Source organism: Misgurnus anguillicaudatus, chromosome 5 (genome assembly GCF_027580225.2).
Source record: "Misgurnus anguillicaudatus chromosome 5, ASM2758022v2, whole genome shotgun sequence".
Taxonomy (NCBI): Eukaryota; Metazoa; Chordata; class Actinopteri; order Cypriniformes; family Cobitidae; genus Misgurnus; species Misgurnus anguillicaudatus.
In genome coordinates, this window is record NC_073341.2 from 12,378,581 (window position 1) to 12,500,476 (window position 121,896).

General features: G+C 36.8%; 6 protein-coding genes across 11 annotated transcripts; 3 read left to right on the top strand and 3 right to left on the bottom strand.

Moving 5' to 3' along the window:
* Positions 1-24,099: 24,099 nt before the first annotated feature.
* Positions 24,100-45,130, bottom strand: slc25a37 (solute carrier family 25 member 37). The gene is made up of 4 exons (XM_055167553.2): positions 44,803-45,130; positions 34,396-34,624; positions 31,838-31,894; positions 24,100-30,253 (listed from the first exon to the last, which is right to left on the bottom strand). Exons 1-4 carry the CDS (start codon positions 44,992-44,994, stop codon positions 29,703-29,705), a joined length of 1,029 nt encoding a protein of 342 aa, XP_055023528.1. The 5' UTR covers positions 44,995-45,130; the 3' UTR covers positions 24,100-29,702.
* Positions 45,131-52,752: 7,622 nt separating this feature from the next.
* On the top strand, positions 52,753-71,248 carry LOC129413776 (NACHT, LRR and PYD domains-containing protein 3). Its single transcript, XM_073867372.1, has 13 exons — positions 52,753-52,807; positions 53,029-53,145; positions 53,356-53,475; positions 53,955-55,748; positions 56,779-56,907; positions 57,570-57,743; positions 59,865-60,038; positions 60,894-61,067; positions 65,219-65,392; positions 66,701-66,877; positions 68,326-68,499; positions 68,814-68,909; positions 69,279-71,248. Exons 1-12 carry the CDS (start codon positions 52,758-52,760, stop codon positions 68,905-68,907), a joined length of 3,351 nt encoding a protein of 1,116 aa, XP_073723473.1. The 5' UTR covers positions 52,753-52,757; the 3' UTR covers positions 68,908-68,909; positions 69,279-71,248.
* A 3,894-nt stretch (positions 71,249-75,142) lies between these two features.
* Positions 75,143-88,236, bottom strand: entpd4 (ectonucleoside triphosphate diphosphohydrolase 4). 3 transcript variants are annotated; one of them, XM_073867562.1, is made up of 13 exons: positions 87,997-88,236; positions 87,444-87,592; positions 85,332-85,529; positions 85,041-85,246; positions 84,396-84,546; positions 84,206-84,309; positions 83,969-84,031; positions 83,737-83,891; positions 79,812-79,978; positions 79,203-79,527; positions 78,909-78,997; positions 78,648-78,806; positions 75,143-76,597 (listed from the first exon to the last, which is right to left on the bottom strand). In XM_073867562.1, exons 2-13 carry the CDS (start codon positions 87,449-87,451, stop codon positions 76,360-76,362), a joined length of 1,863 nt encoding a protein of 620 aa, XP_073723663.1. In that variant the 5' UTR covers positions 87,452-87,592; positions 87,997-88,236; the 3' UTR covers positions 75,143-76,359. The 3 variants fall into 3 exon arrangements, with proteins under 3 accessions (XP_073723663.1, XP_073723664.1, XP_073723662.1); XM_073867563.1 differs by having other exon boundaries at positions 83,761-83,891; positions 87,444-87,596; XM_073867561.1 differs by having other exon boundaries at positions 87,444-87,596.
* A 288-nt stretch (positions 88,237-88,524) lies between these two features.
* Positions 88,525-102,109, bottom strand: chmp7 (charged multivesicular body protein 7). The gene is made up of 11 exons (XM_055167667.2): positions 101,919-102,109; positions 101,286-101,561; positions 98,885-99,056; positions 97,151-97,336; positions 96,810-96,943; positions 96,614-96,662; positions 96,412-96,531; positions 96,118-96,216; positions 95,966-96,023; positions 89,234-89,461; positions 88,525-88,809 (listed from the first exon to the last, which is right to left on the bottom strand). The coding sequence occupies exons 2-11, from the start codon at positions 101,555-101,557 to the stop codon at positions 88,772-88,774; spliced, it is 1,356 nt and encodes a 451-aa protein (XP_055023642.2). The 5' UTR covers positions 101,558-101,561; positions 101,919-102,109; the 3' UTR covers positions 88,525-88,771.
* Positions 90,201-92,793, top strand: LOC141364000 (uncharacterized). Its single transcript, XM_073868200.1, has one exon. The coding sequence runs from the start codon at positions 91,909-91,911 to the stop codon at positions 92,791-92,793; it is 885 nt and encodes a 294-aa protein (XP_073724301.1). The 5' UTR covers positions 90,201-91,908.
* Positions 102,110-109,686: 7,577 nt separating the features above from the next.
* LOC129414760 (uncharacterized) lies at positions 109,687-120,480 on the top strand. 4 transcript variants are annotated; one of them, XR_012369586.1, is made up of 11 exons: positions 109,687-110,495; positions 110,576-110,677; positions 110,802-111,024; positions 111,239-112,225; positions 113,763-113,927; positions 114,770-114,913; positions 115,619-115,771; positions 116,566-116,712; positions 117,177-117,233; positions 117,644-118,480; positions 118,575-118,710. XR_012369586.1 is itself a non-coding variant. In XM_073867564.1 (10 exons), the coding sequence occupies exons 4-10, from the start codon at positions 112,096-112,098 to the stop codon at positions 117,772-117,774; spliced, it is 927 nt and encodes a 308-aa protein (XP_073723665.1). In that variant the 5' UTR covers positions 109,687-110,495; positions 110,576-110,677; positions 110,802-111,024; positions 111,239-112,095; the 3' UTR covers positions 117,775-118,710. The 4 variants fall into 4 exon arrangements, 3 of the variants coding, with proteins under 3 accessions (XP_073723665.1, XP_055024846.2, XP_055024847.2); XM_073867564.1 differs by having other exon boundaries at positions 117,644-118,710; XM_055168871.2 differs by lacking the exons at positions 109,687-110,495; positions 110,576-110,677; positions 110,802-111,024; positions 117,644-118,480 and adding an exon at positions 119,188-120,480 and having other exon boundaries at positions 111,846-112,225; positions 118,575-118,709.
* The last annotated feature ends 1,416 nt before the right edge of the window (positions 120,481-121,896 follow it).

Below are 121,896 nucleotides of genomic sequence, written 5' to 3' on the forward strand. Positions count from 1 at the left end.
CAGTAATTTTTATAGTTGATCCAACTTTTCACCGTGTAAATGTTTCTTTAGGGAACAACAAATGAGCAATTTCATACAAATGTCAACTTAACAAAAATTTTACCAAAGGTTTTTAACCATATGGTTCTCATCTCAGATATGGTGGCTTAAATACTAATGTGAGGTCTGTTTTCAAATATTTTTTCTAACTATTTTCTATACAGTATAAGTGCAGCTTTCAGAATGATCATATCCATAAAAGAGAAATGTCACATCCATTGTTTTTTCCTTATAAATGTGCACATTATAAAATAAAATTCATATGGTTTGCTCATTGTTGAGCCATCTCTTCACCACTCTTTGGTGCTTCTTGTTTGTGCATTTTAATTCACAGAATTCCTACAAGGTATGTTGTCTCCCAAAACATCAATAACACACCTACTTGCCTTATCTTTAACAGAAAACACGTGCATAGAGTGATGTTTTCAATATACTGGTTATAAATGCAGTATCTGAGAAATTATATTTCAAGTTTTTACTGCAAAGGCCACATACTGGAATTGCTCAAATTGTTCTTCTATGCTTTCACTGTGAATAACGTTTTGTAGTATAGGGGAGAGTGGGGGCAAAAGTACCAATTTTTAAAAAAAATTAATTTTAAAAGATAATTTTATAGACAGAGATATATTTGTGCTGTGGTCAATAACTCACAAGTGTGGTCTACCAATACATGGTGAAATTTTGTAAAAATGTAAAACAACTTTAGTATAATTTAACTAAACATAAGTAGTGAATTGTTACTTTCGACCCTGCCTGCAGGGATGAAAGTAACACACAGGTGAGTCAAGAGTAACACAACAAAACAAGATTGATTTTTGTGTTACACATGTTTTTATTAAATATACATGACTATGACCTTGTTAATACGTAACTGGAAACAAATTTTGTAATTTATCTTTGTAAAAAAAGTTACATTTTCATTTTAAATTTGAGTTTTATTAAATGTTTCAAAAGCAAAAAACAGTACAAACTTAAATTGTTGAGAATAAAACATTTTTCAACAGTTTGAACACTATGAAAATGAAATTAAATCAAATTAGAATATATCAATTTTTAATTTATACAAAAGTATTTAGCAGCGGGACAAAAGTAACAAGTGTTACTTTCGTCTCGACAGGATCTCCTCACATTTAAACAAGATTTACTTTTATTTTGAAAAACTCAGAGAGGTCAAACTTCAGTATGTGTTAGAGAACTAAATAACCTGTAGATTGATCAGTATTTTAACACATGAAACCAAAAACACAACACGTTATAAGAAAAAAATGACCACTTTAGGAATTTACTTATCATGGTTGAAAACACCTTTCTGGATCTACACGCAGAAAACTGTGAGTAAATAACGCGATATTTGTTAGCTCTTTCAGGGGTTTGTGTGCTAAAGATGCTGTCATAGTCTGGGATGTAAATGTTATGAGGGCTCGGAGAAAACCGCTTTGTTACTTTCGTCCCACGTTACTTTTGCCCCAGTTCTCCCCTTCCTCTCTTTATTAGAGTTTATACAGACGGTGTCATCGAACGCATGTTGTCACGGTTACCCGTCTGGCCCGAAGTTAACTTCCGGTCTGTGTTTGTGTGTTGCCGTGCCTTGTGAGAAAAGTGACCTCTGGAACAAATACCTTGTCGAAAAAAATAAATGCTCATTTTCCAGCTCCCCTAGAGTTAAACATTTGATATTTACCGTTTTGGAATCCATTCAGCTGATCTCCGAGTCTGGCGCAACCACTTTTAGGATAGCTTAGCATAATTCATTGAATCTGATTAGACCATTAGCATCGCGCTAAAAAATAATCAAAGAGTTTTTATTTCTTCCTATTTAAAACTTGACTCTTCTGTAGTTACATTATGTACTTAAACAGACAGAAAATTTAAAGTTGTGATTTTCTAGGCAGATATGTCTAGGAACTATACTCTTATTCTGGTGTAATAATCAAGGACTTTGCTGATGTAACATGGCTGCACAGGCGTAGTGATATTACGCACTGCCCGAAATAGTCCCCTGCCATTGAAAGTAACTAAGGTGGACTATTTTTAGGCAGTGCGTTATATCACTACGCCTGCTGCAGCCATGTTACATCAGCAAATTCACTGATTATTACGCCAGTTTGAGAGTATAGTTCCTAGCCATATCTGCCTAGAAAATTGCAGCTTTTAATTTTCTGTCGATAAAAAAATTAGTTATGTAACTACAAAAGAGTCTAGTTTTAAATAGGAAAAATATCGAAACTCTTTGGTTATTTTTTTAGCGTGATGCTAATGGTCTATTCAGATGCAATGGATTATGCTAAGCTATGCTAAAAGTGCTAGCGTTAGACCCGGGGATCAGCTGAATGAAAAGATATATACACTAGATGTCGCCTTGGGGCTCTGAGCATGCGTCAAAACCGCCGCCATCTTAGAACAGGGGTCTTGTCATAGGAAGTAGCTAGGTAAAGCTGCTATCTCCGCCTGTACTTCGAATTCATGAACGCTGCTTATGGATGTAAGGGCTACTAGCACTATGCATTACAGTTAGAAAAAGTACATTTTCATAAAATCAAAACTTTTATTTTTTCCTGTACTAAATGCTAAATACATGTCTGACCGATGAAACGAACCAAAAGAAAACCAAGAAAATTTATGGTGATTTTATCCATTGCCTACAATGACGCTGATGCGGGATTCCCCTGTTTCAAGATGGCGGCTCTAGTTGACGCATTCAGTCCAATGAACTGCCGTAGCCAAGGCGACATCTAGTGTACATATCTATGAGCTGAATGGATTTCAAAACCGTAAAAATCTAATGTTTAACTGAGCAAATGAGCATATTTAAAAAAAAAAAAGTGGAATGTCCCTTTAAGTTTGGGCCACAAAAGCCAATTTTTAAGTTTTTGCAACTGAATTCTAAATGTGTGTGTAGTTTAAATATGTGGACACATTCATGTATATTTCTTATTTTATTAGTTCTTTAAGACATTTATTTATGTACAACATGAAGTGAGGTAGGCCTACAGGTTTTTTAACTTTAAATCTTATATATCTCATCTATATTGTGATATTTGTCTTGTGTGTATGACGTGTTTGTGTATCTGTGAAATCGGCTTTCCAAATCTAAAATATGTTTGTTTTATATGTATTTCTATATGTTAGACTTATGTATGGGAAAAATTTCTGAACACACATACACAAAATTGTTTACACTCCAAATTATGTCTGCTTTTGTGGATAATATGTTTGGTATTTAAGTTTATTGTTTCCCGTACGTTTTCTCGAGGAAGCAACTGCCATATAGGCCATTAATCACCTTTCTTTAAAGAGCTCTCAGGCATAACCGGACCTCTTTAGCTAAATCTACAAAGTGTAAGTATATGGCTTACATGAATAGAAGAAATGTTTGTTACGGAGCTGTTAAAGTGAGGTATGCATGAATATTTAAACTCACCTTTAGTGTTATCGCTAGCGTTTTGAGTTTGATGTTATTTATGTGCAAGCGTAAGCGTGTAGATATTTGTCTTACTATATCAAACATTTGTCTTTTCAAATCAAAATTGTATCAAATGTGTTATGAGCAATTTCACATCGAAAAAAGCACATCTTACGTTGTTTGCTTGATATCACTTTCAATTTTAGCATGTTACACGTGTCATTCTTCTTCTGTATTTGATTGATTCAAAGCATTGTGATACTTTATGGATCAGTCAGATGAAAAGAAATTCACCACTTCCCATTTCAAATGAATTAAACCGGTTTCGGTTATCATCTTAAGCTCGAACCTGTCTGGTAAAGAGTGTGGTTTTGACATCAAACTTGTTCTTGGTTCGAGCTCTTTCTTTCAGTTGAAGTGAGCTTACAGATCCACCCTTTTAAGGTATATCCACCCCGCATATTTCTATCTCCACAACAATGTCATGCCACTTAATAATAGTAATCTGTTTGACGACATTGTTTTGGTTTGAGAGATAAGAGCGGGCCGTGATATAGGGGCTCTTCGTAAAGAGCATGGGTTCATCTGGAATGCCACCCACTTGGCCTGGCTCCAGAGTTACTGTGGAATTTTGCGTGTTTATCCATTTCTTGCTATTTTTACCAATAGTTTCACTTACAGTTCATTATTTTCATTAAGCAAAAATATTTGGGATACACCCCATTTGATATAAAACTTTACTTTATATGCGTATGCACAGGGGAATTCATTGTGATGTTGTGTGAAAACGTATGGGATTGGCTGCAAAGCCAGTCCCTTAAATATGTCAAAGGTGATTATTGACTGAGAGAGAGAGAATGAAATGCAGTCTTCATTAATGTCTAAAGAGACAAAGTTAAATCTATTAAATCTTACAACATGCATTAATACAATGTAAAATTCTTACACGCCAAAGATTATATCACTATCTACAGTATTCACCCTCATGTCAGACCAAGCTCACATGCTACTACACCCTAAAAATATCTGTAGAAATAAATGTATTACTGGCAGTAGCCTAACTTACTGTCTTTACAAAATTATACTAAAATTTCATGCAAAGCATTTTGGGAACCTATGGAGCCCCTAAAGGGACATGGAGCAAAAATTTTAAAAAGTTTAGTTTCGCGTGCGCATGTGAAACTATCGCGTGCGCACCTGTAACCACCGCGTTTAGTTTTGCGTGCGCACGCGAAATTTTCGCTTTCACGTGCGCGCGATAGTTTCTCGTGTGCACGCAAAAGTTTCCCATGAGCACGCAAAACTAAACAAAAAAAAAATCTGCACATGAAGGTTTCGCGTGAGCACATGAAAGCCTCACGTGAGCACACGAAACTAAATTTTAAATTTTTTTACTCAAATGTCACACTGTAAAAAAATTCAGTAGAAATTACAGTGTTATTGCAGCTGGGTTGCCAGTAACTTACCATAGATTTAAATTTATGTTATTTGCTGGCAACATTTTGTTCAAAGTTAAATGAACATTGGACATTTGCAGGTCTTTGTCTTTACAGAGTAAAACTAAAAAACAGCATCAAGCAAAATCTGAAGCAAAAAACAGAAAAAGGTTGATGATGATTTCTGGTTCCCAGAATGCTTTGCATGAGGCTGTTATTGTATAGTTTTGTTCTGTAAAGATAAAGACTTGTTGATGTTTAAAATTTATTTAACTTTGAACAAACTCTTGCCAGTAGATGACGTGAATTTGGATCTGCGGTAGATTGCCGGCAACCCAGCTGTAATACTATTGTAATTTCTATGAAATTTTTTACAGTGCACCTTAGGGGCTCCGTAGGAATCAAAATCTAAAGGCAAAAAAACTGAAAAGGTTGATAAGGAATTCTGGTTCCCAGAATGCTTTGAACAAGGCTGTTATTTTATAGTTTTATTCTGTAAAGACAAAGATTAATGTTCATTCAAACTGTTGCCAGAAAATAACATAAATTTAAATCTACAGTAAGTTATTGTAAACAGCTGCATAACTACAGCAGATTTTTACGGTGTATGTTAATGGTATTTGTGATTTTATAGTCCTGTTGGGCTTGACAGATTTATTTACTCTGAACTTTCACTGCATGGAAAAAACGTTTATTAAAATATTTTGCTCATTGAAAAATATCATTCTGGTTTATAGCACGATTTTCATGGATAAACTCTTCATCTAATACATAAGACAATAAAAGGGACCTGCACGGGCTTGTGGCACTCGTGTCAGAGATAGCTGTTTTTCTCCAATGAACCTGTTGTCAAGCCACACCTACATTATTTGTTTTGTCTGCCTGTCAAAGTGTATTATGTAAAATGATCTTATCCAGTAATTACCAAAGCACTTGCCTCTTTAATTTATTATCCTTTATCCTGTGCATGTTGAGTACCTGGTAATACTTGATTATTTGAGGCTTTAGCACACAAAAGCAATGGTAATTTAACTGCAAACAAGCATATAAAAGTATCTATAAAGGAAATACGAGTAAATATTTATTTTATTAGTAGCCTGCATGTCTGAAATGAAATTCAATGGTGAACTGGTATACACGTGAATTGGATGAGAGGATCGCTTGCTCTGTTAAGAGCTTTATCTGACACTTGACAGGTGGAGGTCACAGTAGGTGGAGCAGGTGACCCCCATAGGTGTGTGACGGAGAACGAACAAAGCTCTTGATAGTGACTCAGTCATGTTAACTTACAACTGCCAATCAAACTAGACTGCACTCTCACGCAAATACGGGTGGAGTTAACTGGTTAGATAAAACAAATTCAAGCAGATAATCAACCCACATGTTGGGCATTAAACTTTCTGGTTGAACAGCCTTGTGGCCTCGGTACGGGGCACGGCAAATCTGCATAAACCTGTATCAAATTTGAAAGTAAAAAAGATCTATTTAATATTTAAAGCATTTATTTAGGATATTCATGAAATCTGTGTAATGCTTATTAAAGGCCAATATTATGCCCACTTTTACAATAAATATAAGTCTTAGATGTGCCTAGAATGTGTCTGTGAAGTTTCAGCTCAAAATACTCCACAGATCATTTGTAATGTCATGTCCAAAAAAGTGGTGTATTCATGTGTGTACCTTTAAATGCAAATGAGCTACAGCTTTCAGTTAAAAAAATATATCTGATTTCTGTAAACACAGTCTGAGAAAATAGTAGCCTATGTTTAGCTGCATTAGTGCTACAACATGCTAACAGACACAACTGGGCGTTTTCAGACCTGTAGATCGATTGCTTTGTTCCGAAGCCAGGCAATATTTCCAAATGAACCAGACTTTATTATTACAAGTCACATGCGAGTAAACTGTGTTAAACTTTAACCTCCTAAGACCCGAGCTTTGGTTTGGCTTGCATTTCAGATTTCTTCCAGCTATTTTGGGGTTAGGAAGAACCAACAAATATAATAACCAAATATTTTCTTTGAACATGAAGCTGTGTAATTGTCCACGTTTGTGTACAACAGGTTACACAGAATTAAGTATTATGGTGCAAACAACAAACAAAATGTGATGTCCACATATGTGGACACACCAGGTCTTAGGGGGTTAATTGGTTAGAGTGCATCTGTTTATTTTCTGTGATTCCACTCAAAGTTGTCTGTCAGGATTGACACACAGCAGCTTTGCGGGATTACTGTGTGGCATTTTTGGTAACTGCAGTTATTACTTTGTTATTGTGAGCAGGAATCAAAACGTTCAACATTCTTACCATGTACCTATTACGGAGAAGAGCAATTAGCAGAATTGTATAAGGAACACGTGCCCTTTGGTTTTGAATGGCGCTGACGTGCTCACCAGAACTGGTGTTCAGTTGGTTACAAAAGCAATAAGATAGCCTTTTTGTTGGTCCGTTGGGTTGGATTGCTTTACCAAACTGTTCCGGAGTTGTTTGCAGTTGGGTCGACACCACCTCGTTCAGGCGGTCTCAAGATGCAAGATCTCACCTCGTGGGGTCTCAATGATCCTAAGAAAGGTGAAAAATCAGTCCAGAACTACACGGGAGGAGCTGGCCAATGACCTGAAAAGAGCTGGGACCACAGTTTCCAAGGGTACTGTTGGTAATACACTGAGACGTCATGGTTTGAAATCATGCATTGCACGGAAGGTTCCCCTGCTTAAACCAGCACATGTCTAGGTCCGTCTTAAGTTTGCCAATGACCATTTGGATGATCCAGAGGAGTCATGGGAGAAAGTCATGTGGCTAGACGAGACCAAAATAGAACGTTTTGGTCATAATTCCACTAAATGTGTTTGGAGGAAGAAGAATGATGAGTACCATCCCAAGAACACCATTCCCACTGTGAAGCATGGGGGTGGTAGCATCATGCTTTGGGGGTGTTTTTCTGCACATGGGACAGGGCGACTGCACTGTATTAAGTAGAGGATGACCAGGGCCATGTATTGCGAGATTTTGGGGAACAACCTCCGTGATAACCAAGGAGTGGCTCTGTAAGAAGCATATCAAGGTTCTGACGTGGCTTAGCCAGTCTCCAGACCTAAACCCAATAGAGAGTCTTTGGAGGGAGCTCAAACTCCGTGTTTCTCATCAGGCCAGAAACCTGACTGATCTGAAGAAGATCTGTGTGGAGGAGTGGGCCAAAATCTCTCCTGCAGTGTGTGCAAACCTGGTGAAAAACTACCGGAAACGTTTGACCTCTGTAATTGCAAACAAAGGCTACTGTACCAAATATTAACATTGACTTTCTCGGTTGTTCAAATACTTATTTGCAGCTGTATCATACAAATAAATAGTTAAAAATCATACATTGTGATTTCTGGATTTTTTTATATTATGTCTCTAACAGTGCACCTACAATGAGAATTTCAGGCCCCTCCATGATTTCTAAGTGGTAGAACTTGCAAAATAGCAGGGTGTACTTATTTTCCTCACTGTATATATAATAGATGTAATACCTGCTAGGCATTGCTGCTGGTCAGACCTCCTACAGTGCCCACGGGTCAGCTGCAGGGTCATCGGCTAGGAACCACCATTCACCAAAGTAGATTGAGCAGATGAGAAAGCTGATCCTTGCCTGCGGGATCTTCCACAGGTCTGCCCGGGTGGTGTTACAGTTGACAACTTCCTCCTAAGTTGACAAGCTTGTCCAACGCTTTTCCTTCATTCTTGACACCTCCGCCACCAGCATCTCCTTCCTCTCCTTGTGGTCGGCCTTGACCCAGAACCTTGGTGCTTCTCTTCATCCTAGCTCTGCTCTTATTTATTTAAATATATAATTTCACAGCTTATTTAGAAAGGTAAACAAATAAAAATCAAATTTTTGCCATATACACCACAGCACATATCCAAACACATATTCAGTCTCTATCAAATAAAATATGAATGTATTTTTAAAAAGTTTCTCTTTGGCAGTAATAGGATTAAAAACAGACATTTGCTTCAAGCTAGACGGTCTGATTTTTTTCTATAGCTGCTTGTTACGTGCTCTGTTGTTTGTTTATTGCTCACTATACTTGCTGTCTTCATCCCTGACTGCCACATACACACCAAATAAAACTTAAATCATCACTTCATATTGTTACATACCACTTAAATATCTACTGTTTGTCATTCCAAAAGTATACCCTTACACCTAAAGGGTCATATCAGTACCTCATAGGTACATATTGATACCAAATGTATACATATCTGTACCAAATGGAACATAAGGACCTTTTTAAAGGGTACCAGTGACAGTTTGGAGTGATTCACCGATTCTTTGCTAGCATTAATATGTATTATTAATAGGCATTATGCCTATTGAATTAAACATTTTAAGCTTTAAAAATAATTTTCCATAGGATTCTAGTTGAACAGATCATTCACAGTAACATTGAAAAGAACATGTATTAATACACAAGGTGTAGTGAGGACACCAATTTATAACTAGCCAACATCCAAAACTCTGAGTGTAAATGTTGCTACCTAACATTTCACATTTATTCAACCAAAGCATTGATCTCTTTCCCCTCATCCCAATGTGGTGATTCTCAAAGCAACGCCCTTTGGGCCGGAAGATGCTGTAGTCTGCGTTTAAGGATAAACAGGATTAAAACCTTTGCTTCTAACTGATCCGGTGTCTCAGTCACTTTGGCTCCATCATTAAAGGATTAAAAGAGTTAGAAATCCTGATAAAGCAGATTCATCTCTCTCTCTCTCTCTCTCTCTCTCTCTCTCTCTCTCTCTCTCTCTCTCTCTCTCTCTCTCTCTCTCTCTCTCTCTCTCTCTCTCTCTCTCTCTCTCTCTCTCTCTCTCTCTGTTTAAAGACAGTTATTATCAGAAGAGTGACATTGATTCTAGAGGGGAGTGTGGCCTGTTGTGAGTGGGGATTAAGTCATGTTGTTGCTTCCGTTATTCACATCCGTGCAGGTTCACACTCTGAGTAATGTCTATTTGCTATACAATTGCAGACAAAGATAAAATCTCTGTACGGCAAAATGGTGGCAACTTGCAGTGTCAGCTTTGGAGAGGGCTAGAGCATTTGAAAATGAGGATGAAAAATATATAGCTGTAAAACATTGCACTGTAAAAAACTTTGCTGCCTTAAATTTTTTTGTCTATTATAACTTATAAAATATAGTTGAAATAAGTCAACTTGTCAACATAAATAAAATGACTTGTAAATCTGAGTTGATTAAACTTACAAATTTAAGGCAGCAAATAATTTTTACAGTGTGGGTTAAAACAACCCAGCACAGGTCAAATTACAACCTAAGGGGTTGGGTTCGCCTCTTTTTGACCCAATGCTGGGTTGAAATTAACCAGCCTGATCTCATATTTTATGAGTTGGCTACTTTGTATGAATTCATACAAAGTTAATCGTGCAAAAACGTACAATTCTCATAGAAAAGGAAACTGAACCCCTAACCCTGCACCTAACCCCAACGTCACAGGGGTGAAGGCAAGTCGTACAAAAACTTACGAATGTGGTCACATTTATTAGCCAAACTGTAAAATATGTACAAATTCTCGTGACATAGTGTTGAATTAACCCAGAATTTTTAAAGTGTATATTTCATATATTTACATTTAAATATAACATGCATGTTTAAATGCACTGTAAATATTTATTCTTTTTTATGTTACTTTAACTAAACAAATGATGGTAAACAAGTTATGTCAACTTATCAAAAGTGAAAACTTAAAATAGTATGTTGAATTAACTTGAAAAACCAAGTTGTTTTAACTTTTTTTAACTTTTTTTACAGTGAAAGTTTTGTAACATTTCACTGTAAAAAAAATCTTTGCTGCCTTAAGTTTTTGTTGAATCAACTCAGATTTACAAGTTATGTCAACTTACTATTATTTATCTTGACCAGAAATGAGTTGATACAACTTATAAAATATAGTTGAAAAAAGTCAACTTAATTTTATAAGTTACTACAACTCATCTCTAGTCAAGATAAATAATAGTAAGTTGAAATGACTTGTAAATCTGAAAAAAATAAGGCACAAAATAATTTTTGACAGTGTTTAGAGCATTGATATGCTGCTTTCACACCAAACACATCAAATTCGCGTCTACTGCGTCTAGTTTGCCGCTTGAACATTTTGAATGTATTCGCGCGTAAATGTTGACCTCCGGAGGTATTCCCAGTTTGGCGAGTTTCATCATTTCTTGTCTCTATAGAAATATCAACTCGTGTCATATAACTCTGGGTGACTGCAATATCAATCGTTCCTCCATGTTGAATGAGCAGCAAGCAGGGTCCTGATTGGTTAACGCGATGTGAATTGACGGCAAAGTTCAAATTTTTTAACTATGGCGTCAGACGCGAATTCGCGTCATTTGTGCATCAATTTGTGTTATTCGCGCAAACTAGATGTGCAAATGAGGCAAATTCGCATCTACCGCGCGCCGCGAGACCTTCAGACACGCATGAACGCTTCTTTACATTGACTTAACATTGAAATAATTTGCGCCAGACGCTCTATTCGCGTTTGGTGTGAACGCAGCATTAGGGTTTGAGATTTGAAATTTCTAATCTATCAACACAATCACATGCCATTTCCTATGTATTTTAAGAGATGATACATTTTTTATGGTTTCGCCCCTGTGACGTTGGGTTTTGGGGTGGTGTATCATTATTGTTCTTCTTCTTATGAATTCATAGAGTATTAAGCTTTCTGTTCAACTGCAGTGCATCAAATCATGAAGCATTGTTTAGGAGAACATTACGTCCTTAATATTCGTGGTAATTGTTTTAGAAAAGCAATAAGACTCCGGGCCATGAAGGGATTGCAGACGTCATGCATAACAACGCCTTTCAGCTGTGACATTTATCACATAACACAACCTCTCATAACTTATTGTTTTAATAAATGCAGTGCGTTTGAATGGGAATCATTTAGTTTCATGGTGTACAGTACATCAGTGTTGCATGCCATTATCATCTGATACTTTCATTGGTTTTGCCAGTGTATTTAAATATTCAAGGTAAAATATTTAGAACGGTTCAGTTGTATGGGTCTGAACATTGGATCACTGAAACATCATTGGTAGGAATGATGTATGAGATTTTTGTGTAGGCTGACAAAAGAGACAGCCAGCATGTCGGGTCTGAAAGATTAAGATATAAACCTGTAAACAAACTGATAAGACAGGTGGGTCAGCGGCGTACGGTATTTGGTCAAGTTCAGGTAAGGTTTTGAAAAATACAAGCGTCATGTTATTTTTTTACTTATTTCACATAGTTATTCTTATTGCGATGAGAAATTTCTCACCAATCTCAGCAATCTCATAATCTTAACAACATTGTTGTTTGTTATCTAGTATTTTTCACACACCTCCAAAACAATTCACGAAGCACGTCATGTGACTACCGCTGTTTTGACCCGCCTCATTATTGTTGCATGCTACTTTTAGCACACACACCCATTATAAAAACACTCCACCAGATTGACAAGTAGCAGGGAATCCGCACTTCTAATGGAGATCTATTCAATGATTGGGTGAGGCATCATTCTTTCCATATTGATTATAAGATATCATTCTAAGTAACCACACCTGACTTGACTATCAACATTGCGCACTTGTCCATTATCACCTGTACAGATGGAAGCCATGCTCAGAATCGTTTTACTAAATGCATTCGACTGACAAAGACATATTTGCTAAAATGAGACACTTGTCACAACTGTCTAATAATATCTTGAGTACCATCTCAGCTGCAATTAGTTTCACATGTTTTCTGAAGATTTGTCTCAACGATACAATAGGGGTTAAGCTATTCTAAATGGCTGTCTGTGCATGCTAAAGGTTAATGTTTATGCATTAGGGTCTAATCACACCAAAAGCACTTTAAACGCTTGGAAACGCAAGGCGCGACGCAGGGCAACGCGGCTTTTCATATTGCTAAGCAACCACCGAGTCAGCTGTCTTGTCAATCAAATATTAAAGCGTGAGCGCTCTTTTGCTGTTAACTGTCATATTAGCAGAAACTTTAAAAAGAGGACGCTTGCTCTGACCTTGTGTGAGGGTGAGAGGTGCAGAAACACGAAGGAGAGAGTGAGCGAGTGGAGTCCGGTTCTTTAAAGCAACTGTAAACTTCCCTCACCAGAACATAAGGCCCGGCTCTCCCCTCATTCGATTGGACAATGGAAAGACGCGAATGACGTCGGGCGCTTCTCCGCTCTCAGCTCCCTCAAAAGCGCGTGCTGCAGCTCACGGCAAAAATCGCAAGGCGCTCGGCGCGCGTAAACAGTGTGCAAACGCTCCCTGCCCATAGAATATCATTCAAAAAAGGCGCCTGCAACTGCAATAAACGCTTTTGGTGTGATCGACCCCTTAGGCAGGCAATTTTCCCCGAAGCCAATGCATTTTTTAAATTGATATCCCGACTGTCACTGGGGCTGTACCCTTTCAAAAAGTACAGCTTTGCACCTAAAGAGTTTATATTAGTACCACAGGGGTATGTATTGGGACCAAAGAGAGTTTATTACAATCTCAACATATCTGTACCCACTGGTACAACCTTTGCGCTACTAATGCAATGCTCTACCAACTGATATAGGAACAGGTTTCTAGCATGTTCTGGATGGTTGCTAGGTGGATTGCAATTTTAAAAAGCCTTTCCTACAACCTCAGTCATGCTTGTGACGCAAAAATATTTAGGGGTATACTGCCTTACTGTTTGGCTTAGCAAACACAGAATTTCCAGCCTTTCAATTTATACGTATTTTACGATTTGGCTAATTTTTGTATGAAAGTGGATTGTACAAAAACGTCTGATAATCATAAAAAACAGTAACGAAACCCCAACGTCACAGGGGCAAAAGCAAATTATATAAAAATGTACAAATGTGGTCATACGACGAATATGAATTAGCCACCTCGTAAACTATATACGAATTGCAATGAGATTGCGTTGGAATTTCAGTTGTTTTTCCACTGAGCAAGTGGCTGGTGCTCGATGATTTTAGATAGGTGATGTTTATCTCAGTTAAAGCCGACATGAAAGATAGCAAAAATGTAATACTTCATGACCCACAAACTATGACTCTCTTTACTTGTATTCACATTGTTTACTAGGTAATCTTGCATACAATGGATGGATAAGAGCACATTCACGCAAAAGGAAGAGAGCACATATTCGTACCCTTATTCCTCAGACAGACCAAATAGAATGGAATGGAAGATAGTTTACAGCCTGCTAGTATTAAACCAAACAGACAAACGAGTATGACGTTACGTTTATATGGCTACGCGGTTGCGGTTACATGTGGCCCAACTGACCGTCTCAGTGAAGAGCATTCACAGGATCACAGTAACCCTGACCTATGACCCCGTCAAGAGTGACCAATCGTGCTCAGGCAGGGTCAGATAGCAGGGGGAAAGCAGACATGGGTCTCTGACTGTCAGTTTTATCATGACTAATTCTCGTACTTTATCCAGCAGTCCTGTTACAGGCCATTTAGCAGCGCAGAAAAGACATGCGAATTAATCAGGCTCATGACCGATACGCACAGCATGGAATTTGGGTAGAAAAGATACAAAACAGATCAAACATTTAAGATCAGAATTACTAAAATGGCCGCCGTAAAATGACTACATTCATGTTAGGTGATGTCACACTAATGGGACGGTAAACATTGAGTAATTAAGTTATTGTGGATTCATCGTGGTACATAATTTAGTTTCAACAATAGTTTCAAACAAGGTAAAATTGTGTGTCCCAAAGCAACCCACTGCAAACAATGCTAATATCTAAGCATATAAACATAAGCACTCTTGGAATGCCGCTTTGCAATAAGACGAGAGGACCGGAACTGACTATTATATAACTTGTAATACACTGAAAAAAATGATTCATTGAATTTAATCAATTTTTTTAAGGTTAGTGGTTGCAATCAATTTATTTAAGCTACATTTAAACAAAAAGATTAGTAAAGTAAAATAAAATATAAAACTTTTGTTTAAATGTAGCTTAAGTGGGTTGGTTGCAGCCACTTGCCTTGAAAAATGGATTAAATTCAATGAATCATTTTTTTCAGTGTATGTAATACCATATAAAATAATAATTTTAAATATAAAAGTAAATTTTGACTTCCAAATACATTTTTCAAGTATCTGTACTTTATCAGCGTATTCTTTTACATTGTAAAACATTATAGCAAACTTTTAATTTCATATTAAATCTCTTTTAATACTTAATTACTGTAAATTAAAAAATCTAGTATCTACAGTAATTATCATACTTTTACTCAAGTAATTTAAAAAAGTTTTACTTAAGTATCAGCAAGAAAATAATTTTAAATGTACAAAAAACGACTTATATTTTATGAAATGTTGTGTAGTGAAAAGCACAATAGCACATGCATTAGACTGTAATGAAGTAAAAGTTTGCCAAAGATAAGTAAAGTACAGATAAATTTAGACTAACGCAATTATTATATACACGTATGAGTCATTTTCTGTTTTACATTATGATTTCATCTCATGAGTAAGACTTTAAAAATAGTTAGCAAGTATTAACTATTACAAAACTTGTATTTAGTATGTAATTGTTTCCTAGTGTGAATTACAGAGTTATTGTTGGTAAAACTGTACTTATATGTGACTCAATCTAAAGTCTTTTTTTATTTAAAGTTTTTTAGATAAAAAATATAACCTTGATATCTTTAACATTGAGCAGGGTCACACATTAACATGCAATATGTGCAACATGAATATATATATATATACACTAAATATCAAGTTGCTAAATTTTCGTTCAAATGGTGTAAGAAATTTTTTTTTTTTTAGATAAATTGGTCGATAAAAACTTTGTGTCAGAGGTGTGTAAAGCATCACTCCATATGCTGTCATTTTTGACTGACTGACTGACTGACTGACTGTCTATTTCTACAAACAACAAAGCATCTTGCTACAAATACACAATCAAAATAAGATATATGCAAATGTGTCCCGGATACTGGATTGCATGTGTAGGGTATTCATCAGATATCATTTCTGTATTAACTTTCCTGACATCCATTGTTCAAGTATGTGATATGATGTTGTGCTTTAAAAAATAAACAAGTACTCCGCCAACACCCTTAAAGTCTCTCACTCCACCCTTTTCTTGTTATATAAATGTCGTAACTCTAAATACTTTATTGATGAGCGCACTTAGATGCCGTTCTCTCGGCAAACCAACAAAGACAAAGTAATAAAAGAGAAGCCTGATTAACTCTTATTGTCTTTTAAAACGACTGTATAGGAGCGTCATTCTCAAAGACGTCGTCAAACTGGATCGTCAAATTATGGAATGTCACATCGGAATGATTTATTAAAGTGCATTTAGAGGACTCAAACATGCAATGCTTATTTCTATAGCACTTTTCGTAATTTTGCATTGTTGCAAAGAAACGCTAATGCATAGCCTGTATTACAGCCAGATGACACAAACAGTAAAGAAATAAAAAAAGAAAGAAAACAGGACATTTTTAAAATAATAGTGAAATAAAATGAAACAGTCTGATCCAAAATACCAACGTGCATACAAAATGTGAACAAGGTCAGAAAAAAATGGTCCAAAAATGGTCCAATGGGGGAGTTGGTTTTAAAATAACATTGTAACAGCAGTACATATATTTTTTATGTTAAGACCCCCCCCAAATTTCTTGTTTTGACATCCTTCAGGAAAGATCAAGCCGTCTTTAATGGGGTCAGGCCCCCCTGCCCCCCCCCCCCTCATAATACGCACCCTGGGCAGTCCTAATATGTACCATTTAGGTACAGATATGTATATGTTTAGTACCAATATGTAACTCGGAGGAACTAATATAAACTCTTTAGAAATGTGTACTTTTTGAAAGGGTACAGCGCCAGTGACAGCTAGGGATCATTGTCTGACCAATTTTTCTGAGTATAAGGAAGACCAGAATGTTATGTTTATTTTACAAGACAATTTTTTTTCTTGAGGCAATTTTTTTGGCAATAAAGTAACATTTTTATTCCATGGAAATGATGCCGTTCAATGAAATACTTTGACATTTTGTAACAACTTATTATGGGGCAAGTTCTCACAATGGAATAGCGTACCATAGCTTATTATAAGCTTTTAGGTAATAAATAGGAGTAATTTACAGCAAAACACTACATTTTATGAAACAATAACAATGTAATATTTTAATAAAACATATTTTTTTCCAATGTTTCAGACATTTATTTAAAAAATAGCTGTGCGTCAGTATGGTTTTACTGTATTCACTTATTTACCCAGGAATACTGGCAAATACTGTAATTTAAGGATAGATGTCACCATGGCCGCGGGAAGTGGGGGTGCTGCGGGTGCTGCAGCACCCCCTATTGGCGAGAGGGAGATTTTTTTAAGTAAAAATATTTTGCAATATATTTATATATTACTTATGCATATCTTAGGAAATTAGGTTATTACGTGTATTTTGGATTTTAATTTTATTACTGTCTGTGCCTACCCATCTCCGTGGCCTCATCCGAACGCATTTTCTCTGCCTTGCGTCTTTTTGGGTACGACCCAGAAAAGACTCACAAACCTTTCGCTGATGCATGCCCACACAGAAATTCTGAACTCCCTGGACATTCGTCCCCTATAGCTCATGAGAGACTTTGGACTCTATTATACAACCGACGCAATGCGCGACGCAATCGAGTGTCTTTTGCTAGAGTAAAGAGCGCGTTAGGAATATGCACATACAGTATTAACGGGATGACAATGCGGGTTTGCTTATCACATGCATGGATGCGAAACAGTACAAAAACACTTTTAAATATGAAAAATTAAAGGATTCAAAAAGATTATTATTGAGTCTCTTGGACATAAATGATGACCGATTATGAGATGTAAAGAGCAGCTTCATCTGTAGCTACCCTTATATATTCTAAAAATGTAATTATACACCATCTATTTCTTTATAAAAGTATACAAAATCAGAACAAAACCCATTTTATTATTTTTGTTCAATTTATAAATTATTTATACGTTTAAAAACAGACAGTAATAGTACTATTTATTAAAAAAAATCTATATAAAAATATACTAGGTATGTTACTGTAAGAATATTTTACCATTGTTAATCGACGTGTGATCCTAACTTAAAAACGAAAGTAAAATATGTTCGTCCGCATTGACATTAAAAATTGTGAAGTTTAATTAATATTATATTGTATATATTATATTATATTATTATTTTGTGTTGGTAATACATTTTTATTTATGAATATACAAATACAAAATGCATTTAATATGTGTGTCAATGTATACAAATGTATAAATATTCCTTAAATATATAAATCTAATAATTTTGATTTGCTTTTATAAAAATGTATTGCCTAGTTATCACACAGTAATGACACTGAATGGTTTTATATGGTCAGTTAAATAATCCATTCATCCATTCATACAATATTTTTCAGAATAATTAATACTGGCTGAATTATTAGTATAAAATAAGTCTGAGTTTTACACGGTCAGAAATAATGGTACAAATGCTACCACTTAAAGGAACAGTATGTAGGATTGTGGCCAAAACTGGTATTGCAATCACAAAACTTGTGGCTAAAACTGGTACTGCAATCACACAACTGGCGGCCAATACACAAAATGACAACATAAACATCAGTTAAGGGCTGCAACTCCACTTTTTAAATGACAATATACTGGCCGGACCACTGTTGTCAGTGATATAAGTATTTGAAATGAAAATGATTTCTTAATGTCTAGTGACATATCAGGGCCATTTTATGATTAATTGATATACATTTCTTACATACTGTTCCTTTAAAGGTCCTAATATGCATCATTTAGGTTCAGATATGTATCTTTGAAGTATACCAATATGCACCCTTTAGGTACAAAGGTGTACTTTCTGAAATGATATTGCCCCAGTGACAGCGTTTGTACCTTTTTTTTAAGACAGTGTACCAAATAACTGAAATGAACTCTGTTCCTAGTTAATTTAGCTAGCAAATTAGTAGGCCTGTTAGTCTTATATATACTGTATAATTGTAATGTTCGCTCAAAAATCTGAACTCACCACTACATGCATTTTTTTTGTTGAAATGAAATATAGCATGACTCAAGATAGTTTGTCTCTGCGGGAACCCTGATCAAAATTGTATCTGATTGGCTCTTAAGATTGAGCACACAGTGTGGTCGCAGGACCATTATGGCCTCCATTGAGGCTTGGCAAAACAAACAGACTCTCCTCCGCTGTAGCGGCGGGCACGTCCGTCTACTCCACAAAGAGCGGCATTGTCGGCCCTCCAATATGCCGTGACTAGGTAACAAATTTGCCCATACTGATAAGGCGATGCTCAACGGCCCATCCTCGCAACGATTTGTAAAGTTAGTCTGTACTGATAGAGAGAAACCAGGTCCACACTGTATAAAGGAACTGAAAACTATACAGACAAAACTTTGAAATTGGATGTATGTGAATCTTGGCATCCTAAAGATCTGAGATGAAAAAAAGAAAAAGATGACATTTCCGCTTTATGTATATGTGCATATAAGTACGTGGCTCTTGAGCAGCCTTATCTGTAATACAGTCAGGGACATAAAGTAGGGACAATTGTGTACAGATGTAGCGATTGGCGAGGTAAATACGTGGACATTTCAGCACAGGATAATGGAAGATAGTTTTTTTTACCGCCCAGATAAACACCCATCTCATCAAAAAACAACAAACAAAAGATACAGCCATGTGTGGGGAGTGTGTACGTGTTTTTGGACATGTTGTGTCACTGTTTCGGAGAACAGTTAGGATGTGAGGTTTTCATTGGGCGACTAAATATTATTGTATAAGGTATTATTCAATTCTGTATAGTCTGAGGAATCTAGGGAAACCAGATTTATTACAATTATTCAACTTAGTTTCGGTCCGCTGACTTGATTGGCAATGCGTACGTATTTTATTCGTTTGACCATACTTGTATTTTTTGTACGATTTGCTTTAGCCCCATGTGGGGTTGGGGTTAGGGAAGGGGTTCGGAGTGGGGTTTCATTATTGTTTTTTAAAGTATTTGCAAGGAGGATAGAAACTTATGAACTAAACTGTATATACTCCAGTCTTTTAAAGGGATAGTTCATCCAAAAATAAAAATTATTATTTACTCTACAGTCTCACAAAGTTTTGTGATATAGTCACGTATTTTTTTATTCTTTTTTCGTGCTATTATACCGAAATTTTGTGTTTTTCGTGATCGTATAACAAATTCCTGTTTTCGTGTGATTATCACTTATTGGTTACTCGACTGTTTTGTCCTATTTTTAAACCATTGTCGCTTCGGTAGGTTAGATTTGGTGCTTGCATTAGAATGTCACTTTATATATTGATCTATACTATTTTTTCTGATTTATTTTTGTATATGTCGCCTGGCGTTAGGGTTAGAGTTGGGTTTGGGTAAGGATGTCATTTTATGAAATCTAACCCTAAACCGAAGCGACAATGGTAAGAAAATAGGACAAAACAGTCGAGTAACCAATACGTGATAATCACACGAAAACAGGAATTCGTTATACGCTCATGAAAAAACACGATATTACGTGATAATAGCACGAAAAAAGAATAAAAAAATACGTGACTATATAACAAAATTTCGTGAGACTGGGCTGCATTTACTCATGGTCATGTTGTTACAAACATGTATACATTTCTTTGTTTTGATGAACACAAAGGAAGATATTTTGAGGAACGTTTGTAACCAAACCGTTCATGAGCCCCATTCACTTTTTTATACTATGGAAGTGAATGGGGCTCATGATCGGTTTGGTTACAATTACAAACATTCCTCAAAATATCTTCCTTTGTGTTCATCAAATTTATACAAGAAGAAATTTAAACATGTTTGTAACAACGTGAGAATGAGAAATAATGACAGAATTTTTATTTTTTGGGTGAACTATCCCTTTATTATTTATACATACACCTTTAAATCAAAATGTGTAAGGTCAACATATGTAATGTAAACATTTCACTGACCCTAAACTTTGAACATAAGCATGTCTTACTTTAAGAGATATTTGAAATATGTGTTAAAATCAGCATTATTGGTTTTTAGTCTTATAAACTTGCATGTGACAACTAGCCCCAGTCCTCTTTAAAATGACTAAACCATTGAAGCTTACTAAAGTGCCTACTGAGAAATATTTTAATACGCCAAGCCTTGTCATTTACCTTTTTACATTTACATTAATGCATTTTGCAGAGGCATTTCGCAGAGAGATTTTATCCAAAGTGACTTACAGTGCGTTACAAGGTATACATTTTATTAGTATATGTGTTCCCTGGGATCAAATCTATTACCTTAAGTGCAGCTAATGCAATGCTAGCAGTTGAGCTACATGAACGTTTTATTGGTCATGTGGTTTTGGTGCCATTAACTGATAAAAAATAGATTGATGTAATGTAGGCTACACCTATAAGTTTATTGTCTACCAAATGCATAGATACAAAAGTAAACACAACAAATATATTAATAGTAATATGATGTAATGCTTAAACTAAATATGATTTGATGAAATGTATTTATTGGATAGAGTTTTACATTTAACATGATTGGTAGTGACTTTAATTTAAAAAAAAAAAACAAGTGAAACATCCAGCTTGTCATATCAAAATCTGTAAAAATGTTGATAAATTGCAGCATTTTTGTCAAATCAACACATATTTTATATATTACTTTAACTTTAGCTAAAAAAAAAGTTAACAATTTCAACTTGAATTTATACTTTATGTTAATTTTTTTTTAAGGCAAAACTAAATGAAATAGCAGGTTTGAAATGGCTGTCTTAACTTTGTGCTGCATTTTTTCCAGCGCAGTAATACATTTTTTTAATGACAAATATAAATGAAATGCTCAAATGATTGATGTTTTATTAAAGCATTAATAGATACCTGACATTTTTTTCATTGTATACAATGCTTTATAATTGCTACAGTATATAACTCCCATGCATTCTTACAATTGTCAAAAAACCAATCCCTTCCATTGTAGTTCATTATGTAAGGGACACAATAGGAGGACAGACCGTCAAGACTGAACATTTTGTAACTACAGCGCCCTCTTCTGACACAATACCCTCAATGACATTTCTCAGTAGGCACTTTAGTAAGCTTCAATGGTTTAGTCATGTTAAAGAGGACTGGGGCTAGTTGACACATGGGCTATAGATACAAGTATTAGACTAAGATCTAATAATGCTGGTTTTAAACACATATTTTAAAACTCTCTTAATGTAAGACACACTAATGTTTAAATGTTTAGGGTCAGTGAAATGTTTACTTATGTTGACCTTTAACATGTATGTGTGCATAAATGTCTTTGTAGACAAAAATAAAATTGTGCAAAATTATAAAGAGAAGCTGCCATTAAGTGCCCAAAATAGATACAGTCGACCTTATAAGATTATATCCCTATTGCAAAAAATTAAGGGAATTACACAAATTATTTAGTGTTTCCTTTGTTGGTTCTCATGTGATATATGTTTAACCTGCCAGTCTTTAAAGTTCCCCAAGTGAAAAATATTTCTATTAAATTATACTTTAAAAAAAGTGTACTAAGTATATTTTCTACATTTTGTACTATTTTCGTCAAATCTAAGTATAGTTAAGTGTATTTAATTATGTATTAACTTCAACTTAACATCTATTTAACTACACTTGGAACAACTTTTTTTAAACTTCAACTGCACTAAAATACACCATTTGAAACTGCAATTTGAAACTGCATTAAAACTGTTACGTGTTGGTGTCTATTAAAGTCCATTAAAATGAGAAAAATCCTGGAATGTTTTTCTCAAAAAACATAATTTCTTCCTGACTGAACAAAGAAAGACATCAACATTTTGGATGACATGGTGGTGAGTTTTTCTGGATTTGTTTTTTAAGAAAATTGACTAATCCTTTAAGTATCACTGCACCACTGTTGCTACATACTGATTTATGAAAATAAACACCACAGTCTTTAATCATGTTTTTCATTTTTCTACAGTTGCACAATTAATGGCAATATCCAGATAAATGTCAATAAATATTGTTGAGTCATCGCGTCAATTAAGAGGAAACGATTCTATATTCATATTTCCGCTATTATCCACTAGGTGGCGATCTTACCCAACTTAAACACTGACGCATTCACTCAACACTAAAAACACCGCTTGTCTTTGCGCCATGCCTAGCAACTCCCCTTAGCTGTTATAAAACGGACTGGTAACCCACTGCTTCTTGGGGCTTATTGATTTATTTTATTTTTAGTCACAACATAACTTATTTATATTATTTTATACCTTTGAACTATAGTGTATTGGTGAATTATATTCTCCAAACTAAAATTACAGTTGAAAAGATTGACTTGTCTTATAAGCTAGAGTTTAATTTTATACAGTTTACGAAATTCAATTTCTGTAAGTCAAAATGATGATTTTCATAGCTGTTTTTTTTTAACTGATCTAAAATGCAATTAAAACAATGTAAATTCAATTTGTTTATGTTGTACCAACCTGATCTCACGAGAACTCAAACATATTTTACGAATTTTTATGAATTGTAGGAAGGTAATCGTGCAAAAACATAAAAAATAACGAATCATAAAAAACCAATAATAAATCCCCAACCTTAACCCCGCCCCGAACCCAAACGTCACGGGGCAAAGGCAAATCATAAAAAACTTATGAATGTAATCATACCAATTAATACGAATTTTAGCCACCTCCTAAAATCCGAACGAATGGCCATGCACTTGTTACACACGTGATACAACCTCCAGTGAAATGCATTTCATTTTAAAAAGGAAAAATTGCCTGTTTATTTTTTTGTGTGCTAATGAATGTATTCTTTATTAAATATTTATTCATATAAAAAGTTAAAACCTTAACCTACTAAGACCCGAGCTTTGGTTTGGCTTGCATTTTAGATTTCTTCCAACTATTTTGGGGTTAGGAAGAAGCAATTATAATAACCAAATATTTTTCTTTGAACATGAAGCTGTGTAATTGTCCACGTTTGTGTACATCAGGTTCCAGTTACACAGAAATAAGTATTACGGTGCAAACAAAACAAAAAAATGTGATTAGCCTTAAGAGGTTAAAATAATGCTCAAATCAGCTAATTTAAGGTAACACATCACAAATTTCATTTAATTAGAGATCATTAAGAAACAATTATTTCATCATTGTTCATTTTATTTCAGCTCCAGTGTTACAAACTGTAGCAGCATTTACACAAATCAAAGGTTATGTCTACAATTTTTACTTTCACCACTGTAAAAAAATGAAATCATATAAAAGTCCTCTAGATGGCACTCTCACTTCTACAATGTGCGCAGAAAGCGGCTTAACATTATGTTGTTCATGGTTCATGTGAAGAGGAGTGACACCGCTGCATCTCTTGTGTCTGATACATCTCCTGTTTCTCCAAGTATTGAGAGATCACTTTAAGGCAAAATCTACATTTGTTAACAATATTCAATGTAAAACTGATTTAAATTCAATATATATATTTAAAAACAGCTGGTTTTGCAGAGCAATTACAGGTAGTGAGCATTTAAAAATGCTGGACCAAGTAGTAGTAAACCCATGGGGTTTCCACCATAGTACAACATGAAGTCAAAAATAAATGGAAATTTGTCAGTGGTCTTTCAAATAAAAGGTTAAACAAGCAACCTGCTTTGAATGGTCCTTGATAAAACTAAACCTAAAACACAGCACTATACGCCCTAGTAAAAATCTCAACACTTCCAAGCCAACAGCATTTTACCCATCAGCTGATAACTGGCAGGCCGGAAAAGTTGGTAGCAAAAAGCTGTACATTATTACTTTTCTTTTTTGTTCCTATGGACAGTTGGTAAAACAGGTTAAGAACCCTTATTGATGAGAATTTTAGGGAATGTCAAAAGCTTCAGAGCTGGAAAAATCATCAAGGGACGAGGAACTGAGAGAGGACAGGAAAGACATTGCCTGCTGATCCAGTCAGCACACGTTAAAACCAGAAACTATCTTTCTCCCTCTAACAGGCAAAAAAACACAGTGCTGGGAATATCCCTCTCTGATGGGAATATGCATAGATTACGAAGACGCAATGAATTCATCCAATCACACTAAAACACTGAAAATCAAGACTATGATAAAGCAATACTAGAATTAACTTAATATTTGCTAGCATATGGTAAAATAAAACTTGTTTTCTATTAAAATACTTTCTCATGTCCCAGATTAATATGCAGACGAAAGGTAGAAACTATATATACATGTTAATTTTGTTGAATATGTAAACACTGCAGTGCTACTAAAAAGATAGTTCACCCTAAAATGAAAAATGTGTCATTATTTACTCAACCTCATGTTGATCTAAACCTGTATGAGTTTCTTTATTCTGTTGAATACGAAAGAAGATATTTTGAGAAATGATGAGTTGACGATATCCATTGATTCCACAGTAGGATAAACAACTGTGAAAGTCTATAGGTACCGTCAACTTTGTGCTTAAAATCAAAATATTTCTTTTTTGTGTTTAACATGATAAACTCATACAGGTTTACAACATGCATGAGGTTGAGTAAATGATGGTGAGGTTTTATGTTTCTAGGTGAACTTTCCCTGTTTGTGTGAGCATCCCAACAGTGTGAGTTTGGAACAGGATTATCTAAAATCAAGTGTTGGAAAAAACAGTTTGAAAGGTTAATTTTTGCAATTGCATTTGGGTGATTCTCACGAAACCATTGAAACACCACGGCACTAATGATTTTAGCTTTAAAATGTGTAATATAGTAACATTAAAAAGCATCAGAATTAACACAATACTGTGTTCTACCTTGCACAATGTGTGATTTCAACATAAGAATTTATAATTGTAAATTTTATCTCATTTTCTGCTGAAATTCTCATTACCGCAATGTGTCCGGCTGTGTTTGAACATGCGTTATGTTGTAATTTAATCAAATTAACACAAAAATATTAAGAAAAAAATAAATGGATGTTTTGCTAGACTACTTTAGATGACAGAAAAAATATTTACTGAATATTCATGTATAATAATAATGAAGAAAAATTAGGAAAATGATGTGTCCATGCCTGATGTTCTCATCCTCCGCAACACTTTTTGAGAACAGTTTAAGCACACATACAGAATTTTAATAAAGTTTGATTTTGAGTGACCAAGCACATGGACCAGTTACTTCAAGATGGCTACCAGGTAAGATCTTTTTTTTACAGTTAATTTGAAATATTGGCTTGTCAGAATGCTTACACGACATTTTGATTATCATTACCGCAACAGATGCTTATTAAATGTTAATTTAATTAATAGAAGCATAATACTTTGATTTTAAATGCATGTGCAGAATCTCCAAATTATGTTCTTTCAGGTTTGTCATGTCATTTTGAAAATATGTCAGTGTTGATGTTTTCTGACTGTTGCGGTAATTTTTTAGGACTAATTTTTTAAATTATGTTACAAAAAGTGTTAAATGATAAGTAAAAGTTTTTAAATTAATGTTCCCATTTACTCCAGACTTTGTTTTTCAATGTCTGGTGGGAAAAAAGCAATTTTTACATTTTCATGCTTGACATTTTTAAAACCAAGTTTTCGTGAGAATCACCCATTTGGTGATGTAATGACACACTGTAGATATGACACTTCAGCTAGAAAACATAACAGCTACTGTATTGTGTTAGCTAATGCTTTATAATGTTTCACCTGTGTGTGCGTTTTTAATCTATTGGTCCAATAACAGGACCTCCTGCATAAGACGGTACCTCTTATCCAAGAGCTATAAATCTTAAATCAAATACAAATAAAAGACCACAAAACTGAGTACTTTTGTGAATAAAATACATTATTTACAATTTCATTCTGGCACTGTCTAAATTTCTTGTGCGTAATTCCAGTGCAAATTCATCACAGGCCTTATGCTGCGTTTACACCAGCCACGGTAGAGGCGTAAAGCGTGAGTGATTTCAATGTTAAGTCAATGTAAAGACACATGTCTGGAGGTCTCGCGGCGTGATTGAGGCATTTGGCCTGGCGCGGTAGACGCGATTCTGCCTCATTCGCGCATCTAATTGAGCGTCTGGCGCACCGTTTATTTTCCCCCTATAGTAAGGTGACCAAATACAAACTAGTAACTCTCTCGATGAATGCACGATCAACAATAGCCATCTTTCAAAAAGACAACCGCATAGCACTTGCCCCTCCCACAAGAAGCGGATTTCGCCTCGGACGCACGTCAAATGCTTGCTTTTTCCACGCGTCTAGAGCGAAGTATGCTTTCAAAATGTTCAAGCGGCAAACTAGACGCGGTAGACGCCATTTTGACGCCTCACACGTGGCTGGTGTAAACGCAGCATTAGAGTCCACTGTAAAAAATGTTGCTGTAGTTATGCAGCTGTTTGCCAGTTACTTACTGTAGATTTAAATGCATGTTATTTATTAACTTAAGTCTTTATCTTTACAGAATAAAACTACAAAATAACAGCCTCATGCAATGCATTCTGGAAGCCAAAAATCCTGATTAACCTTTTTCTGTTTTTTCTTCATATTTTGGTTTCCAGAATGCTTTGCATGATGCTGCTACTTTACAGCTTTATTCTTTAAAGATGAAAAATTGTTAATGTTTAATGTTCATTTAACTTTGAACAAACTGTTTGCCAGTAAATAACATACATTTAAATCTACAGTAAGTTACTGGCAAACAGCTGAGAGTAATACTGTCATGTCTACAGATTTTTTAACGTTTAAAGGGATAGTTTACCCAAAAATGAAAATTCTGTTATCATTTACTCATCCTGACCATATTTTTATAAACCTGTATGAGTTTTTCTTCTGTTAAACACAAAAGTACCAGACAATTGAAGGCACCCATATTATTTTTTTCCTACTATGGCAGCCCACTGTGTGGTTACAATCAAAATACACAATAAACTCATACAAGTTCACAACATAAGGGTGAGCAATTTATGAATTTTCATTTATGGGTGATCTTTTTAATCTACACATACATTTTGTCTACTTATTTAATTTTTTTTTAAAGAGTTTATAAATCAAATTCACATAAATTTGTTCTGCTTATAAGGCACAATAGATCATACTGCTTTGCATTTGTTTTCACAGTCTTGTGTTAAAAATCAAAATCTAAGATTCGGTTAAAGATTAAAGTTATGATTTACGCGAAGGTGAAAATATTCAGCTGCGTATTTGTAAACAGCTCAGAAGAGGAATGAATGGACTGTTACTGTAAAGCCTCTTATGTACTCTGTGAATAAAGATGTTATTGTAGGTTAAAGAGACAGTTCACCGAAAAATGAAAACTCTGTCATCATTCACCCATCCTCATGTTGTTCCAAACGTGTATGAATTTCTTTTTTCTGATGAACACAAAAGATGATATTTTGAGGAATGATGGCAAACACACAGCTGATTGTTACTATAGACTTCCATAGTAGGAATAAAAAAATATGATGGAATTTAATGGGTACCATCAACTGTGTGTATACAATCATTTATCAAAATATCATCTTCATCATTTATCACAATACTTCCAAAATATATTTTTTCCTACTATGGAAGTCAATGTTCACTTACTGCTGTGTGTTTACCATCATTAATCAAAATATCTTCGTGTTCATCAGAAAAAAATAAATTCATACAGGTCCACAACAACATGGTCAGGATGAGTAAATGATGACAGAACCCTCACCTTAGGGTGAACTATCCTGTTAAGGATTTCAACTGGAACCACCAACTTTAGTGCACATTTAAGTGTAGGGTGCTTACGAGACTGCATAGATCACATCTTATTATATCTATTTACATACAAGGATTGGTTGGATATGTATTATGTAACATCTATTCTAAAACCAATCAAAGCTATCGCACACAAAACTACCACTCACCGCTAAAGTGAACGACTTTTCGAATACACCAGCCGATGAATGATAAGTGCTTTAGTGTGCCTACTAATTCTGTACCACTGTCACAGTGAAATCAGGCAATTCAAAGTCAGTCTTTGGATATTAAAGTCTGCCGTAAAAACTGAAAGCGTAAAATAATTTTGGGGGGAATGAATGTATGAACATCTAAAGTCACACATAAAAATCTGCACATTTGCTGATGGGAATCCACAGACCCCAGTCAGGCCAGACGCAAAATTTATACGTCAAAGAAAGATAGGTGATGTCACTCACAACCCATACCCGCATCCTTCACCGCCTCAGTTTCCTTCTTGGTTATAAAATTTGGCAACTATGCTGAATTAATTTTTAATGCGGAAAAATTAAACAGGATTTAAAAAGTATAAGACACTTCAGGGGTTAAAACATCAGTGCATTCGTTTTAAAACGGGACCAAATTGCAGGGTTTAAAATCCAGTCAGCCTTTATATGAGGTAAGGCATTAAAAAACATTTGGCCTGTTTATTGCGAACTCAGGAATGTCTTTAACAGCATACATGCATACACATATATCTATATGAATATGTATGCATGCACCACCGTGGATTAAAACAGGACGGGAGTGTAATCCGTTTACCGTCTGTGGTCCAGAGAGTAGCATTTTCCTCTCTTCCCATCAAGTTTTCCCCAGAAATGTCCTGTAGTGTGTCCATGTAATCCAATAAACTTTTTCAATAAATTAGTATGTTACAAAACATTATAAGAGGCTATAGCTGCTGGAGTGTCGAAATGATTCCCGTCTCTTCCACATCCGAATATTAATTTACCCACATCTTTGGATCGGTTGGACCTTTGAAGTGATTTTCCTACGACGGACCTCATGTAGTGCCGGTCTTCATAGAGTTCCTATGCAGCTCCTGGATGTTCGTTTGTTCGTGTTGAGTCAGAAAATACTTAAAGAACTCGTACACGGACCAGGCGATGGCCGTGGAAGGCATTTGATAAATCACTCGCGCTCGGGCGCCTTTGAAGAACGCCGGAAAGCCTCCCAGACGATAAACTGTCCTGAAGGTGTTGACCATGCCCGAGAGTTGTCCGCTGACGTGTGCCGAACTGAGCGCTACGTTCTCCTGCGTGTTTAGCAGAGTCTTGCAGACGTCTAACGGAGTGGTCACGGCAGCGGACACGGCCCCCGCCGCCGCACCAGACAAGATGTGCGTTTCGGGGCGGTACTGACGCTGGGGGTTTAAATGTTCCTGCATGAACTCATAGGTCATGAAGTGCACGGCCTGGAAAGGGATGTTCATGATCAGCTGAGTGCTGTAGCTGCGGTAAAAGGCCGCCAGTCCTTCTGTACGACTTATGGTCACGACACAGTCATATAGGCTGCGGTATGGAGAGTTATACATCTGCATCCTCTGCTTTACCACTGAGAGAGAGAGAGAGAGAGAGAGAGAGAGAAAATATACTTTTTTCTGCATTTGGAAATATAGTGAAATAGTTTAACTGTATAATATAATTTAGGTAAATTATTTTTACTACATTAAAAACTGTTGCTTTGACAAACTCATTTTACCTGCGTACATTTTTTTATCCCTTTTCTTATGCATGGTGAGGTTACAAATTCCTATTATTAATCCTGAAACATCTTAACCCCATCTACTATACCAAAACAAATTTAATCGTTAATACTTTACAATAAGGTTATATTCATTAGTAAATACATTAGCTAACATGAACTAACAATGAGCAATTTAGTTCATCAGCATTTATTAGTCTTTGTTAAAGAGATAGTTGACCCAAAATTGTGTCATTATTTACTCATCCTCATGTTGTTACAAACTTGTATACATTTCTTTGTTCTGCTGAACACAAAGGAAGATATTTGTAATGAGGCAGAAAACAGAAGCACCACTGACTTCCACAGCAGAAAACTACTATAAAAGTCAATGGTGCTTCAAAATCGTTTGGTTACAAACATTGCTCAAAACATCACATGAGGGTGAGTAAATGATGACAATTCTTTTTTTTTTTGGGATTAAAAATCCCTTTAAATTTTTGTTATGTTCATTGTGCATTAACTAATGTTAAAAACTTTAATTAAAAACGTATTAGTGAATGCTAAAATGAACATGAACTAAGATTAATAAATGCTGTACAACTATTGTTCATTGTTAGTTCAAGTTAGCTAATCCATTCCCTCATGTTAAACAAATACAACCTTATTGGAAACTGTTACAATTAAATCCATAAATGTGGTTGCTTAAAGGGACACTCCACTTTTTTTGAAAATATTCTTATTTTCCAGCTCCACTGGAGTTAAACACTTGATTTTTACTGTTTTGGAATCCATTTTAGCCAATCTCTGGGGTGTGGCGCTACCACTTTTAACATAGCTTAGCATAATCCATTGAATCTGATTAGACCATTAGCATCGCGCTAAAAAATAACCAAAGAGTTTTGATATTTTTCTGTAGTTACATCTTGTACTAAGACCGATGTAACTACAGGAGGCGCAACGATACTACGCAGTGCCCGAAAATAGTCCCCTTAGTATCTTTCAATAGCTGATCTACTATTTTCGGGTACTGCATAATATTATTGCGCCTCCTGCAGTCATGTTACGGCAGCAAAGTCCTTGATTATTATGCCAGAATGAGAGTATAGTTCCTAGCCATATCTGCCTAAAAAATCACAACTTTTAATTTTCTGTCGGTCTTAGTACACGATGTAACTGTAGAAAAGTCAAGTTTTAAATAGGAAAAATATCAAAATAACTTTGGTTATTTTTAGTGCGATGCTAATGGTCTAATCAGATTCAATGGATTATGCTAAGCTATGCTAAAAGTGCTAGCGCCAGACCCGGAGATCAGCTGAATGGATTCCAAAACATTAAGAATCAAATGTTTAACTCTAAAGGAGCTGTAAAATGAGCCTATTTTTTATAAAAAGTGGAGTGTCCCTTTAAAGATTACCAAAAATGTATGCTACAGTATCCACATGTGAGACGTACCTTCTGCTGGATTCATGACCGCATCATGGAGGACGGTGGCAACACTTCCTGCCACTCCTAAAAAGTAGAAGACAACAAAAATTTAATTCACGAGATTTGGAATAGGCACTTGTACCCTTTTCCACTACCCCAGTGGTTCCCAACCTGAGGTACGGGCCCCCCAGAGTTCACAGGTGGGGGATGCGATATGCTTTGAGCTCACATAAAGATGCACAACATTTTATCTAAAAATATTTTGTATAGTTTTGTAAAAATCTTATGCTTATGTAAAGTAATTATTTACATTTTGCTTGCTACATCTCAAAGTGCTTGTCAGCGTTTTGGCAAAATCAAACGATAAAAGTAGATGGTTGGGGGGCTCAGTATATGGGTGATTCTCACGAAACCATTGAAACACCACGGCACTAATGATTTTAGCTTTAAAATGTGTAATATAGTAACATTAAAAAGCATCAGAATTAACACAATACTGTGTTCTACCTTGCACAATGTGTGATTTCAACATAAGAATTTATAATTGTAAATTTTATCTCATTTTCTGCTGAAATTCTCATTACCGCAATGTGTCCGGCTGTGTTTGAACATGCGTTATGTTGTCATTTAATCAAATTAACACAAAAATATTAAGAAAAAAAATAAATGGATGTTTTGCTAGACTACTTTAGATGACAGAAAAAATATTTACTGAATATTCATGTTTAATAATAATGAAGAAAAATTAGGAAAATTATGTGTCCATGCCTGATGTTCTCATCCTCCGCAACACTTTTTGAGAACAGTTTAAGCACACATACAGAATTTTAATAAAGTTTGATTTTGAGTGACCAAGCACACGGACCAGTTACTTCAAGATGGCTACCAGGTAAGATCATTTTTTTACAGTTCATTTGAAATATTGTCTTGTCAGAATGCTTACACGACATTTTGATTATCATTACCGCAACAGATGCTTATTAAATGTTAATTTAATTAATAGAAGCATAATACTTTGATTTTAAATGCATGCGCAGAATCTCCGAATTATGTTCTTTCAGGTTTGTCATGTCATTTTGAAAATATGTCAGTGTTGATGACTGTTGCGGTAATGAGATTTTTTAGGACTAATTTTTTTAATTATGTTACAAAAAGTGTTAAATGATAAGTAAAAGTTTTTAAATTAATGTTCCCATTTACTCCAGACTTTGTTTTTCAATGTCTGGTGGGAAAAAAAGTAAATTTAAGCAATTTTTACATTTTCATGCTTGACATTTTTAAAACCAAGTTTTCGTGAGAATCACCCATATGTACTTAGAGGAAAAAGGTTGGGAACCACTGCACTAGCCGAGGTTAAAAGTCATTTTCTATAAACAGCACAAATGCAAACAGACGTTTGCAACTTTGATGTAAAAAAACTATTGCAACATTTAATATACTTACTGTTTTGTCCACACATTAGTTTAATGTGTTGAATAAATGCAATAATAAGCATTAAAAGGTTTCAGCTTAAAAGCCTAAAGTCCCACTGTGGGGGAAATCAAGTTTTTACTGTTGCTTATATGTCTATGTGGTGTTTTTAATATGTTTTAAGGCAAGCCATGTGCAAATTCATCATTTAACATCATTGCCGAGTATTTTCTCCATAAAACTGGGGACAGCCTCATTCCTACTTGTTTAAAATCGCCTTGGTTTCCATCGTCACAAACATGTAACCAATTATATCAACACAGTTGAATGCATGGATAAGCAGTTCGAGTTATAAATATTATGTATGGATGCCTCATAAACCCTTCTGTGATGCTGTAACCTGTTAACATCAGCGCTTAAAGATTAGTGCTTTAGTGGTTACTTTGCTGATAGACTGCATTGAAAATATTTTCAACACTGCCCTTGTTAAATAAAAATACTGAATGAATACCACTATCACTTTTGCCATATTTTAAAACGGCAACAAGTCATGCTGTACTTTGTGTCATGCCTGTAAACTACGAAAACATTATTGCAGCTTAGTGTTTGCACCGCCTAGCACAAATAATTCAATGATTTTTCTTTCATAGGAATTGACTATTAAACTGCCTGGTGTCTGTATGATCTCACAGCTCATTTCAAGTTTCTACAAGCCGTATTTATCCTCTGTTTAGTTACAGGAGTATTAAGTTAATGTGTCAGATGAGAACTGGCACTCCCAGCTGAATCTGGTTTCTCCCAAGGTTATTTCTCTACTTAAAAACCATGGGAGTTTTGGTTCCTTTTCACTGTCGTATTTGTATTTTACAATGAAACATTCGGCAGATATTTAAAGCGACTTACAGCATGTCTGTTCCTTGGGTTCAACCCATGACCTTTTGCGCTGCTAATGCATTGCTTTAACACTGAGCTATACAGGATTACTTTGGCTAGCTCACTGTGAGCTGACGTTACTGTACGTTTTATACCTTGCTTGCTAATATCACTTTTTATATACAGTAATGGTGCGACTATAGACATTAGTCATATACATTTTACTATTTTTCTGAGTTAGTAGTAATAATAACGTACATTTTAGATACATTTTATGGCCAACATCACACAATTGTATTTACCATTAGCGATGTGACTGTTGCCTCCGTTTTGTATGACATCACTAAGGGAGAGTTTGATTTGCTCATAACATGCAAAATAGAGAGCGTGGGCAGGGCCGGCCCCCAGAACAGTAATATTGAGTCCCCTTAATGGCCGGAGGAGGCCCTCTGTCTGCACAATCCTCTTCAGTGCACCGTACACGCTCCTGTATTGAGCCTTTGGGTCTGGCTGCAAACTCTGCATTCGGGTCTGTGGATAAAATGAGAGCAGAAAAGTGAGACAGGAATAAAATGCCATAAATGTTAAAACTGATCCAATCATAAATGTTATTAATTAGGTATGCACCACAATTTGGTTGACCCCAATTTAAAACTGGACAGACTTTTGTGCACTATTGGGATTTAATCAAGGGCTTCAGAAATAAAAGTGTGTGTGTTGAAACTCAGCAGGACTGTGGCCCTCCATGAGCACAGTTTAAAACCCCTGATGTAACAGGATCCAAACATTATCCATCCACACAAAGTCACAGCCCTCAATGCCCCTTTGTGGGACGAATTACTTGGCATATCGGTTGTCATTTGGTGGAAGAGACAAAAAAGCAGCTTGCAACTATGCAGGTCTAAGACATAGTCATTTAGGGCTGCATAACTAGTTTAGACATGTAATGGCTTAACATTGCAAACTATTGTGTTGTATATCGATGATCATATTAATAAAAAGTTTGTAGCTCAGTAATGAGTGTAGGGCTGCAAAACAACTAATCGCAACGAATCGTTTGAAGAATAAAAGTTTTTGTTTACATCGTGTTTGTGTGTGTGTGTGTGTGTGTGTGTGTGTGTGTGTGTGTGTGTGTGTGTGTGTGTGTGTGTGTGTGTGTGTGTGTGTGTGTGTGTGAGAATGTATATATTTAAGAAATTTTACATGTGTATATGCATTTGCATATTTATTTATACATTCATATAAAATTATAAAAGCATGCGTGTATATTTATATATACATAATTATTATACACACATAAACAAAAACTTTTCTTCAAATGATTAGTTTCAATTACTTGTTATGCAGCCCTATAGTCATTAGTAAGCTACAACCTTTTATTAAAGGATTAGTCAATTTTCTTAAAAAAAAAATCCAGATAATTTACTCACCACCATGTCATCCAAAATGTTGATGTCTTTCTTTGTTCAGTCTTTGTTTATGTTTTTTGAGGAAAACATTCCAGGATTTTTCTCATTTCAATGGACACCAACACGTAACAGTTTTAATGCAGTTTAAAATTGTAGTTTCAAAGGACTTCAAATGATCTCAAATGAGGCATAAGGGTCTTATCTAGCAAAACGATTGTCAATTTTGACAAGAAAAATAAAAATAAGCACTTTTAAACCACAACTTCTCGTCTATCTCCGGTCATGTGACACGCCAGCGCGACCTAACGTAATTGCGTAATGACATGGAGAGGTCACGTGTTACATATATAAAACGCACATTTGCAGACCATTTTAAACAATAAACTGACACAAAGACATTAATTAGTATCATTCCACATACAACAACGTCAGAACGGTCCTCTTTCTCTACACTTGTAAACACTGGGGCATATTTTCGCATACGTCATCCGTGACCTCTTGACGTGATGACGTATTACATGAGGTTGCGCTGACGCGTCACCTGACCGAGATAGACGAGAAGTTGTGGTTTAAAAGTGCATATTTTTTATTTCTCTTGTAAAAATAACAATCGTTTCGTTTGGGATCGTTTAGAGTCCTTTGAAACTCAGTTGAAACTGCAATTTTAAACTACATTAAAACTGTTACGTGTTGGGGTCCATTAAAGTCCATTAAAATGAGGTCCTGGAATGTTTTCCTCAAAAAACATAAGTTCTTAAGAGAGACATCAATATTTTGGACGACATGGTGGTAAGTAAATTATCTGGACTTTTATTTTTTAAGAAAATTGACTAATCCTTTACTACGATCATCAATATACAACACAATCGGGTTGTCTACTCTAAACTATAATCCTTTTCATAACATTTCCTACAAAATTCTTCATTTAACATTTATAAGTAGGGGTGTGACGAGACACAAGATTGAGTTCAGGAGAACAAGACGAGTATTTTAAATTTTTTAAGAAATCCTCAATGACAAAATAAATGAATGGGAAACTGAAATTACATTATTTTGAAATGCTTTAACGAATCTAGAACTGTCCCTAACAATTATTTTGCTAATTAATAATAAAGTAATTAGATATTTTTGGTGATAAAAAAAGACCCAAGTGAGCAATAACCTTTAAAATGACGTAAAAATGACGATGCAATAATAATTGGTTAAAATATAGTATATATAGTATTATACAACAGTTCTATCTGGTTCTCGAATCTGATTGGCTAAGAGCTATGTGATATTGTACTGATAACGGCACAGTAACCGCTTCACTTTTCGTATCATTCCGCCACCTAGTGAATGGAGGTCCTAAACAGGCTCATCTTTGAATGGAAAAACACAGACGCGCTGTTTTTAAACACTCTCCGTGTGTCTCATTAGTTCACTAGCTCATAAATCAGTCTGTGAAACCCCAATCGGAAGTTATTATTCCGTCAAAGATCAGCGCTCTTGGATGTTACATTAAAGTTAATGGGAGTAATGTCTTGTCACATCGTGTGGACGATTAACACTTGGAAAGAGGAATGTAAACACAGAGCTATATCTCTTATCAGAACGCGAAAACAGCGTGGAACTGCAGGTAAGCACCGCAGCTTTTAAATGTGGACACTGATCATTTATTTAATAACGACGTGACTATTAAAACATGTTATGAGAATATCGCCCCTGATATATTTATAAGCAGCATGCAAAAACATCTCTCTGACACTTATAAAAAACCGTTTTATATAGTACTGACAAGAACAAAGTTTAATAATAATCGAGTGCTCGTATGGCGTTAAGATGAAATGGGAAACCAATAGTAACATTATAGAAGTATAGTTTTATTAACTTTTACCTCGCGCCAAAACAATAACAACACAAAAGACACTAAATATGAATAAGAAAACAATTAATAGTTTTATCATGACACCAAATACTGCTGATTTGATCTCATTTTTGACCATCAAACACAGACAGGGCCAACATGAGAGCCAGGGAATCCCTGTCAGAGATGTAGCCCAGAGAGGGCGGTGGTCAGCGGGGCGAGTGAACACTGACGTCCGCTCATGCTTTGGTTCTCATACGTACCGAATCTCACTAAGCAAACGTTCAAACAGGCGCTAATCGACTGTAGATTTTAAATATAATAAATATATATTCTCGACTGAACTAATCTTAAAACTACACTTTGTGACCAAGAAACGTTAATATAAAGAAACGCCTATCCGTCCATTGAGTTATTATGAGATTCAAAGCAGCCGAAAGTGTTACCTGTCATTCTGGCAGCCCTCAAATCCGTGGCGGAAGAAGTAGTTCTCAAACAAAAAAGCTTTTAAAATAACCCCGTTGTTGTTTTCTAGTTTTCGTTTCCCAAACGTGTGCCGTCGAATTGTTGTATAAAAGCAATATCGCTCTCGGAGTCGTGTGATATAGCTCTATATCATCACGCCTGTGATTAGGCCAGAGGCACGAGGCTCCTACTCGAGCGATATTGCTTAAATATAGTAATAATAGCATCAAAACAAGTAAACACATTACAGTAATATAGCCTTTGTAATAAAAACAGCGTTATGTATTATAACAAATGCCTGCAGGGGGCGCTAGCAGACCTGCTTCTGTTACTTTTACTTTAGACTGAGAAAACGCTTACTTTTAGCCAAACAACTTTTAAATACATTTAAATCTTTGATATTTGTCCAATTCTTTACAATAGAAATGATACAGCCACTGTTATTCTTGAGCAAGAACATGAAGAGATAAAATCATGTAAACTCCGAGTGAGGGTTTAAGACACTTCACATCTGACACTGAGAGAAACAAAACGCGTATTAGACGAACATTATTGGAAACCCAAACAAAAAACACACAGAGCAAAAGACAAAATATAATGCATGCACATTGCACTGGAAAAGGTTTAGCCAGAAACGTAACTTTATGTTGAAATTAGGACAGTGGCCGTTTCTCAAACAAAAAGCTGCATCCTCCGGAGGTCGCATAATGCAGACTGCATACGTCATCAAGCCTGGTTTATTTCAGTTAACTGAGCAAGTCATGAGCATATTACAACAATTTACGATTAACTAAATATAATAGTAAACTTTTTAATTGTTAATATTCTGTAATAAGACGTCTTTATGATGTATGCAGTCTACAAATGCAACCTCCTAAGGATGCAGTCTTTCGTTTGAAAAACGGCCAGCATTTCACCTCCACGAGAAATCTCGTGACTTAATTTTGTGATACATGCACGCGATCTCATCACACCCCTATTTATAAGGGCAATTTTTCAATGCACACACATGCTGTCTTATAAATAAATAATTGGCATTTAATCAATTAGTTCAACAACCAATCATAATATTGACATAGTAGGGTGTTGCTTTGGGAAGCATTATTGTTCGTCTTTAAGCTCCTATTCATTTCTGACCTTGGTAGACTGGCACATGCAAGCACAGCATCACTCTTCACACCCAGCCACATACTTCTGCTCTGTTAAACCTGACTGTGCTGCGCTTTCATGTCTACAAATAACATGTCAGAAACAAAAGAGAGAAAAGAAGTTTTGTAATCTTAGTCATGCTACAGCCCTTGTAAAGCAAGTTTAAGCCTTGGAATCACATAAACCACTTCACTTGATCAATTTTAATCATTACTGTTTCTCCTCTAATCCTTTAACACTCGACACACTTTTACTATGTGGATATGTCAGCAATAAGGGTTTACTATGGAAAGACTAGAAAAAGAGAGCAAAAATCACAAGGGTTTGAAAAGCTCTACTGTAACAAGAGAATTACACAAACAAGAAGACTTGTTATAATTGGCCCATAACTATCATTATAAAATCCCTGGCAACAAAGAGCTGCAATTACTTTAAGTTTCTCAGGATATCTGAGATCACCTAAAGACATAAATCAGAAAGAACAAATATTTTTACAAATATATGCTTGTCAAGAATACATTCATGTGTGTACTGAAGGGTTTAGCCAGTAAAAGAATGAAGTACTCCAAACCTCAATCAGTTACACTTCCAGTGTGATAAAACACAGTTCCCTCTATAGAAAACATACAGTAGGAGCACCGCAGCATAACACATAGGTGTCAAATGTATTTATTCAACAAAAGTTTATTAACTAAAAATACATCTAAATAATAAAACTTTTTGCCACACCTGCCAATGTTGACAACACCCTTTAGTGCTGTGCCAAGAATTTATAAAAATGTCACCGGCCAACTGGTGATTCACACACTGTAAAAAAAATTCATATCAACTTAAGTTTTTGTTTTACTTTAACATAACAAATTAAGTTAAATAATTTCAACTTGTTTATAATTTATGTCAACCATCAATGTAACAAATGTGCTGTAATTCTGCAGCTGGTTGCCAGTAACTCACTGTAGAAGATAAAGACTGAAATGTTTCATGTTCATTTAACTTTAAACAAACTGTTGGCAGTAAATAACACAAATGTAAAATCTACAGTAAGTTACTGGCAGCTAGTTGCCAGTAATACCCAGTAATACTGTAATTTCTACAATGTAAAAAGTAATACCTAAATCTAACTTATAAAAATTGAGGCAAGTGGCTGCATTTGATGTTTTAAGTTGAGTCAACTTGTAGCCTTTTTTAAATATAATAAACAACACTGTAATATTACTTAATACAAACGCAACAAAATTAAGTTGAGTTAACTAATAGTTCTAGTATTACTCAGTTTAATTTACTTTTCTTGGTACAGGTAACTTTTTTATGGTTTGTTGTTGTTTCCATAAACATTGATTTAGACTTCATCTTTCTGTGAGATGAGGGCACGAATTGTTTATTCAAACAACGCGGCCACCCAGTTCAGTTTTGGGCAGCTGTAAAGTGCGACATACTTTGGTATGCAGTCTATGCACAAGCACCAGTCTTCTGAACAATGGTAACTACCATTGAGTTAAGCACAAATTACCTACCAACACAAAACTTTGAGTAAACATGATGAATTAGATACTAATAAGAGCATGCAAAGAGACTCACGAGATGCGCATGACAATCACATGCGATTTATCGTGCAGCCCTAATACTAATAAATTTTCTGTAAGTCAAAGCGATGCTTTTATTTCACCATCAAGACAGAATGCAAAGTTTACAGCTTTTCACTATCATGGGTAAAACTGAATGCAACGTTATGTAATAAACACTTGAAAAGGAACTGAAATGGTTAATGTCTGCAGTAACAGGACGCAACAGGAATGTCCGTGTACAGTGTGTCTGTCTGTGTACATAATGGCCAGCTAATCAGCTTCAAAGTCACACCCCGAGAGACTCTCACACCCTTCTGGATGTGTGTGATTAAGACATCTTCCTAGCCCACCCAACAACCCCAACCCGTCCATTCTACCAACTGATTATTGTTGATTTCATCCAAGCTTCGGTCAAAGCATTTGGATATAGCTGTTAATCTCTAAAGCAGAATAATCATATTTTATATCATCGTAATGTCAATATTAACCTCAAATAATACACTGAAAAAATTATTTATTCAATTTGCAAAATTTTTTAAGGTAAGTGGTCGCAATCAATTTATTTAAGCTACATTTCAACAAAAAAATTAGAAAAACAAAACAAAACAAAAAACTTTTGTTTAAAAGTTGCTTAAATAAATTGATTGTGACCACTTACCTTAAAAAAATTTAGTTAATTGAATGAATCATTTTTTTTCAGTGTAATTATATGATATATAGTAACACACACACACATATATATACTATAAGAAATAAATCTGTAACAGAAAAAGTACTGGCAGCTCATACCACAACAGCTTTTTACAGAACAAAGTAATCTGTATAGAATGACCAAAGAAGTGGTTTAAAGGTGCAGTGTGTAAATTTTAGTGGCATCTAGAGGTGAGGTTGTGAACTGCAACGAACGGCTAAGTCCACTGCTCACCTATCGCTTTTGAAACACATAGAAAAGCTACGGTAGCCACCACCGGACAAACATGTCATCGTTGGAGACAACTTAGTAAAAAAAAAAAAAAGTGTTCATTAAGGGCTTCTGTACAAACATGGCGGCACAAAATGGCGGCTTCCATGTAAGGGGACCCTCGGTGTATGTAGATAAAAACGTCTCATTCTAAGGTAAAAAACACATAACGGTTCATTATGTAAGGGGTTTATACACCCCTGATAATATAGTTTTATATATTATTTTGCATTTCTGTCAAGAGATCCTTCTAAAAATTACACACTGCACCTTTAATTTAAATGCCATTATAACATCATTTTGGTTTGTACTGCATTTCTAAATTGTCAATGTGATTTGTTGAGAAAAAGTTGTTGCTTTATTTTGATTCTTCTGTTATTGCTGCATCACTCTGAATCACCGCTTACTCTTACTAATGCATCAAAACATGAAATACACCCCTACAGAAAATGTTAAGGTATATGAAAGGTACATGAAGTATATAACTAAAAAGGTTAACAATGTCAATTTTATGTACATAAAAACTAAAAGCAAAAGTCGTGCAATGGTGGATTATAAATAAAAGGCCAATTAGAAAATGGAGTCATTTCAAACCGGTTTGGTTAGTTGCACTCTACCCTTTATCTATGAGTATGTGAATGAGAATGATCCCAGAAGGAGGTAAGGAGTGAGTATAAAGGTCACTTATAGTAAAGCATATTGAGTGCATTGGCTAGGTGTCCTGAAATGGACAGGGATTTCTAGGAAGTGACACAAATCAGTTGGCAAGCTGCCCACAATTTACCATACACTAGAAATTCCCAATTATTGCAGTCTAAGCTATTACTAAGTTCATTTCGACACGTGTGTGGGTAAGATTTCAACATTAAAACACATTTCCAGCCACAACACAAGTTAAAAACCAACATTATTTTGAATGGACAACGCAGTCTACCTTACAGTACATAAAACTTTAGCTTTAATCTGCATGTACTGTTTAGTTTAGTTTGTTCTTAAAGACAAATTTATTTGACAGACTTGAATGAGAAAGTTTGAAGAAAAGGATGAAAACCGTAACTCTAAACATTGACTAATACCAAACGCTTCACTGTAGCCCATGAAAAAACAACTTGAATGATTATTGTAAAACATTTAAATTTTATAATGCGAGTGAACTGTAGGGTGGGACTTAAAAAATTCACAGTGATGTGATGACTAGAATTTCATTGGTTAATATTTTACCCATTCAACGAAACGACCCTGACAGTTCTTCACTGACTTTTATCCCATTAAAGCTTCCTCTATGTCTCTGAACCAGCTGTGTCTTTCACTGTCAAACATAAACAAACACATAACCCTGTTTCCTTTCAATGTAAATTTAGGCATCAGTATCTCAGCAGCTATGTGCTCTCCTGACACGTAGTACCCGTCTCTCAATCGCGTAACACTACGGTGACGGGTGAACGAGCAAAATCTGGCAGCCTCTGAGGAAACGGTGACAATAGCCTACGCAAGTCCCACAAAACAGATGCAGAGAGACCAATCTGGCACGGTTTCAAATAACTTTCATTACACAAATTTGCCATATTGGCAACGCTACAATACAATCTTTACAGAGTCCTGATGCAAAACTTGACTTTTGTCTCACCAGAACAAACTATGAGTACCAGATGTGAGAAAAGATAAAGCTGGACTTCTAACAATAAGTCTTTGGACCCAAAGGACCGGCAAGCTTGTGTGTGAGCGAGTGAGTGAATGAATGAAGTGTTGTTTTAAATCCTGGAGAGAGGTTCGCCCTAAGATTAGTGATGCTGGAACACAAAATCACCCTGGCATGTCCAGTCAACATCACGGGACCACCGTTTCACTTCAGATAAATAACACACTAGTGGAGAAAACAGAAATAACCCGCTTTGTTCCTCTAGAGAAGATTAAAGCCACATAACTTTTATCATGGATTGCATTTCTGGTTGTCAATGCTGTTTTTTCTTGGGCTAATACAATGTTGCTTAAACCCCAGTAAAATGTTATCCACAAACTATCACTATTACAGCCTTGACCTCTTTAACCCCAGTTAACTCAAGGTTGGACTATCCCTGTAATAAGTATACAGCAAGTCTGAACACTCCCTTCTTTTCAATTTTTTTTTCATATGGGTGGAAAAAAACATCAATTAGGGTTGCAAAAAAGGTTGGAAACTTTTCATGGGATTTAACTGGAATATATGGGAATAAACTGAGAATTAAAAACAAATGCCTATAACAGGCAACTTAAATGTAGTTCCTGCAGCATAGTTTTGTTTAAAACAACAAGATTTAATGCAATTTCATTTGAATTTCTATCCTGCACATTCTTCAGTCACATGCACACAGCACACTGCTTAATGTAGTGCCATTGAGGCCACACCCCCTGCATGCATGTACTTGCATTCTTCCATAACATGCACAGATCATTTATTGAATAGCAAGCCAATGAATCAGATATTTAAATGTAAGCTAGCATTATGATAATAACTGTAATAATGTGTCTTATCCTTTTGTGTTACTCAATGAAAGAATCAATTAAAGTTCTACAATTAAATCAGACAAGACGTCCTATTTAAAATTTGTATTAGCTTGCATGCATGTTTGCTTAGTTATGACCAAACAAAAAGTTTATTTATGTTTGTATGTAGTATATGTACGTTTTCAAATAATTCCCATAAATTCCTGTTAAGTTTCCAATTTGCCCAGATTAAGTTCCCTGAAACTTTCCACCCGTTTGCAACTCTAATGTCAACAACAACAAAAAGAAATGACTATGGACACCAAATGTAGCTGCATTTATATAATCAGCATGTACAATAACAATATACAATGCTTCGTTAGATATTTACATATAATGGTACAACCAAGAATGCTGCGTGTAAGAAACGTGCTATGAAAACGAGATATGGGTTTGTTGTTAAGTTTTAATTCTGAACAATTCTAATACGAGTAAGGACAATCTTGTCATTTAATTAACTTATAGATACTGTGCTATTTGTATTTCATGACAAACCCTGTCTAGGACAGGACAGGTCAGACCAGCAGGTCCTATGGGTCAGCTGTCAATGACAGCCGGACAGCAGTCTGTCTGATGTGATGTGTTACCACACTCGGTCATGTGTTATTGCATCTGAAGCATGCTGTAAGAAAACTACAAAACTTATTATGAATGACCGATTGTGTACTTGAGTGTTGTGAAAAACTTAATTTGCAAGTTTATCTAACTTTTAATACGCAAGAAGGCAACGTCGCAGTAAGCAAACAACACATCTGACACTTTACTGAAGATGTTTGGTTGTCTTGACTTACCTTGACTGAATCTACGGGGTACATGACGGTGTGCTCCAGCACCCCGGCCACTGCGCCCGCTGTCATGTGCGTGTACAAGGACGCGTGCGCGGGTAAACTCTCGTAATCATCGTCGCCCTCCACCGATCCGCCGTCGCTTTTCACCTCTGACATCTCCAGACTCGCTATGACCGGGTCCGCGCGATACTCCATGCGTGACAGGCGGTGCTGGGCGCGAGGGGTTTAAACGCACGGCTGATTCGCGGCGTTATGAAACGACAGCACGAGCGAACACATAACTACCGCCGTCGTTAGCGTCATTTCAGCGACGACGTGACGTCACCATGACGCGGCGGTCCTGCGCCAGGCGATGCGTGAGGGCGGGGTTTAAAACTGACGTGACCAATTAGAAACAAGTATGGTGATGCTGAGATGAAAAAAGTTTTTGGTGTCTGCAATTTTACCAACTACTAATACTAAAATGTCAAAAACTTTATGTTTTACCTTGCATTGATTAGTCAGTTTTATTTATTTATTCAAATACCCGAAACTTTATTAATATGCTGTCCTTCTTGAAATTTCCTGTTTGATTTAAAACTAAAATGTAACATTCAATTCACCTCAGCCGAAAACACAAACATTAAAAAATACATACAAACATGTACAACAAGGTACAAATCCTTTAGGCTTGTTTTTTTTTTTTTTGCTTGTTCGACTTCATGCAGCTCCACCAGAACTGAAGGGAGGATGACGTCAAATTACCGCGAGAGCGATTCGAAATGACACTTCTTCGTATGATTTCTCGAATCGTTCTCGCGGCATCTTGACGTCATCTGCCGTATGAAGTCGAATAAGCCTTTTGTAAAGCTCTGTATACAACGAAATTAGGAGTGCTGCTTCTGGGGTGTACATGGGGATGTCCCATAACCAGTTACCAGCTTTCTGGAATACCCTCCTGACTGGGTTTTAAAAACAAACAAATAACAATAGGCAAAATAATACTATAAAATTAGCATAAATTAAGCATAAATATAAATGCATATGTAAGTACAAATCAGAAGTAATAGATTAAAATGAAATATACCCATATGGCAAAAATATATATTTTCAAAATATTTTAAATATATTTCAAAATATTAGATAAGATTATAATATTGTATATAAAATGTATATATTTTTGGCCATTTTTGATATTTAAAAAATAAATATATTTTAAAGCATTTAAATTCATGTTGCATTGAAAGCCTGTACACATAACAAAAATATAACAAATAAAAAACATAACAAAGCATAAACATAACAAAGAACAACTACAATAATATATTTATAATATTATATTTTATATATAATTATACATTTTATACTTAAACTTTATACATTTTATACAAACTTTTATTTTTTTGGCCAGGGAAAATATATTTTTATTTTTATGTATTCGTTGCCCCTGAAATATATGTTAATATATCAATGTTAAAACTAAATATATTTTCAAATTCAGCAAATTTAGCAAATATTTAAAACATATTATTGGCCAAAGAAATGTTTGTTGTTTTGCCATATGTGTAGCTCAATAAAGTGAGCAAATGATAATATTTCTTAAGAGCAAAGTAAACAGCTGTAGTCACTTTATTTCAATCTATACCCCTAAGTAAAGTGATAATGATAATACACATTGATATTGCACATTTGAAATAGTATAGATATAGAACAATAAATGCAAACTTATATGTATTCTGAATTATAAGCTGTCAAAGGTGTTTAGTTATTGTGATCCTTCGCATACTGTAGATGTTTTAGGCCTTATACATCTGCAGGAGCATGATAATGTAGGTGTGGCGTTTCTTAGAATAGATCTTAAGATCAATTCACAAGTCTTTACTTTATCATGCAACGTATGACAGAAAATCTTGTTTTCACCAGATGACTCCCTAACCACACCCTGCATGCATTCAAACACACAAAACATTTTAAAACTGCAGATCCTTTTGTGCTTTGTACTTCAGAATGAGTTTATTTGTAAAAAAAAAAAAAAGCATACAGAAAAGATAGTTCAGCATCCATGCTCATATTCTCCCACTCTCCCTTTTCAGTAACTTTATAGTCTTAGTCAAAAGATGCAAATAAATGCATCAAAAGCATTTGTTATATCACTGCTGACATCAGAGCAGCCTTAAGGCAGCAGCTATTCACATTATTACCATATTTGACCTCTGTTAATCCACATTATAAAACGGCCAGTTCTGGTTCTTCATTCTGATTGGTTGAAACGCGTTCTCAGCTGTGATAAAACTCACCGGTAAACCCACGGCTCAAACCGTATTACATAGCTTGTATCACTGCGCCACTGTTGTTGTGTACTGTAGAAAATAACTGTCAAAATGTCGGATTTTGTTGTCAATTTTGATTTATGGGGTGGGCTTATTATATTATATTGTATTAATTATAATCCTCAACAATTGAACAATTAATGGCGATATCCAGATAAGTGTCAATAAATATTGTTGAGTTTTCTTGTTGATTAATGCTTCCGTGAGGAGTAGTTGTACCGTATATTATCCACTGGGTGGCGATCTTACACAACATAAACATAAACTGATGCTTTCACTCAACACTTTAAAACTCAAGTGTATTTTTGATCAGCGATCTGAACCGGATCTCTAACAAAAGTCATTCACAGAAATGGAATTATCCCAACATTTTGCTCAAAATTTGAGAGGATAAAAGAACAATTGAAGGTAGGGTGAAACGTTTTTATTTTGTTGTTTGAAAGCAGAGGGTCTGTTCTTTCATTTGATATATTGTATGTTTATATATCTAAAGAAGAACATTTTTCTGGAAGGCATTAATGTTTAACTAAAGCTGGGTGGCAACTCTTTTAAAAAACGCTGGCAGGGAAAGTGTTAAGCATGCTTCCAAGCATATTTGATCCACACGTCAACAGTTGCACGGTATAAATGTTAATGTATAAATTAGATGAATGTTAATTTATGAAAATAAACACCACAGTCTTAATGAATCATATTTTCATTGTGTCTTTGCTCCGTCTGTTTTGCTTGGGAACCGCTCTGTTGCAGACACACTTGAGTCTGAGGAACTACTTTGTTTGGCGGAAGACTAATATCTGTACTAATATAATTACAACTTATTTGAAGCAACCGTTTTATAAACGCAATAAGCCCCGCGAAGCAGCGGGCCACCAGTGCACTCCACAACGGCCAAGGGGGTCCCAGGCACTCCGCTTCGCGTCGTGCCTAACAACGCCCCTTAGCCGTTATAAAATGCACCGGCAACCCACTGCTTCTTGGGGCTTATTGCTTTATCACACCCCATGTGAGCAAATCAAATGATTTAGCCAGACAAGCAGTGCATTTAAACACTGAGACATAGCGTAAAAAGCAGTTTCATAGAAAACCCTCTAACAGAGAACAACATTATGTATACAGTATGTGTCTTGTGCATGCCTTACACAACATTAAAGTATAGTATACTGCTGTTTTAAAATATGCTAATTTAATCAGGTGATGTTGCATTTATTGTATTTTCTATCTGCTTTAAATTTTACTTAGAGATGCAGGTGCTAAAATGAATTCTGATGCTAAGCAAAATTACTCTTTATGATGTTCTCTCGAATGAAGACTGAGATGTCGTCACAAAGGAACACATTCGTGTTAGTGAATATAAGTAAACTAATTGCTAAATTGCTTTTATCGTCCGATTTGGCTAATATATTGGTGCATCTCTTAGGCAAACATATAAAGATTTGTTGTTTCAACTTCAACTTCAAATAAGTAAGTGTTCATGTTGCCTTAAAATTTTAATTCAACATATGATTTGACATTTTTTTAAATTAACTAGGCTAATATTTTTATTTTAAGCTGATTTAACTTAAAATTTGAAGGCAGCACAAAGACCTTTTACCTTTATAGGTTAAAACAACAAATCTTTTTTAGTGTATGGTTCAGATGTGTTTTCCAATAGTGTAATACGTGCTTTACTACAATTTCTCTAGCACTTTAAGTAAACTTGAGTGGTTTGATACCGAGTAGTGACCTAGTATTTTTGTAAAAAAAGCATATGATATTCTTGCAAGAAAATAACATTAAAAAATCAGACGATAGTCATGGCTATATATCCTCTCAATCAAAATAAAAAGAGAACAGGAAAATGCAATGAATTTGTGCTTTGTGTATAGACAATGTAAAGAAACATCAGTAGTTTAATGTTCAATATTTTCATTTGCCATAAATACTATGAAAACTGATATTTTGCAAAAAGATCAGATTAAAAACAGCCTTTCTTTTTGTGTAACAAACTGTGGGTTGCAAAAGGGTTGTGTTACAATATTGTAAAATTCAATTCCAGTTTATTTAAGTTACATTGATAGTGTTATAATGTGTGTCCTATTTTATGTAAATTAGTGACAGCAACTGTGAAAATTTTAATCTGTGGCACACTTGTACAAGACACTTGTATTCATAGTATGATTAAGCATGATCATTTTGATAAAACGTGTCTGGTAACTTTTCTGGTATCTTTATCACATAGGAATGCTGACTCATAGTTGCTTTAGGAAGAAAAAGAAAGGTGCGTCAACAATTGTCTTTATATATGGAAAAAATAAAGAAAATGTGGTTGGTTTTCAAAAAGGTATCTTTCAGCTGCTTTTATTGGAATTTGAGAAATTAAAGAGCGTACATCATGAAAGTATTTGGTGATGGTGACTCATCTTTTGTGAATGATCATATGACTTATGTAAAAGAGTATCGCAGTGTATTTACATGTTACTGGGAACCTTGATGTGGTCTTTGGCGGAGCCCGCACTGCTGCAGGCTTTGCGCACTTTACCAACTCAGAAGTTTTATATGAAAGAGCAATCAGATGATGAATGGGAGGAGTCTCATGGGCAACTTCTCTTCCTATTTCTGGCGTAACTCTCGAGTCTGTCCCAAAATATGACTTATGTACGCCCTCGTGGACTTGCGTCAAGGGTCCCTAAGGTCACACTGCACTACATGTCATCAAAGTGTGGACTCAAGTCCACAAGTCTGAAGTGTGCCATTTGGGACAGGGCCTAACAGGGCTTCACCAAAGACAGCATCAAGGGTGCAAAAGAGGCACAGATGAGCACACTTTGGAGCGTAAAAATTTCAGATGGACACCCTATGGACTCATAGACTAAACGAGCATGCGCAATTTAAGGCCACAAGACCGAAAGTCCACATGAAGTGCGTCATTTGGGACAGGGCCTTAGTTTTGAATACCGCTCTGAAGCAGTATTCAGGATAGGCCCTTTCCCAAATGGCACACTCCTGAATTGTGGACTTCCTCAGAGTCCACAATTTGATGACGTCATGTAATGCAGACTTTAGGGACCCTTGACGCAAGTCAAGGAGGGTGCAGTGGAGTTGTATTTTGGGACAGACTCGAGCGCCATGCCGGAAATAGGTAGAGAAGTTGCCCATCAGTGTGAAAGTGCTGCACATTTCATTGGTACAAATGTTATGTATTTTAAAACATCTGCAACTGCTTTTATCACATAATTAGAAATAACATTAATTGTGCCATTTATTCAGGGACTATAACAATAAACTTTTATAAAGCGGCATGCACAAAATGAAGAGCTTACTAAAAGATGCAAAGAATTCTGCTTCTAAAAGTTTCAGTTAAGTGTAGATAATAATCTTTAAGTTCAGCAAATGTTCATTTCAGAGTTATGTGTTCATTTAATTTAGAGAAAACTAATTATATTTGAAGTAATGTTTTGGTGCAAACTGCTGCCACTATACTTGAATTGACATTTTTAAACTTCCTTATAGCTATTTCCCATTGGGTGAACGCTAGAACAGTGGTTTTCAAACTGGGGCCGCGAGATGGTGCCAGGGTGGCCCCAGTTTTATGAGATTTTATAAAATACATTAATTTATCAGGAATTCTGTGTAATTAAACCCAAAAAATAAGGCTACTAAACAAAATCACTACTTTTTTTGTATAATTTAATATGTTTTTTAAATAAAATGTTGAGTTTTAGAACTGTTTTTTGTCACAAATTTTCTTTGGGGGGCCGCAAAGGAATGTACCTAGGGGGGCCGCACGCTGAAAAGGTTTGAGAACCACTGCACTAGAACACTTGGACCAAATACAGGCGTAAAATGTAATTTAATAGTGCAATTATGCATTTAACAGCTGCCAACAAATCTTTCACGTGTATTTATTTTGCCGTTGTTACTGATGCTGTAGAAATGCATAATTCCCAGTCCGATTGCGTGAACAGCTTCGAGATACGTCGTGAACGCAGATAGAAGGCTGGATCACGTGATTTCTCTCAGAGCTCTTTGTAAACAATTGTGCGCAATTGTGTCTCATACCGTGGCCGAATAAAATACACTTTGCGAATGGAAACGTAATTTTCTCTTTATGTAAGTCGACTCTTCCCCACTTCCCCAAAAACACCTTTTTGAATTCACCCAAGGTGTCTTCAATTTCATGCAGGGCTGTACTGTACTGACCGAAAGGCGATTGACAAAAAGTATCGCGAGAGCATCTGTTTTCTATGTGTTTGAGTCGCTCTCGCGTTATTTCAATGTCATAAGCCGATCGTTCTGCGCACCTCTGAATGAACTCGAACACACCTATTCCTCTCAGCCACAAACAACACCTGCTTCTTTACCTGTCGACATCTTAAACGCGCTTCAAACCAGAAATCAATAAAGCATTTTAGTGTCTCATTATAACGTTTAAAGTCGCACATTTACCTGATGTTAACAACATTGGGATCTGAGGTAAGTGTTTTGCGTCACAAATGTTGTTAAATTACTCGATGTAACGTATATTTTTATTTATATTATATTTCATATATGTCGTATTAAATGAACTGTTCATTATAGTTAACCTTACGTTTATATACAACAACGGTTGAGACTTAAGTAAAATGCTAAATGCCTCCCTAAGATGAACCGTAAATTACCGTTGTTTTCCTCGCTGTTATAACGTTAAGTGGTTTGGGATTAAATCGTCTGCTAAATACCTAAATGTAAATGCAATGATTCCAGCAGAGACTCACAGGTTTTATGCTGCAGATATTTTTTATTTATTATAACCATAATAATTATAAATCACAAACATTCAGAGATATTTTTCAGAATTCAACTAGGTAAAAGTCTGTATTTTGATAAAAGCGTCTGCTAAATGACTAAACGTCAATGTTCTGATATAACTAGGGCCTAGTCCTGGCTCTAACCCTATCTGTAAGCTGCCCATAAGTAATTTACATATGATTATTCATTCTTTTTTCTCTGATTAATATGATATGACCCCCCCCCCCACACACACACAGATCAGTCCATCAGAAGAGATTTTAAGTGAAAGTAACGTTATTTTCTACTGTGTCGAAATGTGACCTCTTCATGTAACCCATCCCAGTGAGTACTAGTGAACACACCCACACCAGGAGCAGTGTACAGCCATCACTGCAGCACCCGGGGAACAATTGGGGGAAACGTGCCTTGCTCAAAAGAATCTCAGTCGCAACCTGCCTGGCATGCGAGACCTGCTGACCTTTGGGTTACAAGCCTGACTTTTAACCGTTAGGCCAAGACAGCCCTCCATCAGACTCACCTGAGTTCAGCTGTGTGTTTATGATTAGTGATGCCTCAATGGATAAACCAATAGAATATAAGGATGAAGACACATTGCCTGGTCAAAGGTACAACCGTTTGGTCACAATATAAATATATTTTTTACATTTCTTTATCATTTCTATGTAAAGCAGTTTGAATTACCATTGTGTATGAAATGTGGTATACAAAAGATTGCCTTCCTTAATGCAAACAAAACTATTAATCCCAGAGGCACATGACTGTTCGGGAAAACATCAATTAGCAAACATCTACTGTATAATGTCTTGTTACAGATCAGACCATCAGAAGAGATCAGACTCACCTGAGATCAGCTGTGTCTCCATAAGGAGTGACTCGTCAATGGATAGACGAATAATATTTAAGGATGAAGAGACATCGCCTGGTCAAAGGTACAACTGTTTGGTCACAATATAAAATATATTTTTTAAACGTGTCTTTAAATTTCTTTATAATTTCCATGTAAAGTAGTTTGAATTACCATTGTGTATGAAATGTGTTATAAAAAAATATTGCCTTGCTTAATGCAAACAAAACGTTTAATCCCAGAGGCACATGACTGGTCAGGAAAACATCAATAAGCAAACATCTACTGTATAATGTCTTGTTACAGATCAGTCCAGCAGAAAAGATCAGACTCACCTGAGTTCAGCTGTGTGTCCATGATTAGTGATGCGTCAATGGATAAACCAATAAAATTTAAGGATGAAGAGACATCGCCTGGTCAAAGGTACAACTGTTTTCTCACAATATAAAATATATTTTTAAATGTGTCTTTAAATTTCTTTATCATGTTAAGTAGTTTGAATTACCATTGTGTATGAAATGTGTTATAAAAAATATTGCCTTGCTTAATGCAAACAAAACGTTTAATCCCAGAGGCACATGACTGGTCAGGAAAACATTAATAAGCAAACATCTACTGTATGTCTTGTTACAGATCAGTCCAGCAGAAGAGATCAGACTCATCTGAGATCAGCTGTGCGTCCATGATTAGTGATGCGTCAATGGATAAACCAATAGAATTTAAGGATGACGAAGACACATCGCCTGGTCACAGGTACAACTGTTATTTCACAAATAGGCTAATATAATAAAATATGTGCTTATAAACGGGTACATAGTTCATTAAAGGGATACTCCAGCTTATAATGAAAAAATTACTCCATGATTTATTCACCCTCAAGCCATACGAAATGCATATGACCATCTTCTTTTAAAGGTAGGGTATCTAATTTAAAAAATGCTAAAGATGCTTTAGTGCAATTTGAGCTTGAGAAATAGAAGTTAAGGAACAGTTGATGCCAGGTTTAATTGTTGGTAGGAAATATGTTGTTTAATTGTGATTTTAGCCCAGTATTTAAGAGACATCTTTCTTTTCCTATTCAAATAGATAGGACTTTGATCTTGCATGACTGAAATAACTCCCCTGAGTCGTGGCAACCATGGCATGATTTCATTAAACATGACTTTATTAACACATGAATTTATTTATCTCATTTGAAATCTTCTTGTATTCATGTAATAATCTCTTTACAGTTATTATTGTCAGCTTGCTGAAGTTCAGTACACATTCAAATCAAATCTGAGAAAGAAGTTTAATTGTTTGTATGAGGGAACATCAAATGAGAGAAACCCAACACTATTGAAAAAGGTCTACACAGAGCTCTACATCACCGAGAGTGAAAGTGGAGAGATCAGTAATGAACATGAGGTGAGACAGATTGAGACACAATCCAAGACATCAACAGAGGAGACACCAATCAAATGTGGTGACATCTTTAAACCGTTACCTGAACAAGACAAACACATCAAAAGTGTGCTGACAAAGGGAGTCGCTGGCGTTGGAAAAACAGTCTCTGTACAGAAGTTCATTATGGACTGGGCTGAAGAGAAAGAGAATCAGGACGTCCACCTCATATTTCCACTTCCTTTCAGAGAGATCAATTTGGTGAAGAACAAAACACTCAGCTTTTTAGATCTTCTTCATATTTTCTTCCCAGAAACAAAAATGGAAATCTTCAGTGATAAATATAAAGTGTTGTTCATCTTTGATGGTTTGGATGAGTGTCGTCTGTCTCTGGATTTTCACAGCAGTGTGAGGTTGTGTGATGTAAGTGAATCAACCTCAGTGGACGTGATGCTGACAAACCTCATCAAGGGGAATCTGTTTCCCTCTGCTCTCATCTGGATCACCTCCAGACCAGCAGCAGCTGATATCATCCCCTCTGAATGTGTTGATCGAGTCACAGAGGTACGAGGCTTCAGTGATCCACAGAAGGAGGAATACTTCAGGAAGAGAATCAGTGATGAGAGTCTGTCTGATCAAATCATCTCACACCTGAAGTCATCCAGGAGTCTCTACATCATGTGTCACATCCCAGTCTTCTGCTGGATTTCAGTCACTGTTCTAGAGAGAATATTGAGTGAAGCAGAGAGAAGAGAGATCCCCAAAACTCTCACTCAGATGTACACACACTTCCTGATCATTCAGACAAACATCAAACATCAGAAGCACTATGACATTAAAGTGAAAGATGAAGAGATGATCTTCAAACTGGGTAAACTGGCTTTTGAGCATCTTGTGAAAGGCAATCTGGTCTTCTATGATGAAGACTTGAGAGAGTGTGGCATTGATGTAGCAGAAGCATCAGTTTACTCAGGATTGTGTACTCAGATCTTCAGAGAGGAGTTTGGCTTGCATCAGGGGAAAGTTTATTGCTTTGTTCATTTGAGCATTCAGGAACATCTAGCAGCTCTTTATGCTTACCTCTCCTTCACAAACAACAACATAAATGTGTTTGATAAAAGTCCTGAACCTGGTCTGTTTTCTAAAATTCAGAAATCAAAACAAGTTTTATTATCTGAGTTGCATCATAGAGCTATAAATGAAGCATTACGGAGTAAGAATGGACATCTTGATCTTTTCCTGCGTTTTCTTCTGGGTCTTTCACTGGAGTCCAATCAGATTCTCTTACAGAAACTCCTGAGACGGATGCGAAGATGCTCCTACAAGAAAGAGAAAACTGTTGAGTACATTAAACAAAAGATCAATGAGAATCTGTCTACAGAGAAATCCATCAATCTGATTCACTGTCTGAATGAACTGGGTGATGATTCACTTCTGCAGGAGATTCAATATTATGTGAAATCTGCATCAGTAGGAAAGTCCAAACTCTCATCTTCACAGTGGACAGCTTTAGTTTTTGTTTTGCTGACATCTGAGCAGCATCTGGACGAACTTAATCTAAATACATTTATTGGAAATAAAAATAAAGCCGATGGAGTTCTTGTGAAACTGCTGCCTGTGATTAAAGAATACAAAAAAGTCCGGTAAGTAAAACTAACCACAGTAAATTGGCTGTAAAAATATTGATAAATTTACTTTTTATGATTTAAAGGGGACATTTCAATTTTTTTTTCTTTTGAGATGTCAAATAAATCTTTTGTGTCCCCAGAGTGTGTATGTGAAGTTTTAGCTCAAAAAAACATATAGATAATTTATTATAACATGTTAAAATGTGCAGTTTTGGGGTGTGTCCTTATAAATGCAAATGAGCTGATAAAATGCAAACACTGATCACCATGATGGTGGATTGTTGAAATTGAAATTCAATCTCTCTCTCTCTCTCTCTCTCTCTCTCTCTCTCTCTCTCTCTCTCTCTCTCTCTCTCTCTCTCTCTCTCTCTCTCTCTCTCTCTCTCTCTTTTTCTCTCATATACCCTCTTACAGCGCCCCTAAGACACAGGCAGAAAATCCTTGTTCTGCTCAGTCCTGGTCTTCCATGGTGAAGACGACGTGCAGTTAAAATATAAACAATTATATTTGTATCGGCCTTTCTCGTGTTTTTGTCGATATGCTGATGGTTTCAAATTCATCAAAAATCGGCCAATACATATCGGCAATTGATACGTTGGTCCATCACTACTAGGATGTGTGGAGATGTAAAGCTAGGTATCATTGTATAGCAGTGAAAACATATGTTATGTTTCCTGATAATGTCTCATTGAGGTAACATATTTAACGAGAACAGATACATACGAGGGCCAAGAACTGATCCCTGTGGTATGCCATATTTAACCGGAGAGTGACATGACTTTTCTTAGTTACATAAACAAAGTGATATTGGTTGGTTAGATACGATCTAAACCAGACTAGTAGCGCCTGACCACTGCTGCCAACATAGTTTTCTAGTCCATTGAGTAAGATTGTGTAATTTATTGTGTCAAAGGCTGCACTAAGATGTAGTAACATAAGAATTGAGATTTCACCACAATCGGATGTTAAAAGGAGGTCATCTGTAACTCTAAGCAGTGCTGTCTCTGTGCTATTGTTGGGCCTGAATTCTGATTGGATTCTGATCTTCAGCTCTAAGATCAAACCCATCAAACTTGAGAACTCTGAATCTGTTTGATAATAATCTAAGAGATTCAGGAGTGATGCTGATCTCTGATGGACTGAAGAATCCTCAATGTAAACTGATGTCTCTCAGGTCAGATTGTATAAATCTCTCCCACTTTGATCATCCTCAGACTAGACTATGAGCAGTGAATCATAAAAGTAAAAAGATAATTAAATATCATATAAATAAAGATTGTATTAACAGTATTATTAATAGTATTATTTTTGTTGATTATTATTATTATTACTTAATATTATTAATATTAACTTATTAATTGTCATGAATGTCTGTTGTTGTTATAAGAGTAATGTGACGTCTTTGCATAGAAAGGTTTGACTTAAACATGAAATGAACCAAAAATGTTAAAATTAATTCTTTGTTTCCCAGGAAAAGTGTGGATATTCTTGAAGGTCAGGTACTAGACAATGGTTTTGGTTCATGTGGGGGTGTTGGGGGGGGTGGTTAATTATTTTCCGCTTGAAAAGATCTGAACTCTCAGGTGGTTCTCAATCCTTTTGACTGTTGCTTCACCATTTCCTCGCTCCTATGTCCTCCAGACAGCACATTTAAAATAGCAAAATCAAAAAAATACTAATATTAAGTGGGTGACACTGATTAAGCTCCTTGATGGCAGTTCAGTTGTGGTTATAATTGAAGTTTGTTTAAAGTTGATTAAAGTTATTATGTTTTTTTTTTGAGCTGATCTCTGTCTGAAGATAATAGTTTGAAATGTCTGTTATTGTTTTCTACAGGCTGAGTGATTGTGAGATCACAGATGCAGGTTGTGCTGCCCTGACTACAGCTCTGAAATCAAACCCATCACACCTGAGTGAATTAGACCTGTCCAGTAATTTTATAGGAGATTCAGGAGTGAAGCTGATCTCTGATGGACTTAAGAATCCTCAATGTAAACTGATGTCTCTCAGGTCAGATTTCATAAATCTCTCAATGCCCACTTTGATCTGTTAACCCAGAAATTGTCTTTACTTAAAGGCGCTCTAAGGGAATTGAAGCGTTTTAGACCATAAAACATTTTTTGTTACATACCGGAAACATCTCCTCACTATCTGCTTGCTGCCTGTCCGCTGATCAAACTGTAAAAAAACGCGATCTCTGTAGACAGCCCAGGCTTCACAAACGGCAATATCAACAAGTGGCCAAACCTAGCATCACAAAACAAAACAAAGTATTCCAGGCAATAAACGACAAAAAGGATTTGGGGGTGGGGGTTGGGCGCGTTCATGAAAGCATGGAAGGGAGGGGGAGGAGTTAGCTACGCTCCGTCTGTTTGAAAACAGTTTCAAACGTCAACAATAACTAACGTCTCGCAGATTCGCTTAGAGAGCCTTTAAACAATCAAGTAAAGATCACTAAATATTTTCTGTTTGAAGCAAAGCTTAAAAAGTTTAGTTGATATAACTTTTAAGCTTACAAATCCATTAAACTAAAACATTCAAGTAAAATGAACTTAAAAGTATTAGTTCATGTTGTGAGGAATACCCATAATCCTTTGCGCCTGAATATTTTGATTATTTTCTGCTTTTTCACAGAATAAAAACTAATAAGAACTTTCTCTAGTCAAATATTTGTTAATAAAATGTCATATAGGTTCAAGCTCTTATATTATTGATGTTGTTTTGTTGTAAACTATAATTTTGTGAAGTCACTGTTCAGGTGATCAGTGTTTCCGTACATGAACCCTGTTCAGAACATTTTATTGTATTTCTCTCCACAGTACTGACAATGTATGTCAAAAACACAGTTTTGTGTGTGTATTTCTGTGGAGAATCGCGTTTATTGAATGATTGACTTAAAGTCAGTCATTAATTTTGTGTTATAAAACCATTTATAACATCAAAAGTAATATAAAGTGATAAAGTTATATGCAACAGGTTACCTCACAAATTTCTAGTAATGTCAACTAATACGGGTTAAGAGTGCAGGAATATTGGAAGAAATTAAAACATTAAGTACATTAAAGGGGCCATGGCATGAAAATTAGACTTTTTCCATGTTTACGTGCTATAATTGGGTCCCCAGTGCTTCTATCAATCTAGAAAATGTGAAAAAGATCAACCCAGTAACTTAGTTTTGGTAAACCATTCTCTCCAAGCACATACAAAAATAGGTCGTTGAAATTTGGCACTCTTTATGATGTCATAAGGAGCTCTCATTAGAATAATACTGCCCCCTTAATCTGCACTATCCAACCACAGCACTGCCATTTAGTGTAGAGAAAAAGAGAGAAATTGCAACAAACCACCGTCATTGTGATCAGTGTTTGCACTTCATCAGCTCATTTGCATTTTAAATGACACACCCAAAACGGCACATTCTTGAACACACCAACAAAGTGTCAATTTTAACATGTTATAATAAATTATCTATATGGTATTTTGAGCTAAAACTTCACATATGTGCTCTGGGGACACCAAAGTTTTATTTGACGTCTTAAAAAAGTCTTGTGCCATGGCCCCTTTAAAGGCGGAGTCCATGATGTTTGAAAGCCAATGTTGATATTTGAAATCACCTAAACAAACACGCCCCTACCCCAATAGAATCTGGACCTTCTGTTGATAGACCCGCCCCACACATACGCAACCCAGCATTTGATTTGATTGGCTATAAGTGTGTTTTGGTAGTCGGCCCGTCTCCTTTTCCAAAGCGTTTTTCAAACATAGTGGACTCCGCCTTTAAACTTAAAATTAATTTTTATTTCAACCAGGCAAAATTACCTTTTTAGAGCAACGAGTTTCCATAATTTTTTTAAGTTCAATCAACCTGTATGGGCTTACAGTCCTCAGACTATGAGCAGTGAATCATAAAAGTAAAAAGATAATTAAATATCAGATAAATAAAGATAATATTAACTTTATTATTTATAGTATTCTTTATGTTCATTATTATTATTATTACTTAATTTTATTACTTAATTAATTGTCATCATGAATGTCTGTTATTAAAGTTGATTAAAGTTATTATGTTTTTATTGAGCTGATCTCTGTCTTAAGATAATAGTTTGAAATGTCTGTTATTGTTTTCTACAGGCTGAGTGATTGTGAGATCGCAGATGAAGGTTGTGCTGCCCTGTCTACCGCTCTACAATCAAACCCATCACACCTGAGTGAATTGGACCTGTCCAGTAATTTTATAGGAGATTCAGGAGTGAAGCTGATCTCTGATGTACTGGAAAATCCGCAGTTTAAACTGAAGAAACTTGTGTAAGATTGTCATCTGGTGATCTAAAAGGAATATAGATTATAGTGAGACTATACAGTATATAGATCTTACACAGCACTCTGGACTTCTTGATTATAATTCTTAAAGGATTAGTCTATTTTCTTAAAAAAAAGTCCAGATGGTTTATTCACCGCCATGTCATCCGGAGTGTTGGTGTCTTTCTTTGTTCAGTCAAGAAGAAATTATGTTTTTTGAGGAAAGCATTCCAGGATTTTTCTCATTTTGATGGACTTTAATGGACACCAACAGGTAATTCGTGTATTTCGTATATGTAACACGTGACCTTTCCACGAAATTACGGAATTAGGTGAGGTCGCGCTGGTGCATCACAGGGCCGGAGATTGATGAGAAGTTGTGGTTTAAAAGTGCATATTTTTTATTTTTCTTGTCAAAAATGACAATCGTTTCGCCAGATAAGAGCCTTATGCCACGTTTGGGATCATTTAGAGTCCTTTGAAACCCCGTTGAAACTGCAATTTTAAACTGCATTAAAACTGTTAAGTGTTGGGGTCCATTAAAGTCCATTAAAAAGAGAAAAAATCCTCAAATGTTTTCCTCAAAAAACACAATTTCTTCTCGACTGAACAAAGAAAGACATCAACATTTTGGATCTGGATTCTTTTTAAGAAAATTGACTAATCCTTTAAAGTCTTTGTGAAACATCATTTTTTTCTTGAGGAAAGCTTGCATTTTTTTTTTTACAAATTATATACTTACCTACTTATGTGTTTTGGTAAAACAAACACAAATTAAAATAAAATGTACATAAACACAAATTCAACTCAACTCAGATTTGATATGTGTGTTAACAAATTGTGTTTCTCTGTACTCTACAGGTTAAATTATTGTGAAATCACAGCTGTAGGTTGTGTTGCTCTGTCTTCAGCTCTGAGGTCAAACCCATCACACCTGAGGGATCTGAATCTGTCTAACAATAATCTAAGAGATTCAGGAGTGAAGGTGCTCTCTGATGTACTGAAGAATCCTTACTGTAAACTGGAGATACTGGGGTAAGATTCAATAAATAACACCACTAAGAAGTAGTATAATTTTCAGTAAACAGAACATTGTTTTAATTAATTGTGACTGGAAGTCAGACAGACACAGCTGATGTAATGTCAGAAGCAGTGGCGGCTGGTGACTTTTTTTTTTGAAGCGCACGATGCGAAGTTCGTCACAACATGTATGTAGCTTGTCATGTGTGTGGTTCGTCATTTCAAAATATGTGTTCTGCGCTTTGAGAGATCGTGTGTGCATCACGTGTCATGCAAAAATAAGTGCCTGCTGCCTTGAACTTGAAAGGAGACGCTCGCGTGTGCCAGATACTCGCACAATCTCATGCGTAATCAGAGTTTACTGTTAAGGGAGTGTCTTGCGTGTATTTAGGGAACGCGAGCGTCTCTTTTGTCATAAACGGTTTTGACGCGTGCAGCAAGCACTTATTTTGACAAAACACGTGATGCACACAGGATCTCTCCACACGCATGACACATATGTTGGAAAAGGGAACCACACACGTGACAATCCGAAAACTTATTTTGAATTAGCGCATCCTCGGAAGAGCAGTCACGAGCCGCCACTGGTCAGAAGTTATATTAGATTATGCAATTTAAGCTTAAGAAACAAATGTTCTGGAGCATGTTGCACGAAGGTTTCAGTTGCTACCCATGAACAGTAGCACAATTTATATTAACTACACAAAATATGTTGGAATTACGTGAAATTTACTGTAAAACCTTAAGTTAACTGCAATGAGACTGTGACTTACTCCATTGAGTGCTAGACCTTACGCTTTAATGAAAACAATAACATCACATACAGCAACTACTGTTGTGTGAACATTCATTACACAACAGCGCCCTCTTGTGCCCTGGAGATCTTATCATAATCATTACATCTCTCCTTTTCTAAAGTGATTTAACAGGAATATGGGGCAACAGTACTGCATGAAGTTAAAGGAACAGTATGTAAGAAATTTATATCAATTAATCATAAAATGGCCCTGATATGTCACTAGACATTAAGAAATAATTTTCATTTCAAATACTTATATCACTGACAACAGTTGTCTGGCCAGGATATTGTCATTTAAAAAGTGGAGTTGCAGCCCTCAACTGATGTTTATGTTGTCATGTTGTGTATTGGCCGCCAGTTGTGTGATTGCAGTACCAGTTTTAGCCACAAGTTTTGTTATTGCAATACCAGTTTTGGCCACAATCCTACATACTGTTCCTTTAAACTTACAATAGCAGAATTTAAAACTCAGGATGCTCTCTGTAACTTCCTTCTGTAAAGGAATAACGTTTATAAATATAACATTCAAGAAGGCATTATTTAAGTAAGAACGTTTACAGATAACCTGCAAGGGAATAACAACGTTAGGAGTTAAAACTGTTCTCGGGTATCTGTAATTCCGTTAAGTTTATTCTCTCTCTTATAAGTTCAGTCTTTCTTTGGGTTTTCTAAATGTGTATCATCTGTCTTTTATCTCAGTAGCTACGTTTACATGGACACATTTTGCCTCCATCGGATTAAAATCCTTCCGATTAATAAATCCTATTATAGCGTTTACATGAACACTTAATAATGTGATCGGATTGATGTGCGTGTTTATATGACACAAGATTTACATCAGATTTGATCATTTGACATGCGCACATTGCACAAATATAGTTTCACGCTGTTTCAAGATTTGCTTTGTGCCTCACTGATTATAAAGCAGCAGCAAAAACACCCAATCACGTGTGCCCAAAAAGCGTATTTTACTTCACGCGCTGCTGCAGACACCGTTCGCGAGAGCGAGTCCAAACACACGCGTTTGTGAATCAGAGAATAAATCATGGACTGACCGGACAACGCTGTCTGTCTTGTATCACTTTATGGGGAATTGGACGGATAATAGGAACAAGATTAACAAGACAATCACTTCTTGTGACTCTCTTCAACAAAAGAAACTCGAGTTATTTGCGTCTCATGTCATTATACGGCAAGTCTACGTCATTGCACGTGTGCATATGCTCCACACTCCCGTCCTGTAGGTGGCGGAAATGCACCTTTCAGTGGGTTTACCAACCGCCATTAAAAAAAGAAAAGATGGCACATGCGCAGAGCATCCCAGTTTCAGTTATCCATCCGATCAAGTGTATACATGTCATTTTGAGCGGATTACAAACGGTATAAACCACCCCTAACAAGCGGATTAGATTTTTAATCAGATTGGCACTTTTTAGTCCGATTGAGGTGTTTACATGGAGCATTTTTATTCAGATTGATCATTTAAACGGATTACAAATGTCCATGTAAACGCAGCTAGTGTTCTCTCATTTCCCCTCTGTACATGCAGGGGTGTCTTTCTCTGTTTTGATGAGCTCCCTTCTATTTCACCCGTACTGTTGTCCGTCTGCTTCCACTAGGTATGACCGTGGCTCGGGTGTTGGTTCTACTACTTCAGATAATCCCAGAGAGCATGGTGATGGTCTTGTTTGTCAGCTTTGGCTTTCTTGAGAATGTTTTTTTGCCATCTGTACTCCCTTTTCAGCTTTCCCGTTAGATTGGGGGTATGTGGGAGATGATGTGGCATGTTTGAATCCGTACTCCTCACTGAACGCCCTAAATTCGGCGGAGGAGTACTGTGTGCCGTTGTCAGAGCAGACTTCATAAGGTATACCATGTCGGGAGAACTGCTGTTTGAGATGTTGATGACTGCCTGGCTTGTTATGGTGGTTAGTTTGCTTACTTCGATGAAGTTCGAATAGTAGTCAAACAGGATGAGGTAGTGTTCTCCATCGAGTTTGAAAATATACTGCTGTGAGGATTGGATCCTTCCCTGTTTCTGTGAGTATTTCCTGGAGTCTGGCGGGTGCTATGACTCCATCACTGACTGCACACACTTGTACATCATCCTTATTTTCATTTTCGTCTGTGTCCTTTAAAAGTTCCTGCTCAGGGCATCAGCCACGCAAAGTTCTTTTCTTTTTTTTGTATTTTACAGTCTTGTTGTATTACTGGAGCCTGACGAGCATTTTCTGAAGTCTTAGTGGAGTCTCGGACAAGGTTTTTTACATTATGGTTTCCAAAGGTTTGGTGTCTGTTTCAACTTTGAACGCACGTCCGAACAGGTACCTGTAGAACTTGTCACATCCAAACATGATGGCGGCCAACTCCTTGGGGTCCATGCATATCTGGATCTTCTGTTTTTCTGGTTTCCATACCGTGACCATGCTGTCTACCTACTGCCTGGTCTAGGTTTTCCAATCTTCTCAGTTCTGCCTTTACTTTGTCTCTCAAAGCCACAGGGATCTTCCTTGGTGCATGGATGATTGGTTGTGTGTCTACTCTGATTTTGATGTGCTGTTCTCTTTCAAAACAGCCCAGTACATCAAACACGTCTGCATACTTCTCCTGTATAACTTGACTTGGCCATGTCTTTACCTCACTGATGCGTTTTATGAGGCCAAGGCGTACACAGGTTGTTAGTCCTAGTAGTGGTGTTGCACTCTGATTTAAAACTTGGAATTCGACGTGATGGAATCTTCTTTTGTAATCTGTCACCAACAGGCATTTTCCTATTGGCTTTAAACATTGCCCTCCATAAGTCACTAACTTTGCTTTAGACTTCCCAAGTTGTGCACAAGTCTTTCTGTGGATTGATTCTGGTTTGATATTGCATTGAGCTCCTGTGTCTATTTTAAATCTTATTTTCCTGTCATGTATTATATGATCTACTTCCCTGTCTTCACCATTACTTGATTTTACCATGTCTATAAACATTTCTTTTGAATTTGAGTCAGACTGTTGTTCTACCATGTGTACTGGCTTTTTTGTTGCATATGACAATGCTTTGGACATGCACATGCAAGTTTTTCTGCATTTTTTGCATTTGTCTTCATAGGCGGGACATTTCCCTCTCTGGTGGTCTCTGCCACAGTATTTACTGTATCATGTTTTGCCTGCATGACGTGACAAATTACTTTTGTAATTTATATAGATTTTTCCATGCGCTCCCTTTTGACTTAATTTACAATGCACTCATCTTATGCAGTTTGCAATTTGTCCATTTGCAAATGTCTGCTTCCGAACTCTAACACTAAACTGTGTGTGTGTGTGTGTGTGTGTGTGTGTGTGTGTGTGTGTGTGTGTGTGTGTGTATTCCTCTCCACAGGTTATGGAGATGTAAAATCACAGCTGAAGGTTGTAATGCTCTGACTTCAGCTCTGAGATCAAACCCATCACACCTGACACATCTGAATCTTTCCATTAATGTTATAAGTGATCAAGGAGTAAAGCTGCTCTCTGATGTACTGGAAAATCCTCAATGTAAACTGAAGAAACTTGTGTAAGATTTGATGGTCAGAAAGAAATCACATATACATTATAGTGAGAGTATATAGAGATCTTAAAGGGGGGGTTTAATGGTATTTCAAGCATTCTGACTTATTAACACAGTTATAGAGTTGTTTCCTCATGCTAAACGTAGGCAAAGTGTCAAAAATGCAGTTGGGCGTGTTTCAGAGTATTTCTGTGCTGAATGCACTTCGCCAGGGTTCGTACAAGTTTCGGCTAATTTTTTTCGATTACGGTTCTAACTGACGTTTCAGGGGTTTTCGATACGTATCACTTCTTTATATGGGCTTCCGCCGGAAAACTTCCCCCGGAAAACCCCGCCCAGCCGTCAGTCAGCGGGAGACGCTAGAGCTTGCTAACAGCTTATCACGCCACTCAGCTTTGTTTAATTTCAAAAGTCAACAATGGCACAACAAGAAGTGTGTTTTTGGATGTAAGGAGAAGACATCCAGCCTTATGGAAACAATGGATATAGTTTATTATCCGGATTAGCAGCGGAGTTTTGCGTGTTTGATGTTTGATGCGGTGGATTTTCAGAACCGGGTCATGACGAGTTACACGTGGTAAGTAAGACTTCTGTCTTATGTTGGAAATAGGCGCGTGTATATTATATAAATGACACGAACATGTAGTGAATCATTAGTTAAAACTGTGTTGTATAGTGTTGCATGATTCGTACTCGCTCCTCCCGTGTTATAACTCCTCCTTCTTCATTTTTTCGTACGTTATCGGAAAGATTCGGTAAAGCTAATCTTTCTTTTATAAATCTGATTAAACTAAAGACTCTTCAGAGATATAAAGGATGTCATACTACTCTATAGGTACTCCAGATTAATTTCAGAAATGCAGAAACAGCGTGTGTTACGTGAGCTTTAACATCTGTAATGGATTTAAATGGATTTTATTTCAATAAATATGACAACAGAAGTTAATTTTATTCAACATTCATCACAGTACTTGTAAGATACACTTTAACTGTTACTGAAAGTCACTAACATAAAACATTATTATGGAATTGTGAGAAAAAGGAAAAAATCATTTAGAAAGACAGACGTAAGGAACAATGTCATGATGTCTGGTGAGAGGTGAAAGAAAATCAGTGTGTAAGAAAACTCTTAGTATAAATATAAATTCATGAATTCATTTTACTTCTATGGCTTACTAAAGTGTTTCAGTAAAACGCAAGCGCATATAAATGAAAATACAACGTAAATGTACATAAACACCAAATGAAAACAAATTTAACTAATTGTTGATTTAATCTGTGTGTGAACAATCTGTGTGTCTCTGTTCTCTACAGGCTGAAAAATTGTAATATCACAGATGAAGGTTGTGTTGCTCTGTCTTCAGCTCTGAAGTCAAACCCATCACACCTGACACATCTAAATCTGTCATTTAATAATAATCTCAGGGATTCAGGAGTGAAGCTACTCTCTGTTGTCTTGGAGAATCCTCAATGTGAACTGGAGATGCTGGAGTAAGATTAAGACATTCTCTTTCTTTTTTTATAATCCTGAATCTTCAAAGACAAAAATAAATGATGTTAAAAAAGTTTACATTGTATCCACCTTATTGCACTCTTAAAACGTTTGTGTTAAAACATCACATTTTGTGTCTAGTTAAGGACAACATTTTTAATGTGTTGTCCCTAACTTGACACATCTGTGTTATTATTGGAACAACATTTTGTGTTGTTTTAACACATCTTGTATTGTCCCTTTTATTTATATGAACACAAAGTCAACATAAAGATTTACTAAACAGGACAAATTAGCACGAGAGCCAAATGTGGCAACATAACACGAAAGCTAAATTCGCGGTGCGTAATCCCAGTTAACACACTGAAAAGAACTGAAGGACAACAAATTAAGGTTTACAAGAAGTTTTGAATATCTGGTATTATGTGACTTCTAGTGACTCCTCTTTTATTTACTTAAGCAAATAAAAAATATGGCTAGGCAAACAATTTTTTTGAAAAATATGTTCCTCTGGCATTATAAATAAACTGTTACATGTTAAAATAATCCTTTGTTTTGTACCACGCGCACTCTGCTCTCTGTGATGCCTCTTTTTTTAGCAATAATTGCAGCTATTTCAAGCGCGAAGTAATTAAAGAGATGATTTTTTTAGAATTACATAATGGCGTCACGTTGTCTGAATCATTTAAATACTCTCCTCCCATAAATGTTGCATCTGAAAGGGAAACTCCTAGAAATGCATATGCAATAAAGTCAGTGGCAAAAATAACTAGACCACACCTTCTCAGCGCTAATAACCCACCGTGCAACTTTAAAACCCAATAGTTGTTATTTAACAACAAAATGATGGTTTGCTGTTAGTAAATCTGGCCCATAATGTGTTAAAATTAACACATCTATTTTTTTGCTGGGTACACACCAAACGCAAAGCATCCTGTTCCTCACCATATATTACTTACAGGATTTCACTACGGGTTATGCAAAATCTTCACTTGATGTGAATATTTTGAACTTGGCCAAAGACTCGTTTGAGGCAAATAGTGCATGTTTGCGTGTATTCGTGTGTTTGCATTGACTTTTATGTAATCTACTTGTGCAAATCGTTAAATTCACGTTTGATGTGTACACCCCATTAGAATGTGCCTTTTATTTATTGAAGTCAAACAGACAGTTGATGTAATGTTAGACATTACATTAAATAATCATAAAATATTACAAACACATTTTCTATGGTGATTTTCAAATTGAAAAGCGGTAGTGGTGCCTTTACATTGATCAGAGGTGATGAAGAGGATTCAGATGAGAACGTTCAGCTCATGAGATAGAGAAAGAGACTGCAGGGTCAGGAATCACTCATTCATCACATCTCTGTGTCTAAACTTAAAGATTGTGTGTGTGTGTGTGTGTGTGTGTGTGTGTGTGTGTGTGTGTGTGTTATTCTCTACAGGTTGTGTAAGTGTAATATCACAGATGAAGGTTGTGTTGCTCTGACTTCAGCTCTGAGATCAAACCCATCACACCTGAGAGATCTGAATTTGTCTAACAATAATCTAAGAGATTCAGAAATGAAGCTGTTTGCTGATGTACTAGAAAATCCTGACTGTAAACTAGAGATACTGAAGTAAGATTGTCTTTGTGTAAATGTTTCAGTACATTAGTCTCAGTACAGTATAAAGAGCTTTTTAGCTGTTTTGTAGCCATTTTTGTTTCATGTCACTTCTATCAGTCCATACTCACTTTTGTTTATAATACATATTTTTAGTTTCTGTAGCTCAACTGGTAGATCATTGTGATAGGAACGCAAAGGTTATGGATTTGATTCCCAGGGAACAAACATACTGATAGAATTATATAGCCCCAAATGCATTAAATGTCAGTTTGAACAAGTCTACGTGATAGATGACAGAGAAAACTGTGTGTTATTGTTCTTTACAGATTGATGTCTTGTAATATCACGGATGAAGGTCGCGCCGTTCTGGATTTAGCTCGAAAATCAAACCCATCACATCTGACAGATCTAAAGCTCTAAAGGTATAATCCAAAATATTATAAAGCTACAGACTGATCCTGATTAGAACATTTCTGCATTAAGACTTCAGAGCTCAGCGATATCATAAAGTATCATTTCATCCAAGTCAAATAATGTAATTGTACATTTTGTTTATGTATAGTTTACTTTATGTATGTTTGTATTATACTTGGAAATGTTACATTGTGATTAATGAGTTGTGATATTTTTTTCTGATAGTTAACGCTTGCAAAGCTCATCTTATTCACTGTTGTCTGTTTATTGGTTTTGACTTTTGCATATTTTCAAAAGAACAAATGTGGATTTCAACTGCACTGAGTGTGCGAGCTTGTTAGTACTTAAACTGATGCTTCTTTGTTTCCTCCCTCCAGACCATGATCCAGAAACACTGAAAAGAATGATTCATTCAATTTACTCAACTATTCTAAGGTAAGTGGTCACAATCAATTTATTTAAACCAAAATTAAAATAGAAAAACAAAACAAAAAAACTTTTGTTTAAATGTAGCTTAAATAAATTAATTGTGACCACTTACCTTAAAAAAAATTTGAATAAGTAAATTGAATAAGTCATTTTTTTAGTGAACTGATCGAGCTCAGCCATCTTGTACACTTTAAAACATCAAATTCAGTGTTATTTTTTAGGGAGAACACACTAAATGAGTTGTCCCAAAATAGACAAATCTCTTTGTTATCAATGGATTAACACATTTTTTGTTACTTTGTTACACAATTGATTTATTTTTACACAAAATGACACATAGAGGCCGTTTAGTCCTAGACTAAAATAAATGTAAGAGCTGTCCAAACACAAAACAACTTGCACTGACATAACGTAAAATACATCAGTGCCCTTTGTTTCGCCTTAAAATGCAGACGAGTGATGTTTTACTAAGGCATGTTTGTTAAAACTAGTTATATTTCCTAATTAAACTAAACAGCTAATCCCTGTATGGGAAACCGTCCCATAATGTGTTGAAATGACACACAATGTGTTAAATAGCATAACACAAAAATGTGTAAAAATGAACACATGCTTTTTAGGGTGTAGTACAAGGTGTAGTACCTCAGGCCCTGTCCCAAATGGCATCCTAAACAAACTTTGCGAACCTTGAACAAGTGCAGCCTCAGACAAATTGCTCATCACGTGTGCATAAAGGGGGTTCACGTGAGATTGGGACTTCCTCTAACATAGGCAGAAATTAAAATTTGATCTTAATAGTCATAAACACAATTTTACACGTTCCCAAAACCTGACAGACACTTACAAGCACACTGTAGGCTACTGTTACAGTACAATATAGTTATTACTAGCTAGGATGAATTACTAAAGGTGATGTTATAAATGCATACTGATTTTGCTTTTAAATATAATAATAGTAACTATAGAGCTATATAGAGTTACAGGTACAGTGTTGTGATTTTCAGTATCGATCGCCAGGTGATGCAGTACTTTTAGTTTTATGACCTGTAGGTTACAGCTTCAGTCTTTGGGCCCTATTTTAACGATCTAACACATTGTCTAAAGCGCACAGCGCAACGTCTAAATGGGCGTGTCCGAATCCACTTTTGCTAATTTAATAACGGGAAATATGGTTTGTGCGCCGAGCGCATGGTCGAAAAGGGTTGGCACAATTTTTTTAATGAGAAATGGGAGTATTTCGGGCGTAACGTGCAATAAACCAATGAGAGTCTCAGCTCTCATCCCCTTTAAAAGCCTGTTGCGCTGGCGCTATGTCTAATCCCTATTTAGATAACGGACTTTGTAAACTGAAAAACTAAGAGGAGAAAGAAGATCCCCAGTTTAAGATTAATGTTAAATAGGGGAGACCGGGGCTGGTTGTCTCACGGGTTGGTTGTCACACTGCTTATTCCAGACATACTACATGGTGCTGTGGTACAATTATGATATCAATTTGTTAGCCTTTAATAGCTTACTCATTTGCACTTGAAATTTTGCTGAGCAGACACAAAACATTGAGGCTAGGAGACAATTTTTTTTTTTTATGGGTCAGAGTAAATTTTCATGTTGGTGTTGTTTTTGTGTTGAGATCTTGTAGGATATTAGTCATTCAAAAACAAAACACTCATTAAAAAGCCAAAAGTAGTAGCTTTATTTTGAGTCATCTTTTAGCAATCAAGTTAAAGCCGTGTGTTAGCTAGCTTATCATGTTCATCAAGAAGTCAGTTGGGGATGGTTGTCACATAGCTTGCGGGGTTGGTTGTCACATAAGAATATTGGACATGTAGACCTTTTAAGACTGTTTGTCTGTTTGTTTGTTTTTGTTTGCTGTTAAAATAAAATAAATAAAGCATTAAATAAAGAGGCTTTAACACTAAAAATGATTTAATTTTATTTCTCAACACAGTAGACAATAGGCTTTATGCCCAGCTGCACTACTTCCCGAACCCCAGCCAGCCTCCCGCCCCCCGTCCGCCACCACTGGACAAACCGACCAATCCAGGTGTGCCCGACCTCAGTAGTCACAACAACAATAATCAGACACACCTGGACCAATCAGTCCGTCCAACAATGGCAGACAGGAAACAAGCTGCTGTCTGAAGTTCATAGTGCAGCTGGGCATAAAGCCTATTTAAGTAACTGATCACCCACTTTAATCCCATTGTTTAAACATAAGGGGCATTAATAACAACTATCATAGCGGTGGATTCATATTAAAACGTATTTGCAGTTTCTATCTTAAAAAAATAAAAAGTTACACATTATCTTTTCAGATCCCAATTTATCATTGAAATCCTATAGAATCACTATAGGGACAACCAACCCCATACCCTGTGACAACCAACCCCGTGATGGTTAATTACTTCCTGTTACAATACAATCGAAAAGTATAAAGTATACACATTTAAAGCCAAGACTCCAAAGTTTCATTTCATGTAGGAATTACTGCTGAAAGATTTTTTGAAGATGAGCAATTCATGCATGAGTAAAAATTGTGACAACCAACCCCGGTCTCCCCTAATTGTGTTGTTTTCACTTGTATTGAAATTGTTATTTTTTGAATTAAAACCTTTAAAACCTGTTTCTTTTAGTCATGGAAGTAAAAAAGCAGGCTTTTAATTGCTATCCAATATGGCTATCCAATATCATCAAAAATTATTTACAAGTAGGTAAGAAAAGGTTTGTACTGTAAAAATACTTTATTTGTAACACACAGGATATAAAGAATTTACAAACGGCTCTCCTTTCAGCACTTGGACAGTGTCACGAGATTTTTTTTAGCATTACTTAAAAATGTTTCTCATCTCACCATATCCACAGGTACAGAGTCATCATATACAATAAATCCGTGAGGTAGCATTTAAAAAAAACATTTAAAAACAGATGCATTTGTTTAAAGCAAAGCATTTACTTACCAGGCTGCAGGTGAAGCAGCTCTTTGTGCCTTCTAACGTCTCATAATTAGTCCTCATTTATGTCCAAGAGACTCAATAATAATCTTTTACATTCAATCCTTAAATCTTTCATATTTAAAAGTGTTTTTGTGCTGCTGCGCATTCATGTATGTGTTAAGCAAACCCGAGTTGTCGTCCCATTTAGGCGCATATTACTAATGCGCTCTTTAAATAACAAAAAATATATATCGTGCCATTGACTTTAGACTTTAGAGCAGGTTTTTGTTGGTCAATGGCGTAGTCTATTTTAGTTGCCTTAAAATAGCAGCGCGCCAACAATGCGCCTAAACACATCTCATTTTCAGACCAGAACGCCCATGGGCACAAAAGGGGGCGCAAATGCATTTGCTATTTAAACAACGCGGCGCCAAACGTGAAAATTATAATTGCGCAGGGTGGAAACTAGCAACAAAAAAATCCTGGATGTCCATATAAGATAATGTTGAATGATCGCATTATCCTCTCCATGATAAAGAAAAACCCCTTTACAGTGTCCAGAGAAGTGATAAATTAATCTGAATTCTTCTGTCTTCTGTTACATCACCAAAAAACATCAGCGACCCCAGTGCCTTAGGAAACCATGCATGAAAATGCATTCACACTGCCTGAACATTACACTGTTTTACCGAAGATGTTGTCTGCTCATATCATGAGATGTTCTTCGCCTTCTCCATCATTTTTATTCTCATTAGTCTTAGGTTCATATTGGTTTAATTTCTCCAAACAAGGCTTTTGTAGAGTTTGTCTGACTTTTTTAGGAGTCTAATCTACCCTTCCTAGTCTTGAAGCTATTCTCCAGGATTGTTTTTGTTCCTGAGCTCACCAGTGCATTTTTTTTCTCAGAATGTACCAAATTGTCCATAGCATCTACTAATGTAATATGCACTCTAAAAAACAAACGGCGCTATACAGCACCAAAACAGCTGCCCTGGATCGCAACGACAGAAGAACCATTCCCAGTGGCATACAGCACCGGTGAAGAACCAGTGAAGCACCAGTGAAGCACCAGCGAAGCACCAGTGAAGCACCAGTGTAGAACCATATAGGGGCCATATAGCACCACATATGGTTCTACATAGCACTATATGGTTCTACACAGGTGCTTCACTGGTGCTTCACCGGTGCTACATGGCACCAAAAATGGTTCTTCTATCGTTACAATCCAAAGCAACTGTTTTGGTGCTATATAGCACCATTTGTTTTTTAGAGTGTAGTCTGTATAACTACCATGGAGATCTCTCTGAACCGCAGCTTCCAAATTCAAATGTCACACTTAAAATCAACTTCAGACCTTTAACATCCTTTATTGATGGGAAAATTATTTAACAAATAGACAATACCTGTACATAAAACAGCAGGGGAGCCACATATTAAAACGCCTATAACTCCTAAGCCAAATTAGAGCAGAGTGTCTGCACTTTAAGCCATATAATAAAACCGTATTTTGAATATTGGTTTGGTAAACAGCTAAAATAACAAAACTTGTGTTAGTGTCTAAATACATATGGACGTAACTGTATTACATAAGTAATCTTGAAATGTTGAGAGATCGTAAAGGCGACATTGTAAAAAGGTACTGTAATGGTAATAAAATGATGTCCCTGGGGCATTACAGTTTTGTTGCCCATTAGTAAGCCATGAAATGACCAAAAACGACTAATAAAGTGTTGTGACTTATGTTTGATTTTATGATTACCGTCATTGATTTGCCAGCAATCAAAAAGCTCCAAGTAAACAAGTCTGCAGGCTGTATTTTTGTTACTTATAGGCCATTTTGCTCCTGAGGGTCTTTTAAATGGTTTTGTTTAATAACTTGTTTAAGGTAAAATAAAGTTGCTGTGATTCTGTGCCATGTTTATTATTGCTTAATAAAAGTATATGTTTAATAAAAAAAGTTTAACAGATTCAAGTAACTTTCGAAATAATTAAAGTTTGAATTAAGTAATATTCCATATATCAATTTGCACTGCTATTACTGTAAAAATAATAATAAAGACATCAAATTTTTTGGTTTCAAAAGTTTTATTTATATAAAAATGATAAATGATGAGGGTCCTTTATTTCATTTCTCTGTGCTTATGCAGTGAACAACTGTTTTCAGAGTTCATGCTAAATGATTCTTTCCTGAGCATACTGTATATAATCTGGCAAGACATTAAATTCGTTTTTTATGAAAAATATGCTTACCATATTCGTTCATACTTACTTTGTCATGTTATTGTGTTTTTTTTTATATAAAGTGATGTGGAATAAATGGAACATACCCAGACCATCAGCAGAGACATCTGAAAGACTGAATCCATAGACTCTTATCAGGGAATTCTGTACTATGTGTATTTTATCCCCAAAATTTTGTTTCATTGTTATACCTTCCTTTTCAAAAAAGAACGTCTAATAATTACAGGCTTTTCTAGCAAATGTCAATTGTGCCTTTGCACCACCTAGTGGTAAAATCGTAAATACAGTATAGTATTTTGATTGATGATCATATCCATACTGAGTCTCAGTAACTACCACAACAACCCCCACTACAGAAAGCCGTCTTTGCCTAATGTTCAAATGAGCATAAGATCTTCAACATACTGTTCACAAGACTCCAGTCAATACACTGCAGTGTAATTTTAGGTCATTTTCTGCTGTCCATTGAACACTAGAATAGTAATAATAGTAGTAGGAATTTAATAGTGAACGACTTGACCTAGTAAGCATTACTAATTAAAAAAGCATGCAGAAACTGTACTCACGTAAATTACTAAACTGATCCCACTGATATCAAGTCCATATTTTAACAAAAAAAGTGAAGGAAAATAAAACACAGATTTAATTTATAATTTGTCTTTATCTTTAACGACAGCAACAGTGATGGAATTGATGTTTTCTGCGTGCAGCTTTTGTGAATACGGTACCTGCGCTTTCATACAATAAATACCACAGCAGTGAATGATCTTTACATCAGAGGATTCATAAGACGACATAGGGGGAAATTGCACTGAAATATGTTAAGTGTACTCTTTTCAAAGCAACACATTCCTTTAAGATGGAATCCATCTTAAAAAAAACAAACAAATAATTATGTTACACTAATGGTACCTTAAAGTGTTGACAATTCCTTTCTTAAAACTGCCTTTTAACCCCACACAAGAAAACAAAAATATTGCACCGATTCATATCACATGGGAATATAAAAATGCACATACACATGCTCATAATGAGACAATAACCGTATCATCCATGAAAAAGTCTGATACCATAAGATCTGCCATTAAACATTTAGGGTGAATATTCTCCCATCACATTATCATGAACATTATTATTCCAGTCCATTTGTGTTGACATCGCTTTAAAATCTCAAAACAAGACAGATGCATTACGACTCATGGAAAAGTTTCAGGTGCAATTTCTGTGATATCGAAAAGAAAAAACTCCTTTCACTGTGCAATATCTGTTGATAAAAACATTTAATATTCACTATTTAAAATACCAACCTTGCTCCACTTCTCTTTTGCATCACCAATATATAATGTTCCATTTTGTTTGGAGTTTGAGGGCAGCTGCCATGTGGAGCATTAAAAAAATTCACGTACCAACCATATGCTATGCAACCAACCACTTTCACATTGATAATGACATTGAAAATCAAAGGCAGTCTCAGCTTTCCTCTAATAAATAAAAACTGGCCAAAAAAGAATAAATGACATCCACGAGCCACCACACATGGCAACACTTATAATCATTCAAAATATGGCAATGAGTGGAGCTGCAGTCTTTACGCATGAATATCTAAATATACACCTACAGTAAAATTCACTGAATGTCATTTCAACACATATCCATTGTGATTTATTTTGTGAATCCGCTAAAACAGAACTGACAGGTGAGTGGTGGCCAACATGGAGATTGTAGTAGATGGAGTCGTCGGAGTGCAAAATTAGTGGAAAAAACCAAAGCGCCATCATTGGAGAGGTACATCGAAGAGTTTCACATTTCATGAGAGTTCTCCTCTAGCCATTGGTCAGTTGTTATGATTGACAGGGTCTTATAGGGTAACGGGGAGGTCTGGTGACCCCAGGCCCTCCTCCAGCCACTGGATGGAAGCGGAGGCACTGCGGTGCAGCGTTGAGCGGTGGTGTATGCGCCTCAGACGGAGCAGGTAAAGGAGGATGGACAAAACCACCACCAGAAAACAGGCCAGAAAGAGATAATGGTTGTTCATGAAGGAGAAGCTGTGTTGCCAGTGAGAATGACTGCCTTTCAGACTCTCCTGCTGGATATCCCTGAGATAACAACAACAAATACACAATAAATTACACACACGTCTATTCAAAATAGACATATGGGGAAGTTAAGCGGAGATGCTTAATCCTTTAAGATTAAAATAAAAGACCCTGTCTGTGAAATCCAGTTCAAGTCTCAATCTAATGATAAGGAAAAATGAAGGGAAGGAGAGCAGCCGCATTAAAGGGACACTTCACTTTTTTTGAAAATATGCTAATTTTCCAGCTCCCCTAGAGTTAAACATCCGATCTCCACCGCTCTGGAATCCACCCAGCCGATATCCGGTTCTGGCTGTACCACTTCTAGCATAGCCCAGCATAATCCATTGAATCTGACCAGACCATTAGCATTGCGCATTAGCAGGCACAATGATATTACGCAGTGCCTGAAAATAGTCCCCTGCTATTGAAAGTTACCAAGGGGACTATTTTCGAGCAGTGCGTAATATCACTACACCTGTTGCAGTCATGTTACGGCAGCAAAGTCCTTGATTATTACACCAGAATGAAAGTATAGTCCTAGACATATCTGCCTAATGTAAAAACATTTTGCTTGATTCATAACACATTTGATCAATTTGTGAAGAGTAGGCGTTTTTTGTGGCCCCTCGAACACATTTGATCACATGTGCGTTTTCACCACAAAAGCAAACCTATCGAAAGTGTTTTCGACTACCTCTCAATGTGATAGAAAGCGGACAGCTCAAAACGTTTTACACCCTGTTTACACCCGTCTTTAGCGTCGTCCACTTGTGATCCGTTCGATCAAAATGCATTTTAATACCAGGTGTAAACAGGGCCTATAAGTGGCAGTACAACTGAAGTCAACAGTAGCTGGATGATTCTCACGAAACCATTGAAACACCACGGCACTAATGATTTTAGCTTTAAAATGTGTAATATAGTAACATTAAAAAGCATCAGAATTAACACAATACTGTGTTCTACCTTGCACAATGTGTGATTTCAACATAAGAATTTATAATTGGAAATTTTATCTGATTTTCTGCTGAAATTCTCATTACCGCAATGTGTCCAGCTGTGTTTGAACATGCGTTATGTTGTAATTTAATCAAATTAACACAAAAATATTAAGAAAAAAAATAAATGGATGTTTTGCTAGACTACTTTAGATGACAGAAAAAATATTAACTGAATATTCATGTATAATAATAATGAAGAAAAATTAGGAAAATGATGTGTCCATGCCTGATGTTCTCATCCTCCGCAACACTTTTTGAGAACAGTTTAAGCACACATACAGAATTTTAATGAAGTTTGATTTTGAGTGACCAAGCACATGGACCAGTTACTTCAAGATGGCTTCCAGGTAAGATCATTTTTTACAGTTAATTTGAAATATTGTCTTGTCAGAATGCTTACACGACATTTTGATGATCATTACCGCAACAGATGCTTATTAAATGTTAATTTAATTAATAGAAGCATAATACTTTGATTTTAAATGCATGTGCAGATTCTCCAAATTATGTTCTTTCAGGTTTGTCATGTCATTTTGAAAATATGTCAGTGTTGATGTTTTCTGACTGTTGCGGTAATGAGATTTTTTAGGACTAATTTTTATAATTATGTTACAAAAAGTGTTAAATGATAAGTAAAAGTTTTTAAATTAATGTTCCCATTTACTCCATACTTTGTTTTTCAATGTCTGGTGGGAAAAAAAGTAAATTTAAGCAATTTTTACATTTTCATGCTTGACATTTTTAAAACCAAGTTTTCGTGAGAATCACCCAGCTGTGTTTCCACCAGATTTTATGCGAGATTCAGAGCGGAAAAAAATGGCAGCTGTGTGGTGCTTCCTTTGGAAACAAACGCTGGCCACCGGTGTAAACACCTTGATGTACATGCCTCTTAAGCGTGCCTTTTTGAATTTACTGTTGGTTACTACGTTACCAAAACCACCGTCGTGTGCTCCAAACACTTTTTGGAAACTGACCTAATTTCGCATTAGTTTGTTTTTCTTTCTTGCAACTTTAGAAAAGATTTGCTTCACGTTTGGATGGAAACACAGCTTGTGAGGATGTTTTACCTTAGAGGTAGAAAACGTGTGCGATACAAAATGGCTCCAAGCGTCCACTGGACTTCTTTATCATAGACTAGCAGGGCCGTCCTGAGATTATCGTACGCTGTTGGGAACGCAAACCCTGAGTGGAGCACCTCATACATCCAGGCAGACTTAAAGCATTGATATCTGCAACAACAAAAAAGCAGCAGTCCGGTAATTCGTTTATTAATGTTAATAAATTGTGCAGCATTGTTATTCATTTCGTATTCAACTTGATATTGCACTTATTTGAGTCTGTGTAGGTCTGCGTGTGAGGCGTACAGACCTCGATCAAAGCGCTCTTTCAATGTTTTCCACTGGGTGGCACAGTAACTCTGTGAAATGACATTAATCTGGTTAACACCAGCAACCACGACATCAAAGGTCAATTTTCCAAGCAGATCAATATCACAAAATAAACCTCATGGGGGTGAAATAAGACACTTCATCACTGCTGTGTTTATTTACAATAACAAATACACCAAACGTATCTCCAAATATAGCACTTTACATGCACCAGGATGCTAACTGAATGTGTACCTTAGCAGCGTTAGTATATTTGGTGGAGTTGTAGTGTCCTCCCATACGCAGCACGTCTTCAGTACAGTAGTAAAACTCAGAGAAGCCATAAAACTGGCTGTTGGAAAAGTCAATGGGCGGCTGGTAGACTCCGTTAAGCGATGAATTGGTGTCGTTGGTGCGATTGAGGAACGGCTGGAGCAACACGCGACAACGGTCAAAGTCTCCAGTGCCGCGCAGGTGAACCTTCTGCTCCTGAGGACCGACCTCATCCTGGATGTCCGAAGGGAGGCAGGGGTCGAGGATGGGCGAGTCCACGCTCTCCCCCTGATGCTGACCCAGGAGCCTAAAGACATACGGATGAGAATGTGATAAATCTAAACATTTCAATATTTTTCAGAATTATCAGATTTTCAAACAGTTGTATCTCAACCGAATATTGTCTTATCCTAACAAACCATAAATCAATGGAAAGCTTATTTATTCAGCCTTCGGATGATGTATACGTATCAATTTTAAAGTTTTGTGGTCCGCATATATTAAGTATTCACAAATTTAATTCATACATAAATGCAGACGTATAGTGTATATAAAAAGAAAAAAAAATCTGTATTTTTTGCAAAATCTTACTTGTTTTGCATACGCGTGTTGCCGATGAGCTTCTCCTCGTATCTCTGCCGAGCCGCATTCCCACCGAAACCCAAAAACGTTGAGACGTACACGCGGTACACGTGTTCGGTTCGGTGAGCATCACAGCCCAGGTTAAACTCTGCCAGTAAATTCTTCGCTATCTCTTCCTGGTGCCACATAACACAAAACATAATATTAGACAACTGGGACTTAAATAAAAGTTCCTTAACATTACATCCTATAAACACACATTTGTAGTTACTGTGAAAAATTTATGAATTGCACAATTAAAAAAAAAAAAAACACAGCAAAGCAAGTAAAATGAGAAGCAGCTTCATATTCATCCAATGATGTTAAAGGAAATCTCTCCAAGTTGTTAAAAGGTACCCCGACATTGAAGAATTGTATGCTTTAATACTTTATATTTGCCCCAACTTCTAAAATTCATTTATAGAATCACATTAAATATTTTCATTATTATAACAACCCCAACATGTAATACTTATTTTAACCTATGGAGGCCACCATTATGTTTCGCATTCTGAAACTGATAATGTGTAATAGTTGTGAAATATTACTACAGTAAATATAGTATGGTACCTTTTATAGTTTTTCATGTGAGACCTCTCAAATCGTCTTTATTTTTATTTAATTTTTTATTTGTATGTTTTCTGTATTATTCTTCATTTATGTTACTCTCTGTGAAAGGATTGAACAGAAGACCTAATGCTGTATTTTTTATGAAATGCGGACCAAATACCGCTACCTGCTGTCTGTGTGCATTTATAACTCATCTTTTGTTTCATATAATTTTATAATCTACTGATTGAAGATTTGTTTACCATTTTTACCTCACTGTAGCATTAATAGAAGCAAAATGGCAGCCTCCGAGCTTATTAAAACGGTGACGTTTGTGCCGTTTTTATTTTCACATTCATATTGGCAATCCCAGTGTTAATCCATTAAACCGGGATACCTTTTAACAGAAAGTAAAGATCTTTTTATAGCACCCGTGACATGTTGCCAATAATACATACGCATTCATTTTTATGTATATATTCGTTTAATAAAAGTGGTGTTTACTGTACTGCACTTTAAATGAATGTCTACAAGGGATTTAAAAGGGCTAATATGTTATATAAACACAGCTGTGAAACTCAACGTTTTTATTAACTGTGTATACTTGTATGAAGTTTTGAACTTAACGTTAACTGAAGTGAGAAAATTATATATATAATGTCTTATACAAAAACATAAATAAATTCCATTATAAAATCATTCCGAATTATTGGTATCTCAGAGTTCATCAGGATTTGTGTGGAAATGTTTTCTTGAAAACAATTAAAGAGTTGTAATTAAAACTAAATATGCTTCACCATCCACCGCAGCACACACATGCAATATAGTAGCCTTGACCTCTTCTTCGTTTACGAATGTGACAAAAATGACGCTAAGATGTTGTTTTTGCTACAGAAACAGATCCAGCCGATCAAATGACAAAAAAATAAGTCTCATTCATTAAGCATGTGTACTATGCACATATTTGTGCGTTAGATGTACGTACGGATGTTTTCATGAACAAATCGTGATTCAACAAAAACTTTCGTATCAAAATGTCTTCTAAATGTACGCAAAAATTCAAGAAAACCTAAAAACACTCGTACGTAATAATCACGTACGCTGTAATCAAATACTAGGCTATAATTATAATGTTTATAATAATGTTGATATATCAAATTTATATGATTATATTTTATATTATAATATTTTCTGTATTATATTATATTATTATACATGATCTATATTATTATTATTATTATTAATACATTACATTACACATTATTATAGCCTACTTATTTTTTCTACACATATAAAGAAGATCTTTACGCTTTCCTTCCTCACTTTTTAAATCTCTATATGAAGCGTCTGCTTAATGCCTAATGTAAATGTCATGTCAATGCAATGAGAAGTCCAAACATCAATCACTTGATCTCCTGTCTGTTTTATTTTAGATTGTGTGTCTCTAAAACATAAATTAAATGTCATATTTGTTAACGCATACAATACTCAATGTTACTCCGGTCAGTGGACAGCACTGGCTTCCTCAAGCGACAGCAAAACCTCCCAAATAAAAAAGTTTTCATGAGAAGTTCAAGTGTGCGTATAAAAAAAAACGTATGCAATTAATAGTGAATGAGACTTATTATTTTTGCTATCCATTTAGAATCGGGCAAAGGTGAGAAGATAGTTTTAAATAGGGCTGAAACTATAAATCACGTGATTGTTATTAATTATTATGCGATTTCCTACTAATAAAAAAAACGGCTTTACTGACGAGATGCGCATGACTGTCGCATGCAATTTATCATGCAGCTCTAGTTTTAAACACTATTCATTTAAGTACTTGATTTTTATTCATACCCCCCCTGAAAAAGTTACGTATTGCAGCTTTAATCAACAGCGCTCTTAGTACTATTTTTGCAATCATAACAGGCAATGTTATTTGTTGTGACACTTTTTTTAGGTAAAAAGCAGATCTCAGAAACAAACACAGACTAAATGATATACAGTGTAGACCCGAGTATAGTCTGTTTTTTATGTGTAAGCAAACGCACAGCCTTGCAAAGTATAGTTTATTCGACTCGTACGTGTACAAAGACATTTGACGCATGTGCATTGCAACAAAATGCAATGCATCTCCTGGGCTAAATTCTCTCATACGTGCATGCGCAACCTCTGCATACAATGTACGCGGGGTTTCAAAAATCTGACTCACACACTTTTCTCATGACGAAAATTGTGTCACGAGCAATGTACACGGACCCTCGCGTACACATAAAAATGGACTATGCCCCCTTTAAAGGATTACTCCATTTTCATAAAAAAATTAATCATGATAATTTATTCACACCCATGTCATCCAAAATGTAGTTGTATTTCTTTGTTCAGTCAAGTTTTTTTTAAGAAAAACATTCCAGGATTTTCCTCAATTTAATAGACTTTATTGGACTTCAACAGCCCACAGCTTCAATGCAGTTTAAAAAAGCCATTTCAATGCAGCTTCAAAAGGCTCCAAATGATCCCAAACAAGGCATTAGGGTCCTATCCAGTAAAACGACTGTCATTTATTGTATCATTATATATTATATGTATCATAACTCATCTTGCACTATCCGTGTGACGTGCCAGCACGACCTTACGCATTTGTGTAAGCACATTGAAAGGTCACGTATGATGTATGCGAAACTACCACCACAGTGTTTACAAATGTGGAGAAAGGGGAGTGTTCAGATGTTTTTGTATGCTGAATGATACTAATGAATGTCTTTGTGTCAGTTTATTTGGTTCAAATGGCCTTTGCACATGTGTAACGCATGACCTTTTGATGTGCCTACGCAATTGGTCGCGCAGGCACATCACACGGCCAGTGCAGATGAGAAATTGTGGTTCAAAAGTGCTTATTTTGTATTTTTCTTCAATCGTTTCGCTAGACAAGATCCCCATGCCTCGTTTGGGATCCTTTAAAGCTACATTGAAACTGTAAACTGCCGGGGCCCAACAAAATCTATTACAGAATATATGAGGAAAATCCTGAAATGTTTTCCTCAAAAAACTCAATTCTTTCTCGACATAAAAAACTTGTGGTGAGTAAATTATCGGGAATTAATTTTTTCTGAAAATGAAGTAACGTTTCTGTGCTAAGAAGCGGTTAGTATTGTTTTCAAAGCGTAAGCACCATGCTGCTATAGGAGCATGCAGCAGGCTTATCTCAGTCCAAGACATCAGTTCAATAAATTCACCGTGGCCTTAAACTGCACTGGGCCAGGGACAATGGAGTACCAGGAGAACAAAGAATGAAACAATGAGAATGACAAACCCAAAACTTCAGGTTTCAAAAATACTGTAAATGATCATAGATAATAACCTGTTGTGGAGAAGCAAAGCTTACAGTTTTGGGCACTTCGTATGCGATCTGAGTAGAGACGCCACCCATGTCCAACACGCCAGCCGTGCGCCTGCGCATCACCGTCTCCTGCTGGTCACTGCCAGGGACCTGGACTTCAACAACAGCCTCATGTTCTGAGATACAACATGAAGAACCCGTGTAATCTTTGTATGGGCTTTTAAATATTTTAGAAAATACTAGAAACGCTTACCATCATCCTCAACATGATTAAATCGCCCCAGAACAAAGTTAATCCCTATCCATGCATATACTCCTGTAAAAATAAAAAATGGTGTTTGTAATACCAAAGATTAAGGATTTGAAAAAGAAGTATGAGGATAGTAACAATGATTTAAAACTACAACGAAGTGTTCTTCTTCTTCATCACTTTCTAATTCAAATCTCATGGTTTTCAACAGACACAGCGAATGACAGAGGTTGATCTTACCTTCCTGTTTGCCTGAGATGACCTCCACGTGGGAGTCAGAGAACAGGAAGTTGAAATTCACCGGAATGTCAGTCCTCAAATCCTCCAAGATGGCCTCCTGCTGGCTAAAAACAAGCACAATCTTAGCAAATGTGGCTGGGTGCATCCAAGGCTTGTGTTTGTGTTAAGTAGGGAGTGACGGATCAGACACCTTTCAGGAAGGACTCTCATTCCTGCAGTACAGAGAATGTACAGGGGTGTTTCCTGATGCTTGTTCTTAGGGATGTGCTGAGCGGCAAAACTGAGCAGAGGGCTGATATAGTCGCTGGCCTTGTCGGGTGTAGATGCATATTCAGAGATACCTGCATACAAATTAACTAGATTAAGAATGAAAAAAAGCATTGATACAAACAGGAGTAATGGTTGAAGAGGTGATCCAAAATTTCTTTAAAACTATATATGAAGAGTTTGGTTGGAAATCGCGATAAACGCCTTTTTTAAATGAGTAATAGCCAAAATCAGGATTGTATCTGGTCAGTACTAAAAAGTAAATTAAAATAAAATATCTGCCGTGTTATTCTGTCATCTTTTTTCCCAAAACACTCTGCAGAATGGAATAAATCCACTTAAACAATCACGGTGCACCATTCCACGCATTTAAAACAACAATGGCAGTACGTTGAATACACACAAAATAGATATTAGGACATACAATTGTATCTAAAGTGTTTTAAAGTACACACAGCAGTGTCCATTTGAAGTTGAGTACTTGAGTAGATTCACAAAAGTAAGTATATTCAATGATCCATTTAGCTAAAAAAAATCCCTATCATTGTTCAATCACTCCCATACTGACCTGGCTTGATCTTCATCACCACAGGCTTTCGGTGCTCGTCTCTCATCTGCTTAATGTCCAGCAGTTCGTGCAGGTTGCCGTTGTGCCGTGGCCACGTGTACACAAAGACGCGGGAGCCGCTGCTTCCACAGTCCACCACGAGCCCATAGTTAATATTGGGGTTATTGGTGTCTGTGGCTTCCAAATCTGGTACCCGACCCAAATGTCTAAAGGAGACAAAACATCTGATCACGATAACAGAACTGTGTGACAAGTGAATCAATGTGACCCAGAAAAGATTGGTGTGTTTACGTGTGGTAGTGCTTGTCCTCTCTTAACCAGCTGTACTGGCCCTTCCCTGTAACCAGAAGCAGGTACAGAAGCCCCATCACGCTAACCAACAGACCCAGCAGCAGCAACTGTCTGAAGGAAGGCAACAGGAAGCGCGGCAGCACCACTGGTGATAAACTGAAGTGCCAGGATGCTGGAAACAGGCAGGAAATGCTAATCCTGTATACAAAAAGCAGACAGACAAATTTCTATGATTTTGATTTCTATATAATGATGTAATCTCTGTGAAGCATTAAAGTGTCTAATCTACTACAGGGTTCCACACCTTAGTTAACTTCAAATTCAAGGACCTTACAAGGACTTTCCAGGTCCAATACCCTCAAATTCAAGGACTAAACGTGGGGACACATTTCAAGTGAGAGCAAGGTTACATTGTGTTACCTTTTAAGATACATTGTTACAGTTTCCTTTCGAGGGAACTCGCGCTGCGTCACTGCAGTGACACTTTGGGGACGCCTCCAGGAGTAAGTGTGTCTGAATGTTTATATCAAATTCAACCAATGGTGAGGCTTAACGACAAAGACAGGGTGACACAGGAGCCAGGAAGTATATTTCTATCTGAAATATTGCCAAAGACGGCGTTACAGGGATGCAGAAAGTATGGCAAGGGAGACGCAGCGTCTCGTTCCCTTCTCAGGGAACAACAGTTACATACGTAACCCGAGACGTTTTCATGTGTCAAACACAACTATGCAAAAAAGCGTTTTGGTATGAATCAACATTCGCATACAGAAGATATAAGCATTTAAAGCGAACAGTTTAACACGTGTGCTTAAAAAGTCTAGAATTTTTATGATATTATCCTACACTACACAAGGATTAATATGGATTTTTTTTCCAGAAAACTTCTTGCATAAAATAGATTCAAGCACTTTCAATGACCTGTATCTATGTATGTATATTTTCAAAAACTTCCCTGGGCCTTACATTCCCCCCCCCCCCAAATTCACAATCTTTCAAGGATTTCAAGGGCCCGTGGGAACCCTGATATTAGTAAAAATCTGTCTGTACGAGTGTGTGGCTTTTGCACTTTTAAAAGTACACTTCTACACGCGAATACCCTAATTTATTACCTATTTAACTATAACAAGTTAAAAAAATCTAAATGAGTAATATTTATGGTTTTGAACAATTAATCGATTTTTTTTATTGTCCGATTAAAGGCGGAGTCCATGATGTTTGAAAGCCAATGTTGATATTTGAAATCACCTAAACAAACACGCCCCTACCCCAATAGAATCTGGACCTTCTGTTGATAGACCCGCCCCACACATACGCAACCCGGCATTTGATTTGATTTGATTGGCTATAAGTGTGTTTTGGTAGTCGGCCCGTCTCCTTTTCCAACGCGTTTTTCAAACATCGTGGACTCCGCCTTTAATCGATTATGAAATATGATAATCATTAGTTGCAGACCTAAAACCTACAGTATTTGTGCCTCCATTGCAGTGTACTACAGATAACAAAGCAAGCTATCTAGACCAGTGTTTCCCAACCCTGGTCCTCGGGCACCCCCTCCCAGAAAGTTTTAGATGTCTCCTTATTTAAAACACCTGATTCGACTCATCAGCCTCCTTCTAAAATGGTAAACATGTCTCCCTAACAAGCTGATGATTTAAATCAGGTGTGTTAAATAAGGAGACATCTAAAACTTTCTGGGAGGGGGTGCCCGAGGACCAGGGTTGGGAAACACTGATCTAGACGACAGCTAAAACCAAAGTCAAGGTTGCGCAAGAAATGGCATTTTAAAGAAGACCAACTAGAAAAGTACGCACAATAATACCGGGAATGTGTCACTTTAATAGTGTATACTTGACCTTACAAATAGTTTCAGCAATTGTGTGGCTGCCTGGTAAACAATGTTTACCAGAAAGTAAATACCACAAAGTAAATAAAAAGCTTACACATTTTAATTTTCATATTTACATTTATGTATCTGCATTAATGTATATTTACATTTATGTATCTGCCTAACTCTTCTATCCAAAGCACCTTTGATACATTTTATCAGTATGTATGTTCCCTGGGGTTCAAACCCACAACCACTGCGTTAGGAACATGGTTAGTACTTACCTTCCCATTGCTGGAGTGGATGAACAGGTGAAGTGGATGAACTCAAGTCTTCTTCTCTGTACAGGTGTATTCCTCCATGACGTCAAATATCAAGTCATCATCAGGGGCTTTCACACGTGCGCAGGTGTACTGAGCAGACGTGGCATGTCCTGACTTTAGGAAGCGAGAGGACCATGAGTACAGCGTGCAAAGCTCATTTAATAACACACAAGGTGCTTGATAGAAAGATCACACAGTTAATGGCGTTGCCTACATAGACAGTATGTAAGTGCGTCATTTCTACAGTTTAGTGCCCACGATATAGTATCTTGACAGACAACTAACTAGGTTTTAAAACGCAGACAACAGTTTATATCTAATCATCAGCTGTGTTTTTCCCAGGCCGAGAACGTAAACGGAAGCCGATTCGTTAGAAATGAACTAGAAGTCTCTGTTGATACTTAACAGCAGACCTGTAATGCTCGAAACAGAGTGGGTTGATAAAAAGCTGTCAAAAAAGTTAACCACACTTGTAATCAGTAACACATTAGTTAACGCAAACATATGTTCTCACCGTTTGGCTAAATCTGAGACGGATGCGCCGGTAATACAGCCATTTTCTGCGATTTCTGAATCCAACGGTCCAATAATTAAACTCCTATCAGAGAACACATTAATATGGCAGTTTAATCCTACAAAAAGTACAGATAGTACATATTTGGCTGAGGAAAGCAACTGATTCTCGGCAGGTACCGAGCAACAGTTCGATTCTGTAGTAAAGACGGACACTGCGCATGCGCGCTTGTGCCGGAAGTCGGCGACTGCGTGTACATGGCTGCTCTGACGTCATTTGCCACTGTAATCGCATTTATTTGTAAATGGATTATAATCCTGTCAGCCTTTTAAAAAGACAGATAATATATATTTGAAAGATATTGAATATGATTTAGTTTAAATAATAAATCAATTTCTAATATTTTTTTATAAATTATCTTCATTATTTTCTTATACATTTTTATCAATTTCTTCATACTCTGACAAAGTGCATAATTGATTGTTTTACATTTAAATTGTTTTACATACTTCTTAAAACAAAACCACATTTAAAGTATTTATATATTTATTTGGCATCATAAGTTTTTATTAGATAATGCATTGTACAGACTTTACAAACTCAAAGGCCAATTTTAAAATATTCTTTAAAAATAAAACTAAACATGCTAGTACAAACATGAATAAGAGCTTTTTATAATGCAAGGACACACATGTATTGTACTGTCAGGTAATTGATGGCTTTTTAATGGATAAAGATTAACCCATTTTAGAGGTTACTTTGTGCTGATACTTTATTACTGTGCCGGCTCGAGTCTCCTGTTAGATGACACATCTGTGGAGCAGAGACACAAATGCATTAAGAAATACACTAAAACCAAAAGAATTGTGTAAACCTCAGTTGCTGATTCAAGTTTGTTGCATAGCTGTATGTTTTATAATATCTTTATATTAAATATCACAAAAGTAGCAAATAGATAAGATCTTTTTAATACAGTTTTACAAAATAAATATTCAACATCTACCATGATACATTCTTAATATGTTCACTGACTGCCTGGTGAAAATATTTTCAATTGCATTTGTCAGCAAATAAACTAAATAACAGAATTAGAATAAGGCACAGTCTACAAAACACTATAAATATCAAATTCCTAACCACATCTGAGCTATAGAAATACTTATACTTACCCTGGCAAGCAGCACACAATAAACTAGTGATATATTTAAAACGACAATGCTTAAAAATGATAATTAACCTGTGTCAGAGACTGCAAGCCGACTCAGTTCTCTGTCCAACTCCTCATCTGTGATACCCAGGCCAGCGTTAGGCACAGTGGGCAGAGATCGGATGAAATCATCACCTCCTGTCTTTCTAGCAGGAAAAACAGGGTGTGTAGGGACCTCTGGCAGTACATCATTGCTTTCTGAGATGGTTGTCTCCAATAATGACTTCAGCTCCTCCTCCAACTCATCTGAATCACCACCTATGAAAGTGTGAGATATTACTTAAGAGATAAACAATCTTATGGATATGCTCTGCTGTGAAGGTGTGGTATCCGCTTTTTAGGTCTGACGTCAAACACTACCGTTTCCAGGTCCAGACCAAGCGTGTCGCAGAAGCCCTGAAAAGTGACGTCATGATTGACAGCTGTGATATGTACATTCCGCAAAAGCAAGGGCGGGGCCTTGATTTTGCGGCTTTACTTCCTGCTCAGTACTGCGCAGGACTGGTCCCGAATCGCTACTGCGCAGACTCAAGACCCAAGATGTCAGCGCCATATCGAGACACTAGCAGCTTCACTTTTCACCAATGGAAGAGAGCGAATGGGCGTCATCCATCTTTTTTACAGTCTATGGTCCAGACAGCTAAGATGCCTAAAGCAAACATTAAACAATACTAATGTATATTCACAGTGTGCTCTCCATACTGAAATCCCCGATGATTAGACAGTGATTGATCTTTTATGAAATGTTAAAATATTGGTGTCCTGGAGGCCATGACCGTAGCATGTATTGTACACTGTCAACTTATAAAAGCTTTGATTTAATGCCCGATTTAAATGTATAGGGCTCCTAACGGCTGTTATGATTGCAGTCAAACTTGAAATGAGTAGAGGCTTGTACCCCGGAAATAGTATTCTTTAGGAAAGTTATAGGAAGAGGAGTGAGAGTAAGAGGAAAAGGAGGGAGAGTAAAACTGACTAAGAGGAGTGATAGTTGGAGAAAGAGGAGTGAAAGTAAAAGTGGAGGAGGGAAAGTTACAGGGAGAGGAGTGAGAATAAAAAAAGTGAAAGTTAGAAAAATGAGAATTAGTAGAAGAGGAGGGAGAGTAAAAGTAAGAGGAAGAGGAGGGAGAGTAAAAGTGAAAGTTGCAAGAAGAATGAAAGTAAAAGTGAAAGTTACACGAAGTGGAGTGAAAGTAAAAGTGAGAGCTTGGAGTGAGAGTTAGGGGGAAATGAGTGAGAGTAAAGTTGAGAGTTAGAGGAAGAGGAGGGAAAGTAAAAGTAATATTGTGAGGAAGAGGAGGGAGAGTCAGAGGAGTCAGAGGAGTGAAAGTATGAGTTAGAGGAGTGAAAGTAAGAAAAAAAGGGAGAGTAAAAGTGAAAGTTACAGGAAGAGGAGTAAAAGTAAATTGAGAGCTAGGGGTGAGAGGTAAGAGGAAATGAGTGAGAATAAAGTTGAGAGTTAGAGGAAGAGGAGAGAAAGTAAAAGTAATATTGAGAGTAAGATGAGGGAGAGTAATGTTACGTTCCGTATTATTCTGGGAGAGGTGTCTTTTCTCTTTGCTCTCTCTTTTCTCACTCTCACCTTACAGGTCCTGTGATTGGCCGAACGAACTGTCCATCATCATTACTACGCGTCTTCGCGACAGCCAATCAGACGGTGGAGAACTTCTATAAAGACCCGGAAGTGTTTCTAGTCGGGAAGGCTTTTTGCTTTCACTTTGTGTTCTTACTTACGTTGCTTTGATTTCTTCCGTTGTTTGACTTGTGTTGCTGTATTTATGTATTATGAATTATATGCCAGTTTGACTGCGTTTGACCATGTGACTCGCTGTTCGATTTATGCATTTCATAGTCTTATCTCGGCAGCAATATGATGGGATTAGTGCAGAACGTCACGTGACATACATCGTACAACACACAGGTAAACTGGTATGTTTAAATACATTCGTTTAGTAGCGGGTGCTTCATTCTGTATTTTTGTCTGGTTTGTTAGTCAGTGTAGTCAGTGGCGTTTTACGCCGAAGATGTTTTTTGTTTTTTTTGTTTTTTAGATTAGCTTCTTAAAGGCGGAGTCCACGATGTTTGAAAAACGCGTTGGAAAAGGAGACGGGCCGACTACCAAAACACACTTATAGCCAATCAAATCAAATCAAATGCCGGGTTGCGTATGTGTGGGGCGGGTCTATCAACAGAAGGTCCAGATTCTATTGGGGTAGGGGCGTGTCTGTTTAGGTGATTTCAAATATCAACACTGGCTTTCAAACATCATGGACTCCGCCTTTAAGTACTAGTTAGAGTGGTTTTTGTTTTCTTATTTTCTTTACTTTAAGCCCCGCTGTTTTGTCCCGTCATTATTGTTGTCTTTTCTGTTGTATTACTTTGCGTATATACTTTGTAAATATGATTATGGGTGTTTTGTGATGAGATTTCTCCTTTTGTAATACTTTGAATTCCTACTAAAAAGCAAAAGCATATTGCAAACTGATGTCTCTGCCTGTTTCTTCGCTCACTGCATAGTCAGAGAGATGTGTTAAAAGCCTGATTTCTATATAATAATCTATTAATTCTTTTAAGGTTGCGCCTCTGTTATCCTAGACAACATAGCCTTAGTAAGAGGACGTAACATTAATTGGGGGCTCGTCCTAAAGGGCGATTTGCCATCTCTTTGGCTGTGAAGTGATGTGTGTGGGCTGAGGAGTGAAAGTATGAGTCAGAGGAGTGAAAGTAAGAGTCAGAGGAGTGAAAGTAAGAGTCAGAGGAGTGAAAGTAAGAGTCGGAGGAGTGAAAGTAAGAGTCATAGGAGTGAAAGTAAGAGTCAGAGGAGTGAAAGTAAGAGTCAGAGGAGTGAAAGTAAGAGTCGGAGGAGTGAAAGTAAGAGTCGGAGAAGGGAAAGTAAGAGTCGGAGAAGGGAAAGTAAGAGTCAGAGGAGTGAAAGTAAGAGCCAGAGGAGTGAAAGTAAGAGTCAGAGAAGTGAAAGTAAGAGTCAGAGGAGTGAAAGTAAGAGTCAGAGGAGTGAAAGTAAGAGTCGGAGGAGTGAAAGTAAGAGTCAGAGGAGTGAAAGTAAGAGTCAGAGAAGGGAAAGTAAGAGTCGGAGGAGTGAAAGTATGAGTCAGAGGAGGGAAAGTAAGAGTCAGAGGAGTGAAAGTAAGAGTCAGAGGAGTGAAAGTAAGAGTCAGAGGAGTGAAAGTAAGCGTCAGAGGAGTGAAAGTAAGAGTCAGAGGAGTGAAAGTAAGAGTCAGAAGAGTGAAAGTAAGAGTCAGAGGAGTGAAAGTAAGAGTCAGAGGAGTGAAAGTAAGAGTCAGAAGAGTGAAAGTAAGAGTCAGAGGAGTGAAAGTAAGAGTCAGAGGAGTGAAAGTAAGAGTCAGAGGAGTGAAAGTAATAGAAAGAGGAGTGAAAGTAAGAGTCAGAGAAGTGAAAGTAAGAGTCAGAGAAGTGAAAATAAGAGTCAGAGGAGTGAAAGTAAGAGTCAGAGGAGTGAAAGTAAGAGTCAGAGGAGTGAAAGTAAGAGTCAGAGGAGTGAAAGTAAGAAGAAAAGGGAGAGTAAAAGTGAAAGTTACAGGCAGATAGGGGTGCAAACTCATCAGTGGTGAAAAAGGTAACAAAGACACAATTTAAAGCAGTGAAAGTAAGAGTCAGAGGAGTGAAAGTAAGAGTCAGAGGAGTGAAAGTAAGAGTCAGAGTAGTGAAAGTAAGAGTCAGAGAAGTGAAAGTAAGAGTCAGAGGAGTGAAATTAAGAGTCAGAGTAGTGAAAGTAAGAGTCAGAGGAGTGAAAGTAAGAGTCATAGGAGTGAAAGTAAGTGTCAGAGGAGTGAAAGTAAGAGTCAGAGGAGTGAAAGTAAGAGTCAGGGGAGTGAAAGTAAGAGTCAGAGGAGTGAAAGTAAGAGTCGGAGAAGGGAAAGTAAGAGTCTGAGGAGAGAAAGTAAGAGTCAGAGTAGTGAAAGTAAGAGCCAGAGGAGTGAAAGTAAGAGTCAGAGAAGTGAAAATAAGAGTCAGAGGAGTGAAAGTAAGAGTCAGAGTAGTGAAATTAAGAGTCAGGGGAGTGAAAGTAAGAGTCAGAGGAGTGAAAGTAAGAGTCAGAGGAGTGAAAGTAAGAGTCAGAGAAGGGAAAGTAAAAGTCGGAGGAGTGAAAGTATGAGTCGGAGGAGTGAAAGTATGAGTCGGAGGAGGGAAAGTAAGAGTCAGAGGAGTGAAAGTAAGAGTCAGAGGAGTGAAAGTAAGAGTCGGAGGAGTGAAAGTAAGAGTCAGAGGAGTGAAAGTAAGAGCCAGAGGAGTGAAAGTAAGAGTCAGAGGAGTGAAAGTAAGAGTCAGAGGAGTGAAAGTAAGAGTCAGAGGAGTGAAAGTAAGAGTCAGAGGAGTGAAAGTAAGAGTCAGAGGAGTGAAAGTAAGAGTCAGAGGAGTGAAAGTAAGAGTCAGAGGAGTGAAAGTAAGAGTCAGAGGAGTGAAAGTAAGAGTCAGAGGAGTGAAAGTAAGAGTCAGAGGAGTGAAAGTAAGAGTCAGAGGAGTGAAAGTAAGAGTCAGAGAAGTGAAAGTAAGAGTCAGAGAAGTGAAAGTAAGAGTCAGAGAAGTGAAAGTAAGAGTCAGAGGAGTGAAAGTAAGAGTCAGAGGAGTGAAAGTAAGAGTCAGAGGAGTGAAAGTAAGAAGAAAAGGGAGAGTAAAAGTGAAAGTTACAGGCAGATAGGGGTGCAAACTCATCAGGGGTGAAAAGGTGACAAAGACACAATTTAAAGCAGTGAATGTTACAGGAAGAGGAGTGAAAGTAAGAGTCAGAAGAGTAAAAGTAAGAGTCAGAGGAGTGAAAGTAAGAGTCAGAGGAGTGAAAGTAAGAGTCAGAGGAGTGAAAGTAAGAGTCAGAGGAGTGAAAGTAAGAGTCATAGGAGTGAAAGTAAGAGTCATAGGAGTGAAAGTAAGAGTCATAGGAGTGAAAGTAAGAGTCAGAAGAGTGAAAGTAAGAGTCAGAGGAGTGAAAGTAAGAGTCAGAGGAGTGAAAGTAAGAGTCGGAGAAGGGAAAGTAAGAGTCGGAGAAGGGAAAGTAAGAGTCAGAGGAGTGAAAGTAAGAGCCAGAGGAGTGAAAGTAAGAGTCAGAGAAGTGAAAGTAAGAGTCAGAGGAGTGAAAGTAAGAGTCAGAGGAGTGAAAGTAAGAGTCAGAGGAGTGAAAGTAAGAGTCAGAGGAGTGAAAGTAAGAGTCAGAGGAGTGAAAGTAAGAGTCAGAGGAGTGAAAGTAAGAGTCAGAGGAGTGAAAGTAAGAAGAAAAGGGAGAGTAAAAGTGAAAGTTACAGGCAGATAGGGGTGCAAACTCATCAGGGGTGAAAAAGGTAACAAAGACACAATTTAAAGCAGTGAATGTTACAGGAAGAGGAGTGAAAGTAAGAGTCAGAGGAGTGAAAGTAAGAGTCAGAGGAGTGAAAGTAAGAGTCAGAGGAGTGAAAGTAAGAGTCAGAGGAGTGAAAGTAAGAGTCAGAGGAGTGAAAGTAAGAGTCAGAGGAGTGAAAGTAAGAGTCATAGGAGTGAAAGTAAGAGTCATAGGAGTGAAAGTAAGAGTCAGAGGAGTGAAAGTATGAGTCAGAGGAGTGAAAGTATGAGTCAGAGGAGTGAAAGTAAGAGTCAGAGGAGTGAAAGTAAGAGGAACAGGAGTGAAAGTTACAGGAAGAGGAGTGAAAGTAAAAGTATGAGTTAGAGGAAAAGGAGGAAAAGTGAGTGTTACAGAAAGAGGAGTGAAAGTTAGAGGAAAAGGAGTAAAAGTTACAGGAAGAGGAGTAAAGGAAGAATAAGAGTTAGAAAAAGAAGAGTGATAATAAGGGCCTGGTCCAATACCTCCCCCTTCCCCTACATCTTTGCCCTAACCCTTGCTTTTGCGTGTGCAGGGGTAGGGTGTCCCATTACTTTAGGGAGCAAGATGGAGTGCTATTTTCCCCTTAGAATCAACCCTCAAAATGTAGTCAGGATGTAGGCTTAAAACTAAGTGGAAGATGAAATTACCCAGGATACCTTGCGCGCCCAGCGACCTAGTCAAACTTTTCGACCAAGATGGCAAAAGAACAACTATATTTTCACAAATAAGCATGTTAAAATTCTGGAAATTGTTGGAATATGTTAGTTTAAACATGAGTTTTGTGTTTGTGAAGTTTTGAACACTAATGTTTTAAAATATTTCACGAAGCTATCCGACGATGTCTCCCGACTGCTTCGAGAGAGTCTGCCCATCATATATACACCTGATTTGGGAAGTTTTGCCAATATTCAGGATGTGTGTTCCAGCGATCACATGAACACGTATAACCTGGCCTTATCGAGAGTTCAATCATATTAATAATAACCATGCTGTGCGTGAAGTAGGTGAGCACGTTCACTACACCACTTTCCATAAAGTGGTGTCCCATTTGATAGGGAAAGATTTGAACTCCCACTTCATTGAGGGGACTTTACTGTTGAGGGCACTCAAAACCAAGTGGAAGTTTTAAGGGGGTAGAAATGGGACGGGGCCTAAAAGTGAAAGTTACAGAAAGAGGAGTGAGAGTAAGAGGAAAAGGAGTGAGGTAAAAGTGAGAGTTAGGAAAAAGGAGTTAGAGTAAAGATAAGTTAGAACTGAGAGTTAGAGAAAGAGGATTGAAAGTAAAAGTGAGACTTTGTTCCGAAAATGGAACGACATGAGGGTGAGTAATTGATAACATCATTTTCATTCTGGAGTCCCGGAAGTATAGTCTGCAGTAGTGTAAACCGACAGTACCAAAAAGAGCAAAAAATATAAAAGAATGAAACCATTACCAGAATCCAACGTCCCACTGGCAAGAGTCTGGTTCACTTCATCCTGAGCATCACACAACTGCACAAACATAGAAAATAAATAACTTGACTTTATATCCTAACTTATTATATCACAGACAATACATAGCTACAATGAGTTCATCTATTAGCACCTCCTGTATCTGATCAACAAGGTTCTCTGCTCGCTCCACAGTCACACCCTTCAGTGAAATCCTCAAAGCCGCCACACCTGTCTGGTATGCCTGCATCACCTATAACCACATATAAAACATGAAGTCATGCATTATAATATGATATTTAGTGTGTATGAAAAGCATAACTAGATTTGCATTTCCTGATAGAAACACCATCTTAAAGTAGTCACATTTTGAATTACATCTCTTGCTATCACATTCAAAAATATTCGCACCAGACTGTCGGTGCATCTGTGTGTTTTTGTGTCTCACCAGGCGGTCAGTTTGGGAGTTTGCTATTCTGTCCAGGATCCCCTTCACTGTCTCAAGCTGAGCAAACAGACGATCTGCTTTCTTCTCCACACGCTTACCCCCACGTAAACACCTCAGGGCCTGTAGCAGAAAAAGGATGGGTGATCATCTTTATTTTACCCAAAACAAATATGCTGAATTAAATACGTAAAAAAATGCTTACCTGTGATTTCTTGCCCTCTTTAAGCAAAGTCTTTGCCTGCTGTTTGCACCTGCACACATATGATTATCTGCATTAACATTGCAATGATTAAAAACTAAGTGTCATAAAAGTGACACTTTAACAAAATAATGGCCTATTACAAGAAGGTGTGTCTGTAAAATAACATGAATACAATTTGAATGATGAACTTTCTCACTTTTCCACTTCATGTCCCAACGCCTCCACTCTTTCTTCCAAAAGTTTCTCACTGCGTTGGAGCTGATAGATGCCCAGGTCCACCTCACTGACAGGAGACACGCGGCCATGCCCTGCTTGGCTGAATTTTACCAGCTTTACATAAAGAAAATACTCAGCAATGTGTTAATATGTCCTATTGAATTAGTTTTTGCTCCCAGCTATCGTATTGCTTCAAAAGACTTAAAATTACTATACTCATGCCTCCAAAAGCTAGCTTGCTATTGCTAACCTCTCTGAAATTCCCTACTTGAACTTCATTGTACATACTGTATAGTGCCCCAAACACAAACACAAACACACCTTCTCGCCTTCATGGAGTGAGACAGTGACTTGCTTTTCTCTCTGTAGCTGTAGCAGCGCCATGCACAGTGTGCTTTCGTCAGGACAGATGTGAGAAGACAAAGCCCGCAGGTCCTGAAAGGACAGCAAAGATCGCTCTGCTACCGGAGAACTCCGATACGCCGCTAACAGCGCTGCAGCCTTTTCCTGCAAGAGAATAACAGCCGACATTCACGGATAACCTGCGTGCCATATAAGTTTTACTTTTTAAAGGGCCCATATTATGCAAAATCCACTTTTACAAAGTGTTTGGACAAAAATGTGTGTTGGCACAGTGACCCTACAATGAAAAAAATCCACCCACTCTTCCTTTTTTTTATTCTCTTGTTATTGTGATGTCATACTAACAAAGCCCCGCCCACAGCCACTGACTGACTGGTTAACTTTACCCAAAAGCTTTTAAAATGTGTTTGTTTTATCACTAATGCAGCTAAAGATACTATTGTTCCAGACTGTTTTCACAGGAATCAGATCTATTTTTAACCTAAAGCAGTAGCTCATTGGCATTTAAAGGTACACACATGAAAACAACACTTTTCACTTTTTACCAAATAGGGTCATTTTGGACATGCTATAACAAATGATATGTGGGGTATTTTGAGCTAAAACTTCAAAGACACATTCTAGGCACACCTGAGACTTACAGTGAGGAAAATAAGTATTTAAACACTCTGCTATTTTGCAAGTTTTCCCACTTAGAAATCATGGAGGGCTCTGAAATTGTCATCGTAGGTGCAAACTTAAGACAGGCCTGGACATGTGCTGGTTTAAGCAGGGGAACCTTCCGTGCCATGCATGATTTTAAACCATGACGGCTTAGTGTATTACCAACAGTAACATTGGAAACGGTGGTCCCAGCTCTTTTCAGGTCATTGACCAGCTCCTCCCATGTAGTTCTGGGCTGATTTCTCACCTTTCTTAGGATCATTGAGACCCCACGAGGTGAGATCTTGCATGGAGCCCCAGTCCGAGGGAGATTGACAGTCATGTTTAGCTTTTCCATTTTCTAATAATTGCTCCAACAGTGGACCTTTTTTCACCAAGTTGCTTGGCAATTTTCCAATAGCCCTTTCCAGTCTTGTGGAGGTGTACAATTTGGCTCTAGTGTCTTCGGAGAGCTCTTTGGTCTTGGCCATGTTAGTAGTTAGATTCTTACTGATTGTATGGGGTGGACAGGTGTCTTTATGCAACTAATGACCTCAAATAGGTGCATCTAATTTAGGATAATAAATGGAGTGGAGGTGGACATTTTAAAGGCAGACTAACAGGTCTTTGAAGGTCAGAATTCTAGCTGATAGACAGGTGTTCAAATACTTATTTGCAGCTGTATCATACAAATAAATATTTAAATATTATATATTGTGATTGTTTTTTTTAGATTATGTCTCTCACAGTGGACATGCACCTACGATGACAATTTCAGACCCCTCCATGATTTCTAAGTGGGAGAACTTGCAAAATAGCAGGTTGTTCAAATACTTATTTTCCTCACTGTATATTACATCTTGTAAAAATAATAGGTGCCCTTTAAATCCTGTTCCAAGCAACCAATAGAGATATCAAAGAATTTTACTGTTATTCATGGAGTATTACAGTATTGGGTTTTGATGGGCAAACCATAAGACACTTATTCTGTAGTTGTGTGTAGTGCCGTTTACAGTAACAGATTTCCAACTAGACTGGACACACACTTGCCTTAACCAGTTCAATCACAACAAATGACTCATCCGGAGGAACTCTCCCACTGCCCAGCAAAGTAGATAGAGTCCATTTCAAAGGCCGCACCAACAACAGTCCAACACCCCACGATAACCAGCCAGAATCTACGTTTGCAGCAAAATCCGATTCTTTCTGTACCTTTCCACTCCTACATTAGGACAATAAAACATTGCTCACGTTAATGGAGAAAATTTCTTTGATTTTTAATTACTACCATTTTATATACATTAATAAAACTACTACATATCAGGGCGGTTTCCCGGACATGGCTTATCCTAGTCCAAGACTAAAATTCATGTTTAATCTGTCTTAATTTAAAAACATCTTGCACTGATGTTTTTTTTAAATATGTCAGTTTTAATGTTTTTTCTCAAGATGCACATCAGGGGGTTTATTCCAGAAAGCTGGTTGTGTGACATACCCAGTTATGTTTGAAATTGAAAATGTCTTATGTATTCTCCGTGTGCGCGCATCAATTTCCGGTTACAATTAGAAGGTTAACTGACCTCTTATAAGGTGTTTTAGATCCGACATGATCAGGGTAAGCTAATTTTGATTTAACCAACCAAAAGTACAGTTGATGGTAGGTTAACCCCAGTTTCTATAATACACCCTAGTATTGTTTTTGTAAGTTTTCTTTGTAAAAACTACTTACTGTCAATGTCCTAATATGACTAAGGCCTAGTCTTATATTAATCTATGCCTTGTTCTGGAAACTGCCCTTATTATGGAATAAGTATCTAAAAGTGGCTTTGATGAATCTTCTAGTGCATGATGGTGTTTATTTCAAACTGCGTAATTGCAATGGCATCTTACTATTTTTAGTGGACATGTTGGATAAGCTCTGAACACAAAAAGTAAGAAGCTAGAAGCAAGTTAACTTTGAGCTGCTGCAAACAAACCATGCAAAAGAAATCAATAAAATGTAAATATACTAAAATACTCTGATTATTATGTAAAAACCTTCAAACGGTTAAACAGCTGCATTCACAGAGATGAACTCCCATGTCAGGTCCCCTTGTTTCTATATAATAAAGCATTAAAGGCACAATAAGTAGGATTTTCTCCTATCTAGTGTTGAAATTGTATTTTGCATTCAAACGCCTCGCTTTTCCAAATGCGTGTTGCAACTACGGTAGCCGTAATGTACTCACTGATCATCTTGTCTGTTTTAGCTGGTTCACATGTTCTGAATGAAAACATGTTGTGGAAAAGCGTTGGTAGGATAGTGTTTTTTTGTCCCTCTCTGCTACTATAGTTTATCAGTATGGTGAAACGACATGGAAGCCTCCTTGGACTTACCAGTTCAATGTAAGTAAAGAGAAGAAATTCTAAGCTTACAAAGAAAAGTCAGATCACTGACAAAGGTCATTTGACACCAACAAGGACATATTTATGAATAAAGACATTGATTTTGATTAATAAAACACTTAAAACCCTACTTACTGTCCCTTTTTAATTTTTGGAGGGTTTTAAAGAGCACATATATTATGTAGCTAAAAACAACTTTATTGTGTGTATTTGGTATAATACAATTGTAATGTATTCTGTTTGCGTGGTTAATGGTTAAAAAATCCACATACTGTACATTATTGTTGTTCCTCTCTGCCGCCCCCTCCCTGAAACGCATGGATTTTGTACAAAGCGGAAATGTGCGTCACAATGTTGCATCCTTACAATACAATACTGACAGGAGTTAAAATCGTCTTTACTACCTTATCAATACGAGCTGAATCTGATCCAGAAAATGCAGATGACCAAGCTGATCGAACTTTACCAGCGCGGCTTGATCAGGAGGTAACAGATTGGTAAGGTAAGGATACTAAAACACAAAACCATGTCTGCATTTGTGATCATATGAAAACATAGACAGAAGCAGGCGGGATTATGATAATGACCGTCGTGTCCACGTCAACAGGCAGAGGAAGTAAACTGTTGCCTACAATCCGTGTGTTTGGTTGGAAATTATAATTTGCTTCATCGTTGACTTTGGGATTTGTACACTACCTGTAAAATCGGATAATTGGTGCTCTTTAAAGTAAAAATGATCAACTACTGTATGTATTGATTATGTTGATTTAAAAGCAGTATTTGGTTATGTTTTATCATAAAAAATATCAACTTGTATAGAAAAAGTAGAATACTTGGCTTCATTGACTTAAATTAATTATATAAATGTACATGTTAAGAGGTTTGGATGTTAAATAAAGTGAAAAATAAAAATAAACATTTAGAGCTGTTGTAATCTCATTGAAACGATTTTCTAATTTCCTGATAAGCCTGACCACGAATCGCCCAATATTTACATAAATGAAAAAATTGTATCTTAGTTTCGTATTTCATTAAGATCCCTGTGTTTGAGATGAGAGTGAATGACCTGATCATGCTCTGAATGACAGTACTCAAACCAAGAGGTACACATCCATTTCTTCTGAAACTCTCATTTAACTCCTGCAGATTGACACACACTGATCCATGTCGCCTGCAGTGATCAATGATCAATGGACTCCAGAAGTTTATCTTTCCATCCCAGTCTGTACAGTCAACATCTCGGTTCTCTTTAAAGGCCGAAAATAAAAAAGCCATCCGGTCATCATCCTCCCAATCTGGTGGGAAGCAAGTATCTCTCTGTTTGACTGAAACAGACATGATGCTGGAGAGAGAGAGAGAGAGAGAGAGAGAGAGAGAGAGAGAGAGAGAGAGAGAGAGAGAGAGAGAGAATGAGGGTAAGTTAACTGACAAATAACACAATACGATAATGTGCAATGTTGTACTGTGACAAGACTTAGTATAAGTTAGATAGATAGCAAATCACAGTGCAGAAGAGGAGTCTGCTTGCAATGTCACATCAGCTGGTTAGTATCTACTAGTAAACATGTCGGAGTATTAGTAAAATACAGTATTACAAGATCATGATCACGTTTGTTGGTAAAGACATTCACATACATGCCAAGACTTCAAAATATAATACAAATTAGTCATCAATTTGCTTTATGATTCTAGCTCACACCTGAAGTTCAATCTGTCTGAGACGTCTCACTTAAAAACTCCTCAGTATTTGGCCTGACGTTCATTTGTTGATGCCCACATGCTGCTTAAATGATCGATAAAAGGTGAAAATCACACGAAGAGTTTCGTTTCTCTGCAATATATCACCCGGAAGACAACAAGGCTTTTTCTTCGCTGCTTATTGGCCATTGAATTCATGTGTGAAATACAGCCACCTGCTGTACGTAATATATACTGCATGCGTTTCTCAATCCGAAGGCTGCAGCCTCCGGAGGTCGCATATGTAGGCTGCATACGTCATTAAGACTTGTCTTATTTCAGAAATATTAACAATTATAAAGTTGACAACTATTCTGAATTAATCCTAATTTTTTGAATTAAACTGATGACTTGCGAATGTAATGCTCGGTTAAATGAAATAAACCAGGCTTGATGAAGTATGCAGCCAGCATATGCGTCCTCCGGAGGCTGCAGCCTCATCATTTCTATGGTTACGATGAGGCCAAATATTAAATATTAAAGTGGATCTAAACGTCGTTTGGTCAAAAGTGATCCTGTGATCTCAAATTTGTAAAGTTAAAATTGTAAAAATAAAATGTGTAAAATATGCCGTTGGCGCCATCTGCGTGCATTTGTTTTAATATATAATGCTTTTTATATTACATGATATCTATTGTAACGTATAAAACCATGTGATCAGGGCTGCCAACCTTTGAGTTCAGCTTGGAGTGAGATTTACCGGGGGGGGGGGGGGGGGTTCGGGAGTGCATAGAAGGTTGGTATGTTGGGGTAGTTATTAAATTATTATTATTATTATTATTATTTACTAAAAGATTATAAAAGACTAAAATTATTATATACGTTCTTTACTAAAGTAACCATTTGCCAAACTTATTTTATAATAGAGTGGATTTTTAGCTATTTCTCTGTTGAATTGGTGAAAAAGTCTACAGAAAAAATGGTTTATATACAAATCCAATCAACATACACCAAACCAAATGAGCACTTTTTATTAAACTGAAGCAACAGATAATGTCAAGAACATTATATCTTTTATATAAAGATATTATTGTTTACAGATGTCAAATATCAAATTAATTTTTCTCTTTTATTAAAAACGGTCACAACAAACATCATGCATGAATATTTATCAATCTTAATTAATAGGTTAAATCGGCAGTTTTCTGGTGGTATCTGCGTGCGTGGAATCTGGGCAGGCATGCTTTTATCCAGACCTTGACGCTTTGTATGATGCTGCGCTGTCTGATCGACATGTGACATCAGAGTACCGCGAGAGCAATGGTAAAGGCGGACCATTTTGTAACATTTCGACGGACTCTCGCGGTACTCTGACGTTATAAGCCGGAACGGTCTGCGCAGCGCCCTTTGATTCTGTACGGCAAAGTACCAGGCAGCAACATAAGAAGTGGTGAGGTGGTTCTTAGTAGAAAGTGAAGGTACGCTTGAAACCCTTAAATATAACTGGTTTAGTTACTTATATCGTGTTTTGCACTTTCACCACCGCTAACAATCTGAAACATCGCGCAGACGTGTGCTCGCTCTGTACTAGTTTGCAGCTCGCGCTCCGGCTAATGCGGCTTTCACATAGGATGCGGTGTGCGCTGCGCTGCGCTATGAAACCCATTCATTTCAATGGCTTGCGCCGCGCGAGGGCGGTTTTTTGTTGCGCCGAGCAAAGCGCGAGCGCAGCGGAGCGCAGCTTGCGCTCACGCCGCGGTCAAAGTTCAACATAGTTTAACTTTTGCGCCGCGCTCTGTGACGATTACCCGCGCGGCCAATAGAAACGGGGCATCCAAACAAGCAAAATGGACGAAAGCTTATACTCGGGATTCTAAGGGCTTTATTATACAAGTTTATGCTCCTACAGAGACATTGGAAGGAAAGCCGTCTCATGGAAACACGTAGCAATTCAAGTTGGCATGTCAGGTGTGTTTTAAGTCAAGCAGCTTGTTGTAGGTATGCTTAAAGTTACGTGAAATGAAGACGAGCAACATCAGTCTCTGTATTCCTCGTCGACTATTTAACGCAAATATAAACACTGTAGTAATTTATTGAAAACCCCGCCTACTTTGGTCTGGCCATCAGAGCGCAAATCGCTTGGCTGCGCCGAACCCAGCGGCGAGCGCAGCGCACACCGCATCCTATGTGAAAGCCGCATAACAACTCCACCTTCTTTGATTTGATTGGCTATCGCATCATTTTGATTTTGACAAGCACTTTAGACTGCTGATCGAGGCAGACAGATAGAGGCGTTGCACAGTATTTAAAGTTATATATTAGGCAATTATTTCATGATTGTTATTACATCTTTAAATAATTAATAATGGACACGAGCCTGCGAGAGAAAATGGATTTGGTCGTAAGAGCGTGAGAAATGGGATCAATTCCGTGTGCCCTGCTAACTTATGTATTGTCTCAAGGCCTGCGACTGAGGGTCATATTTCAATTTAAAGGTATGTAGCTTACTCCGTTTTTTATTATCATGACATGAAGACATTGCTATCACTATACCGCCGCTCCATCCATATACGCAGAAACGCAGTTTGCGTAGGTCACCAACTCCCCCGGGGCCACAATCTTGGCTGCTCAGAAAATAAAAACGTTTCCTTCTGAATAAATACGAATCACAACATATACAGCATTTTGAGGTGAGTAAGCAGATGACACGACATCCCCGCAACAAAATTGCTTGGATTTATACCGACAGATTAGCTTTGTCACATTAAATTAAACTACACATGTACAGATGCAGAAATTTATATATATGTAGTTTGTGTTTCTGTCAAAATACAATCATAAATGACAACAATAGCATTTTTAATAAAGTTTTATTCTCACATGGTTTCGCGATAAAATTTTAGCTCGCATTGCACTCTGGGTAGTGGCGGCCATTTTAGGGGACGCGTAAGGATCAGGGGGGCAGGGTTTCATATTTTCTTGAAGCCGCCCTAAGCACCGCCATTAGCTAGCGGACCCCCACCTGCTCTTAGCATTCCATTGACTCCCATTCATTTTGGCGTCACTTTGACAGTGAATAACTTTACATCTGAGGCGTTTAAAGACTCAATTTGTGCATCAAATTGCGAAAAACTACTCTATTACCGAGCTAAGAACACACGTAAACAATCATATTCTGCCGCCGGAATCCTGCCAACATGATCTGGGGTACGAGGCTGAAGCCTGCTCCTTATTCGCCTAACTATCCCGTTCCACCTTAAAAAATATCAGTGCGCTTCAAGCGCCTCCCTTGCAATGTCATAGGCTGTTAATTTAAAGGAACAGTAGTCACAAAAAATGAGACTGTAGCCGTAGTTACGACAAACTTACGACAGTAGTTGGCTAACGATGCTTTAGGGAAACACACCCCTGTAAACACAAAGAGGGGTCTGATGATTTTAAAGGTCACTTTCTTCCTGATCCCATTTTTTAAACCCTAGTTATTGTGTAATGTTGCTATAATAGCATAAATAATCCCTGTAAGATGATAAAGCTCAAAATTAACTGCCAGGCGATATATTTTCTTTAATAGCATTCCTCTTTCAAAAGCCTGCAGCGAACGGCCGGTTTGGACTACAACCCTCTATTTCATGCTTTAATGACATCAGTAAAACAATTCGTTGACTAAACTCCACCCACAGGAATACGTCAGTCACCAGCTTTGGCTCAAATGGCTCTGCTAAGCTAAGCTGCTATCGAATCACAACTGCATGATTAATCGGAAAAAAAGAAGCACGATCTCAATTCATACATACACGCGATCCTCTTTGTAAATGACGTCGATTCTCTTGCATGTACAGTATTTCCCTGTATTCAGATACTGCATTCACGTATTTACATTGCAATAATCCAGATGTTATGTCAACTTGCTTACACTCACGCAGTGTAAAACCAAACCCTATTCATTCACCAATCAGACCCGATCGTTTCTCTCCTCTCTTCTCCTCATTTGCGACGTTTGGCTGTCACACGCGTGACGTGTAACAAAGCGGCAAACCTAAACAAATCGATTTACTTGATGGATTTGGAGTGGCAATTTTCAAACAATTGAGGGGAAAACAGCGGATTTTTGCAGAAAAATCTGGTGGTGACGGAGAGAGTGACGATGCAACAATATTAAGGCAAGGAAATAAGTTACCTCTGGCCATTTTTCAATCGGAAGGCTGCAGCCTCCGTAGGTCGCATATGCAGGCTGTATACGTCATCGAGCCTGGTTTAACTTAACTGGGCATTACATTCGCAAGTCATAAACGTATAACAACAATTTACGATTAACTAAGAATAATAGTCAACTTCATAATTGTTAATATTCTGAAATAAGACTGTCTTGATGACGTATGCAGCTTAGAAATGTGACCTCCGGAAGGCTGCAGCCTTCAGATTAAGGAACTGTATCATCGTTTAGTTCTTTAAAGCTTTCGTGTTTTTAATGTTTTAAGGTTGACCAGTTTGATTAAAATAAATAGCACCTGTGCTTTTTTACAATAACTTTTATTTATTAGTGTCAACATTCTGTTATTTATGTTTAACAGCTAACACATTTTAAGTTACTCATCTTCTAAAATAAGGAAAAGAGATTTTGAAGAGACTTTATTATAACTAAAAGTCCAGTGTAGCACATTTTTGTTACTTGAGTGCAATAAATGTTTTTTGTTGAAAATATGAGAATCGTTTGAGAGAACCGTGATCTCAATTCCCATGGAGAAAAATTGTGATTCACATTTTAGCGAGAATCGTGCAGCCCTAATCACAGCGCACTAAACAAACTACACAATCAGAACTCGTTACGTATTTCTGAAGGATATAGAACAAGGAAGACATCAGCCCGTTTTTATGACAGTGAAAACAACGCTATACAGAAAAGTAAATTGTGTGAAAAATACCTCGTTTTTTACACGTGAAACATGAACACACGTTATATTGCCCACTATAAACACAATCAAAGCTTCAAAAACATAGAAAGAACGGGAGCTTTAAAGGTACAATTTTTAAGATATTTGCAGTAAAATTTCCAAAAACCACTAGTCCAGTATTATATATTTTGTCTAGCTGATTACTAACAATATCTGTAATGTTTTCAACTACTTGTAAATTATGAGAAGCATCAGGAGGAACTGCATTGAAGAAGACTCAGAAAGTTTGTACAGAGTAGCTAATTTAATGTTAAAATGAGAAAGAATGGATTTACAGAACGTCAAAAGCATCATCATTAACAAAAACAAGAACGTCCATCACCAGAGCCTCTTCTGGGCCTAAGGTTATAAAGTTGGGTTCTGGTCCTGAGAACGTCTTTATTGATCCACTGACTGGAACGAGCTGCTTCACAACTGATAAAAACCTCCTGATCGTAGAAAGCATTTGGAACCACCAAAACTACTGGATCAACATGCAGGATTGCCATTTGGGTGTGCTGTCATAGTCTAAAAAGTAGAGATTACAAGCCTTGGTTCGTTTGGGTCTTTAGGAGATGACCTTTGACATGAGGGATCTGTCAAAGTGAGAGAATATGCTGTGTGGTCCTTATAGTCCTTAAAGTTAATGTTACGTTAACATGTACGGACACATATTCAGCCTGTTGTTCTGTCTGCCATTGTTTAGTTGAATAACTTGCCTTTCCAGATTAAATGTCTGTTCTTGGGCTTGGATTTTCTGAAATCATTTTCTAAATAAACACAATGTATAGTCCAGTGGGACTTGTATATGTTTTTTCTTTTTCAAAACACATTTTTGACTGATGCGACTGATACTCCGGAGCGACTTATAGTCCAGAAAATATGGTATTTGGTTTGTAGCTCCATTCACAGATGCGCTCTCACTTTCAGTGTGAAGAGAAAATTATTTGTAAGAAAACTGACTTTCTCTAAATCTTAATTGACCTTTAACAAAATTCTGATATTTGTCTGATATTTTTGCTCAGTTTGCTTAAGTAAACACCTATTTTTCCCTTTGAAGGATGATACTGAAGAACAGAAAGTGATTGAGATGCCTCCATCTTGAGTAGCTAAAATATAGTATTTTTGTAAAACTTAAATTTCCCAATAAATGTCTTTTTAACAAGTTCTCTATGTTCTTATTGCAGGTTTGGAAATGCGTTACCCAGGAGTCATGAAAGTTATCTAGGACAGGAAAGTCAAGCACCTTATCTAGGGATGCTCCGATCAGGATTTTTGCAGCCGATACCGATCACCGATTTGTAATCTTCTTGATCGGCCGATACCGATTCCGATACCGATTTTTTTTAAAGCTGATATGCAAGCTCTTTGATGACTAACTGTTACAATCTTTCTAAATAAAATAATACCACGGATGTTGCCTTTGTTATATTACTTGCAGTAATTAGGTATATTATTGTTTTAATAGAGACTCAAATAAATAAGCACAACAAATATTTATTCTGCTAAGAGAAATTTAATATGGCTTTAAAAAGGCTTATGTCTCCTAAAAGTACTGAAAATAAAACACTTCACAGACTTTACTGTATTAATTAAATATACACGCATTCGTATGCAGTATAAAAATTCTTTAGTCAAGAGCAGAGAGTGATTTTATTGAGAGATGAATTAGGTTACTGCAGCTTTAAGACTTGACAGAGATCGCTCTGTTCACGTGCACTGATGACAGGCTGCTGTGTGTGTGGGCGGCGGCTGAACGCAGACAAGCAGCTATGAGGAAAATAAAAGTTTAAACGCTCAAAACTTTAAGACGTATGCAAATAAGAAACTTTTGGCATGAGGATGCAATTGTCCGTGATAGATATGTGTTGTATACGCTGTTTGATGGGGATGTGAAGACGCCTCGCGCTGTTTACCGGAGCGCGTCCTCCGGTAAATACGCATATCTCTAAGAGAGACATACAAATCTGCACGCTGCACATGAGCAACAGGTTGTAAAGCATCATAAGCATTTTTACAACCTGTTGCTCATGTGCAGCGTGCAGATTTGTATGTCTCTCTTTGCCTTTACAGAGATATGCGTATGAGGACACGCTCCGGTAAACAGCGCGAGGCGTCTTCACATCCCCATCAAACAGCATATACAACACATATCTATCACGGACAATTGCATCCTCATGCCAAAAGTTTCTTATTTGCATGCGTCTTAAAGTTTTGAGCGTTTAAACTTTTATTTTCCTCACAGCTGCTTGTCTGCGTTCAGCCACCGCCCACGTAAAAAAATGTCTTTAATTGCAACCGCATTCAGGATCCTTTTGATGACAAAAGTAAACAGAAAGATCGGTTTATGAGATCGGCAGATTTAGCGAGCACCGATCGAGTCATTTAATGCCATTATCGGCCGATACCGATCGGCGGCCGATCGATCGGAGCATCCCTAACCTTATCTTCTAAAAGATGCTCTGGTGACCAGACTTACAGGGATCTTGAGCGTAAGAACGGTTCTGTCTTTCATTTTTGGGTTAAAGAATTGATCTACATTTAACCTTGAATGAATTATTTGAATGTGTGTTAACTGTTTGGTTTTTAAAGGCACAAACCATAAATGACCTGCTCCGACAAACTGATCATGTCTTCTCTCGCAGCGCATCATAAGCAGCTCCACTGCCGCGCCATTTTGGATAAGCATCCGCCAAATGCATAAATGTAACTAGCCAAAGCCAGATCATTTCAGTCCTAACCTTTTTTTGTCACATCAACTTTAGAAGCCTTTTACAGATTCTTTAATTCAAAGTAACTTTGTGTTTTCAATCCATACATTTTTCTTGGGAATTGAGCCCTCTGCCATCAGAGCTATGGAAACACTTCTGTTCTGATTGGCCGTCACCACTTTACAGTTAATGATGAGAACTCCTTCACAAAGACCATTAAAGATCACATAACACACACGGTTTCTGCCACTCTCATGTTAATCTTGGTTATCTATAGAGTAGTATTTCATCCTTCATATTTCCAAAGAGTCTTTCGTGTTGTCAGATTCATAAAAGACAGAACACCTTTTTCCGTGTTTTTTCCCCCCGGAAAAGATGATCTCTTGAAGGCGTACAGTGGGCGGAGCTAAAGAGTTACGAGTACACAGCCTTTGAATTCTAATCCAACAACTGATACATCAAAGTAAATAAAACTTAAATAAAAACAGTTTTTTACATAACCTTGGCTTACAGTCAGATACAGCCGTACATATATGATCCAGAATCAGATACTGAGTCGGTAATTTATCAACAGGAACAGAAATTTGGCCCAGAAATACTCTTGTCACATGCTCAATGGCTTTTTTGACATTATGCATTAGTTTAGCATGAGGATTACAACTTTTAAACAGTGTTAATAAGTCAGAATGGATAAAATAGCATTAAACCCCTCCTTTAAGGACACTATCTGGAATGACCTCTCAAAAGATACCAGGTGTTCAGCGTAATCATATTCTCACTTGTTTTTAAATTAGGATTATTTAGGGACTCATACTATGTTTTTACGTAGTCTTACTTGCAGGTTGACAGCGTCAGACAGTTTTTGGAGTAGGGCACAGTGTTGGATCCCAGATTCAAGTGAAAAGTGTCTGATGAAGTGTTGAACAGATTGGAGGAGGAGCTGATATAAATGAACAGGTGTTAACTATTATTAGTTATCTACTTCCCTTCAATTGTTGATATCTATATACATGACCCTCATACTTTATTGCATACAGGCTCAGGGCCAGCAGATGAATCAGGGGCTCAAAGAGAGAGCAGATGACCAAGATGACCGCTTATCTGATGAAGGCATCTGTGCATCTGCCAGTGAAAAAGTGGTAAGAAAATATAAAGACATTCTGTTTTTTCCCCATTTAATTATTAGTACAAAATGAACTTATTTGCATGTACTTGAATAGTGATTTATATTTCTCTTTTATTTCTTGACCTATTTGTTCACAGAAGAGGCCAAAGCTCTCTGCCCTCGAGGAGCTGTTTGCTGTAGAGGACATGAAAATAAAGTAAGAAAAGAGACCACCAGCACTACAGAGACGTTTAAGGAAGAGATAAGGCACTAAAGATTACTTCTATCTTCTCAGTCCTCAGCGAGTCCAGTAACCCTGGTGGTGTGACATGAAGGACACTGCCAATGCTTTTTTGATTTGGCTTCAGGGTATCTCTGTGTGTAAGCATCATCCACACCCTCAGAGCGTGCATTTTCTACTGCATTGAAAATGTTTTAATGATACCCAGCCCTATATAAATGTGAAGTAAATACTTGCTTTTATATTATTATTATATATTGATGGATTTTTTGTCTGTAGGTACAGAGTAACCAGTACCAGCGTAGTAACCACTGATTAATCTAAATGTTTTCTCTCTTTTGTGTTCTTTTGCAGATTGTTTCATAAAACATCATAAGGTGGAAACTGTTGGACAGTTAGGACAGGCTATGAATTCTGGGTTGGCAAAGAGAAAGAAGACATAAGCCTGCCCCCAATCCAAATTTAAGCTTTGATTTTAGATCTGAAGTCTAGTATTTGTTGCTGGCTGGATTCATGTTGTTAATGTGCAGTTAATGCATATACTATATATGTGCATTAACATATATATATATTATGTGCATAAATGTATACCACATTGTTTGTAAAATCTGATTCAGTGCCCACTGATTTATTGGGGGAGTGTGATGAAAATGTCTGTCAATTTAAATTATTTACATAAGCTGTGTGTTAAATGTTTTTTTATTTGTGGAAAATGTGTGTACACAGTATGTGAAATATACTAGAGGGGATTTTACATACATTTTAAAATAGATTTACATATAACAGCAAAATAATATGTAGACAAGTACTAGAAATAAATATATATGGTCAGATATTGCAATATAAAACCATATATTTACATAGAAGGTTATCTACATGTATTTTAATATAAAAGTAATGAATAGATGTAAAAATTATTATTATAATATATTATTACATAGTTGATTAAGATTGACACAGAGACGTAATAAATGTTGTCATAGAGACAAGTCTTTGATGTCGAATAGAACGTTTGACGTCACCGAACATATAAAAAGGCTTGCCCGGGCAAATATTCTTCACACACTGATTCTCTGAGCAAAGGCTACAGATAACGACTATACTCTCCTGACTTTGCTGTCATCAATATCAAATATCTACCACACGTCTGTTCAAAAAACAAGTCAAGCAACTGCTGACCGTTATTGAATAGACTTGAAGACATTAATATCATGTCTGATTCGAGTGATCCCCAGACCAGCAGGGGTGGGATTTTGCGAAAGCAGAATTCTGCCCCTTCAGGTAATCGGGTGACCTTCGCTCGTCCGGTGGCTGCACCGGATGTGGAATCGAGGCGTTCAGGTCAGTAAATATTATTTACGGCTTTTCTACATCCGAAGGTTGCAGCTTACGGAGGTCGCATACGCAGGCTGCACATGTCTGGTTTATTTAAGTTAACTGAGCATTGCATTCGAAAGTCGTAAACATATTACAACAATTTACTATTAACTGAAAATAATAGCCAAGCTTATAATTGTTAATTTTCTGCAAAAAGACTATTTAGATGACGTATGCAGCCTACAAATGCGACTGGATAACTACCTTGAACTCATTAACCTTTTGATCCACACTGTCACATTTGTCAAATTTCGGGTTTGTCAGCTCATTCAGTTTGAGAGAAACCCCAAATGCAAAAATATACGAGTGGAAATTAAGTTCAGTAGCTTGTCTTTGCTTTGTGCTATACAGACGAACGTTGCTATCTGCCTGTATTGTTGGTGGAATTAAAGACTCGTATGCATGAGGCGTTTTGTTGTAGTTGATTTAATATGAACTGTTTTAAATACGGGTTTTTATTGTTTATGTGATGCTAATGTCTGTTTCTTTACACGACCCTGCCGCCATCATATGGCAGAGGTGAGGTAATAACTTTTCCAAGTTTAGAAACCGACGCTACTGAAGTAATGAATTAAATATTGCTCCCTAAATTATGAAATCAGGGTCATAATAAGGTAAACTTTGCGTTTTTTTTAATGTTACGCGTTCGTTATTTTGTCTAATTTGTTTTGTTATGAACAAAGCAGTGTGTGATTTATCTTTGGACTCGTCGCGCGCGTGCTATTGTCTGGTGCGGTTTCTCTCAAACGCAGTACTACGATATTGTCAAACATTTTAATTTGCCAAATTGCTTCAATTATGTTCTCGTCAATGGATTATTTTTTTAAAGCGTGTTATGCGTTTTGTTGTGATATTTGAGCATGAACTAAAGAAAATATATGGGGTCGGTGGTAAGATTAAATGACGTCTCCGGAGTTTTGGTTTAGGTGAATGGCTATTTTGAAGGGAGGGGGGCACGGGGCAAAAAAACGGAATGCGCGACCTTTTTTTACTGCTAATTTGCACGACGCCTCATTTTGTGTCACCATACATTCAGTTCATTCAAACACACTTTAATAAATCTCACTCATAATCGCAAGAAGCGGACTGACTTTCTTCTTTAATCACACCACACGTATATTTAACTCACGAAGCTTGAGTGCCATCTAGTGGTGCATTAATGTAAGGACATTACAGCGTGTACAGTGGGGAGCATCTCTCTCCCCACAGCTTATCAAATGTGGGCTGTTTTTTCGGGGACAGTAAATGATGATGAGTGGGTCCCTGCAGGCCAGTCTCTCTTACACTATTATAATGACACATTAAATATATATAATTTTAAAACACTCATTCTATATATTTTACACCTTTTTCAATAACAATAAACGCAATAACAGTGTGGAATAACACAAATATATAACACTAGCATATATTTAATATTATGTAATAGGTTATAATGTTACAACAATTTGTCAGATTTCAGAGAAGTTTATAATGTCTTCTTTTTGTATGTTCTGTCCAGTTGGCAGATGGTCTTACAGTATGTCTAGACCAGCGCAGGGGCCAGAAATGAGAAACTGGGGTGTACTAGATCCACAACAGATATGGTGCGTCTCTCCAAACTCATATTATCCAAAGATGTTTGTCCTTCTGAGGAAAGCAGATGAGGTTAAGTTGGTCCCTGCAGGTCAGTTTGTTACACCAGTGGTTTGCACAACGCATCATTTTGTGTCACCACCATACATTCAGTTCATTCTTTAATGGGTCTATGTAGCCCCTCATGAAGTCAAACACACTTTAATAAATCTCACTCATAACCTCGAGATGAGGACTGACTTTCTTCTTATCACACCACACGTATATCTAACTCACAAAGATTGAGTGCCATCTAGTGGTGCATTAATGTAACGACATTACAGCGTGTAAATCAATCCTAACTATAGTTAGCTGCTGCTGACGTAAAATCAGCATTGGAAATGTATATGGCTAATCTAAAGGACATCTATATTTTGCTCATATTATGTACCTTTTGTTGTAAATTGAGTCTTTTAAACTATCTTATGCCTAGAATTAGTGAAGGAGGTTTACATGATTCTTTGGTTTATAACTATTGTGAAAGTTTGATCAATTGTGCATTATGACATGCAATAAATGCATAGAGATACAAGACCATCACTACTTCCGGTTCATGGTGACTTTCTAGGGCACAACATTGTGTTTATCCGGGCCTGCTAATGAGAACACACAAATCATTCATAGTGATGAGGACACTGGGTTTAAAGTGACAGCGCATTGCTTTCCGTTAAATGGAGGCTTGCAACTATTAGTAGATAAACGCTATGCTAACTTGTTTTTAACGTGTTATGATGTTATAAACACTCATTTGTCAGCTTCCCACAGCCTCGTGTCCTTTCCACTTCTGTAATGTGCAATAAAAAAGTGTCAGTTATAAAATGCTTTAACTATTTATCCACAATGTGAAAATACCACGTTAACTGTTAATGTGTTTTTTATGTCTGTTCTGTCCAGCTGGTAGACGTAAGATGACAACAGCCGAGATGCGCAGTATCTTGAGTAAAATGGAAGCCAGACGAAGGGCCGCTTTATACTCTGGTGAGGAGCAAACTTTGGCCCTTCTACAGATGTTGAGAGATACGATACGGCGCCATAGAGGTCAGTCAGCACCTCATTATTATAAACCTCAAATGTAATGAAAAACAATTGACACATTAACTTCTTATATAGATAGTAAAACATATATGAAGTTACTGTGTACTTGTCTTGGGTCTAGCATAGCATGAGGGCTGTGTTTAATATTTTTGGTGTTTTAGTTTTTCATTTAAATTTGTATGTATTATGTAATCATGTTTTTCATGTGATGTTTTTAAATGAAATAAAATATGGTTCACATAGTTTATTAAATTAATAATAGTAATAATGTATAAAAACATTGTTTGTGTGTACACATCAGTGGCGGGCGGTGACTTCTCTTCCGAGTGGCACAAATTCGAAATATGTGTTCTGAGTGTCGTGTGTTGCTCGTCATGTCAAAATGTGTTTTTGTTGCGTCATGTAAACCTATGGGCATCATGCGTCATTTCAAAATACATGCCTGCTGCACATGCGTCGAAAGGGTTTATGATAAAGCACATAGGTTCACATGACATGCCGAACTCATGACGAACTAAATACATGTTCGCGTTGTTCGCCTTCGAAAAAGAAGTCACTGGCCACCACTGGTACACCACATGCATGTGTTATGTGATACATTTTTGTTATTACTATTATTACAATGTTTGTGAAAATACCACAGTAACTAAGATCTAACACATTGTTTTAAGAAGTTTATAATGTGTTGTTTGTGTCCGGTCTGTGCAGCTGAGGAATTGAATAAGATCTGGTCCTCATCAGCTGAAAGGCTCGAAAAGCTCATTGCAAGCAGTGGGGAGCGAGATGCTCAGCAGAGGTTGTGTTTCTCTGCCCCCGCAGCTTTGCAAATGTGGGCTGATGATGATGAGTGGGTCCCTGCAGGTGAATCTCTTACACTATCATAATGACACATTAAATATATATAATTTTGTATAATTTTAAGGCTTTTTTTATATAATTTTATATAATTTTAAGGCTTTGTCCACACAAAGCCAGTGCATTCGCTATCCGATCATTTTTTTCCTTGTTCTAAAAAAATTATCCGTAAACACGAAACCACTGAAACCGACTGAAAGCGGTGTAGTATATATGCCGGACCAGTATGGGGCGCTGTAATTCTGCCACAGATATACACTATACACGAGGAAGAAGACTTTGAGCATGCGCATAACCAACGTATGGTGTTGTCCATTATCGCTTGTTGCTCACCACAATTGCATAGAAGCAATAGATTTTGCTGTAATAAAGCTAGTAGGCTTTAGTAGCTTCTGTAGCACGGACACAATCACGTAGTCCGCCGTTATTGTTGTTGCTGTTACGTGTGACACTTCCGACACGTGATGTTATGACGTTTTCGCTTCACAAAATATACGGATTGGCTGTACACACGAAACCGCAAGGGTGTTGATTTCAGATTTATCCATTTTTAGGACCCGGTTTCAAAAAATAGCGGTTTCACTCTCTCAAAACGCCGGATCCGTGTGGACGAAACGGCAATACGATAACAAATTTATACGTATACAGTGATATGCCTCTCCGTGTGGACAGCCCCTTAAACACTCATTCTATATATTTTTCCACATTTTACAAAAGAATAAATGCAATAACATTGTGGAATAACACAAATATAACACTAGCATATATTAAAATGTCTTCTTTTTGTCCGGTCTGTCCAGCTGTGTCTACAACAGCTCAGGGGCAAGAACTTACAACCTGCGGTAAGCAAGATTCACAACGGAGGTTGTGCGTCTCTGCACCCGCAGTTTGTGAGACGAGGTTTGTCCTTCCGGGGACGGTTGACGATGAGGAGTGGATCCCTGCAGGTCAGTTTGTTACGCCAGTGGTTCTCAAGGTTATGCCTGGAGGCCCACTGCTCTGCACATTTTGTTTGTCTCCCTTATTTAACACACCTGTTTCAAATCATCGGCTCATTAGTAGAGATCTCTATGAACTGAACTGATTGTGTCAGATAAGAGAGACATACAAAATGTGCAGAGCAGTGGGCCTCGAGTTGAGAACCACTGTGTTACATTATAATAATAACACATTAAATTATATATATATATATATATATATATATATATATATATAATTTTACAACACTCATTTTTTTACATTTTACAATAAGAATAAACTGTGGAATAACACACATGTAACATTAGCATTTATGACATTTTTATGTAGTAAGTTTTATAATGTTTGTCACAATACCATAATAACTATACAGTAACAATGTGTTAGATTTTAGAAAAGTTTATAATGTCTTCTTTGTGTCCGATCTTTCCAGTTGTGTCTACACCTGCAGCGGATCAAGAGAGCATTGAGGAGGAGAGAAGCTTACCAGGTCAGTGTATTACACCATTATAATGACACCCCAAATATGATGTTAATGGAACTTTTAATTAAACAAACAAACTTTATATTTACATTCACCATTCTGGCACAAATCTCTTGTGTGGGCAGGACTTAACCATACTTTAATCCCATTGGCTAGTGAGATTTGAATTTACAGATCTCTGATCAGGAATAGGGGTGGGACAATACATCGATATGCGGATTTATCATTGTCTGTCTTTGTGCGTTAGAAGAATCCATACGCTGGCATCAAATATCGACATAATAAATTAATAAACAAGAATGTACATATATATTTCCCAGTGTTATTACTTTATGGGTTTCCAAAAAACCCATATAGATCGGGCTCTATTCTGGTGGTAACATCTGTTGTTCATCTTTTCTATTTTTATCTTTAAGAACCAAAACCAAAAAGCCGGAAGAAAATCCGTGCTTTCTTGGCAAGAGCATTGCGGGCTATCAAAAAAGCCTGCTGTTGCTGTGGAAATGAGGATGAAGTGGAGCCCTTTGATCCTCAGGTGCCCGTTTAGATAAAGCTGACTTGTAGAGGGGTTCTGGAATTAAGCAAACGGGTTTTCAAGAACCACCCTATTGCCGGTCAGGTTCGTCATCCTTGGATTTATCAGCTTTCCAAGAAGCAGCTGATCATATGGTCCATTCGACCATGACCCATGTGCTCCGGGAGATCAGCTGATTTTAAGTCGGGTATTTCTTACCTGCACCCAGCTCGTGAACAACACTGGCAGAATAGTCCCATCGGACTCGAGCCGGCGAGCTTGTTTCCTTGGAGACATGCCAGCTCCAAGAAGAGGATGATCCTAAATGTGGTCCTTTCGACCATGAGCGTCATGCTCAACCGGATCATGCTGATAAGTCAGTCAGGTTTATGTGACCTGCACCCAGCTCGTGAACAACACTGGCAGTATAGTCCCTTCGGACTCGAGCCGGCGAGCTTGTTTCCTTGGAGAAATGCCTTTCCAAGAAGAGGATGATCTTAAATGTGGTCCTTTCGACCATGAGCGCCATGCTCAACCGGATCATTCTGATAGTCAGTCAGGTTCTTCTTACCTGCACCCAGCTCGTGAGAAACACAGGCAGTATAGTCCCTTCGGACTCGAGCCGGCGAGCTTGTGGAACCAGACTATTGCCCGTCTGGTTCATCAACCTTGGACCTAACAGCTTTCCAAGAAGCAGCTGATTGGTCAGGTTCATCTAGCCTCATAAGCAATAATGAGAGTGAGTATAATGTTATTATGTTCTGATTTGTATTGTCGGCTTTGTTGCCCTTGTTAACTGTTTCTCTCCTTGATTGATTCAAATCTCTGTCCAGTTTTGGTAATACATCCATTTACACGCCAAGAAGCAGCTGATAGTCAATGTGGTCCATTCGACCAGGATCAGAGTGCTGAAGATCAAGATGATCCTCGGGAAGGTTCATCCAGCATGAAGTCAAGTGATGGTGAAAGTGAGTATAATGTTATTGTGTTCTGCTCTTTATTGTCTGCTTTAATTTTCTCCTTTGTCGACTGTACTTTATTGTTTCAAACCTCTGCCAAGTAATCGTAATAAGTGTGTTTATACGACAGATGTTTATGTAATACCTTCTCCCTGTATTCGGTATGTCATGTTATTCAGATGGACTGAGTTCTCTTGATTCATCAGAATGACTCCTGAGCTTTTTCCTTTATCTTGTCCTGATTTGCTTATTTAAAGAAATTTTTAGAAGATGTTTTTAAAAGTGGTTTCACTCTTACTTGATCTCACACTTCTTGTTTATTCTGCTAGTAGTTGATTAGCATTGGATGTACTGAACAACTTTCCATTATTTGCCCATTTTTTAAATGAATATTTATTCTGTGTGTTATGTTATAAGCAGCACTGTCATTGGAGTTCATGTGAGACAAAACAATTCTTGTGTTCATTTTGTACTGATTGTTTTTCAGGAAAAATGTCATTGCTTGATGAAGATTGGAGATGGAAGAGGTGCCTTAGTGAAGTGGATGAGGGGACTCGCAAATCTGATGGCAAAAAGGAAGAATCGCTCTTCATCAAATTGTTTTGCCAACCCTACATTATATATGACTTACATATGATTATTCTCTCTTGTAGGTCACCATCAAATATATTAAGAAGTCTGGCAAGGATATCTACACTAAAATGTCCGCGAACCCGAGGACATTGAGACAAACAGACCCAGTTCCGGCCGCCGTGGAGGTCAACACACCACTGATCTACTGGACGTCTCTTAATGTCATGCCCAGCCGATGCCTGACCAATGACCACCGGCGGGGGAACCTGTTTAATCTCCTCATCCGTTTACATATATCTCCCAAGGGTTTTTTCCCTCCTAGGACTTTTTTTCCCTCCTGGCTAAAAAATTCGGAGGTTTTTCTCCTAGGGGGTTTTTTCAACCCGGGGAGTCAGCCGACATTGGCTCGCTTGTAAAGTTTATTCATAGCCATGTATTTTGCTACTTATACTGTCTGTCGAATTGTTTGTTGAGTGTTTTTCCCTGTTTCTAGTAATGTAAAGCTGCTTTGAAACAATTACAAATTGTGAAAAGCACTATATAAATACAATTTTAATTCAATTCAATTTTATTTTGAGTTTGAAAGATTTAATATGTTTTTAATATTTTACCTTTATTTATTGATTTGATTTGATTTATTGTGTTTTTTCTTCTTTCGTCAGTGCAGCATATTGTTAAAGATAATATTAATATACATTATAAATACTACACCACAAAAGTATTTTTATACACTTTTTTTGTTCTTGTTTTTAGTTATTTTCTACTTTAAAAACATTACAATAAATGTGATGCCTTTTATTTTCAATATAATGCATATTTTTATGAAATATAATTAACAAACATAAATATGAAAAGCAGTTGTTTTGTTGTCTTTATTATCAACTTAATCCAATAAACACGACATTTGTGACAAACAGTAAGAAAGGAAAAACTTTACTGTTTCACAGTAAAATCCATAAAGCCACACAGGTCTAAGAGTTTATGACGAATGGTATTTACGTCACTGTTCAAAGTTGCACATTCATTTTCGTATTCTGTATAGGGAACAGTGAACGGTTTCTGACACAGTCATTGATTTCATTGTAGGCTGTAAGATGCAGTAGTATTTGTCTTTCTGTAGAGTCGATATATCTTAAGCTTCTGTAGGCGCTGATGCACGATTGTACAAACACTTAACACATGGGTGCCACTTAAAGGATTTCTCCACTTTCTTAAAAAAATCAAGATAATACTCACCCCCATGTCGAGCTGGCGCGTTACACGGCTGGTGCAAGAGGAGAAGTTGTGCTTTAAAAGTAAATATTTTTCTTGCGAAAATGACATATAGATAAGACCCTTATGCCTCGTTTGGGATCTTTTAGAGCCCTTTGAATCTGTGTTGAAACAGCAATTTTAAACTGCATTTAAACAGTAAACTGTTGGGGTCCAATAAAGTCCATTAAAGCAACAGTATGTAGGATTGTGGCCAAAACTGGTATTGCAATTACAAAACTTGTGGCTAAAACAGGTACTGCAATCACACAACTGGTGGCCAATACACAACATGACAACATAAACATCAGTTGAGGGCTGCAACTTCACTTTTTAAATGACAATATCCTAGCCGGACCACTGTTGTGAGTGATATAAGTATTTGAAATGAAAATGATTTCTTAATGTCTAGTGACATATCAGGGCCATTTTATGATTCATTGATATACATTTCTTACATACTGTTCCTTTAAATAATAAAAAAATAAAAATTTAATTTTTTCTCGACTGAACAAAGTAAACCCATCAATATTTTTAATGACATGGGGTGAGTAAATTATTGTTGTTGTTTTTTTGTGAACAAATATTTAAGCAACCTGTTTAATCTCTTGGTCATAAACCACAACAGAGCTCCTAACCCCTACTGATCTGGGGTCTGCATTGACCTCTTCTGTCTTCTTTACCATTCATCTCCAGATAGTGGTGATCACATCAACTCACAAACTCATCAAACAGCTTCATAGTAAATCCTGCTATCTGTTGTCAATGTCTGTGCAATAATATGATGTTATCTAAAAGTCATGCGCAGTCATATGCATTCGTTCTTCATTTACTCACAAGCGCGCAAGGCACATTAAGACGCATTTTGATGAACTATGCGATGAAACATCAGCAAAATTTAACCCTGTGTTAAATTGTCTGAGAAAGGTCATTTAAAATACATATATACACGTTTCAGTCTATATATTAGGCCATAAATATACGTGCAATTTTCTTCTATATGAATCTTCAAAAGTAATCCCTATAAGTCTAAGACAGGCAGAGACTGAATTTTTCTTCATTTAGGCTGTCGCAAAACACTTTGCTGGTGATCAAAAAAATTAATGTCAAGGACTGCTAGAAATGCAGCATATACGTCCAATATAATCCAACTGCACATTGTTAACACAAAGTATTTCCACCTAAGCTGTGAGCACTTGGTAAAGTTACAAAATGTTCTGGCATTAGCCAAAATCCGATTTAGGCTACATTTACATGACAATGATGTGGTAAAAAAAAACGTTTTTTTTTTATAAAATGACTTAAGTGTAAATAAATAAATACAGAAATAAATAAGAAAATTAAATGCAGAAATAGATAAATATAGATATAT

Bases quoted from the DNA above. Each gene is read 5' to 3' on its own strand.
- slc25a37 (XM_055167553.2), bottom strand. From the start codon at position 44,994: ATGGAGTATCGCGCGGACCCGGTCATAGCGAGTCTGGAGATGTCAGAG. The intron at 34,625-44,802 runs GTAAGTCAAGAC...TTTTATCCACAG, and splicing joins ACCCCGTAGATTCAGTCAAG to ACCCGAATGCAGAGTTTGCA. The intron at 30,254-31,837 runs GTACGTCTCACA...TCTCTCTCTCAG, and splicing joins GGTCATGAATCCAGCAGAAG to TGGTAAAGCAGAGGATGCAG.
- LOC129413776 (XM_073867372.1), top strand. From the start codon at position 52,758: ATGGATAGACGAATAATATTTAAGGATGAAGAGACATCGCCTGGTCAA. The intron at 57,744-59,864 runs GTCAGATTTCAT...TGTTTTCTACAG, and splicing joins TGTAAACTGATGTCTCTCAG to GCTGAGTGATTGTGAGATCG. The intron at 66,878-68,325 runs GTAAGATTAAGA...TATTCTCTACAG, and splicing joins TGTGAACTGGAGATGCTGGA to GTTGTGTAAGTGTAATATCA.
- entpd4 (XM_073867562.1), bottom strand. The intron at 84,032-84,205 runs GTAAGATCAACC...TTATTTTTACAG, and splicing joins CATCTCAGGCAAACAGGAAG to GAGTATATGCATGGATAGGG. The intron at 83,892-83,968 runs GTAAGCGTTTCT...GTTGTATCTCAG, and splicing joins TAATCATGTTGAGGATGATG to AACATGAGGCTGTTGTTGAA.
- LOC141364000 (XM_073868200.1), top strand. From the start codon at position 91,909: ATGAGTCAGAGGAGTGAAAGTAAGAGTCAGAGGAGTGAAAGTAAGAGT.
- chmp7 (XM_055167667.2), bottom strand. From the start codon at position 101,557: ATGTCTGTTTCAGTCAAACAGAGAGATACTTGCTTCCCACCAGATTGG. The intron at 96,532-96,613 runs GTAAGCATTTTT...TTTCTGCTACAG, and splicing joins AAGAGGGCAAGAAATCACAG to GCCCTGAGGTGTTTACGTGG. The intron at 89,462-95,965 runs GTAATGGTTTCA...ACACTTTCATAG, and splicing joins CAGTGGGACGTTGGATTCTG to GTGGTGATTCAGATGAGTTG.
- LOC129414760 (XM_055168871.2), top strand. From the start codon at position 112,096: ATGTCTGATTCGAGTGATCCCCAGACCAGCAGGGGTGGGATTTTGCGA. The intron at 112,226-113,762 runs GTCAGTAAATAT...TGTTCTGTCCAG, and splicing joins TGTGGAATCGAGGCGTTCAG to TTGGCAGATGGTCTTACAGT. The intron at 115,772-116,565 runs GTGAATCTCTTA...CGGTCTGTCCAG, and splicing joins TGATGAGTGGGTCCCTGCAG to CTGTGTCTACAACAGCTCAG.